At 37.9% G+C, this 144,179-nt stretch overlaps 1 protein-coding gene and 1 long non-coding RNA gene across 2 annotated transcripts; one reads left to right on the plus strand and one right to left on the minus strand.

The window, feature by feature from the left end:
- Positions 1–11,511: 11,511 nt before the first annotated feature.
- On the minus strand, positions 11,512–104,902 carry HHIP (hedgehog interacting protein). The gene is made up of 13 exons (XM_082728264.1): positions 104,102–104,902; positions 98,146–98,338; positions 92,135–92,291; positions 91,248–91,449; positions 48,355–48,506; positions 47,808–47,981; positions 46,973–47,116; positions 43,385–43,506; positions 40,930–41,053; positions 39,825–39,955; positions 36,503–36,584; positions 21,558–21,706; positions 11,512–18,357 (listed from the first exon to the last, which is right to left on the minus strand). The coding sequence occupies exons 1-13, from the start codon at positions 104,378–104,380 to the stop codon at positions 18,164–18,166; spliced, it is 2,103 nt and encodes a 700-aa protein (XP_082584390.1). The 5' UTR covers positions 104,381–104,902; the 3' UTR covers positions 11,512–18,163.
- A 139-nt stretch (positions 104,903–105,041) lies between these two features.
- On the plus strand, positions 105,042–108,103 carry LOC309863455. The gene is made up of 2 exons (XR_014311051.1): positions 105,042–105,341; positions 107,277–108,103. It is a non-coding gene; the product is annotated as an uncharacterized lncRNA (long non-coding RNA).
- Positions 108,104–144,179: the final 36,076 nt, after the last annotated feature.

The following is a 144,179-nucleotide window of genomic DNA, read 5'->3' on the forward strand; positions in this document are numbered from 1 at the left end:
ATTAATTCTTTCAAAGAACCAGATCCTAGTTTTGTTGATTTGTTCTATTGTTTTTTTTTTTTTTTTTTTTAGTTTCTATTTCATTGATTTCTGCTCTGATCTTTATGAATTCTCTTCTCCTGCTGGGTTTAGGCTTTCTTTGTTCTTCTTTCTCTAGCTCCTTTAGGTGTAAGGTTAGGTTGTGTACCTGAGACCTTTCTTGTTTCTTGAGAAAAGCTTGTACCACTATATATTTTCCTCTCAGGACTGCCTTTGTTGTGTCCCACAGATTTTGAACCATTGTGTTTTCATTATCATTTGTTTCCATGAGTTTTTTCAATTCTTCTTTAATTTCCTGGTTGACCCATTCATTCTTTAGAAGGATGCTGTTTAGTCTCCATGTATTTGGGTTCTTTCCAAATTTCCTCTTGTGATTGAGTTCTAGCTTAGAGCATTGTGGTCTGAAAATATGCAGGGAATGATCCCAATCTTTTGATACTGGTTGAGACCTGATTTATGACGCAGGATGTAGTCTATTCTGGAGAATGTTCCATGTGCACTAGAGAAGCATGTGTATTCTGTTGCTTTGGGATGGAATGTTCTGAATATATCTGTGATGTCCATCTGGTCCAGTGTGTCATTTAAGGCCTTTATTTCCTTGTTGATCTTTTGCTCAGATGATCTGTCCATTTCAGTGAGGGGAGTGTTAAAGTCCCCTACTATTATTGTATTATTGTCGATGTATTTCTTTGATTTTGTTATTGGTTTATATAGTTGGCTTCTCCCATGTTAGGGGCATAGATATTTAAAATTGTTAGGTCTTCTTGTTGGACAGACCCTTTGAGTATGATATAGTGTCCTTCCTCATCTCTTATTATAGTCTTTGGCTTAAAATCTAATGGATCTGATGTAAGGATTGCCACCCCAGCTTTCTTCTGAGGTCCATTAGCATAGTAAATTGTTTCCCAGCCCCTCACTTTAAATCTGGAGGTGTCTTTGGGTCTAAAATGAGTTTCTTTTAGGCAGCATATTGATGGGTTTTTTTTTTTTTTTTATCCATTCTGATACCCTGTGTCTTTTCATTGGGGCATTTAGTCCCTTAACATTCAGGGTAACTATTGAGAGATATGAATTTAGTGCCATTGTATTACTTGTAAGGTGACTGTTACTGTATATTGTCTCTGTTTCTTTCTGATCTACTACTTTTAGGCTCTCTCTTTGCTTAGAGGACCCCTTTCAATATTTCCTGTAGAGCTGGCTTGGTGTTTGCAAATTCTTTCAGTTTTTGTTTGCCCTGGAAGCTTTTTATCTCTCCTTCTATTTTCAATGATAGCCTAGCTGGATATAGTATTCTTGGCTGCATGTTTTTCTCATTTAGTTCTCTGAATATATCATGCCAGTTCTTTCTGGCCTGCCAGGTCTCTGTGGATAGGTCCACTGCCAATCTAATGTTTTTACCCTTGCATGGTAAGGATTTCTTTCAGGATTTTTTTCTTTGTCGCTAAGACTTGTAAATTTTACTATCAGGTGACGAGGTGTGGACCTATTTTTATTGATTTTGAGGGGCATTCTTAGCATCTCCTGAATTTTGATGTTTGTTTTCTTTGCTATATTAGGGAAATTCTCTCCAATAATTCTCTCCAATATACCTTCTGCTCCCCTCTCTCTTTCTTCTTCTTCTGGAACCCCAATTATTCTAATGTTTTGTCGTATTATGGTGTGACTTATCTCTCAAATTCTCTCCTCATGGTCCAGTATTTGTTTGTCTCTCTTTTGCTCAGCTTCTTTATTCTCTGTCATTTGGTCTTCTATGTCACTAATTTTTCCTTCTGCCTCATTTATCCTAGCAGTAAGAGCTTCCATTTTTTATTGCACCTCATTAATAGCTTTTTAAATTTCAATTTGGTTGGATTTTAGTTCTTTTATTTCTCCAGAAAGGGCTTTTATATCTCCCGAGAGGGTTTCTCTATTATCTTCTATGCCTTTTTCGAACCCTGCTAGAACCTTGAGAATCGTCATTCTGAACTCTAGATCTGTCATATTACCAATGTCTGTATTGATTAGGTCCCCAGCCTTCGGTACTACCTCTTGTTCTTTTTTTTTTTTTGTGGTGAGTTTTTCCACCTTGTCATTTTGTCCAGATAAGATTTGCTTTCTCCTCCTCTGGAATTCTGCTGTTCTCCTTGGTGAGTGAATTTGGTCTTGGCTGGGTTTCTTGTTGATCTTCTGGGGGAGGGGCCTGTTGTAGTGATTCTCAAGTGTCTTTGTCTCAGGTGGAATTGCACCACCCTTACCAGGGGCCGGGCTAAGTATTCCTCTCGGGTTTGCTTCCAGGAGCTTTTGTTCCCTGAGTGCTTTCCATAGAGTTCCGGAGAATGGAATGAAGATGGCGGCCTCCCAATCTCTGGCCTGGAGGAGCTGAGAGCTCGGGGTCCTGCTCCTCAGTGCACCCTCAGAGAAAAGCGCCAACCACCCCTGTCTCCCTGGCCTCTGGTTGTGCTTGCAGGAAAGCACTCAATCTCTTGCACTTGGAGAAAAGCACCCGGTCTCTTCCATCTCCATGGCCTCCGGCCACGCCCTGAGCTCACCTAGCCTCTGACCAGTTCAAGGTAACCCCGAGCTGAGAGCTCACTCCTCGACTTTGTTGCTGTAGCCAGCTTCCCAGCTCTAATACCTGCGAGCTCTGTGACACTCAGACATCCCCGGTCCTTCTGTGACCCCGCGGGACCTGGGGTTATGCTGCCCCTGCATGGGCTTCCCCCCGGATAGCCTCTGGAGTGATGTCCCTCCCTGGAGCAGACTTTTAAAAGTCCTGATTTTGTGCTCCGTTGCTCCGCCCTGGGAGCCGGCCTCTTCCCCCATGGTCTATCTTCTCGTCACTTTGGATTCACTTCTCTGCAGAGCCTACCTTTCAGAAAGTGATTGATTTCCTGTTTTTAGAATTGTTGCTCTGCTTCTCTTTGATTTCCCATTGGATTTGTAGGTGTTCACAATGGTTAGATAAGCTATATAGCTGATCTCCTGCTACCTGATATCATTGCAGCCTGCTACTTCTCTGCCATCTTCTATTTCTCTATCTGGCTACAATTTTTTAAACAAAAGATACAAGATCTCCGTGCTTATTTGTATGTTATATATGTTATAGGTATGTGATATTTTTCTGCCTGTGGATCATATTGGTGATATTAATTTGTGAAGAGTTCTATTTGATTGGCTTAAAGAAATATAAGTGCTTATGTAAATTAAATAAACAACTCCAAATATTTTTCGAGTTCACATGATCAGAGATAAACTTTGATAAATAAAAGTTCCTTTAGGTTGTTGGTTTAATATAAATAGGCATATCTTTGGAGTTATCAGCATTAAATACGATGCCGATAAAAAACTGATTCCACCTGGGTTTATTAGTCAAATAAATTCATGTCTCTCTGTTACAAAACTTGTTAACAAGAAAATCCACTTGTGATGATGACTAACTTTGCCTAATGTCTCATAAAGTTTCTGTGAGTAATGTAAACATAATTGTTGGGAACAAATGATTAAGATAGATAAAAATGGGATAAGACTTTTTAGATGCCATAATTATGTTTTATGGTATGTGTACTTGAAAAAGTAGCTTCCACAAATCTTTTTGGTAACTTAAAACTGCCAGGTTTTGCTAAGTTAAATTAAACATGGGAATTTCATTAAATATCTGGATCATTTTCCAAGGAAGATAAAACACTAAAACATTAATCACTGAACAGAGGTTTATCTACTTTTGGCTTCCTGTTGCAGAGAAACTAAGATAAATTCAAGACTGTGAGTTAACCATGTCTTGTGCCACGTTGAAAGATTGTACTTTTCTAAAGGGCATATGCTTCTAGATATCATAAAATATATTTATAAATCTGTTGGCCCACAATTGCTTACTTCTTAGTTTTCACTAGTAATTAAGGATTCTAAGAATTAATAATTCTAATTAATATATATAAAAGTCAATTCATAGGAACAATAAGGAGGGAAAAAATGACTCTATATGAGGAGGAGGCAAGGAAAGTAGGGTGTGTATTGTCAGTAAGAGAAGAGTAAGTTGTAGAAAGTTTGTGGAAAAGAAATCTTTGAAAAGGAATTTTAACGTGTCAAGCTAGCTAAGATTAAAATGAATTTATTTAAAAATCAGTTTTAATGTCAAAATATACTCATGCAAAATTAGATTTTTTTCTCTGTTAAAAGGACATTTTCTGAATCATTCGTCTGCTCTTAATGAGAAAGTGTAAGCAAAGTTTATTTACCTTTAATATAATTTATCTAGCAAACAGAGGTTCTATGTTTTGTCTTTATCCGGTCATTGATTACTTGGAAAAGCTATATTTTCTCTATTAAAAGAGCAAAAAAACAATCACCCTCCAGATTCTTAAATACAGAAAATGAACTGGCAGTTGGCGAAGAGTAGAGAGATGGGTGAAGAGGTGAAGGGGATGAAGAACACACTTCTTGTGATGAGCCTGAGTAACGCACGAAGTTGCTGAATCACTATATTGTACACCTGAAACTACTATAGTACTGTATGTTAATTACACTTAAATTAAAAAAGAACTAAGTCTTTTGCAGTCATGTCACCTTCTACATTTGTCTTTGAAATCTTTTGCGCACTTTGGTTAAACGAATAATAAAATATTATTTTATAATTTTCTGTGATCCTCCTTTGTCAACTGTGCAACACATTTTGATAGTTTTCCTAAACTTCCCCAAACCAAATCCCAGGTCTTTTAGACTGTGAACTAATTTGGGTTTTTTTTTTTTTTTTTTCCAGAGGGTCCCTAGAATCTCAAAGGATTCATCCTCTTTCCTTATAAAAAGGGAGATGTTAAGCTAATTAGGCTTATTTGATATGTTTAATTATATGGGAAAACTGTCAGATAAGAGGTAATGCTGAACTCTATTTACCTTATGTTTTTATAGGCATCTGTAAGTGTCCCCTAAATTATATACAATTTCTAAAATTCTCATCATGTCCTAAAATAATATTATCAGTCATAATTTTAAAATGTGTGTTACAAAAATAAGAAAAGAATGTCTTTCACATTTATAGGCTGTTACTATTTTATCAATGCTTTTACAAATGTATTTCATTTTGGAGTGCCTGAGTGGCTCAGTTCGTTGAGAGTCTGACTCTTGGTTTCCACTCAGGTCATGATCTTATGTGTTGTGGGATCGAGCTCCAGGTCCACTCTGAGTTAAGTGGGGAGTCTGCTTGAGGATTCTCTCCCTCTTCCCCTCCCCTCACACTCTCTTTTTCTCTCTCTCTCTAAAATAAAACAAATCTTAAAAAACAACAAAAAAATGTGTTTCATTTTCAGAGAAATTCTTAGGACTCTGACGAGTTCTTTAGAATACAGGTCTCTGATAACTTCAGACCACTGAATTGAATTTAAGGAACCTTTTCTCAAACTATCTGTGATTTACGGCAGTTTGGTAAAATATATCTTTGTGCACCTATATGAAACAATGACTTTTTCCCACCATTGGCACTTTTTAAAAAATTTTTATTAACATATAATATATTATTTGCTTCAGGGGTACAGGTCTGTGAATCATCAGTCCTACACAATTCATAGCTATCTGATACCTCAAGAATTCAGAAACTCAATGACTACTCTTATTTTCATGGTAATATAACTACTTGCATCAGTCTGATAAGAACCTGTTCTTGCAGATGGGCAGCTGCTTTTTCCATGGCTAAAATTCTATTAGAAAGGATCATTCCCATGTGGAGAACCGCCCCCAGCTTTTGAACTTCATGGTGACTGGGGAACCCACTCTACTGGCCAGGTACTTCGGCAAGTTTGTGTTGTTTGGCCAGTTGTACAGCATTTTCACTGTGCTTATCACCTTCAGCCTTCAGTACTAACATGCCAAGGGCATGATTAAGACATCATTTGCAAATCTGTAGAAACCCTTCAAATACCCTGGCTAAAAGCACCACCATTGGTCCTTCTGAATCTCAGATCTACTTCTTCTGGAACTCCTACTCCTAAGCTCTCCTCTTTTGAGATAACCACAGGGTGCCCAATGGACCCTACTTTTATCCACAACTGATAAAATGGTATAATTTTAATATTGTAAAGACCAATTGCTTTTGTTGAAAATAACCATACTTTAGCAAAGCAGTCTTTCCAAAGTACACTCCCAGGAGACAAAAACATCAGACATCAAAATCTACAGCCTGAAGATTTCATCACTGGAAAAGACACCTGCAGAAAGACTCCCTTCAACCTCACTGAAAGGGACCTTACCAAGAATTGAAGCAGATGTCATCTGAGGCAGACCGCTTTCCCAAGGTGACTGAACCAAACTTGTGTACCTTTTTTTTTTTTTAATTTAGCTCCCCCCCGCCCCAGACCTCTATACCTTTTCCTTGCTGTTGCTTCTGACCTTATTTTCTCTTTCTTTAAGACAATGCTTTTATTCACATTTCCCAGTCTATCACAAAAGAGGAAAACCCTGGGGCACCTGGATGGCTCAGCTGATTGGGTGTCTGATTCTTGATCTCAACTCAGGTCTTGATCTCAGGGTTGTGAGTTCAAGCCCCATGTTGGGCTCCATGATGGGTGTGGAGCCTGCTTAAAAAAAGACAGAGAGAAGAAAAACGGGGTGGCGGGAAGGACTTTCTGGCTGCTGGATGTGTCACCAGAGACTCCAGTCTGTTCATGATGTCAGAGTCCTCTTGGTCTTACCTGTAATAATCCCTCTTTAACCCTCTTGCCTCCGTCAATTATACCTGCAAGACTATGAATGTTAACTGTTGCCTTAGGATATTACAGCTAGGTGTTCCCATACCTTGTTTCAACCTCTCCCTAGTCATTACTGTCTAGCTCACTAAACACCTCCACTTTTGAAAACTGTAGGATATTTGGTTCCCCATGTTGTTTTCCTTATTTTAATACGATCTATCCCCCTGCACTTATGCCTAACTCCTTTTTACAAGAGTTTTTAAAAAGATCTCTTTAGGAGTGGATGGTACCTCACAGAATGTCATCCCAATTCCTCTGACCCCTTGCTTAGAAGGTCGATCAGGATATTTCAGCTAATGGGTCTTTCAATGACCAGACCTTAGCTGGGTCATCTGTGCTCTACCTGGCTTCCTTTCGGTCTGTGGTGGATAGCATTTTAATGGGCATATGAATGTTTAGATAGCTGGCGAATTGGAGATCAATGTCTAATAATATCTGCTAATATCTGTAACAACTCAGAAACCTCCCATGGTCCTCCCATTGGTCCACCCCATTAAGCTTCTATGGCCATCTTAAACAGAAACTTCCAGGAGTCACACATAACTCTGGGTTTGCCCCAGTTGGGACAGCCTTCCTTCCTTGGGTCAGAGTAAGTGCCAATGAACATGTATGATTAAAAACCTCTCCCCAATGTTAAGAGAGCCAGCCGATTTCACAACCAAAGCAGTAGTATACTCAACAATGGTCACTTGACTCATTGGCTAAGGTAGTTTTGGACAATCTTATAGCCCTTGATTACCTATTTGCTGAAGAAAGAGGCATTTGTGCAATAGCTAATACCACTTGTTATATCTGAATAAATGCCAGTAGTGGTAGAAACACAATTATATGGGATCAGGGAACAAGGGCACTGATAACAATAGATTTTACCCAACTCTCCATGATTGTTTGGTTTGTTCAGTTGGCTACTTTCAGGTCTTATAGTCATGGTTCAGAGCCATCATACAATTTGGATTTGTCATGTTACTTTTTTTTTTTTTTAAGATTTTATTTATTTATTTGACAGACAGAGATCACAAGCAGGCAGAGCAGCAGGGAGAGAGAGAGAGGGAAGCAGGCTCCCCGCCAAGCAGAAAGCCTGATGTGGGGCTCGATCCGCAGACCCTGAGATCATGACCTGAGCCGAAGGCAGAGGCTTAACCCACTGAGCCATCCAGGCATCCCTGTCATGTTACTTTTAATTCTGTTTTGCATAATTACTTTTAAACTTTGTACCTGTTGCCTGTCGAATCTCTGCAGAAGTGATACACTAAAAATAGAATGATGTTAGCTCAGTGTTTTGAGATGATTTCCAGTGCATACAGTCGTGACAAGATATGAACTTAAGAGTGGAAAATACCTAAGAGCCCCTCCTTCTACCTTTATTGTTGTTCAAATGTGGCTTCTATGGTTTCCATCTCCACCTACTTTCTCTGTAGTGTGGGACATAACTCTCAGGAAAGGTCCTTCCTGGCACCAAGATACATAGACAGACAAAAACATTTACTAAATAAACAACCAGATTCTTGAGCACTGATGCATTTGAGGGAAGACCTAGATCCAAAGGGGCAAATGTGAAAATAAAGGAAACCGAATTAAAAGGCAAGTCAGGAAGCAAGGAAGAGAGTTCTCACTCATGTACCACTTATTACAGCTTACTCTACATTCCCCAGCAAGAAGAAACTTACTTTACATACTCCAGCAGAAAGAAGGAAGATTTTCTTCTGGCCTAGCAACAACTCAGCCAATGAGAAGCCACCATAACCTCAAATTCTGCTGTCCTCCAAGAAACTTTTGTTCAAAACAATCCCTTCTTTCCCACAAGCCCCACTCCTTTGTTCTTTGGACTTGCCTTTGTTCATCATATTTTGCATGTCCCAAATGGTATTTCCTCTGCTATTCTCAAATAAACTAATTTTTACTAGTTAAGTAACTGGCTATTTTATTCTTAAGGCTGACACTTCTGTATCATGAATTGTTCACTTTTTAGATGATGTCTATCAGGCATTTATGCCCTGCCTCTCACTAGAATATGGTATCTATCTGTCAGGTAGGGTGCCTATAGCGGTCTTCTTGAGAATACAGTTCGCGAAGAGAGAATAATGTTTCTCTCAGATTCTGACAGCAAAATTAGACAATAAGGATCCTGGAGGGAATGGTAACCTCCCTGTAACAGTGTACTTCTTGTACACAAAGCAAATGATGGCCAGAGATTAGATAGTGTGGTAGAAATTTAGAGAGAGAGCTGTGGGAAACAGGAAAGGACTAAAAAATGAACCAAGTACTTTGATTCCAAGAATACATCAGAGAAAACAACAAAGACCCACAGAAGGTAGGAGAAGAGGCTGAGAGACGAGAAGAAAATGAATAAAAGTATCTTTTCTAGTTAATGAAATTAATGAAATGGGGGTAATTAACAGATTTCGAAGATGTGCCAATTTCAGATCTGCAATCTACATGAATCCTGGCTATAATAATATCTAGTAGCAATACCTGTTAGATCCGATGGAACCTAAGTCTCTCATTTTATGCATAAAGAAACTGAGTCGCGGTGCAGTGAGAGACTTATGCATTGTTACCTGTCTAAATAATTAGAGACACAAGCCCAGGATCCACATCTCACATCCCTAGCCAGGGTTGCTGCCAATCCACCTGGCATGTATGGTTTTTAGTAGCTATAGATCATAGAACACAGTGTCTATGATAATATAAATTGCTTTACATCAAGCACATGGATTTTGCATCAAGTAGTTTTAATTATAAGGCTATAAATATGTCAAAAGCATCTGACAACATCTTATTAAATTACAAGAGTGAGTTCAAGTAGTTTCTGATGTGGGCATGTTCCCAAGAAGAATGAATTTCCTAGGCAGGAGTTACCCAGGCCTCTCCCTTCCTTTTCCTGCCCCCTCTTTTCCTTTTTTAAATTTTGTTTTAAGCATTGAAAATATTGCATAGAAATCAAACATAAATCAAATTATGGAAATGAAAAAGAAATATTTCATCCAAGTTGTTTTTCTTCCTTTTATCTTCTAACTTCTTCAAATGATGGTAGGATTTAATATCTAGAGGGAATTGTATGGGACTCCAAATAGGAAAACCTGAGAGTTTTTTCTGATGCGATACTAAGTGTAGCTGCTATTTTAAGTTGTACTTCATTTGGAAATGGTACATAAGTCTACAAAGATCTTAACCAAAAAAAGTGTGAAAGGAAGTAAGTTCAAGGAATTATCTCTTATGTTAGTAGACTCCTGGACAAAACTTGAAGCTGATAGTTTCTTGTTTTGTTTTGTCTCACCCTCCCCTTTCTTTTTAGAAGCTCAAGTACATATGTGAAGTATGATAATTCTTTTTTTTTTTTTTTTTTTTTACGTATGACAATTCTTAATGACAACTGTGAGAGTATTGGCCTTTTTCATTGGTAGCTGCCTGAATAATTTAAGGGTTTGTATCAGGTTTAGAGGAAGATTTCTCTGATTACATCTTCCTGTGATCACATTGGGATTCGAGGCAATGATTTCTGAATGTGTTCTCCTACAGGAGATCTCATCATGTCGCTGTGTAATTCCACGACTGTTATCTCTCCTCATCTGTGTCTGAAGCACTCTTATGAACACTTGTATCAGGTTCTAAAAAAGGAAGACAGAAACCATTTCAAGTATTTACAACAAAGGGAATTGAATGCAGGGGTTGTTGATTACCCTGGTGATGGCAGAGTTCAGAAGCCAATCAAGGAAGAGGGAAGGAACCCAGAGAAATTAGCAACAGCAAGAAACGCTCGAGTCTCTAGGCTGTTACCTACGTATGATTATTCTTTTCCTTATGGCAATTACGCAGGAGCTGCTCTAGGTCTGTCAGGTTTATGGGAGTAGAAGATATTCTCAGGAGACTTCTAATCTGGTTGGGAAGGACAGCCATGGACAGGAAACACAGGGTGAGTGAGGGCTAAGTGGTGGGGACACATGCTAAGAACCAGAGGGCAGTGCCTGAGGAAGACAGAACTCAGGGGCCTCCCAGGCCACTGTGAAATGAGCTAAAGAATACTTTTCATGGGGTGATTTTTATGTAACTTAAAACTTTTAGAGACTAATCTGGCCTCAGGGAGTATCTTTGAATAAGTACCTTATAACACTGTTTATTCTCTTAGAAATAATCATGTCTTATGCAGAAAGAGCTTTTCCTCTCAATGGGTCAAAGAGATGTATTTATTCAGGAAGAAAGGAGACCCAGATGAAATCTTTTTGCTCTTCTAAAGAAAATTGGCAGATTTAAAATTTATGTTCACAAAACAGCATATCTGACCATATACAAAGACTCTTGCTAAGGTCCACTGAAAGAAACAAAGCAAGGTCAACAAAGTTTTGGGGGTATCTGCAATCACCTTTTCTCATGTCCCACCTTTTCTACATGCTTCTTTGTTTCAATGTGGGCACTCAGCACTTTCAGGAGCTCTTGTACATTTTCCCTTAGTGAGTCTAACTGGATTAAAAGGATCAGATTTAAGTCATTTACAACATAGGATACATTTAAATCACCATAACATCCTATGGCCCTTCAAGATATATATATATATGCAATAACCGATCCTTAATGTTGGCATATACTTTGGGGAATAAAGTTTTAAAATTAGAACATGAAAAATGGAAAAAGGCAAGGATATTTTGAAGAAGTAGTTTGGGTACAGAATATTTAAAAATAAGCATTTATATCATCGGTATGAGTATTTAGGAAAAACTTCCAAATACTAAAAAAAGAATTTTAGAATAGCACATGTACATCAGGTCTTAAGATAAAGTTTAATACATTTGATCATGTTAAAGGACACAAACACAGCCAATCTAACCAATTTTCAGGCATGCATTTACATAAATATATTAAATTAAGAAAAGAAATTGTACACTTAAACATCCTTTTCACCTAAAAATCATTAAATCCACAGATCAACAATAAAAACCAATTCTCTGCATTTACCACTTCAAGATACAATGTTCTATTTTAAAGATAACACAAATACACTTGTTAGAATTTATATGCATTATACATATATTATATATTACATAGATAGTGTGTATACATATGTAGTGTTTGTACAGATAGATAAATATATATACATGTGTGTGTGCACACGTACAGATACACACAGATGTACTTCAGGCCATCTTTACTATTCTTGCTGGATTCTAAAGTTGAGCTGAATTGGAGCTGGTTGGGTTTGATTATTGTCTTTTGCTTCGAACAAGTTCATCATACCCACTGGGTTCACAATCCCGCACAGTAAACGTCCTTGCCTTTTCTGTAGCACATAACCATACTAGGCACTTCAATAAATATTTGTGGAATTAATAAATGGAAGGATAGCTGAATAATACAGGATTGATCCAAGAAAACCGCATGTTATAATAACTGGGTTAAATAAATCACATTAAGTCAAATTTAGAAGGATTATCTGAGTCCATCATTTTGGTTGTTTCTCTTCAGATGAACATTTATAGAAATTCCAGCTAATACCTGTATTAACTGTGCTCCCTCAAACATGTACCTGCTTTCACTACTGGTTCCTACAGCTTTTCACCTTTTAACAGAAGTTCAAACAAGGGTTTGTTCTGGTATCTTCTGTGAATAAGATTACAGACAAATTGTCCCATTTGTCAACAACCCAGAGGAAAATGAACAGCTGGGAAAACTAAAACATGTTGGAAGAATGATAAAGTTAACTATTCTTTAAAACTGGACAAAGTTAATCCCAGGTAAAGCCAGGAAAGACATAGGAATTTCTTTGCAGATTTCTTTTATGCTAATTGATGATAATAATTTGGTAATTTTTTCACTTGCATTAGAAGGGTTTCTTTCAAATTAATAGTCTTCTTTAACATGTCCTAGGGAGTCAAGCCCCCCAAATTCCATAGTACATTTTTATCATTTACCTTGTTACTACATGGTTCTTGGTGCAAAAATGTCCTGTGAATATGAGAGATGGAAAATACTTGACTTCCCACAAGACTGTCAATTCAATTTCTCAATAGTGCTATGGAAAGAATGTATTAATAGTATTAGGTTCTACTATACATGAAATCTTCATTTATTCTAGAAAAGACATGGATCAGATTTTAAGAATGAGGTAAAGAGAGATCCAACATACTTATTAGACAGAGGCTACACCAAACCTGCAACACATCATTTGTGTGAATGGATACTATTGGCTAGTTGTTTTTTAGTGTAAAAGGAAATGTATAGCAATTAGCCTCTAACTGTGAAGAAAAGCTTATTTTAAATTTATCCCTTATGAATTTCCCATCACTGTGAATGTTCTGCTTTTTCAATCCTATGTGCTAAAATGTGCTTTAACTTAAAATATTATAGTCAATTGAGGTAACTCCCCAAGCATTTGTTAATTTGTATGTATATGTATACATGTATTTTGATTTTAAGTAATATATAATCGACACATGCAAAAAAACTTGAAACTTGATGTCTGACTTTGTGATATATAATGGCATGTAACTTTAGAATTCACATTGAATTAATATCTTTTTTTTTTTTTTTTTTTTTTTTTTTTTTTTGTAAGTCAGTGTGTAGTCTTGCAAGGAAATAAAAAAGCAGTAACAAGTTTTAGGCCTAAGGCTTTATGTTAATGTGATCAATCCATTAATTTTTTTTTTTATCTTTGCAACCTGCTTATATATGACCTTCACAAAAGAAAGCAAGGTAAGTGATGGGTGTCCCTTGGGCTCATATGTAACTGGAGATTTTAAGATTTTAAGAAAGTGCTGATTTGATAAAGGAACACATCTCTTAATGACAGCTAGGAAAACTACTACTATGATTGAGAACAATACAGCATGACAACCCTCATGCTCTCTTGAATACAGCTTACTCTCCTTTACAGCTATTTTAAAGCAATTTCCAAAACTTATGAGAAGATATTTAAGAGAAAGAAGCTTGGAGTTGGCTAGGATTAGTGTTTGGCAGATCTTGTGGTCATGTTTTTAGTGTTTTTAATATGGAAATTCTTCTGTTCTTAAGTTTCTACCTTCTTTGACTTCATTAATTCCTGGAGGCGTGACTAATTTGGGTTAGTGTGATGAAGAGAAAGAATGTAAGATAGTAAACATTTCTTCAGGATATTCTAAAGAGGAACTTCCTGAAAGTATTGCCAGCATTCATAATAAGGGGCCCACTAACTTCCTACGGGTGATACAGAAATATGTACATTTTTGGGGCATGAGACTTTGGTCTGATTTCTCTGCCAGTTCAAGTCTCATCCCGGAGTCCCAGAGGTGGGCAAAGAAGAGCTCTGGAATAATCCTTTGCAAAACAGACTCTGTAGAGATGGTCATGCCTGAATAGGAAATAGCTACTAGCTTTTCCTACTGTTAGCTCAAGCTCTTGCCTGGGATATTTGTGTTTTCCCGTTTGTGAATGATGGAAACAAGGTGAACTGGAGCATCCAGGCTGGTAGTCATGTAGGCGTTTGATTATTTCTCTCCGTAACAGTAATAGATCAATCTAGTCTATTCGTATTTGTCTACTGTTCATGATACAGCATCTGAGCAAATGTGACAGTGGGAGAGGGTATTTTTTTAGCAAAATAAAGAAAAGGTCATAAGCAGGAAAATCAATAGCAACCTACCACAGCACATCTTCATTATGGGTGCACTGAGGACATATCTGTTCAGTCAAATTCAATAGAAATGGGAGGGAAGAAGAGGTTAATGGAAGAAGAACACATAGGGGGTGGGTGGGAGAAGAGAGAGAAAGAGAGAGGCAGGGGTGGGGGTAGAGAAAAATACTATAGGTACACTCCATAGAGATGTCAGAACTGTAATTTATCGATCAGCCAACTACATCTGCCTGTGGTATACCTTATTTTCCACTTAAAGATTTGGCTTTGACTTCTCTTTTCTGTTTCAAAGTTAAGAATGTTAGAGTAATAATTAAGTTTAAGTTAATGATACTTTAAAAGACCCTAGATACAGCATCTAACCTTGTATCTTTCGCCTGGTAAGCTTGTTATACGGTTTATGATGGAGAGATAAAAGCAATATCAAAAGAAACATATTAAAGTTGTTAATACATCGGTATGTAATCATTTTCAAGGAAATCAATAGAGATTTCTGCTCTGAAGTATTGAAATGAAACCTATTTAGGTTGTATTTTTGGAATGTGTAGGTTTCGCTGTTCCTTATGAAGTAGTCCATTATCTGAGAAGACTTCTGAGTATCTTTGTGATAAAATATTTTACAATAGCCACAATTCTAAGAAGAAAAGGTATGGATGGAACTTTTTATCAACACACAAGGTTTTGTTTGTTTGTTTGTTTTTTTAACTCTTCCATTCTTTTCAATTTAATGATGTGCCAATTCTGTTTTCTTCTCATTACCTTAACTAACTGGCAAGAAAAAAGGTTCTATGAACCAGCACAAGAGTCTAACAAGAGCAGTGGTAGAGAGTTTTTCTCCAAACCTTTATAACTAACTACCCTAATAGCACTTCACATTAAATTAACACCCAAAGCCTAAGCTCCAGAATGGACAAAGGGATAATCATATACATTTTTCTATCTCTTTATTTTATTTTTATCTCACATCTCACATGAATCTACATTCATGCCAAGGACATTTTTCTCCGTTCTGATTGTGTGCTTTAAGAACCAAGTAGATGTTGCCATTCACAAGATAAAACAATCACTTTTCCCTAACTCATGCTTGAAACCAATTCCTACCTGCCTATCATAGAGCATTTAAGATAATTCTCCAGTCACATAGTTTAAAAGTCTTATTGGAAAAAAAAAAAGCCAAAAATTGTTTTTGAAATGATCACAGAGTTTCAGCTTTGTAGCTGTCAATTAGCCACTGCTCTTTACGTCTCTGCCAAGAAGAGAAAGAAATGACTCCGATGACTTCACTTCTTTGCTCAGATTTAAGATCCATGGTTCTCACTATCTCCTCTTTTAGAAGATTTTGGTCTTTTATTCTAATGACTCACAATAGAAAAGGCAGTGACACCTGGGGTACATATGCTTTTCTAAGACATCGGAAACTCTTTCACTTGGGAAAGGAGTGTGTAAAAAGTCTGCGCCTGATCAGTTTTATATAGATATTTTTAAACAGGAGGATTAATGGCAATAGAACACCTTTTCTTTTGGAGAGATTCTTTTGAAGAGCTGGAAAGATTAAGTGTGTAAGAAGAAACCTCGGATTTTTCAGATTTTGCTCAATCTATAGCAGTGTCCTTATTGTTTTCGGTGCAACTATGAACAGGAGAATGTGTAATAAAACCACACGATTTGACAGATTTAGACAGCTGGCTCCCTTACCAGAAGTTCACATTTTGTTAATGTCACCCACACTGAATAAGGGACGATTAGATGGTAAGGTCCATTTACAAAAATGGTTGTCAGGACATTTTTTTTTTTTTTTAATTGTAAAACTTTCTGTGATGGAATTCAGTAAAAGGGCTATGAAGAGAAAGCAAGGGAGACAAAAGACTGCTATTAACCTCCAGATGCAGGCTACTGCAGGTTCAGGGCAAGATTTGTCACACTCTTGGGCCAATGAAGTGTTAGTGTGACTAGAAGGGACCACCCCTTTTCTGGGGTAAGAGGGCAATTTGGTCTCCATGCTCATTTAATCCGGAGACTTCTTTGAATAGACTGTCAATTGAATCTAAATTGTGCAAAATTATGCATGCACTTTTTAATGCAGGCTATTGTTCACTAAGCACTGAACCAAGATTTCTCAACCCATTTCCATTCGGCATGAGGTCACTTGAAACTTAAGTAATCATATATGGAAGACAAGAGCAGTGTACTTAAACAACCTTTCTACATAAACGCTCAGTGTGCTTTAATTGCAAATCTCTCACCTTAAAACAATAGAGAAACACTAGTTACACGATTTTATTCTTTTTAATTGAGGCTCACATTCCTATAGGTAAGGAGCAGATTTGGTAAGGAGTCAGCCTGTGCTGCATAATCTACGCTAGCGTACAATTTAGATTCTGGAAGAACAGATGTTTACAGGACAACTTAGAGCCGGTGTGCACATCACGAGAGATGTTTTCTCAGTAGTGCAAAGAGGCCATATAATTTTGTTATGATCTGAATGTGGAGCACTGGCCGCGAAAACGAGTAGGAAAAATGTCTATCAGAATTTTGCTGCTTTAAATTTAGAACATGACCTCTCTTTAAAAACCTGAACAGAACATTTACAAAAAATTATTCATACATTAACCAAAGAGGGTTTTCATCGAGTACTAAAGGAACATATACATTAAAACTCATATTTGGAGAGAATTATTATTTAAAAAATTTGTACAAGTGACAGCTTACATAGCCAAGATTTGTTAAGAACAAGTGAGCTCTTCCCCAGTGAGTTTTGTTCAGTGGGAAATGTGCAACATTCTAATCACATATACACTGACAGTCTTGCTATGGTGAAAAGCGCTTTACATAAGTTTAATGCTGGAATTTTATAAGGATTGGCTATTTTCTTGCTTTTTCATCCGTCGTTAAGGATTACATGTTGGCACAAGGATACATGGCTAGATTAGATCCACAGCACATTAAAGACTGTTTGCTCACTCCCCTTCCTTCCAATTAAGTTGGTGAAAAATATAACTTTAGTATTTTACAGGACAGGGCAAAGGTGTTTCATCTAGGTGATGTCTACATTATAAAATAAAATAAAAAATATAAATAGGTAACACAAACCCAGTGCCTATTGTTAGATACAATATATAATAAAAGCAGACCTTTTAGGAAGATTGATTTTAGAATATGCTGTTATGATTTAATTATAAAACACTTGAAAACAATCTTGAGATTAAACTAGAGTAACCAGATTTCTCAGCCAATGAGAAGGTAAGTGAGTAACATTCTATAACTGGATACACAGATACAAATGAAGATTACAATTTTATATCAAGTCTCCCATTTGGAAATTCATCAGGGAGTTCTGAAACATTCTCTCACGTTATAATCCTTTAATATAAAAATATTGCCTTTTTTTTATTAGATCCATCAGATTGCACAGTCATGTTTCAAAACTCCATTAAGTTGACTTTAGTTATTACAGACAGAAAATTCCTGGGAAGTCAAATAATCTCCTCTGGTTACATAAAAATTCCGTTATCAATTTACAATGGAATTTCTGTGTAAATTACTTCACACAAGGAAGTATATATTTTTAAAACCCATCTGTTATGCAACCACGCGTATAGGGGTCGTGAGTGTGTGTGTGTATGTGCCTAGGTGAACAAACGTGCCAACATACACACACAGGATCTGCCCATTTCTGGAAAATTATTTTTAAATTAATAAAAGAAAATGAAATCACAGGAAGTGTGTAGCGGGATAACAGTCTTTCTTTTTAATGACAGGATAAAAAATAAATGCCCATTGGAAAGGAATATTCAAACAGTCCCAGAAACTATACAATGTAACTTGTTAGATCCAGCAAATAAGATGTCATGTCAATGATCTGATCAAGAATACCTGCCCGGGTCACTCGGCGGATGTTTCTGTCCACTTGTTCACACTGAGGACCAAGATATCCTTTTTTACAGAGGCACTTGTTTGGTCTAACACAGACACCTCCATGACGACATGCTGGCTCGCATTTTGCTGGGAGGGGAAAAAAAAAACAACCAAGCAATAAAATCACACTATCATTCTGTATGTCAGAGACAGCACCAAGTAGGAGGCCAACAAGTATTTGATGAGTAGGGGAAGGGAGGAGGAAGAGGAGGAGGTAGCCAGTCACAGAAATATCCAAAAGATAATGAATACAAGAAGGAAAGCAGGTTATGCGGGGGCTAGAAGTCAGTAGAGAATGGAAGACATTTCCAGGGAAGCAGAGATCATGAGAAACAATTTCAATCCCTTGCGGAACTCTGTTTAAAATGAGGATTTCAGCTCTTTCAAACCTCTGTTCCACTAGGGCATTTCCAAAAGAGGGCCTTCCAAGTAACTCTATGTTCCCATGCCTCTGGGGCCGGACCTTAAAGTGGGAAGGGCCAGGCCTGAAAGGGAGACCTAAGGGCTTCACCATCTTCGGTGCAGTATAAAGGAACTGTCAGTTCTCAGGTTAGATGGGATCTCTCCCATGTGGACCGCCTTGGATTCTTCTTTCTCTTTGCTCCCAGGGAGCACATTCTATGGTTTCATCTCCAATAACACTGTTTAGCCCCTGTTTGGGGCAGTGCGGTCAGCCAGGGAAGGATATTCATAGTAATCCTTTTCAGGGTGACTCTATACACAGGATCTCTTCGTATAAGGATTTTTACCACTGCAATGGTAAATGCAGCGGACTTTGCACCTGAGTGACTTAGTCAGCTAAATGTCTGACTCTTGGTTTTGACTCAGGTCATGGCTCCACTCTGGGTACGGAGGCGGCTGGAGATTCTCCCTCTCTCTCCGCCCCTGTCCCCCCAAGCCCCGCTTGCACACACTCTCTCTAAAATAAATAAACAAACGAACAAATAAATTCCCTTTAAAAAAAAAGATCTACTGCTAAAATGAGATGCAGAGATAAAGTTGGTTGTATATGTTAACTGTGTTTTATTGATGGGCTAAATCTGGGATGTGCAGCAACTGTAGACAGAATTGAATTCCTTGAACATGTTTCTTTATACTTTTAGGGGACAAGGTTATTTTAACCTTTTCAAATGCATTAATCAAAACCCAGGGGTCTGGGGCGCCTGGGTGGCTCAGTGGGTTAAGCCGCTGCCTTCGGCTCAGGTCATGATCTCAGAGTCCTGGGATCAAGGCCCGCATCGGGCTCTCTGCTCAGCAGGGAGCCTGCTTCCTCCTCTCTCTCTGCCTGCCTCTCTGCCTACTTGTGATCTCTCTCTGTCAAATAAATAAATAAAATCTTAAAAAAAAAAAAACAACCCAGGGGTCCATGGCTGACAAATGAAAAGGAAAAAACAAGAGAATAATTAGAGATTTTTTTTTTTAAATTTGTAGAAGACAAACTATGTTAGTGTATGAATAAAGCTCTTGCTTTGTTGTCAAAAACATCATGAATAGATAACTTTTATAAAATGGTTCTGGTTTATCATATATTCAAACTATTTAAACCAACTAGTAGAAAGATGAAAGTACTTTACTGAAATCAAACTTTAACCCACTGAGCCACCCAGGCGCCCCCAACTGAAATCAAACTTTATGTTATTTCAAAGAATGTCTGTTTTCATCTACATCACCTGTTATTATTATTATTATCTATAATGGTATGTATAATGCCACTTATATTCAAAATAATTTGTTTACCCTCAGTTTAAACATACTATTACTAGAAGGCACTCAGTAAATTTTTGTTATCTGCTAACTTGAGGTGACTTAAGAGGTTAGGCAAAATACAAAGTAAGAAGTACAACAGAATGAACACTGTATAAAAGAAGCAGAGAGAATAGGTATCATCAGGCATTAAAGGGAGCAGAAGAAAGATATAGTATCAAGAATTAGAATATTTGTGCATTTGAACAGTGATTCTTATTTTTGAATCAACTATGGAAAAAAAGACAGAAAGGGTCAATAAAAATAAATATTTGTTTTAACTGATGTAATTACTTAGAGCTTTGATTATGACAGCTCTCTCCTAAACATATAATCCTAGTATTAATCAACCAGATAGGGTTATCCCTGCTGAAGCAACTTAAGCTTAAAATGTATACTGTATGTGTGACTTTAAATGTTGGCTACATTTTGTTAGACAATATATAGACAAGTTGTGGTTATAATTTTTGAAACAAATGTATGTTTAGAATAAAGAAAAGACAACATTTAGGCATTAAAGATAATATAAAATATGAACTTGAACACATTTTCATTGGCAAGAGATACTTTAACATCTGAGATAGCAGAGATCAAGTTCTTTTGTAAGATTATGCATGTGCTGGTTGTTGTTTGTAAGAAAATGCATTTGCATTTAAAAATGCACTTATCCTTATGGGAAACTTTTTCCAGTTTTACTGAGAAATAAATGGCAGGCATTGCCGTGTAAGCTTCAGGTACACAGCATGATGGTTTGGTTTACATATACTGTGAAATGATTCCCACAACAGATTTAGCATCATCTCGTAGATAAAATAAAAGAAAATTTCTCCTGAAAATGCACTTTCAATATATACATCTTAAACTAGGTGTCTGAGTTTATCTAACTTTCTTCACATCAAGCAGAATTTAAACATCGCTGCATGTAATTGAGGAAATCCCTGGTTAAAGGATAGAGTAACCCTGGGATAAATCTCTTTGGCTGTCTTTGAGCAGCTGCACACCTAGTTGATGGGTCACAAGGGAGTGGGAAAAAGAATTAAAAAATCTCATAATGTGCCTCTAGATAATTGCGTTTTCCCCTTTTATTTAATAACACCCACTGAAAAACCCTGTTTTTAGTGCACTGTAGCAAGAAAGCAAGCAGTAAAGTTAGGGAGGGCATTTATGGGGTGTCTGGAAAATGCTGGCACTTGGGAGAGGGGCTTTGCAAACACTAGGTCATTGGCTGGTGTGAAATCTCAAACCTAGGACTGAGAGCCTGTACAGATGATTGAGTTGTGCTATGTTCATTCTGTACCTTTTGAAAGGACTCAATTATTTAGAAGTCTTTTACATTTACGATTAACTTAGAGAAGTGAATTGTTTAAAATAGGAACACGGGAAAGATTTCATTTGCAAGTTCAGAAACAGACTAAGCGTTATTATGATAAATGGATAAGTTTTGAACCGTTGATCATTCTAGAATAAATAGCTGATGTTAGGTTCTTGAGTTCCCCAGGACTGTCCAATGCCCGGTCTTTCCTGGGGACAGCAAAAACACTCACCAATTCTGCAGAAGTCCCCTTCCCATCCTGGGGTACAGCAGCACTTGCCCGTTGGGGTACAGTAGCCGTTCCGACAGAGCCGGGAACACTCTGAAGTCAGTGTCTGCGCAGGTTGTACCGTGGCTTTGCATTCCTCAGGCATTAGAGGTCTGCATCAAAAGACAACATTTCCACGTGTATGTTGGTTGAAGATCAGTATTAGGACGAAACCCAGTGATTTTGTAGCTTGCAAAGAATTTCTTTGCTTTCTAAGGAGAACTTTCTTTTAAGCGGCTCAGAAAGATCGACAACTTTCTGAGAGTAGAAAATCCACCCCAGCGAAGCAAAATCTAACTGACCGGTTTTGAACCAGAGAATATATTAAATATTAAAAGGGACTTTATCGTGATCAAAATTCATTAAAACTGTAATTATATCGATATTTTCCATTCAGTAGCTAAACATTTCTAGCAATTAAAATTCTTAAAAAAATATATTGATATTTTAAAACATTTTTTTCCAGATCTATAAAAATTATTAGGAATAGTATCTGAGATAGTTTTCGCATGTTATTGGCATATTTGGAAATATCACATATAACAGAGCTGAAGCATTCATCTAAATGAGCACTTGCAGCCTAAAAAAACTTGGGAATCCATTTTTGTTTCATTTTACATTTCTCTTGAAATACCTGTCTCAGATTGATTTTTCTTGAAGGGGTATCTGTGTGTGTGTGTGTTTGTTTGTGTGTGTACTATTGACTCAAAATTTCAACCTTTATGCAAAAAAATCCACATATATATACATTTTTATATATACATATGAATTTATATATATACAGAGATATATTTTGTAACCTACGAATAAAAAGAATGCTATAAACAAACAGAAACAAACATCGTATCTGCTAAGTGAAAAGTCACAGACTTTAATTGCTCTACGACTTTAGAGATACCTTCAGAAGATTTTTATAGTTCTTACTGTTTTCGACACAAGAGGTTGTCTTTCCAGCTGAGTGAGGCTGGAAGCATGGTCACAACCACTCATTACCTAATCTTGGAGAAACAAGATGTCTATCAGTCACTGTGCCTGTGCAGCAGTGTGGTGGAGAAGATTCTTTTCAGTTCAGGAATGTAAACAAACGCTCATCACCGCTCAACTCACCACCATTAAGATGGCCAAGGCAGTTGGACTCCTCAAGCACCGTTAACAAAGAAGGTGATAATTATAGGTCAAAGCCACTAAAAGAAGTAAATGATATAGCCTTCGGAGATAAGCCAATAATTTGGCCCTGTAGACTCCAGTTTTCTCGAGATAGGTTATCTTGTTATGTCCTTCTGGCAATATAAAGTGATTATACTTTGGGGCCTGACTTCAGGCTGTTCCTACGATGACTCAAAATCATATTCAAAATATATAGTGACTTCTTTAGGTCCTCTCTCCAATAAACGTCTAGCTCTGTGTTGAAAGTACTATATTTGCAACTAATGTGACAATTCAGAAAACTCCCTTAAATCTATTCAACCTCTTTTGAAAAATCTAGAAGTGGTCAATTTATGTGAAAGGTCATCAAGGCATTCTATGGACTGCACGTATTTTCACTCAGACAACACTAATGAATAATTTCCATGTGTTCCCCAAGAGAGTCTTTTGGGGGTAATGGGGGGGTTAAGATGGAAAAATAGTGAAATGGGTATGCCAAGGAAAGTGGAGGCATTAACTTCGCCTTCCTGTTTTGTTGCTCTGTGTTGTTGGCTCTAATTCTTCCTCAATAAAATTCTTACTTTGTGAAACCGTGATGTCATTTTTGATCACTAAAAGAGCTGTTTTTCAATAGCCATGAAGTCTCTTTGAGTCGATGGCATTTATCCTGCGAGGCTGTGGCATTCAGTAAACAGGTATTTTACTGGTAACTGAAATTCTGTTTGTGCAGTTTCTACTCATTACTCCCTCATTCACTGTCTTTCTGACTCATTCAAAAAGAGATTCTAAACTAGGGTGTGCCAAAAATACATTACATGTTGGGGCACCTGAGTGGCTCAGTTGGTTAAGCGTCCAAATCTTGGTTTCAGCTCAGGTCACGATCTTGGGGTCATGGGATTGAGCCCTGCATCAGAGGTCCATACTCAGCAGGTAATCTGCTGGAGATTTTCTCTCCCTCTATACAACCCCACATGCTTGCTCTCTCCCTCTCTAAAATAAATAAATCTTTAAAATATATATGCTTATATATAAAATATGTATATTTATATATATTACATATGATATACATGGTACGTATTTTTATATGTATCATATCATGCTATATATGATGCAAAATATGCAGGCACACAGCTCTCACACTACTTGACAATATGGTTTATGGCTGAGCGGATGAATTTAAAGAGGAGAGGACATGATTTAGAGCAAGAATGTAAATTATCCGTTAAACAACCACCACCAGAAGATGTTGCCCATCTGAGGCAAAGTGTAGGGACACTGATTTGTGTGCACCAGGGAAAGGAATGAGGATGTGACAAATCAGGACCCAATAGTGAAGTAAAGTTCATCAGGAGAGGGCATCTGCCTCTTGCTTCCCTGCTGATCCTCCAGTTCGTTGCTTTGACTGTTTTTCACCAAACATTCAAATATGTGGAAATTCTGATGGCGGGGGTGGGGTGGGGTGGGTGTTAAGTTGTTTTTTTGCCTAAGATTTAGTAAATGCTTATCTAGCTGTCGATATAATTATTACATCCTTGGGTCTGTTCAGTTTATATAAAACTATGTGGCTATGATATATGAACATGATTCCCATAAGATTTTATTTAAATACCCAGAAAATAATCTTTTTTTTTTTCTTTAATGAAGTGGCTAACTAACATTCCTCACTTAGCATGTTAAAGAAATCCTCTCCCTCTCTTTAAACTGTTATTCTACTGGGAATCCATTAATGGAAAAAATTTCATGAAGGACAGCCCCGTCCCCCTTTTTTAAAGTAGGTTTTATTATTATTTTTTAAAGATTTTATTTATTTATTTGACAGAGATCACAAGTAGGCAGAGAGGCAGGCTGTTGTGGTGGCGGGTGGGGGGAGGGGGGCAGCGGTGCTCCCTGCTTAGCAGAGAGCCTGATGTGGGGCTTGATCCCAGGACCCTGAGATCACAACCTGAGCCAAAGGCAGAGGCTTAACCCACTGAGCCACTCAGGCGCCCCCAAGTAGGTTTTTATTTTTATCATGGGGCTTGAATTCATTACCCTGAGATCAAGAGGCCCACACTTTATTGACTGAGCCAGACAGGTGCTCCAAGGACAACCCATCTCTCATAGAATGTCACTTTTTTTAATGATTGTATCCCCCTTTCTCCTTTTCCATCGCCATTGAAACGAAAGCTTTCTGAAGGCAAAGGGACATATTCAATCCTCCTGAAGACTAGTCAGTCACTCACTCGGGCAAGTACTACGATCTTTATGAGGTAAGACAAACAAAACAGGGTTCCAACCCTCATGGAGACACCAGGGAGCAGACAGACATTCAAACACAAAAGTCTAACGCAGTGTAACCTTTGTTACGATGCAGGTGCATGTGAAGTAACACAAGAATACAGACAAAGGAGCAATTAGTTTAGGATTGAAAGATGTTTTACAAGATGACATTTAAACCACCGAAGTATTTTATCTCCTTTAACTACTTATATTCAGAAGAGCTAGAAAATACTACAGGAGCATCCAGTAAGTGTTAATTGAATGCATATAGTAAGACTATGTTTCCCTCTCTTCTCCTGTGTCCCTCCAGGCCCTAAGAAAATGTGTAGAATATGGAAGATACTTAAAAGGCTATTGGATGAATGAATAAATAAGGATATGGAATTTTAAGAGAGTGCATGTTTCTTTTCTGTGCTACTGAGTAAAGATATTAGGAATATATGGAGTATTTAGGGGAATGATATTAATATCTAGCTGTTATATTTCTATATCATAAACTTAAAACTAAAAACACTTGCTATATTTCTGTCGTCTTACAAAATTTTTCTAAGGCATAGTTAAATTCATTTTCAGTGAAACATTTTTACATTAATCATAGTCATAGTAAATAAACAACCAACAAAGAAGTAAGCATGATATGAAGATAGGATTGTCTTCTCCTCCAACTGGGAATCACGCCAATGTATTAAAATTCATTTTTCTGGTTATGTATTTGATAAAGTCTAACAAAGACTTTTGGTTATCCCAACCACTCCACCCACTCTCTGTTCTAGTGACATTTCTTCCTTCCACTGAAAAGAACAGAAAATTGCAATGAGGAGAACAGAAAAGGGAATAAAACAAGTAAATGTGAACTTTTATGGTCTCACCTTGAAATAGACCATCATATGTGTATATAATTACTACATATACACACTACACGGCATCGAAGCAAAAATCCAGAGTGTGTATTTATGTATACATATGTACATATAATATATATATACGCATATAGTGAGAGGTTACCTCATTCTTCATTCTTATTTTTATTGGACTGGGAAGTTGGGTGTTTTAATGTAGGTGTACTAAAATTGCTTAAATAGTTTTGTTCTTCTTTTAAACAATCACTTTCTTAACTTTCAGATTCTTATCTCTACTGAATGAAGTCCAAGATAGCTTTTAAAGTAGAAAATTTAACCAAAAGGATATTGATGTTTGTAATAAGTAATATGTCAAATAATAAGTAATAATTAATATATCAAACCCATTTGTTGATAATTATCTCTATAGTCTTCAAACCTAATTTAAATCAAAAAAATACACTTTACAATCTTGACACTTGACAATGAAACAATAAGGACTAGTACCAATAAATTGTCCAATATTCTTTAATGCATAAAGCATTGTTTCTGGAAATGTAAGATGTTTTCTTAGAAACCCACTCTGTCTGGGTTTGAGTAGAAGCATAAAGGTTGAAATACTTTCTCGAAATAAAGGAGAAGTTGAGAAGCGTAAGTGATTTGTAACATATCCTACATGATGACTTGTGACTAGCTAAAGCCAACAATGAACGTCTCCAGGTAGTGAGATTACAGATGGATTTAATTTGACAAATGAATAAACAAATCAATAAATGAGAAGTCTTCTGTGTACCTGGATGGCAGCACAGGGATAATCCTGAGTCTGGGTAGGCCTGCTTTTCAGATTGAGTACGTTAGAAATCTGTCTATTGAGTTTTCCACAAAAAGTGAAGGGACTCATTTTGAAATTTTTGTTAGGGGCCTAGATTTTAAATTCATGTCATTGTCAAACAAGGTAATAAATTGTAATAATACTCATTTGTAAAATCCTGACTCTGTAGAGATTTCAGAAGAAGTACTCATTCTGAAGCTTCTCTTAGTCAGCCATCTGCTTCGGGGGGGAGGTGATGTAAGAACTGTCTTATTCTTGGGCACCTGGGTGGCTCAGTCAGCTAAGCATCTACTGTCAGCTCAGGACATGATCCCAGGGTTCTGGGTTCTGGGTCAAGCACCAGGTTAGGCTCCCTGCTCAGCAGGGAGTCTGCTTCTCCCTATCCACCTCCCCCGCCCCACCCTGCCGCTATGCCTGTACATGCTCTCTCTCTGTCTCTCAAATGAATAAATTTTAAAAATCTTAAACAAAAGAAAAACCCTCGCTGTCTTATTCTTTAATCCATATTCACATTGAGACACCTGGAAAAATGTTCCTTGGCTACTGCAAACTTTGCAAAACTAGTTTTCTTGAATGCTTTTTCCTATTCTCATGTGAAAGGGAAAAGTGGTAAGTCTAAATCCTTATTACCCAAAGCATGGTACCAAACCAGAAGAACCAGCATCACACAGGAGCTTTCTAGAAATATAGAGGCTCAGGCCCCTCCCTAGACTTTGATTCTACATGCTCCCCAGCTCCCCAGTTTGTCAGGTGATTCCCATATATATTCAAGTTTGAGAGGCACTATTCTAAGTCAAGGCCACTTCCCAGCCAGTAGGAATCAATGTGGCCATGAATTAGTGTGGCCAGGGGCTTCCAGGGAGAGAATGCTTGGGTGAAGTCTTCACTCCCGCACAGGCAGACAGGCTTTGGAAGCCACCACCGATTCTCTGGTTTAATGGGTTTCCTTACTGTGAGCATTCTGATATGCAGCGCTCCTTTCAGCAGTACTCAGCGAGCTCTTTTACCTAGAAAGGGGTAAGGGAGTGGAGACTTCTCCTGATGAGACAGATTTTACTGTTTCCCACTTGTCTAGCCTGGGACATAGGCGTAGCCCTATCTTCGCAGAATGGCCTGGTCATCTCTCACATACTCACTTCAATGCTTTTCTCCAAGGTCAATACATAAATTGATTTTTTTCTTTAGTCTGAATGTTCACTAAATTCTTCTTGTTCACATTAACATTTCTCTTTTCTGAGTCGGTTGATCCACAAGGAGTAGAAGTTGCGATTTCACTGGATTTATAGCCTATTTTGGGACCATATATAGCCATTTTGTGCCAGCTAGTGAAACAATACAGGATACAAATTCCATTTGGATGCAAGGAATCTTATACAGTCATTCAAGGATATAATACAATCATATCCAGGTAAAAGAACAGAGAAAATGGAATCATTTCTGCATAACCATGCAATATTGGTCTCATTGGGACTTCGTGGCAGTATAGATGGCAATACTCATTTTCTAACAGGATTTCTCAAGTACCATTTGAGGTACTCTTTTAAAAATTATTTCTTTATTTAAGTAATCTCTATACCCAAAGTGGGGCTTGAACCCACGACCCCCAGATCAAGAGTCGCCATACTCTTTGGACTGAGCCAGGCAAGAGCCCCCTATTTGAGGTAGTCTAAAGGAATACTGTTCTTGACATTATATCACAGGTAGGCTGCAGAAATATCCTTTTTAAAAAATATTTATTTATTTATTTGAGAAAGAGGGAGAGGGAGCGTAAGCAAACAAGTGGGGGACAGGCAGAGGAAGAGAATTTCCCAGCAGACTCCCCGCTGAGCGTGGAGCCCCATGAGGGGCTTGATTTCACAACCCATGAGATCATGACCTGAGCTGAAACCAAGAGTCAGACAGACGCTTAACTGACTGAGCCCCAGAAATATCTTTTTGTATATGTCCCAAGCAACCTTGATATTGGAGTAAAGGGAAACATAATTTAAATTCAAGGATAGCTCTGAAGTTATATACATTTTGTATCATGTTAAAATTTTTAATTTGTACTATATATTTCTAGAATTCCAACTTAGGATGGAGAAAGCTTTATTTCCAGAAATTGCTTTGAACTACTACATTTCTCTACTCTACAATATGCTGAAAATATGGGCCTGGGCCTTGGCCATTTTTTCTGAGACCAATGTCGTCTTCATTTTGAAGTCTGCAGTTTAAATGCTGAGTATATGCTTACCTAGAAATAGTGCTGATGCACTCTAATACCTGAGCAGTCTGGGATTGAGTGAGCACTGAACTCAAAGGGGGAGGAGCCAGTGATGATTTAGTGAGGGGAGCTATGGATTTGGCTATCTAGTGCTGACAAGATTCTCGAACTTTCACAAATCTCGCTTAATTTTGTTCTACATCTTAAGATGCAACCACAATAAAAGCTAGTTACACGTATTCTGGAACTATCTTCTGGACCAGTGTTCTTTCGACTCAACGGGCCCTCTTTAGGAAAAAGCGAGTAAGGCACCCATATTTCAGACCCTGCTAATCTCACCATCCAAACATCACCACCACAATACACAAGTATCTGAAAGGATGTGTGGATCTCCTTCGTTCAGCTTTTCAGGTTAACCCAATGTATATATATTTCCATGGGGAAATTAGGAAATGAAATTTATGTATTTCCTTAAAGGGAAAACCTAGGAAAAATAATTAATGAGACTAGATGGTAATGTCATCTGCTTTTACAAACCAGAAATGGCCAATTTTACTAAATTGCCTTCAGTGTCTGTTGCATTGTTTTTAATGTCCTAAATTCAGAAACTGGTCTACCCCCACTTATTAGTGGTGAATACAGAAAAACAGTCCTTTCCACTTTAATTCAGCATACACGTTCCTGAAAAATCTTGTATGCTACAAAATCGCATACAAAAAATAATAAGGTTTATGGGAAAAATAGGTTTGGGGCAGACCACTGAAGATCGGTGCAACTTATTAAGTAAAACACTAAAACAGCAAAATCTGGTACCTAGGGGGAGAGTTTGGGCAGCCCTGTGAGCGTGGGCAGGAGATGGAGGCTGCCTCAGTTGAGTTCAGGAATACCTAAAACCAAAATGGCGCTGGAGGTGGGCCATGAACTCCTGGGGGAACGTGCCACCTGCAGAGAGCCCAGGCTGAAGGAACACTTCACTGGGGAGGAGAACCAGTACCGACGCTTGTTTATTTTACCTCTCAGCTCAGAAACCTCCTCTGCTTTGCAACAGCCTGGCTGAGGGTTTGTTCTTTTTCTTATAATTCTGGCTATACTTGCTTGGAAAGCTACATAATTTCCATGTTATGTAGTCGTCATTCTCTTTTACATGTGAGCTAATTAGTGTTGAAGAAAAGCACAGTGGAGCAGAACGAACTGGGCCAGGGAGCCAAATCACGGTCAATTTTACCTCTCTCAGAATCCATAGCTCTCTGGGCCATTAATTTGGCAATTTATAGTGTAAAATGTTCTCACATAATTGTTTTTGTCCCAAAGTGTTATCTCAAATAATATTTACATTTTTGATAATGCATGTGATCCCCAATTAAAATAAAAATAAGCTCCTTAGAGGATGGTACTAAGTTCCCCCTTATATTCTCCCTCTATAGCACATAATACATGATCTTGAATACAGGGACAGGTACAAGATACTTGCAGACTGATTAAATCTCCTGATTTAATCTTGGAGTATAACTGTACTTACTTTGATATGATAAAAATAAAAACTAGGAAAAAAAAATGCCACTGCTTCCTAATATAAAGAAGGAAAGATGGGGCACCAGGGTGGTTCAGATGGTTAAGTGTCTGCCTTCGGCCCAGGTCATGATCCCGGGGTCCTGGGATGGAGCCTTGCATTGGGCTCCCTGCTCAGCGGGGAGCCTGCTTCTCCCTCTGCCTCTACTGCTCTTCCTGTTTGAGTTCTCTCACTCTCTCTGTCAAATAAATAAATAAAATCTTAAAAAAAAAAAAAAAAAGAAGGAATATATTCTGTTCAGAATTATTGTCCAAAAGCAAGTTTGAACTTAAAAAGTTAATTCATAAACCATAATTTTAGGTAAAAAATGTGAGACATGAAATAAGAAATATTTGTAATTGGGAAAATAGACATTTCAAAAAAATGCTTTGATTACATTATAATTCAAAAGACTTAAAGCCCTACAGTTTTTTTTAATAAATCACTAAATAATAATAATAATAATAATAATAAATCTTTTTCCCACTTAAAGCTGTAGAAGTACCAGTGTTTTGATTTTATATCAGAGGAAGGCAGAAATTTTAAAGATCACTGAATACTTTAAATGGAAAGCAAAAATTGGACACAAGCTTCTGTCCTTTAACAGAATGCAAGAGGGGCGAATGGTTGGCACAGTGGGTTAAGCCTCTGCCTTCTGCTCAGGCCATGGTCTTGGGGTCATGGGATTAAGCCCTCCCCTGTATCAGGCTTTCTGCTTAGCTGGGAGCCTGCTTCCCCCCTCTCTCTGCCTGCCTTTCTGCCTATTTGTGATCTCCCTGTTGAATAAATAAATGAAATCTTAAAAAAAAAAAATCTTAAAAAAATAAGTAAAAGCTCACAACTCCTTTAAAAAAAACACACACACAAGAATGTCAGTGTAAATTCTCTTTTAAGACTATTAGGGTGACAAATTCCCAAATTTTGATGTTATACTTTTTGATTCATTTGTCAATGTTGACAAAAGCAAGTCATGTGAACTTTTAACTTGAGCACAATGAATTAGTTAAAAAAAAAAAAATACACCTTATTCAGGGTACCTGGGTGGCTCCATTGGTAGAGCATGTGACTCTTGATCTTAGGGTTGTCAGTTCAAGGCCTGTGTTAGGTGTAGAGATTACTTAAAAATAAAAATCTTAAAAAAATAATTAAAAATACACCTTCCTTTAGAAAACATCTTATGCAAATATATGTAGCTGTTTCATGCAAGGTTAAATCTGCCTTTATCTCAAATACTGCAATATCTGATACACTGCCTTACAATGCAAGTACAGAAAATTCAGAAGATCTGATAATATCCGACTTTTCCCATTTTCCCAGGTAGGGGAGAAACATGGCAATGAAAAGAAATGCTTTTAGGAGTTTTCAACACTTAACACCTGAGTCTCATTTTGAAAAATATGTTTTTCATTATTTTACACTTTATATCTTTTTAACAAGTACCATCGGAAAGTGGCAATTCAACCAAGTCTTCATTGCAATCTGTAGGCAGTGATATTCTAACATTCAAAGTTGATAGTTTAAGAGAGACTTTAATTAGCCTAAAGCAGAACATTCTTTTGAATGCTATGGTCATATGTCACATATCCAGGGACTAGGAGATATATAAATATAGCAGATATATATATATATCTCCTTATATGAGCCTCTTAAATTACATGGTCACTTGGATAAAATTTTTTTCTTAACTTGTTATTTAATATTTTCTATTTATTTTGAAATGGGTGATGGCTCTACACAGCAGGGTGTGCCTGAGCTGAGTTTGTTTAAATGTGTGTGCATATATACACAAGCAAATCCTGGCAAAGTAGGACTAAAATTCTAGTGTATCCGTAGGTCATTACCATACATTATGTATGCAAGCTCATTCATTCATTGGAAGCTCCTACTTTGATCTTATCCCATTCTTTGGTAACAGATCTTCAAAATTTCAAATGCTATGGGGCAGCTTAGGGAGGACCGCTTAGCCACAAATGTACTGCGCGTAAAGTACCGTGCATTAAGAATAAAATATAAGGGGGCATATAAGAAAATATCTCTGTCTTCCATTCTCGGATATGTCAAGAAATAATAACAGTGAAACGTAGAACATGCTTCCCTGTCTTTGAGACTTCAAATCCACCATGCTGAATGGATTTTTATAGGGCATATACTTGCTCATGACCTCTAGTGTTCAGAAATTCTGTCATGTTTGAAAACTAGTCCCTGGTGGAGCCCGTGTCCCTGTTAATAGCTGAAAGGTCAATGGAGCTGCTAAACAGTTTGTATTACTGTCCGGGTGGCCATGAAAACACGGCCTGCGGCAAGAGGACTTGGCAGCTGGGTCAACAGGCACTGTGGGGATTTCTCAACCTAGGGGGGCCACTTGCATAAAACTTTGACTGATGAATTGGGACTCGACTGGCTTATTGGGCTAAAGCCTCTCTATTATGTGTGACTTTCTTTAGGATGGCAGAGCTGCCTGCTGGCTCCCTGAGACATATGTGAAGGATAAACAGAACCGATATCCTTTTATGAAGTGAGTTTTTTTGGCGGAAAGAAAACAATAACAACAACAACAACAAAAAAACAAAAAAAACCAAACCACTCTTCAGCGTCTAGTATAATTAGGAGCAGTATAAAGATATTAAGAGGAAAATAAGCAAAAGGCAGTAAGTAGGGCTACTGAGGGGGGAGACCTGAGGAGGAGGCACGGGGATGGGAGGTTGTGGGGAGCAGTCTTTGATACTGGTCACAGGAATTTGGTGATGCAACATTTCTGTGAAATAACCTCCCAAGCCTGAATTTGCATTGTTAATTTATAGACCTCTCAGGGGTTGGCTCACAGATAAGCAGTATGTTAAAATATAGAATGACTGGGTACGTAGTAATTGAATCAATACGATTAAGAATAATTTTGTTTTACAAATTCCTGGAGAAATAACCCTGAAAACATTTCAAAATAATTAAAAAAAAAAAGGCATTTGGTCTCATCTGACACAAAAATTAAAGATCTTTGGCAGCAGTGTGAAAAAAATTGTTTTCGATAAACACAAAGCTTAGAACGTACGTAAACTGTTAGAATTGTTTAATTTCCATCCCTCAGGTGCATTTATTTGATTCTGTAAAGACTGAATTAAGAGCAAACATCTAATGTTTGGATGATTAAGAGCAAATCATCCAAAATGATTTGGACATTTGGAAACTCAGCATCAAGAGCTCTTGAGAGCTCCATAGACACCTTTACTCCAAGGTTGGAAAGACAACCTTCAAAGTTGAGCGATCACCTGAAAATAATTCTTGAATGCAGAGGATGAATACCAACCATATTAAAGCACTTACTGTGTTTTAAATGTATGATTTAGTCATCTTTAAGAGCACTCCGCAGAAATGAGGAAGAGCAGCAATACTGATGAACTCCATTGATGGGCAAAGGGGGAGAGAAGTGTGAAGGAACTTGATGCAGGCTCCCCCAATGAGGAAGATTCCAAGACAAGACCAGTTGCCCCCCTGTCCTGCCAGGATGGACTTGTTCCTAAAGTTGATCAGTCTTGGGTGGCGTGACTAAGTGAAATTACAATTATTGCCCACCTCTCTTGTGTCCAGTGTATTCAATGTGTTTTCTGAAAGTGCTGGCCAAAGGAAAGCTCCCCCGACCAGGGCAGGCAGGACCCCCTGCTGAAGACTTTTTGGAACTGAGTTGATTCAGCAAGCTGGGTGACTGGGATTAACTCGAACCTAACTCCACGCTCTGACAAGATGCAACTGTTTTGCTTTTGACAATACTCCTGAAGTGTGCTCAGTGTTCTAACATGGGAGGAAATTCACCCCTTCCCTACTTTTTCTTTAAATGACTCCTGAGTTCTACTTAAGGAAAACGGAGTTGTAGTCTTATTAAATTTTCATTTTTTAAAATTATGAATAAAGGTATTTGGTTTTTACAACAGATTATCTTGCCATCCTTTTCTGAGATGGATGCTCACTGTAAAATGATTTTGAACTTCTGTAAATGATTATGTAACATAAGCCTTAGACCATACTGTCCTTATAGACTGAGGTAGTCAGTAATGCTGTAACCTCACCTGCCTTTGCCAAAATGGCTTCAGAATATTGAAGATGGTTTTTATTTTTTTATTTTTAAAGATTTTACTTATTTACCTGACAGAGATCACAAGTAGGCAGAGAGGCAGGCAGAGAGAGGAGGAAGCAGGCTCCCTGCTGGGCAGAGAGCCCCATGGGGGCTCAATCCCAGGATCCTGGGATTATGACCTGAGCCAAAGGCAGAGGCTTTAACCCACTGAGCCACCCAGGCGCCCCCAAAGATGATTTTTAAATCCCTTGTCTTCTTTATATGTGAGTGTGTGTGCGCGTGCGTGTAGGGAAAAACAGAAAAAACAAAACAAAACAAAACATACACCTACGATAAGAATGTAACTTCCATGACATGTAATTCAGACCTTTTTTTTTTTTTTAAAGTTCATGTTGGGCATGAGCTCACGACCCTGAGATCAAGAACTGAGCTGAGACCAAGAGCTTGATACTTAACCAACTAAGCTACCCAGGCACCCCAAACATAAAAAGTTTATAATTCGCTGTTATTCTCTTCCAGGACCATGAGGGAAGTGCTGTGTGAAAATAGTGACTCTGAAAACATTATTCTAATGAGTCTGGAGACTCCTCCACAAGATACAATTAACCTAAGAATTTAATTTGAGTTAGATTTTTGATGAAACAAGAAATGTCTATCACAAGAAATGTTTTCCAGTTGATGAGGCCCTGGCTTCAAATTCTCCCTCAAAAGTTTTGGAGAAACAATTTGGCTCTGCAGCAGACATTCTGAACACGGTCACACTAGTAATTAGTTTGTGTTTCTAAAATAATCCCGTTCACATACACTAAAGTGTCTGCTTATACAGAACTTCAACTCATCTAGGGAGAAACACTATAATAATAAACGTTGGCATCCAAATTGAAACAGCATGAGCCTCCCAACAAATGTTTATGAAAACATTTGTTTTCTTACAGTCAGCTTCATTTTGAAATTTATGTCTAGGTCTGTGTACAAGGACAGTGTGTTTGGGACTCTGTGACTCCCCCCACCTTCTGAAAACCAAACACACATCTTAACCTTGGCCCCACACGTGACAGGACTCACCAGAAACAGGCACCGTAATGAGAAGTCAGGCCTTTCAGGTATGTCACTCTGAGACCACCCTACTAGAGGAGGCCCCAAGATCACAAAGCCAAGGTCCCTTATGGAAACCCTGGTAATTAGACACTAATAATGGATGGAAGGTGTAAAATTGACCTCAACTCACCACCAGCAGACTAAACAATCCAGATGAAGAGAGATAGATTTTGTGAGGAGGAGGGAGAATTCATTATGATACTACCAGGAAGCTTGTAAAAGCTTATAAAAGCTTACCAACTTTGACAAACATAATGGAATAATGACTATTTGGAATCGAAGGGCATGAGATCTGAGTGAAATCCCTAGACATCATTATGAATCAGGAGAATGTTGCTACTTTGTTTGATTTTTGTTCTTAACATCATCAAATTCAACCATCATCGAAATGTCTGATATTTTTTCCATTCATTACTTTGCTTTTCACAAAGAGGGCATTTGTTTCACACCCGCGGAGGAAAAGATCTCCTACAATGTATGGATGGGTGCTTCTCTTACTGTGGAAGAAAATGTGTATTGTTACATAGAGGAGGAACGCGACTGGGGTGTGACAGATGAATATATGTGATATGCCAACGACCATTTAGAATTGATTACTCCTCTTCATGTTCTGTAGTACAATTGTCCACTTAAACTTTTCTTAAGAAAGACAGTGTTTTGTGGTATGGGAAAAGGAGGAAGATCTCTAGTTAGTTTGTGTAGACCCAGGAAGGCTCTAAAGTCCTGCAGAGTCAAATCCAGCCCTCACAGGCCGGAACTGAGGGTCCTCCCAGGACAAGCACTTGTCCTATAGGCAAGGCCAAGGTGTTCGTCTTTGTGGACTGGTAACTATCACTCATCATCACCCATTTGAACACAGTAAAACACAGTAAATGGAGAAACATTATTTGCCTTAAAGGTATATGAAGAGATCTCACCTTTTGGGATCTACGATTTTGTAGAGTTTTCCATTGTGAGTCTGGGTCATACTTTTACTACTTGATAGGATATAAACTTCACCTGTGAAGATAGAAATACAGCAAGTTAATTTACAGTATCACAAGGCCTTACTGCCTATTGCCTAAGCAGATATTTGATAGAAATCGGTAAGGGGATATTTTATATTTATTTATTTATTAAAAAAAGATTTTATTTATTTATTTGATAGAAAGAGAGATCACAAGTAAGCAGAGAGGCGGGGTGGGGGGCAGGCTCCCTGCTGAGCAAAGAGCCTGAAGTGGGGCTTTATCCCAGGACCCTGAGATCATGACCGGAGCCGAAGGCAGCAGCTTAAATCACTGAGCCACCCAGGCACCCCTTATATTTATTTTTTATATCTATTTGTAGTTTTATGTGTATATGCATGTGTGGGTGTATGTGTATTTGTGTGTATCTGTATCTATCTGTATTATCTCCATGTATCCTCAGGAAGATCACTCGCCTAAAGATGGTGAGAGTTTTGCAAGTCTACCTTCACAGTGCATTCAGAATCCAATCACGTCTCCCCACATCCTGCTACTATCCCAGAGCAAGCGGATATCCGTTTCTCCTGGATTAGGACAGCAGCCCCCTAACTGATCCCCTCACTTCTACCCTCGCTCTTCAATATTTAATTTCAACATACCAACCCCAGAAATTTTTTAAAAGCAAGTTAGATCATTTAAGTTGGATCATACTCCTTTATTTCAATACCTCCATTGGCTTCTGATCTCTCCTGGAGCAAAAGTAAGTCCTGACATTGACCTGTGATGTCCCCCCTTATTGCTCTGTCCGACCTTCTATCTGCAGTGTGTCACCCTCTTGTTCCCTCCTTTCTAGTTTCACTGTCCTCTTGGCTTTGCACACAGGAGGGACCCGTCCCTGTCTCCTACCTAATAAGGTCGCTGCTGTTTCAGGCTTTTCCTGCCCAGGCTCCCCACTCCCTCAGCTTCTGTTCTAGGCTCTACCTGTCTCAGCATTGGTCCCAAGTTGTGTCTGGCTTTAAAATTCATATTTGGCTCTCATTCATGAAATAGTCCTTGATTTAGTCTCTATTTTTGTATTCTACGATACTATGATTTTTTTTTTTTTTTTTTTTTTTAGCACGCTCTACTACTTTCTTACTTCTGGAAAGGATGTTTTGGGGCTTATACTAAAAATACAGACACAATAGGGAAAAAATAAAGTTAAGAGGCATAGAAATATAAGCAAAAAATTTAATATTTATTTTGTCAAGTACTTTATGTATTTTATTTCACTTAATCCTTACAACGAACCTCCTGGTTTTATAGCTAAACACACACACACACACACACACACACAAAGAAAACAGACTCTCAATACTTTTTGATTCAAAAAGTGCAAAAACCTACTCATTTTCTTATATGGCTCTTTAGATTTTTTAATCTTCTTAAAATTTTTTGAAGTCTTATCTATTTAGGTAATCTCTACACCCAGCACGGAGCTTGAACCCACAGCCCCAAGATCAAGGGTAGCACACTCCTCCCGTTGAGCCAGCTAAGCACCTGCTTTTTAAAAAAAGGAATCCCTATGCCCCACATAGGGTTTAAACTCACCACCCCGAGATCAGAAGTTGGGTTGCCCTACTGACCTAGCTAGCCAGGCACCGCCCCCCCACCCCAATGTGGCTCTTAATTAAAGCCAAAGAGTTTCACATTAAACACAATTCAGTGAAAGCATCTTTAATTATAATTATATAGTATATACGATGCTATAGTTTCCAGACCCTAAGGATTGTATACGCTTCCTTTGTTATTCTGCTCCCAACATAGTATTAAGGGCAGATAGACGTCTGGGTATTTTAACCAACGGTGGTGACACTAACAGGTGATTGATGGTGAGTCCTTTGCAGTAAGATCTGGGAGAATCAGAATGATTCAGTCACAGCATCTAAATATTCATCTCTAATTCTGCCACAAACCCTTTAATCCTCATTTATATTTTAAAACCAGGGTTTGCCAGTGAAACTTAGATTATATAGCAGAGGATTTCAGTGAGAAAGTGTTATTTCTTTGGTTCTTTTGAGTGAGCTAGGAGATAACCAGGGAAAATGAACTGTAAATGTTTTCAATTCTGGAATAAGAAAAGAAGGGGTTTGAGGGTTCTTCTTTAAATCTTTACATTCCTGTAGCTCTGAAATACATGTTAAGTCCCCTTGTTAACTTAAGTGAATGGCATGGAACTATTCCTGGTAAATTCTGCATTTGATGTATTGAAACCAAAGCTGGACTTCTAGGGAAAATATTCTGATTTAGGGGCACCTGGAGGGCTCAGTCAGGTAAGCGCCTATCTTTGGCTCAAGTTGTGTGATTCTGGGGTCCGGGATTGAGCCCCGCATCGGGTTCCCTCCTCAGTGGGGTGTCTTCTTCTCTCTCTCTGCCTGTGGTTCTCTCTGCCTGTGCACACTCACTCTCTCTCTCTCTCTCTTTCTGACAAATAAAATTAAAAAAGAGAAGAAAATAAAATATTCTGATTTAGATGGGAAACACACTCTTCTTTCTTAAGACCTAAAATTCATCTTGGAGGCTAAAGGAGCATAGTGGCCATGGTTTATTTGGATGCTGTTCTTTAAATAGGGTCATTATGAAAGCTACATTTATCTCTATAATTTAAAATTAAGAGCATTTTCACTCTTTGATGGTATTCCAATTTCAACTTCTTTTTGCTTGTAAGCTGTGCACGCTTTGATAACATACTAACAAATATGGCACAGTCCAGAAGATAATTTTTATTCTGTTGGAAAGCAGAGCTACAAATTCAGCTTATCGTGTACAAACTGCATGCCCCAATGGACCCCCCAAAAAAACAAAAATTAAATTAAAAATTCAGAAATGGAGGATAAGGTGAGGCTGAGATTACAACAGATTTTTTATTTATTCCAAGAGGAATGGATAAGTGGGAACTTTTCAGATAGAGAATAGAAACAAATGACTCAGATTTATCTGAAATATCAGTAGACATTTAAGACTTTCTCTCTTTAAGGACCCCCAAATTCTCTTTTGTTCATGCCTTCCATTTCCCTGCTTTGTTACTTTTATATTTTTGGAGTGGAAATAAGATGTAAAGACCCCCCAGAGAAAGGTCACTGGGAGAGAATATGTAGCTGGGTCGTCTCTAATCTCTATGGTAGATCACTCTTGCTGCGGGTTATATCGCCAGCAAATGGAGGGCGAGATTGTTACACTTATTCTTCAGAGCAAAACAAAGCCTCCTGGGCAAGGGAGTGAGAATGGAACTTCACAGAAATAGTGTGTACAGTACCTAATTCATCTTCTCCAAATCCCAATATGTGACCTGAAAAGTAACCTCTACAGGAACCACTGTTGCCCAGACAGAGTGGTTTTTCTTGCCATTGCTTGCTCACGGGACTTTGCTGGAGGGTTAAGAAATTCCTATAACAAAAAGATACCGTAAACTTACAATGAAAATATGCTTTTGCTTAAAAATAAATAAGTTAATCAATCAAATGCTTGGAATAAAGTTCACAATGTATAAGTGTTGTAAGATACACCTGTCTTCTCAAAGGAAAAATATTATAGCCCAGAATGTGTGCGAATACTGTGAAATTCTCATGTGGGGAGAAAGTACTTAAAGATAGTATTTTGTTTGGAGGGGGGCACTAAAAGTACCTGAGTATGAGAAAAGCCCTCCCCTTCATCCAGAGAATGATACTTCCTCTCCAGGACTAGACTCCATGCTGTGCTATTAATCAGAGAGAGGGACAGGGGGAAGATCAGGGGGTCAGTAAACTTTTCTAGTTCCTTTTAGTGACCAAGCATAGAAGCTCTGCCATCTGCCTGAATGCCAGTGACTTGGGAAACAAGATTCATAATTTGGGTTTCATCACTAAGAGTTCCTGAGAATTATCCACACAGTGACCTATAAAAAGGAGGTTAAATTTAATTGTGTAGTATTCTTACTGATAGAGACAAATTAAGTTCTGTTGTTAAAAGTTCTAAAAGTCTGGCAAAAACAAAATTTCTTAGCCTTCCAATTTCCGAATAATTTGGAAAATATTTACACAAGTCATGTATAACAATAGTTTTCAAATTACTCATTGTCATGGTAAATTTATGTTAAGGATGAAGGGAAAAGCTTTCATAATATGAAAAGTCCATCTGAAGACTTCTCGGTTCTTAAAAATTATTTCATGAACTTAATCAAATTTGTTTAAAAAGCATGTCTTTGGAAGTTGTTTAATTAAACCATCATACATAATGAAACAGAAAAGAAAATAATAATGTTCATGTGTGTCCCAGACCTGATTCCCAAAGAGAGACAATCATTTGAATATTTTATGGCAGTTTGCCTCCTAATCAATGGATATGTCATCTGATACATCAAATTGTGGTATCAGGGAACCTACCCATTACGGTCTCCAAACACATAGCTTCCGTACAGTCTTTCCGACTGGCAGCCCCGGTAAACAAATCCACCAACCAAGGGACCATTACTGAATGGCTTGAATTCCAAAAGTGATGGCTCACTTTCTGGAAAGAAAGAAACACAACATTAGATCAAATGAAACATTTTTATGAAATAAAAGTAATAGAGGCCTAGTAGTATTATCATAATATTATTATGGTAATTTACGTTAAATCTAAAATGTGTTCCATGATACACAAGATGAATCATTGTTCTAGATATTTAGTAAAAATAATTAAGTCCCGTTGCTTAAATAGTATAAAATACAAAAAGCTTCCATGCAAAGCTTATTGAAATGGAAATGCTCTGCAAATGCTTGCTGTTATAATTGCCACACATACCAAATTTTCAATGAAATTAGAATCTGGATATTTTGGAAACCATGGTTATTTACTTAAGAATCAAAAGACTTTAAAAAAATTGTCATAAAATGGATTTTTTTTTGTAGAAATGCTTCTACATATATTGAGTAAATTAAGCCAGACCTCTGTCAAGTTATATAAAATGTTTGAAAAATCATATTTTAATGAAAAGGAAAGTATAGTACATAAAAGGCCTTTAAAACCACATTTGTATATTTAAAAACATTGTCACTCAAGTGATATCTTCATTTAAACTATTTTAATAGTTTTGTTTATGAAGTTCTATGGCTAACAATGTCTATTGCAGCCATTCTTCCTAATTACAAGTGTATAGTTACATATCTCAGACTTTCCATGCATGTCATTATATACTTGACTACACATACGCTAATTGCAATGGAAAAGATCTAAAGCCTGTTGCAAATTAATCTGAAAATTACTTATTATGTGCTTAATGTCAAATAAGTCATTATCAACAGGCAGTATTTTAAGCAAAAGCCTTTGTGAGAAGATGGTAATTTTAAAGTAATTCTCCCCTCCTATGTAGTTATGGTGACTGTATTATAAAAAATAGAAAAGATTAAGTTTTAACCAGTTCAGTGAGAGGCAGCATAACTGAATGATTAAGGACATGAACTCTGGAATCAGTGGGGCCAGCTTCAATCCAGACCTTGCCACTGTATGTTGTATGATCATTAACCTCTCGGCGTCTCAGTTGCCTCATCTGTACAATGTGGCCAATAACGGTGCCTACCACACAGTTGTTCTGGGAATGCAAGGAGTCAGGTTGATACAGTTACTATAGGGGCTGGCACGTAGTAAGTACAGTGGATGTGGTTATCTGGGTTTTATTTTTGTTTTCTGCTTTATTGGAGTGAAAATGACAAAGTTGTAAAGCATTTAAAGTGTACACCGTGGGGATTTGCTCTATACATATGCAGTGAGAGGACTCTGGGGATGTGTTTTGAAAATAAAAATGTAAGGCTATCAATATTGTAGCCAGTTGCAGCTGAACCCCAATTAATGTGATTGGAGAATTTAATTTAATCTGCATAAGTATAGCCAAATTCCATCAAACCAGTGACTCATATAAGATTTTTTTTCAAACTGTGTCATTCTTTGGTTTGGCTTTTTTAAGTTACACACACACACACACACACACACACACACACACACACACACATGAATGAATACCTGAAAAAAATAATAAAGTGAAATAACTGAATACCACATGAACTAACACAGCTGTTTCATTCCTGGTGCTAAATAAATACCTGTATTGAATGAATAAATAGAAGGAGCGATCAATTTAATAATCTTAATCTACTGTGTTCCCTGAATCATAATAATTTTGATATATTGCTTCCTCCAAAAGGAGTAAATACTAAAACACTAAAAAGTGTTAAGTTTTCTGGCCTTCATTATTATCCAACTTAATTTTTATATGCATCTCTAAAACACTCCAGTAATCATGTTATTAAAAATAATGTCTACACACCCCATTTTCATGACTTGCGTAAATAACGTGTTTTTACAAGTCTATCATGTTGTTTTCTCTAAAATAGGCACTTAAAAAATTGCATTCTTATTTGAAACACTTACTATTTTTCTAATTGCTGAGACTAGCATATAGGGTATTGAGAAATTTCTTACCTTGAACTTGTTTTTTCTGCTGTATGTAAGATGTTAAGACAAGTTCTCCTTTATATATTAAATAAATAGAAGTTATTCATTTTTGACTCTCAGATGAGCAAAATATAAACAGCTAATTTTTGAAGGTCCATTAAATTTTTGGACCTACAGAGCACACTTCAGTCCATGGGAAAGGTAATTACCCAAATGGAATTCCTAGGGCTTGTAAGCGTCACTGGACCTTTAAAAACTTGTGCAATTTACTCCCTTACCACTGTTAGGTCAATGTTTTTATGCTTTCCCAAATGCTCCTTTTGTAGAAATCCGTTTCTCTTCAATTAATGTCTTAAAATAAAACAAGGCCCAAACTAAAGCCAAATCTACAAATTATGCGCTACTTACCATAATCTTTCCCCTTTATTATCTGTAGGATTCTGGCAGATGATCTGTTCTTTCCATTGGAGTCTGAACAAAGTATTGTTAAATTGATGTTTATATCAGTGGGATGGCGATCCACAGCACATCTGCATAACAAAAGGGGGACATCCATGATTTCTTACCAGGATCTTTTCTAAACTCTGAGTGGAGATTCCTGACATAGGAACCCCTCTGTGGGCTGGCAAGAACCCGCTGGCTATTTCTTTGGGATCCTCAACAGAAACATTCAGATTTGTTTGTTTACTCTGCTCAAGCTAAACAACCTCTGGAGAATATTTCCTAATTTTTCTTGGTATCTATCTCTAGTATGAATGTGCACAGAGACTTAGAACATTTGTTAGTGTGTTATTAAGGACTGTCACATATATAATGAATGCACTGGTAAGGTATGCAAGCCAGCGGTATCATCAACTCACATCAGCGACACACAAAATAGAATTAGTTTTGGCATTAGTTTTGTGTTTTGTACATACATGGAATTGTTATAGTCTAAAGCTGAGGCTGCTCTAACAAAGGAAAGAAAGTGTACGCTATAATAATATAAATAAAATAAAAGAAAGCCTGTCGCCACAACCACTGAAGTCTTTTACATTAACTGTGTCTTCATGTCACCCCCAGTCTGGAACTAGAATATTTCCATGACCTAAGCCATTGACTGTAAATTCTATGAGCACAGGGACCACTTCCAGCTTCTTTATCCCTGTATTTCTGTTACCCTATTCAAACCCAGGGTTATAAAAAGGGCTCAATATTTTTTGAATGTTTAAGTCCATGAGGGACTGGGCATGTGGAGTTTGGGTTGGGAAGAGAATGAAGCTGTATAATATAATTTTTGAAGTTCTCACAAATGTGGAAAACAGTGTTGCCTTGTTTTTAGGTTTCTCAACTTTGACATTATTGACATTTTGAGCCAGAGAATTCTTTGAACAGGAGACTAGTAGAGGGGAGGAGAAGGAGGACTCTGTACTGAGCACATAGGATGTTTAGGAGCATCTCTGGCCTCCAGCCACTAGGTGTCAGTAGCATGAACCATTCCAAAAATGTTCCTAGACGTTGCCAAATGTTCACAGCAGGCAAAATCATCCCACAAGGAATCACTGTTTTAGGTCAACAAAATGCAGTAATAACTTGACAACCAAACCAAACCATTAAATAAACTAGAAAACAAAACAACCTGAGAGTAAGTTCTGGGTCTTGAGAAACGTTAAGAGTCATATATCATGTCAGCAGTAGCAACAACTGTGGGACAAAGACTGGTGCATCCAAATGATCCCATTCATCATAGGGAAACTACGAGCCTGAGCTGCCAAAGAAAAGTTAGCTGTTCTGTGGCAACAGTCCCTTTATTGTCCTCTTTAATTCAGTGTTTCAGAGTACAATGCCTGGCAGGGAACAGGACACAGACGTGATGTGACTTAAGGTGGAACTAAATCCATACAGACAGAGAGAGCTTTCCTGTAATGTCTTCCTTTTAAAGATGAAGAAACGACGACAAAAGGTTTGACCTCTTCTTATCAAGAAAGAAGCAGATCTAGAAGGAAAGCCCAGGCTTCCCAAAGGTGGAGATGCCATCAGGCCTAGCTATGGCTGAATACTATGGCCACTGAGAACCGCTTGACCCTTCTAACCTTTAGTTTCTTATGGAAAAAAAGAAGTTGGACAGTGAAACACTGTAGGATACCCTATGGTGGGTACACGTCATTATACAACTGTCCAAATCCATAGAATGGACACCGCCTGGTGAACCCTAATGGAAACTCTGGACTTTGGGTGATGCGGATGTGTCAAGGTAGGTTCATGCATTGTAACAATGTCCCACTCTGGTGGAAGATGTTGCTACTGGGGAGGCTATGCCAGGTGTGGTGGTCGGGGGGTATATGGGAAATATCTATGTTCCAGGCCAGCTACCACCGAGTACTGCTGAGAGGCATAATTGAACTAAAGTGGTTGAGATACTTAGTTCAGTACTCTGCACCCAAGGTGCTTAACACAAGTCAGCTTAACTTTTAGCCAGTAATTATCTGAATTTCCTTTCTGCTTTATTAAATCTTTCTCTTGAAGTGCTCTTGGAGGGAGGCACAAGTTCCCTTTATAGCCCCCTCCTGCCCAAGGAGGGAAGACTCCACAGCGTAGGCGTCCAGCCATATGCAAGATCTGTAAAGCGCCTCACCCTGCGTTTTTGCATGGAGGGCCCAGGACCCCCTGGAAGGTTGCACGAAAGCTCCAGTGAGACTGCCGTGACTCAGGGTGCAGGACTTCAAAGTGCTGCTTTGCGGTGGTATCTGAGAGTTCTGAGCTATAGGAATGGAATGTGACAGTTTCCTCCACATCCTGAACCCACCTTAAGTATTCCCTGTCGCACAGATTTTAAGATCTGCTGAGATGCCAAAAAGGAAATGAACTGTAGACTTGGACTTTGATGGAGGGGAGATGAAGGGCATGAGGGATTATAAAAATAAAAAGTTCAAGAAATACTCACCTTGCACATAGTGAACACTCAATAAACATTAAATAGCAATAATAACTTAGCTAGTAAATGAATGAATGTGGCCAAATATCCCATAGTATGAATAAGGGACCACAGATTGGATGAAGCGTTCATCATAGAATTGCTATAATATACTTCATAGCATTTTTAAAGTATACCCCAAATTCTCACTCTACATACATCTTAGTATTCCTTTCTTTATAGTTCATTATAGTAAACAATCAATATGAATTCCTTTAGATTTAAAATTTTTTTCCAAGGGAAAAAAATGTTAACATTGAGCTCCAGTCCTTACGAACTGATACTATACCATTGTATGTAAAGCTATGATAAGACCTGTAATTTATTTAAAACCTACCATGTGTGTCAGGCATCTACTTTGTGCTTTACTTCTAGATTTGTAATAAATCATTATAGCCTTCTTGCAAGGTAGCTATTACCACCCCCATTTAATGTGTATGGAAATGGAACACCTCTTGGTTTCAGCTCAAGTCATGATCTCAGGATCATGATCCCAGTGTATCGATCTCAGGATTGTGAGTCGGCCCACCTGTGTGGGGCTCGGAGTTCAGCACAGAATCTGCTTAAGACTCTCCCTCAGCCTCTGCCCCTTTTCTCCTGTCTCAAATAAATGAATCTTAAAATAAATAGAAATAAATTTTAAAAAATTAATGTGTATGGAAAATTTCATTTAGAGGGGTTTAAGGAGACAATTTAGAACGTGTATTATCTCTCTAAATTTGAACAGCTGAAGTCTTAATCATTATACCGGTCCAACAGCGTTTATCTAATCACACTCCAGAACCTTAAAGGAATTTTTCTCCATGAATTTGTTCTTTTCAGTAATGTCCAATCTGCCTTCTCTATCTGCTTCATGCAGTAATAGAAGAAAAGAGTGCTCAAATAATGGGCTGGTGTGATTTCTGGAGGCGAAACCTTGGACATCACCCGGGGATGCTCTGTGCGTGGACCCCTCTCTCTTTTCCCAGTTCCCGAATCCCAGCCCAGCTTTAGAGCAGGCGGGTGGGGGCAGGGTGGGGGCGGGGTGCAGACTGTGTTCTCACCTGCCTGGATCGTGCAGGCCATGTGCAAACACTTCTGGGGGCTGGTTGGTGCTGTTGAAGTGCGGGTTGCTCCTCGGTATGGAATAAGGCACGTTGCACATATCCGTGTCTACATCCAGCCGGAGCACCGACCCTGTGAAATCACTGAGAAATTGGAGGACAAGTTTCAGTATTTTCTGAATTTTTGTTACGTATTTCGCCTAAACCAAATTTGGGGACGTTGCCCTACAGTCCAAAAAATCATTCCCTCCTTTGAGACGAAAATAGTAAAGTTACAAAATTCCGAATCGTGGGCAACGAAACCAGGGGCAGGTTGGTTTCCGACAAGCGTCAGCACGCCGCGCAGCTCGATGGTGGCGGAGGACTGCAGCATCCACCGCGTGCAACACCGCATTTTGCAACTCTTCTTTCTCTTTTGCCGGTCCATGCCTTTCCCCGCGCCCGCCCAAGCGCCCGGAGCCTGGGGGTCCAGCCAGCAGGTGGCACGAGCTGCGGCACAGAGCCTGCGGAGGGAGCTGCACGTTTCCCCGGCTGCGTATCCCACAACCCACGCGGCACTAATGCACTTTCCAACATCTGGGAACAGCGATTTCCAAATACACCACCCGCGAAAGACAGACTTCTTCTTCATTTAATAAATGCAGACATCCATAACAGAAGTTAAATAGTTAACCGAGGCGACATAATTCAAAGACAAGTCTTTTGTTTGTTTGTTTGTTTGTTTGTTTTTTTCCATCCCAAAGACAGTTCTTAACTCACTGGACCTCACCCCTTTTCCCCTGGACTGGCACTTAAAAACATTTTAACGTCAAGGGGAGCTTTTTTTCTTTTTTACCTTAAACCATCCATTTCTTCCATATCATCCAGTGTGATCATCCCATCACCGAGAATGATGTATAAAAAGCCGTCAGGGCCAAAGAGCAGCTGTCCTCCTAGATGCTTTCTGTGGAGTTCTGCGACTTCAAGAAATACTCTGGCTGTTCTCAAATCAACTTGATGGGGATTTTTTCTACATTGTAGGGAGGAAGCAACACCGTTGTTAAAGCTGTAAGGGGAATCCGCCGGAAAGTAAACCGTACACAAATAGGGGAGGAGGCACTTAGAATGCAAATAAGGAAACATACGCTTGAAATGGATCTAATAGAAATTCCCAATAAGTGACATTATTTTCTATGTTTTAGAAGGAACATGTAAGCTGAAAGATAACTGAAGAAAAGTGTCAAAGCTACCATTTCTCTCAGTTCTCCTTAAGGACACACACGCGGTTTTCAGCAAGGTGGAGATTGTGGTCTAATTACTGTCACCTTAACTTCTAAAATAGTTAGGAAAAGAAAATGAGAAAATAAGATTGAAAAGTATGTGGTGAGGCATTTTAGTGATACCTGGATACTGTGTATTCCACAACTCGAAGAATGTGGTCATGAGGCCCGATAGCCCATCGTTCTTGGTTGGTGGTATAAGACACATACAGCTTTCCATTTTTCTTGTAATTGGGATGGAATGCAAGGCTTAGCAGACCTCTTTCATCTCCTCCCTGCAGTCAAATGAAAAACACAAAGAATTGTGAAGTTAATTATGTTCTTTATTGTGTTTCAACTGGAACCCCAAAAGAGTCTCTTTCTTTCTTCTGGATAATCTTTGCCCAAACTCTTTTCTTTTCTTCCTTGCCTACTGCACAGAAAAGGATTATAAAACATTTCACTTTGTGGAACTCTTTAAGGGTTAGAACAAGACAATTGTCTTGTGTGGTTATCTAGGCACAAGACCCTTACACCACTTTTGTCAAGTGATTTGTGTGTGCAATCTCAGGAAGCTAGGAAGACAAGTTTAAGTGCTATGAAGAATTCTTTGCCGGGTTACTAGGTTGCTTGTAGTTCATAGAAGACAAATAAAAAGGTTCATAATCAGCAGTCACTTCTAATCCAAGTCTCCTAAACCTAAAACACAGTGTGGGCTGCCAACTCCCACTGTCTTGGCAATATGTTTAGAAAACAGTTAAATTGCTTGTGTAATATGTAAACCTTTGTTTTACCCTGGAGGCATCTACATCAGTTGTCACAACGATGGTGGTCTGTTCATCATACCTAGGTAATAAGCAGCCTTGGCCTATCTACATAGGAATGAGGTATTTTTACATGTATCTTTCATAGCATAGAGCTTTTCTTTATAGAAGGTTGGAGAAACGGGAGGAGGCTAAAAACCAGGGCTGGCATGGGGGTGGGAGAAATACTAGAGAGGAAAGGGGACACTAGGAACTAAAAGAAAGATCCCAAACAACTTTCTTTGTTATTATATGAATGTCAAGGTTTGTATACGTTAGGCATGCCAAATGCTGTAACAATTAAAACATCATCATGTTCTTCAATAGAAAGGCATTTTATCTTTATTTTCTGCTAATTCAGCTTGATGAAACTCAATATGGTCTGAGCATTTGTTTTATCCCACAAGCAGTCTAGGGATTTCTATAATGAAATTAAAGTATCTGAAATTATCTAGATCAGAGTTTTAAAGTTCAAAGTCTAAAAAGCCAGTGAGCTCTTTCTCTGTAGTTTGAGGAGTTAACCAAACCAGCGTACGACGTGTCCTGGAAACTATGAAGCAACTGCGGCTAGGGCATCACCTTACCCACACGCCTGCATTACACACCACATCTCCTGTGGCCAACAGCTGGAAGTGACCTCTTAGGCGTCTTACAGGAGGGAGATGATCTCCAGCACTGTGACTTCTTCACAAGGTCATGCTCAGTAATAGAAGCACCCTCATGCTCTTCTCCCCAAAGAGAGCATGTGTTGCTACCAAAACTGAGAGTGGGTCTGGTTTGGATTCTACATGGATTGAAGAGTTTAAAGGTTTAGGCATCAGAGCTCACTTAAAGTAAACTTTGCTTGATTTATCTCCTGGATTAGAGAAAAACTGCTTCAGATATATGACATCCAAAGCGGAGACATCCAAACTTAAAGAGCGTGTAAATACTAAAATGGATACAAATAGCCAGAGCACTACCAAAGCATTATTCAAGTGTCAAAAAAGTCAACCTCTTCATTTGCATGTCACAATACGCTTGGTAGGAATTTCAATGAAGACAATCTCCCTGACGGGTATGGATCTAGGACCTAATGATATGATTAATGGAAATGAACCTCTGTTTTTCAGATTATCTTATAGTAATTTTAATACTGATTGGATGTTGCTGTTTTTTAATATTTTCATTAAACAAATATTTCCTCTTACGAGACATTGAAAGCTGGGATGCATAACTAAAGACTGATTGTAGAAAAGCACATTTAAACCTCTTTGACGGACGGATAAAAAAGCCGAGGGGTGGGATTTAGTTTGTGATTAATTCCTCTTCCGAGTGTATTTCACTTTACAGCTGTGAGTGCAGGGTAAGGACTTTGTGCCCACTTCACAAATATTTGTGTTCCAACTATAAGAAGCTTTTGCTGAAAGTAGTTCTTTTGTAGTTTTTAATCAAATCATCTGAGATACAATTTGAGTTGGAGAGCAGCATGGCTTAGAATTTGCTAGCTGCTTTTCAGGAATTAGGAATGTAGAATTCAGGTACTGTAGAAAGATAGGGAAAGAGATTTAAACAAATCCACAAGTGACAGAAGACAACGGTTCACTTTAGAGAGTCACCTATCACATGAATGAATTTGGGGGCATCACTGGCATTTGTTGAAGTGCCAAATACAGAAAAAGAATGAGACATGTGAGTGACAAGGAAATAAATTTAAAATGGAATCTTAGAGAGTCCATAATTCTGAATTTTTCAGGTCGTAGGATTTACATTTGTTAGATTATGACAAATGATTTCGTATTTTTAAAGTCAGCTTTGAGGCGCGAAGTAGTGATCTGGTTGGCTTAGAAACGTGACTAATGATTCTTTAAGTTATTTCAGAGAAATACTCACTTTCATAACTATATTGATGAAAAATTTAATGTATTAAGTAAATATACTAGAATGTCTCCCGAAATTAGCTTTGTAAACTCTGTAGTGTAACGTGACTCCTAAATGTTCAGAAATTGGGAAGGGGGGATATATCACCACTGTCAGGAGATTAAAGTACCTATTTAGCTTGAATTGGCCTTAAGAGTTACTTTGTCGATTTAAAGTATGTGACTGACGAATCATGATTTACCTCTCAAATGCAAACCTACATTTGAGGTAGGGGCCATTTTTCAAGATTTATATGGAGAAACAGGTTGACTGGGCATTAAAGGTTTAATTTTGGAGCAAGGTCTGCTAGAGTCTACAATGCAGACATTTGAGGCCTCCAGGGCTCTCTGGTTGCTTCAACTATGGTCTTCACCAGGGAAGCGCCTAGCCTGAGACCCTGCGCACTGGCGCCAGGAAGCAGGGCAAGCCAGCCAGACTAGCTCTCAGGGAAAGCCCTTGGGCTAATGACTCTTCTTCCTTCCCTTTTACCTCAATTATGTGTAGCTTTATCGAATGAAAATCACGCACTGTTTCCAGAAATTTCAAATTATCAAATTGTTTCTAGTGAGCATCAGGGAGAATGAACCTCTAGTGATTAGTTCAGTCAAGCTGGCTGAAAAGGGAGAAAGACAATTAACAGAATGGCAAACAGGAGAGTCATGGTTCAGGGACACTGACTTCTAACATGATACTTTTGGAAACATTAACCAATGTCCAAAATGCTTATCCTGACTCATGTGAAAAGCTGTAATTTATCAAAACATGCCCATTATACTCTGTACTCTATTATTTATACTGAATGCTTGATGTGCACCTTCTGCTTCTGGGAATGTACATCAGTGCTAGAAACTGGCAAGTAATTTACAAATAACACTTTAGAGTTCTCTTAGTTTGGGGCTAATGCCTTTCTTTTCTTTTCTTTTCTTTTTTTTTAAGTTCACTGACTGAAACTTCACCCAAGCATCATAGGCTACCTACCACAGGACACTTCCTTTACCTCTGTTTAGCTTTCTCAAACTGCATCAACTTGGGGGCAGCACCAGACCAAGCACAAATGACTTATCAAAATCAGATAGTTGAATGATTTGAAAATAATGTCCTTGTATACTTTGAATTGACCCATGTTTCAGAGTATATTGTAAAACTCTCTTAAGAGACCTTAAATAAGTAATTAGCTGCCATTCTAGTTATCATTCAGCTTTCAGGAGCAATTTCACAGGCTCAACAGAAAAGAGTAAAAAACCCCAAACAGAGAGTATTGATGAATTTCATGTGAGTACAAGATCAGACACAGTCCTATAGTTTTGGGACAAACGCTTCCCAGATGAACACATCAAAGTTCTAACCGATTGACCAAGAATATTCCTTTTCTTCGAAGAAAATGGAAATATCTATTAGAACAAGAGAGATAATGATAAAATGATTATATAATTTGTAAGATAAATATTATATATATATAAAGATTCTTTTTTTAAGAGACTTTGTGGGAATGGTTTTTCATTATGATTTTTAAGGAAAACATTCCCTTCATACTTTCAATGTGGCTAAGGTCAATTTTTTCTGAACCCTATCTTTAAAATTTGCCTTAATCTTTTCAGGGAACGCTGGCTTATATATTTTAGGAAACAAGACCGGGCAGCACTGAACTATAAGCACCATTTCTCACTTCTCCTTATTTTTTTCTTAGTAACCCTTTGGCAAGGGACTAGCTTCAAGTTTGGTAGTCTACAGAACGGCCTTATGGTATTGAGAAAGCAATGAAATGCAAATTAAATTAAATAATGCAGTGCTAAGTTCATGAATGCCTTGTTATATATAGTCTTTGTAAAAAAAAAAAGTTTGTATTTGATATTCGTTCAACAGATATTTATCAAATACCTACTATGTGTTAGGCATTGTACTTGGCACCAGGGATAAGAACAATTCTCTGTCCCTCAAAAGCTAAGAGTATACATGAAAACAGATAACAAAGTAAGTTTTTTGTTGTTTCATTCTCACCAAACTTCTGCATGATGTTGATTTTTGGGTGTGGGGGATGGGGTGAGTTAAACATGGCTACACTATTAGAAATGCACACAGCCCGAAAAACAAGTAATGTATTCTGGGTAACTTTGGACACACAGGCTAACTAGTATATTAGCACCCAAGGTTTCTCCACTCTAAAACTTTGTAAGGAAAAGAAAAAAAAAGCTTGATTTTTATGAAATCTAAATTACATGAAGAATGTTAGGTTGGGTTTCTGCAAACAATAAGACCATCTTCCAATTTATTTTATGCATATGACACAGATGTGAATGAAGACCTCTAGTAGAATTGGTATTCTCTTAATAAGAAAGGAATTTCTGAGAATTAATATAAGAATAGTGAGGTGGTATTTTTTAAACTGTTTATAGAATATATACTTTATTAGGAGGCATGTCTCCCTTATTGTTATTCACATATCTATATTTTGTGTTCCTACACACCAGGAAAGGAACCAGAGAGCTTGGACACCAACATGGGCTCCTCCTCATGCAAAAACCTTTGCTTCTCTTAGGCTGGAAACTTTGGCTATTCCGAAATGAGAAGTAGGTTTGTTTGAGAATTGTTAGTTCAAATACAATACCAGATGTATTCATTTTTCATTGCTGCTATATAGAAATTATCACTTAGTGGCTTGAAACAACACATATCTATTATCTTAAAATCTATAGGTTAGCATCCAACATGGGTCTCCCTGGGCGAAGATAAATGTGTCAGTAGGGCTGTGTTTCTTTCTGGAGGCTCTATGGGAGAATCCATTTCCTCTTCCTTTCCAGTTTCTAGAAGCCATCTGGCACTCCTTGGTTTTTGTCCTCCTCCTTCCATCCTCAAAGCCTGTAACAGGGATGAATTGCCTCCTGTGGCACCACTCAGACCTCCTCTGCTCCCTCTTCCACTTTTAGAAATTTGTGATGCCACTGAGCCCACCCAGATAATCCAGAATAATCTCCCTATGTGCGGTCCAGCAACTCAGTTCCATTGCAACCTTAATTCCCCTTTGCCATGTGAAGTAACATATTCCAGGGATTAGGATGAGGACATCTTCTGGGAGGAGGCATTATTCTGCCTACTACATGGATATTTTAATCTGTTTTTCAAAAAGGATCCCAAGTTACTTTCGACCTGAGCCATCCTAGCCACGTTACTGGGGAGCATCCTGAAATGTGGAGCTCAGCACAGGTGGAGCTCATCTATGAATTCACAGAGATATTTCAGGAAAGCTTTGTCACAGCAAGCACCCTCTCTTGGCTGTCAGTTATGAAAGAACAACCACCACCCTCTAAGATGACCCTCTAATAACACCTTTCAGAATTGAGGAGGAGGAGAAGTAGAAGACCAGTAGTTAACATGTGGACACATACGAATTCAGTCACAAGCTGAACTGCTGTGTTAATCACAGGATGCAAAGAAGGTAAAAAGTAAATGTAGACAAACCATTTCTACAAACTAGAGGATTTCAAACTCACTAAAACTGTATTATTTTGTTTTGTTCATAAGTTTTGAGACATACTGTAGAGTATTAGTTTCTTCACAAATCCTGGAAGAGATGAGAAGAAATGTTTCTCAGTAATTCCAAAAGTGTAACTTGGTCTCAGAAGGAGTCAGTTCCCTAAGGATCCCGAGTTAGCTTATAATAAAGTTATGGTATAATGAAAAATATATTTGGTCTTTGTCCTGGGTTCCTGGTCCAGAGCTCCTAAAACAGCTGGAATTTCCTGAATGACAGGGGTGTCTTTTGTTATTCACAATAAACCCCTGTCAACCTTACCTGAGTCTATGCTAATGAAGTCACTCTTGGTGGGCCCCTGGATAGCTGGTGGCCAGAGGAACCAAAAATGTGATTAGCATTAGCAGATTGGAACTTTCAGCAACCCCTCCAACCTCCAGGGAGGGAAAAGAGACTGAAAGTTGAGTTCAATCACCAGCTCACATGATTTAATCAGTCGCATCTCATGATTAAATGATAAAGCCTCCATAAACCCCCCCACGCAACAGGGTTTAGATAGCCTCCCGGTTGGTTAACATAATGAGGCGCTGGGAGGGTGCCCTGAAGGGTCCTGTCCTCCCTCCCCCATACCTTGCCCGATGCATCAATTCCATCGGGCTGTTCCTGAGTTGTAGACTTTATAATAAACCAATAAAAGTGAATAAAGCAATTTCCTGAGTTCTGTGAGTTAGTAAGCCTGAGGAGAGGCTTATGGGAACCCCTGAATTTGTAGTCAGTTGGGCAGAAATGTGAAGAGCCTAGGCACACTATTTGCAACCGGTCCCGGAAGTGGAGGCAGTCTTGTGGGACTGAGACTTCAATTGGTAGTATCTGGGCTAACTCTGGAGAGTTAGCATCAGAACTGAAATTACTGGACACCCAGCTGGTGCTGAATAATGGTTGAGCAAAAACTCTCATTTGGTGTCAGAAAGCACTTCAGAGAAAATCGGAGAGGTTCATTAGCTCATCTGCCTTGCCAGGGAGAAAGAGATCATGATCTACTCTGCTGAAGAAATTGAAGTTTAAAGAGTACTTGGGAAAAATTTGGTAGTTTTCCTGTCATATATATCTTTCTTAGAGATTAACATTTTTATAAAATGTCTTTTGTCATTTTATTATTCACTCTTTGTTTTTTTTTGTTTTTGTTTTTTGCTTTTTGTTTTTCTTTTCTCCCCCACCTTAATTCTCTGAGAAGGAAAGCAGCCATAATATACTGCAGATCTATTATAATACTCATAGTTTTTCTTTTCTTTTAAAACGTCCCCTATTTTTTCAGATTTGGCTTTTCTTGTAGATATGTTTTTTTTAACTTACTCTAATTATTCTTTTGGTTTGCTGAAAACTGAATTCTCTTCAAGGCACTGTCTTGTCTCTTCAAGGCTGCATTTTTGTTTCATTGTATTCACCCACTGTTCTAGTTCTCCAAGAAGTATATACAATTTTCAAATGCTTGCAGGATCCAAGCTCGCCTCTACCACACTCCCCTGACAAAGAAATCTGACCTGCTTCAAATGAGGTTGGAAAGCTGCGGGAGGACACCCAGCAATTCGGAGTTTTTAGGAAGTTTCTCATGAAGTACACGATTTCTGTTATGTAGAAAGTGGTCCATGCCAAATCTGTGTTCAGGACTATACATTTTGTCTCCTGAAGCCAATGTGAAAACAGACTTAAAAAGTACAAATGAGAGCTATTCTGGACAGAAACCGCTAGACCACTAGCTTTCCTCAACAATTCTCTTCCCCACTCTTTTCAAACATAAACAAAATAAATCAGTCTTGCTGGGTTTAAGTTACAACCTACACCGAGGAAAGATACTAGAAGTGGTTCTTTCTAGAAATCCAGCTTCCTAGTTGCTTCTTATTCCAAATATTAATGTTCTCTTGATATCTCACAACTATGGGAGAAAACCATATAAACATACTAAATTATGTACTTAAAAACTATTATGGCCCAAATATTTTATGTATAAGATTTATTTTACATAAACTTTATGTTTGTCAGATGGAATGAAATTTCATATTTCTATTTTCCCTTAAGCTTTTCACCTATTTGAACTATGATATTTAATACAGTATGGCATATTAGATAGTGGATTGACTTGGACCTTTTATCTTGTCCAGGCTGTGGCGAGTTGCCTTAAAACCTGTAATAGATGCTGCCCAAGGAATCCACTATTATACCAGGGAACGGCTTGAACACTGGGCTCTTTTTGTCTCAATATGTGTCACAGGATAGTAGTATCTGTGGTATTCCAAAGTTCAGTTCTTTAAAACACCTTCTCTAAAAGAAAAAAAAAATGCCTCAATAAAATTAAACCGTGTGAAACATCTATTTGAAATAACAAAATAATAAAACTACAAAAAAGTATCAATTCTCCAAAGCAAAATCTTGACTCTAAACACTTTTTTGAAGAAGGAAATTTTATAGAGATATTGGAAGCATTTACAGAAAGCTAAGCTTTTATGTTGTGTGTTTAGGCTACATGAAAATAAATTAACAAGAATTTGACAGAAACTACAAGAATATTCATGAGAAATTAAAAATGAATAAAGCTGATAATCAAAAAGAGTTTTGTAGCTATACTAAACTTTGATATGACAACCTAGCAGTTTAATAGTTTTTGGACCTTAGATTTGAAAAAGTACACACTTCTAGACTGAACTGTAAATGGATAAAATACTGGGCAGCTACCTTGTTAGACACAGCAAATGTTAGATATGTAAATTAGGAACTAGACCAATTCTCCACTAGACTGCAAGCTGCTTGAAGGCAGGGATCTCTGGTCTTTTTGGTGTCTTGGGAAGAATCTTACCTACATTGGAAGCTTCGTTATAAAAGGTAACGTAGTGAATTCTTCCTATGTGCCAGAGACCATGCTAAATAATTTACAATCATTATCTTGCTTAAATTTTATAACAACTCTAGAGTTTAATACTATTTTGTCATTATCTTTATGTTCTGGATAAGGACACAGAGGCATAGAGGATTTAAATAACTTGTCCAAAATGCACAACCACAAGTGGCAAAGCAGAGATTGTGACTGAAGGACAAATAATGTAAACTATTATGTGACACTGCCCCACCAACTATTTCCTAAATGAAGAAATAAACAAACAATGGATAGATTGTATTTCCTCATCAGTATCCATTGTTCTTGGCTTGAGGCATTACCGAAACTGTCTTACTTAAATTTCCAAAGCTTTATGAGGGAATAAAATGAAGGTTATAACTCCAGTTATTTTAACACAAAGGTTAAATTAGTTTTAGGGCAATGAATATCAGTATACATTTTACAATGTATATCAATCAGCTGATACACTGACTATCTGGAAAAAAAAAAAAAAAAAGTCCTGATTTGTGTATATTTCCATGGTGTAAGTACTTTCACCGTGGCCAATTTCAAAGCAGCAAGTTGATGTCACTGACTGGTATGTGAAGAGACCAGCACAATGAGCTCTCGCAAGCCCATGACCACCATTGTAGAATACTTCTATTCTCCTTCAAACCTCTTCCGTTCTTTCCCTCCTTTAATATTGTGCTCCTTTCTTTTTTCTCCTGCTTTAAAATTTTAATTTACCTGTCCTTTTCAATGTGAAACACCCAAATATTTTTGTGAGTTAAGCAGGGGTTTAAATAATTAAATAAATAATTATTTAAATATGAGGGAGGAGGAATTTCATACTGGATTTTTATTTACTTTATCATTATTATTATTGTTGTTGCTTTTCCTACTGGATTTTTAAGTGAAACATACATAAAAACTAAAATACCACCTAAAAATAGAACAGAACACTCAAGAATCCTTTCAGCAGGTTTACTTGGTTATTTAATGGGGCAGGTGAAAACTTCTCAGGATCTTTCCTCCCACTCATAATGTTGCTTAGATAATCAAAGAATGTAAAATCTCTTTGTAAATTCCACATTGTATTTGAATAAAAGTTAACTATTACAATGGATAGAGAGGTAAGAGTCATCCTCAAATTCAACTGACCTGTAAAATAGTAAGATTTTGGAATGGAATGTTATTTTGAAATATAGAATGTGTAGTCCTATGTTTTAATTGGATGAGGAATACATTTAAATTATGTATGGAAAGTATTATCTGCTGTCTTCCATTCAAAGAAATTTTAGACTTCAAAAACTATAAGCATGGAAAAGCATACTTATATTTACCACTAGACTCACCACATAGCTTTGATAAAGAACATTCCATATCTCTTCAAAAGATTTAGATGACATCTATTACCAATGACTTATTAATAAATGATTTGCAAGACCGGAGGTAATCAGATTTTATCTTTGAGTTGAAACATATGTTTCAATTGGCCACTGTGGGATTATTCTTTTTTTCTTAGTTAAACAAATACATACAGTGTTCATACACTCTAAGGTTAAACATGAAGTGATTTCTTTAGAAATTAACCCCAACATTTGAACTGATGTAGATTACGATGACCTTTCCTTCCTACCAAAAGCAAACTTTATCTAAAAACACACATCCAAGATGATAAAACATATGCATTCTTGATACTGACAAAGCTATGACAATGAGTCAGAGCAATGTTGAGTAGTACAATGCACTTATATGAAGAAAAGATGCTGAATTTAGATTCAAATTTGGATATCCAATTATAAGCTAAGGAAGAATTTAAGATTATTCAAAAAGTGTATAAGATAATGCATATCCATTCAAAGATATACATATACCCAAAGAATAAAGGAAATATTTGTATTTGGGGGACTTTCATTTTTTCCCATCTTATACTGTCTCAAGGTTTCCTTCCTAGGATCATTCTTAAAGTATATTATTTTCAAAAAATTGTTAAATTGATAAACTTGGGGCAAAACTTTCTAGAAATTTCTGCAAAGTCCCCAAATTAATTTTCTTGATGAGTAAGAAAAAGAAGATGTCCTTCTATTGTTTTGCAACTTAGAAATATCTTTCTTAGAATGACTTGGTCTATAATAAGGAAAAATAATTTTTCATTGTTTATTAATAAAGGTCTTAGGAAAGTTAATGGTTCTTATGTTTGTAAGAATAAAAGTAAATTTTTATGGAATTATTAGGAATATTGAATCTCTAATTGGAAAACAATGAAATAAAATGGACTAATATAATTTCATTTATTATCCTTAAAGCTAAGATCTTTGAGGTACAAATTTTAGTCTGACCATTTTGTTTTAAACATTAAACCTAGAAATATAAAGCATGTTCCTTTGATAGTGTCATCTGGTCTATACATCTGTGGCTTGAGAATTCTTTTTTGTCCTGTCTGAAAATGGAAGATTCAGGGTGCTTTCAAAGCAAGAATCACAATATTAAAAATAAATGCTTAACTACAACAAAGAGCACAAAATTGTTTTTAACGAATTTGACCTCTTCCTTTTACCAAATATGTTGTTTATGATGTGTGGCTAATATGGTGGTCATGCAGCTAAAAGCATTATCTTCAATTCATTATATGGAAATATAACACTAGGACACTTGACTTTCATAGCCATGTTTCACTGCTTTTTGCCATTAAATATTTCTTATTGTTACTCTAAGAACTCAATTGACTTATATGAGACCAAGCATTAAACAATTAAGATTATTGCTTTGAAAAGAAACCTTGAAAAAAAAAAAAAACCCTCACAATTTAGACCACCAAGGAGCACTAATAAATTTAAGAAAATATGCGATTTCCTCTATGTGACTTCTCTTCAAAAGTTACACAATAGATTACTGCAACTTCAAGGTCATATAAGAATTATGGTACTTCAAAAATTATTTTCTGAGTAGGGTTTGTATTTATGTAATTTGTATGTCAATTAAACTGACAATTTATCAAAATAGCAAAATCAAATTCTTTGAATCTTTGGTACATTCATTAATCACTATCTAGCAAAATGATAAAAACACAGGATTTTGGCAGCACTAAAAAACTAAAAAATGATCAATTAAAACATTTTTACATTGAAAAACCACCCCTATTCCAAAATAACAATAGCTATAAATCAACGTTTAGAAAGCAACCTTTTGCTATGTGTCAGATATTCAAATTCAGCAACCTTTTTTGGTATTTAACATATTATATGTTTATACTAATTCTGAACAAAAACAATTGATACATTTTTCTGAAAAATGTATCCTTGGTGTTAAATTATATAAAAACTTAAAATATAAATTTTTGCAGTTTCGTGTTTTCTATAATCAGGAAAGTATGATACTATTCCATTAGGATGGAGTAAGTGTGGAAACTATATGTTATTATATGGTTTTTTAGGTACCTGAAAAATCTGAAGTCCACACTAAAGATAGGAAACTAATTATAAAATTATAAAGAAAGACTAAAGGGAAGGCTTGAATTTCTTAAGTTCAAAAAAGAAAAATAAATCTGAGAACACGTACCTTGCCTCAAATACATGAAGATGAATTTTAAGGAAGACAATGTCTGGCTATTCACCTTTTCCATGGGAGTGTCACAAAAGGACAATTTTCAATGCACAGGAAGATCTGTTCCCTATAATTCTTAATATAATGCCACATTTTCTTTAAATATTTAGGGATAATAAAACTGGGGGCCAAAAGGGAGAATTTGGGGAAATTTCCGATATTCAAATTGCATGAAACTGTGTTCTTTTTTTTTTTTTTTTTTAAAGATTTTATTTATTTATTTGACAGAGGTCACAAGTAGGCAGAGAGAGAGGAGGAAGCAGGCTCCCTGCTGAGCAGAAAGCCTGATGTGGGACTCGATCCCAGGACTCTGGGACCATGACCTGAGCCGAAGGCAGAGGCTTTAACCTACTGAGCCACCCAGGCACCCTGAAACTGTGTTCTTAGATGACCGAGGGAAGCGCCAAAGAGAGAAAGACAAAGTAGAGTTTCCTAAGGTCTATAATTCAACATCTGTAGCAATTTGGACGAAACTGATGGCATGTTAATGCTTCCCATCTGAATGCACAGTTCCTGGTTCTAAATCAAATGAAGTGTTTATAAAGGTTCCACTTTCCAGATAGGCAGCACCCACCCTCTGCAACACCTGTAATGTCATTACCATTTGTCCTCTCCGATGGCACAGCCCTTGCTCTCAGATTCCCAGCACTGTGCTCAGTCATCAGGGGTAAATATGGTAAACCAGTTGCTTCCGGGTTATGGTGCATCAAATTCCTATCCGTTTGTGTTGAAGAGCATGGGCTCACGGGTTCAGGTTGCCTGGGTTTGGAACTTGGCTCCTTCACTTGCAAGCTTTTTGACTTAGCCTCTTTGTGTCTCAGTTTAATCACCTTCAAAACAGGGATATTTCCTGTCTCCTAGGCTGTCCAGGAGTAGTTAAGAGAGAAAGTATAGATTGGGACCCCCACGCTGTTGGTACACAGTACATGTGAGCCACTGTTACTCTATGCCATGGCCACGGCTATTGTGTTTTAGTTGGCAAAAGAGACTTCCAACAAGAGCCCTCAAATAAATACATAATTAAATTTTGAAAAGGACTCTAAAAGAATAGGGAGTTAGGGGAGAGCATATCAGGGGGAATCTAATTTAGAGAGGGGGGTCAGGGAAGACCTCTGTGAAGATATACATTCAAGTCAAAACTTTGGGTGGGGGGGGGACAGAATGGAAAGGGGAGAAAAGTCAGAGGAAAGAAAAATAGCATCTCCCAGAGAGAAGTTTTATCGAGTATAATTCTTTGGGAAAAGAGAAATGCAAAAGAAGAGCACAAGAGTGTGGAGACTCTCCCATATTTGCTCTCTGACCATGGGAGTGTTAGGGATTTGAGGGCACACATTAATGGAGTGGAACAAATGTGGGTTCTTCAGTATGACAGCCGGATTTGAATCCTTGCCTTCTGACCTACTGGCTGTTTGACTCTGGGAAAGTAATAGAACACCCTTGAGCTTCAGGGTTTTTTCTATCATAACTGAATTACAACTTCTATTCCACAAGACTTTTTTTTTTTTTTTAATTACAAATCCACAAAATAGGATTTCACCATTACTAGCACTCAGCGGGTGCATATTTGGTGCTCACAATCAGCTCTTTTCTTCCTCCTGCAAGACGGCAGAGAGGTGGGCTTGTAGTTCATGTAGGAGACAGAAGGCAGCAGGTATACTCTTCTTAAAAGTAAGGGAGGATGGAGAGTTTGAGATGATCATCAGGGATGAATCATTCATTCATTCGCTCATTCACTGACTATCCTGTCAGAGCTATAACCCCAAACTAAGATGTCACTCTTAAAAAGTAAAAGGTCAACTTCAAAAGAGAGGAGAGGGCACATGGGTGGCTCATTCAGTTAAGCATCCAACTCTTGCTTTCAGTTCAGGTCATGATCTCAGGGTCCTGGGATCGAGCCCCATGTCAGGCTGGGTGCTCAGCGTGGAGTCTGCTTCTCCTTCTCCCTCTGTTCCTCCCACTTCTCTCTTTCTTTCTTTCTCTCATACATAAGTGAAATCTTTAAAAACTAAAAAAGGATAATTCAATGATACCTCCTAAGCACTTAAATTTTTCATTTCAGTAGGAAAAACTATTTTTTTTTCCATTTTGATGGGTTCAAGTGGAAAGCTATAGTTAGATAAAAGGTTTGATTTTTTTCCTCATTGGACGGTGTGTGCGACAAGTGACTTTGGGGGTGAGGGCATGCTACACGTGGCTCTCGTATGTTGCATTGGTAGTAAAGCTGCTTGTTTGTCTGTATGTTTGTATCCTTTGAAATCAAATAAAGGAACCAATTTCTAAAGGCCTTCCTATATATGGAATCTGAATTTACACAGGCTTATTCAGTTATATCAATAAAGATACTTAGGTTTGTGTTAATACATGATGTTTGAATATGAGAGAAGAAAATATAAACATAAACATGTTAACAAAAACTATATAGATACTTCAAGAATCGTCATACAGTTAAAAAAAGTAAAATTCTTGAAACAGCAGTTCATCAGCCAAATTATGGACACAAATTTCAGCAATATTAACAAAGTACTTTGTTCTTCTCTTTTTTAAATACTTCCAGACACAAAACATATTCCCTTTATTTTCCACCTAGAAGCCTGGATTGTGGGAATCAGGGACTCAGGAAATGTGAAATTATTTATCAAAATTAATATGCATGATTTAAAACTTTTTAAGGATTTTCTTCTTATAATCAAAACGTAAGGCCATGTTGATGTGAATATTAGAAATCCAGGTATCTGGAAGCCCACACTTTTATATAATGACAAAGTAATTTCTTTTATTGAAAAACTGGCAATCTTTCCAACGTGTTATAAACAGCGGACTATCACAGATATATGTGAGATTGTATAGAGAAATCTCCAATATATAGTGAATATTATTTTGTATAATGCCACACATCATTCCAGAACAGTCTAGAAGCAGGAAATGGCCCAAGACAGAACTGCCCTTATCAATGCTGGAGTAACTTTGGCATCCACCCACTGAGCTGGTTAAAACATAGTATAAAGCTAAGTTTCCTTTGAAGCAAGTAATTTTCTGAGACAAATCAAAATGGAGTTAAGAAAAGCATGGACAGGATAAAGGACAACTCATTTTTCTTCTTTGGCTTTGGAAGTTTTTTGTTTCTATTCCCTCTGTAAGAGGATTCGAACAGCCTTTCCCCACTTCTTTCACACAGATTTGTGACAAATAAATCCAATCGTTTGACTTTGCCTCCTTAAAACACTAACAAAACTTTCTGACTCTCACCACCTGAAGAATTAGTCCAAATTATTTAACAGGGAACAAAAACCCATCACAAGGCAGCTCTTATCTTCTTCTCCAGCCTCAACTTCCTGCTCTATCTCATGTTCTTCCCATTCGAGCCAGTCAACTTCCATGTTCCCTAGGCTCTCACATCCTGCTGCCGTGGTTCTCGGGTACTCGCTCTGCTTGGAATACCACCCCCATCTACTTGCTCTGGAGGAATCTGTTGATCCTTAAGACCCAGATCAGTTCTTCTGCAAAGTATTCTCTGACTCCAGAGTTCAACATGCTTCTCTCTTTTCTCTCTAGTACTTTTACATATTGCTAGAATACCACACCACTATCATTTCATTTTGTACAACACACTACCAGTCTCCCTACAGGATAAAGCAGAATTCTTCAATAAAAGTCAAGTCTTTTTATTATTATTTTTTTAAACTGGACTCTAGCAGTCAGCCCAATGACTGATCTCTAAAAGGCACGCGACCATTTGTTGAGTATATGAATAAAAGACTGTAGGACCTGTAACTCTATCTCATGTATTTTGTTCATCTTTAAGATTTGATTTTATCAAATAAGTCATTTCAAAGGATTTCTCTAGAAAAGGTATGACTTCCACTTAAAATTAGTAGAACAAAAGAGAATGTTGCTAACATAGGCTATAAAATATGAATTTAAAATTGTTTTTCGAGTTGTAGACTAAGTGAAGCAGTAGTTCAGAGAAAAATAAAAGGTAATTATTTCCCATTACAAGTTTTAACAAATTTGTGCCTTACTACCATGTTGTTTTTTGGGATAAATGTGTAAAAGACAACTAATGATAATATAGTAGTCCTAGAATCACTTCCTAGGATTAATGTCATTAGAAAACATAAGGCAAATTATTAGGGAGCAACACTAGACAATTTGTTTTTCCTTATAACTACTTGTCTAGAGCTACAGAGCACAAACACTAATAAAAGTCAGTCATCATTATGATGTCATTCTCACAATTTCCTTAGAAATAAACTACCGAGTACAGAAAATATTTATAATGTACGACATCATCTATGTGCCTTTCCATTGCTTAAACTTTGGGTTATATTTAGTGAGGTTTCCTGTTTGTTATAAAGAACACCTTCTGGGTGAAATAAAATACATTAATAAAAGCTTTCTGAAGTCAAACTATCTTTTCAAATTGCATATATGCAGGTGTACTTAAACACTATGGCCCGAGACAACTGTATGACCTAATCCGGCATATTAGGAAAAGTTTTTTTCATTTTTGCAACTCAAACTCTTTGGAAGGTGTTTATCTGTCACTGAAATGCTCTCAGTATCTAAAACCAGCTAGCAAATATTATCTGCCTACTGGTATGGCATGGGCCCCAGATGACATCAATAACACACCAAACTTTTGGGAGAAATGAGTGCTCCAATGACATTTTTAGTCAGAGTTTTTGATGCTCCCACTTTAAATCTATAAAATGTCATGCCCTTTACCCAGGTTTGATTTATGAGTAATTACATCTTGCACAGAATGGGAGACACAGGAGTACTGAGAAGTTTTGTGTGCATGAGAATAAATCCTCAACCTTTCCATTCTTGCATATACTTTCTTGGATGATGCATTTCCCCACTTCCCATTCTACAGGTGTTTCATCGGGCAGAGTTAATGAGTATCTACCACTTTACATAGTCTCTTGGACATTGAACATGCTCCCCATGACGTGTGCCTTTTGGAGTGGAAAATGGACTTAGGAAAACAAAAGAACAAAAGAATCTTGGGTTTCTTCAAATACATTAGAAGGGCATAACCCTTCCTCATAAGTTCTAATATTTAGACTCTTAATTTATTTTGGCAGAAAAATCAAACTTCCCATTCACCCATGATAGGGGAAGCCTTATCTCACCACAGGTGAAACTTTTCCCTAAGATCCGCATGAACATTTTCACCTGCTGGCTGCTTACGACGTCAAAAAAAGAATCTATCATTAATTCTACAGAAGGGCCCTCTGTCAACCAGCATCAAACTGGGGCTCTTCTAGCAAGCCCACTTAGCTTCCTTTACAATTTATACTGCTGAAGTTCAAATCAAACATAGCTACCTTTTCTGCTTCAACAAGTTAGTCTACGGTTGAGCCCTATTTGAAAACGGGCTGCCTAGACCAGGAACTTCAGTGTAACTCTATTAGTTTATCATGTAAGGCTCATAGAAGATAGCCCCATTGGCAATCAGTACTGATTCTGGAACAAAGTTTTTTTCAAAGGTTCACAGATTGGATCTTAAATAGTTATTGGATGAATTTTGCACAATTACTTGAGTCAGACACCATGAATTGGAACCCTAGCTCTGCCAGTTACCAGATCTATATCTTTTGGAAGATTACTTAACTTTTCTGAAAATGAGTTCTCTTATCTATAAAATAGGACAATAATGCCCAGATTATAGGACTATGGCAAGGACTAAATGGATGCGTGTTTTGTACAATCTCTGAAAGTTCATGGACTTATCAAAGGTGCAACCCCATCTCTAAACCAAAGGTATGTAGAAGACCGGCTGTATCAGAGGTGAATTTGCCAGAGACTACATTCAACCCCTTTGTGTTCAGCCAGTGTCATCTGAACGGTCTTACTTTACACGGAGTAGCTGTCCTTCTTCTTTGCCCCAAAGCACTCTACTTTTATGAAAGCGATGTTTATCGCAATGTCATGAGACAGGACACAGGAAGAGAATATTATCAGGATATTGAAGGAGACATAAGTAGGATGGCATGCTGTATTATTCAGTTGTAACCAGTGAATGATAAGAGGACTGGCTAAGTACCACAATCACATAGAACGACAAAGCTGCAGTATATTACCAAGGAATAAATCCCCCTTGCCCTGAAGACTTGATCGTCTATTTTTTTTTTTTGAAAGGGGGAGAGAGAGAGAGAGAGATATCACAAGTAGGCAGAGAGTCAGGCAGAGAGAGAGGAGGAAGCAGGTTCCCTGTTAGGCAGAGAGTCCAATGCGGGGCTCGATCCCAGGACCCTGAGATCATCACCAGAGCCAAAGGTAGAGGCTTAACCCACTGAGCCACTCAGGTGCCCCTTGATCGTCTATTTTAAGCCAATCTGTCATGGAGCCTGAGAAATAAAGAGTAATGCCTTGAGCAACCATGATTTGGAACAAATCCAGGTAAGCGCCTTCCTTTTCAGTGTGTACGCTTTCATCCGTATTCTGAGAAATTTTTTGTCCCTGTGACTGTTGAGGCCAGACTAACGTCTGCTTTGCTGAGAAGGCTGTGGTCTTATGACAAGCCAGTAAATAGCTCTACAGTCTCATTCCTTTGCCCCCTTCTCTCCACTCAGAGTGGTTTACACCTTTAATAACGTTTTAATAGTTTAGATAAAGTCTACAACTTACTAGTCCAAGTTGTTACTGGAAATTTCATCTCTAATTTAATTTGGATAGGCAGAGAGCAAATGTCTTCCCAATAATCTTTTTCAAGAACATTTCCCATTTTTATTTTGTTTTCAATATTTGAACACATCTTTCATCCCCCGCTCTCCCATTCTAACTCCAGTAGCATCTTTAATCCCAAGACATCCTACCTACCCTTTGGAAAGATACACTTAATGCACTCAGGATGACAGATAACAAAATGTTGCATTTTAACCAGTCTTTTTCCTTGAACACCTTTTATGCTGTTTCTACTGATTTTTTTGAAACTTTGCAACATTTCCCCAAAGACTGCTTCTCACTAATTTCCTGGCTCTTAAAAAATTCTTTTTCTTCAAGTTTGGTGTCATAATAATACTTCTCAGAGCCTCCAGGGAGAATACCGAGCTTAATTATATTATGGCCACTGTAATTTGGTGGGTCAGCCACACTTACTTCCTTAACCAATTCATATGCTACTCAAGGCTAAACCAAGAGTAACCTCTCTTTATGCTTCAGCAACAAGCTGTTCCAAGAAAGCCGTTGTTTATAGTATTGAGAAACTGTTCCTCCAAGCCACATCCCAGTGTAATGTTCAGTTGGCAAAAAGAAGGTTGTATGTTGTTCAACACGGAAATCTGCCTCATTCGACCACCCAAGAGGGCAGCAAAAATAAGTCACCTAGTAAAGGTGGTCTTTTATACAAAGGTCAAACAGAACTTTACTGGAAACTTTGGGTGGATTGGAAAGTCCTGGCTGAATATAGTGAACTGCATAATTTAACTTGTGCTCAGGTTTTACCATATAAGTGAGGCTTATTGCAACACTGATACATGCTTCATGACGTTTTTTCTTTATGAAACAGTGATTAAGAAAAAAAAAAATGAAGCAAGATGGCTTGTGCAAGATACTGCTTCCTAATCTGGACACAAGCCTAAATCAGCTTTCTTCTCACTCCTGTTTTGTTTTTGGTTTTTTTTCTTTTTCTTTTATTGGCAATTGTCTGTAGTGGCAGCCACCTGATTTTCCTGCTTTTCGTGATGACAGAAAGGAGGAGAAGAGATGAGGGAAGTAGGAGAGCAAGAGCAGGAGCCTTGGTCATTGTGTTGCTTGTATCAGGTGCAAAATATATTCAGTTAGTCAACTGACATTCTCTCAATTTTTAGAACATTTTTGTTTTTAGTAATTTTGTTACCATCATCAAGGTCATTTTTATACCCATTTTATGATAGAGTTACGAATCAGGTGTGGTATAGTTAAGGACATTTTATAACTTTAAAAATATAAAACTTTAGGGTGATCATTTGTCCTAGTTTGCTTGAATATAGTTCTGGTCTATGTTCTTTTTTTTTTTTTTTAATTTTATTTATTTATTTTGACAGACAGAGATCACAAGTAGGCAGAGAGGCAGGCAGAGAGAGAAGGGGAAGCAGACTCCCTGTGGAGCAGAGAGCCTGACGTGGGGCTCGATCCTGGGACTTTGAGACCATGACCTGAGCTGAAGACAGAGGCGTAAGGTACTGAGCCACCCAGGTGCCCCTAAAAGTACGTTTTTAAACAAAAATATCAGTTTTGTTTAGTATATGATTCCAAAGCCTGGCATATAGGAAGATGACACCAGTATGGTCCCTGTCTTCTTGGAGGTTATGGTCTACTTGGAGAGATATGGCAGTATAAAATGGTTTGTGATACAGTGAAGGATGCAGCTCAAAGACTGTTCTTGGGCTATTTTGTATAGAGCAGAAAAATGGAGTTATATATACACTATGTTGCACTGTTAATGGTAGAAAGCAGCAGTATATAGAGGGGGTCAAAATAATGCATTTGGGATTTGGGATATGTATAAAAGCCACAGGTGTGCCATTGACTGATGGAAATCCAACATAAGTCCAACAACTTCCGTAGAGAAGGAAGTTGCAGAATGTAATCAAAAGCACCTATATTTTCTTTTTACTAGTCCCATACATAGAACTCTCAGAAACAATTCTTGATAATGGTGTCTTAAAAATGCAGAACTCTAAGAAATATAAATCATTAAAAAATTAATTTTTTAGATAGGACTAAAATGTTCATTTAGATAAATACATTAACTTTTTAAAGATTCCCCTAATTTTGTTGAAATATTGTACAAATGATATTCTAGTGGTCTTCAAAGACTTAAAGCAATATAACTTCTCAAAAAGAATAACTGAGAATAACTGATCATCATCTAAATTTGGGGTCAACCAACTTTTTCTTAATGGATCAAATAACAAATATTTAAGGTTTTGTGGGTCATATAGGCTCTCTCTGACAAGTACTCAATTCTACTATTGTAGCACAAAAGGAGCCACAGATCATACGTAAACAAATGGTATGACTGTGTTCCAATAAAACTTTATTTATAAAAATAGGCAGCAGGCCAGATTTGGTCTGTAGTTTGCCAATCCCTAATCTAAGTGATTATTACCATATAGTAGGTCTTTTTTTTTTATTTTAAAGATTTTATTTATTTATTTGACAGAGAGAAATCACAAGTAGGCAGAGAGGGAGGCAGAGAGAGAGAGAGAGAGAGGAGGAAGCAGGCTCCCTGCTGAGCAGAGAGCCCGATGCGGGACTCAATCCCAGGACCCTGAGATCATGACCTGAGCTGAAGGCAGAGGCTTAACCCACTGAGCCACCCAGGCACCCACCACATAGTATGTCTTAAGTATACTTTACTCTGGCCTACAAGTTACATAATATCTACATATGTTGAAGTAGTAGGTATAATTTATTACATGCTTTAAATTCAATTATTTAGCTATAGTCTTAAATTTATTTTCCAAGAACCAACCATTGTAATCACAGTGATCTTTTGTTAATATTTTAACATTACTAAAACAAAAAGAAATGATGTTTTTAACAATGGGTCACCTTTTATATTCAGAAACTCATAAATATATCATACTTAATTCTTTATTTCTTCTATAAAAATGAAGAATAAAGTACAAGCATTTGCTTTGGACATTTATCCTAAGTGAGGATCGAGATTGAAAAAATATTTTCTCTCTGTTCAATCTGATCCAAGATTCTTTATTTAAAAAGATTCTTTATTTTAAGAGACCATCAGATTGCATATGAATAATCTAAGCAAATTAATATGGGCTCAAAATTTTTGTGCAAGGATGTAAAATCCTTCTCCACACAGAAAAGGGTGTGGAAACACATCTAAAGACACATTTAGTGTCTTTAGGGAGTGTCTGGGTGGCTCAGTCAGTTAAGCATCTGCCTTTGGCTCGGGTCATGATCCCAGGGTCCTGGGATGGAGCCCCGCATCGGGCTCTCTGCTCAGCAGGGAGCCTGCTCCTCCCTCTCCCTCTGTTATTTCCTACCTCCGTGCTCTCTTTCTCTCAAATAAATAAATGAAAATGAAATCTCAAAAACAAAACAAAACAAAACAACAACAACAAAAAAAGTACAATCCTGAGATCTGAACAATGGAGCTTAATTCTAGAAGTTACTACTTTAATGTGTACTAGATTACAAATCTAGAGACTTATTTCCAGTGCTCAAACCCCCTCAGGTTTCACATTTCTTCCTTTTATTCCTCTTTGAACCCAAAGATTCTCAAACTTTCTAACCATCAAAATCTGCATTTGAGAAAAGAGCTGAAATCTCTAAACTAAAAAGACTGGTAAGGTTAAAAGTCAGTTTTCTCAGGGACACTGGCATTTTAAGAGATCAGACTAATAAAAATTTTTCTGTTGAACTTTAAAAAATATATTTCATACATTCTTGCTTTTGTAAATACAACAGCATTAATCATCAACAGCATTAATAGTGTCGTTTCATGTCTCCCTCCCATAGAGAAATTCCATTTAATTGAAATATCATTGGAAAGTGAATGCATTTCTCTTTTTCTATTTTGGCATTTGAGGATTTTTTCCTTTTCTTTTTAATAAGATTTTTATTTATTTATTTGTCAGAGAGAGAAAGCAGAAGCGGGGGTAGATGCAGGCTGAGGGAGAAACAGGTTCCCCACTGAGCAGGGAGCCCAAAGCAGGACTTGATCCCAGTACCCTGGGATTATGACCTGAGCTGAAGGCAGATGCTTAAGCAACTGAGCCACCCAGGTGTCCCAACATCTGAGGATGTTTTGAAAGAAAGAAATCTAACCCAGGGTGACTAGGTTGGCAAATAGTGCCATGTAGCCCCTCACTTTGTGTTCATGGATAAGCACTACTTCCACTTATGAAGAGCACTTGAACAGGTATTGCCATCCTGACATGAATTCATCAGTCGTGCTGTCTAGACTTCAGGGTAGGTTATGGTATGTTCTTTCTGCCCTACAAATCTGCCGTTTCCTACCTTGCTATCAGTTTCCACTTCTTGGTAAGTCAGCCCCTAGAGTACCCTCTGTGTTCTCTATGTTTCTAATCTACTCTTCACCATCACTCAGAAACGTGAACATTCTGGGAAAACTAACAGCAAAACATCAGCCTTGTTAAATAATGAAGATTAATTTTACATATAATTCCATGTCAGTATGACTCTGTGTGGCTAACCAACCTCAAACAAATTATTTCGTTTCTCCAGGCTCTAGTTTCCTCAACTGCAGGATGAAAGAGCTAGGTTAAGAGCTTCCAAAGGTCCCTTCGACTTCTAAAAGTTTTATGATTTTATGACTAAAGCACATGGTGCTTAGTGACAGCTATTCTCTTTGAAGCTCAGAAGCCATTTCTGCTTAATTTTGCTTTCTGGGCTCTGTCCCTAAACGTTGATGTTGAACCAACTGCCAGGCAACGAGATGCTAAAGCACAGCGCTGTGATCTGAGAGGTCCGCTATCTTTTCTAGGTGTTTTTGCAATCCAAAAAAACTTTGAAAAGCAAAAGCTCTCTGTTAAGTTTAGTGCAAATTTATTTGCCAGCAAATAATATAGACCTGAACTGCTGAGAAGCCTTTTATAGTCTTTCTGGCTTCCACTCAGTTTGCATATTCAGATGTTTTTTTGTAAATTTATGACAAGGTGCTATTCGGGGCCCCACCACGGTTGCCAGGTAATACGTAATAAGTGAACCATATTGATTCAGTATAAATCAGAAAATCCTAGAATTCTGAAAGCTTATCTTGTCGTGTAAAGGATGGTGAGGGAGAGCAAACCCGATACGTTTCCAAGGATGACTTGAAAGTTTCAAATTTTGCATCTAAGAATAAATGATGCTTGGTATTATTTCCATGACACTTTCATGTGTATTCCTTGATAATTTTCACCATGCATCTTTTAAGTTATTAGCTAATCAAAATATCCAGCTACTAAGAAGTGCCCATTCCCTGTTACCGCTAAATGGAAATGTTATGCATCTTAGTATTTCGCAGGCCAATGTTGGGAACAATCAGACAGCCTTGTACCAAATAAAGGAATAAATAAATGGGGAGATATTTGAACCTGCTTAAAAAGTAACCCGGGCACACAAATCCAAAAGCCTTTATTCGCTCCATCTTTCTTTCTTTCTTTCTAATACTACCAACCTCTATCTGAACGTTTATAATTAATTCATCATAATCCATCAACATACAAAAAGAACATTTCTGGACTTTCCCCAGTTCCTCTGGCTTAATAAACATTAGCTTGATGAATGAATCCATCAGTGAATGAATGACACACCTAAAGTCATCTCCCCCATTTGGAGCTGAGCCATACTACTTTTGCAGATCTACAAAGCACAGGGGAAACATTCAGTGAGTTCCTACACAAAAACCCTCCGGAAAATAGGCTATTCCTCTGAGCTGAATTCCATAGCCCTGCTTTTCGAACAAACCAAAAGTACCTATCTTATTACCATCTATCTTCTGGTTAATAATCCTCTGGCTGGATCCCATCTGGACCTTCTAAGAGTGAAAGGCGAGTTTCAAAGAAAAATGCTTTCCCATCATATGACATAGCCTAGTGGCAGAAGGAACAGACTGACGAGGGGTCAGGGTAGTGAAATAAAGCAGAAGGGGCAAGTCATTTCAACTTTCTACATGAGCAAATCAAACATTGTTCTTAGAAGGAATGAATGTGACTGAGAATGGTATAATATGTGTTACGGAAAACAAGTAAAGTTTTTAAGTGAAGGCTAGTCCTTGGGCATGATGTTGGGCAGAGAGAACAAAAGGGAGAGTCTGCCATACACTTATGTAATAACTACTCTTATTTAAAACTCAGACATCTAAGATAGAAACTATTTTTTTTTTCATTAAAAAGAAACTACTTTTTATTTTTGAGTGCTTATTGCATGTCATTAGCACTAATATGAAGAGCATGTTTAAATGTGAAGAATTCAATGAGAAAACAAATGACTACTTTAAAGATTTTCCTGTTAGAGATAAAAGTCTACACATTCTTGGGTGGAGTCAGGATCTGCACTTTTTGAACTTTTTCTTGCTTTCATTTAAGTGAATAAATAAGAACAGATTTTAATATGCATATTAAATACCTAGCAAAGGCAACCTAAGAGACTCATGTAAATATTCAAAGTATACAAACAGTGACAATATTACTCTTTAAGTCGTTTACAGCACATTAATCATGCTATTATGACTAAAGACAAATTAAAAACATGTCATACTTGTTTGCCAAAGTTAATTAAATTGCACGTAATGGAGCTTCAATGGAAAGGGAATGTGGATTTAATAGCCGTAGGGTGCAAAATATTCTCAAACTATATGTTATAAAAATACAAAACTTTATCATTAACTATTTCATATTCTCTGAGCATGTTGGAGGCAGTTACCTATATACATCTGGTGTCCTTGTAGATTTGGATGCAAACTCTATAGTGACTCACTAATAAATGTGATTAATGGATGCAACTGAAATAGAAGTTTTACAGAAGCCTTTCAAAGTAGGGAGAGGACTGTGGGTTGTGTAGCTGTGTTTACTGAGGGGTCTCAGTGACCCTTTTTTGGAGCAGAGTCATATTTTGCAGCTTAGAAGGTATTAAGCCAATCTCTTGGACTCCATTGTTTCTGGTGATTCAGCAATGTTTCCTGATGCATATTTTACTGATCCATCATTTTTAGGTATCTTGGTCTCTATGTCTTACAAATGATGTGGACATAAGCAAGAAACTAGTATAAAGTGAACATTAACAGAGCACCACAAAATTAGGTAATATTGTACCTACAAAAAGCTTTAGCGGGGTTGCTTTGCAACTCCTGAATGTCCCTATGATATGACACAGATGAAAGCTCAGTAATAAAAAACATGGGGAGGAGGGTAGACCGAATTAAATACTAAGAACGTGGAGTCATTCCGAGCAGGCTTTGCTGCCCCGTGAGCAGTGAAGGTCCGCGGTGTGCCTGAATAGCCCAGCATCCACGCCCTCTTCCTCCAGGAAGAACACTTCAACTTTCCTCTGCGGCACTACCCCTTCCACGCTTGGCTTCAGTGCTTTGGCCTACGCTGATCTCTGCCCCTAGCTCCAGATAAGGGCGAGTGACCCATGCCTGGCCAATCATGGCGGCACATGTTCTGAAATCCATGAGTGGCCTCGGTTACAGGACTTCTGTTGGAACTTTTAGGAAAGAGCAGCTCCTACTCCTCCGGATTTGGGGGTGAGCCTGGAGCTGCTATGGTGTGCGCCAGAGAAGAAAGTCTGCCCAAGAATGAAGCTAACATAAGGGAAAGCCCCAAGGCAACACAGGGGAAAGCAAAGCTGAGAGTTGTTTTGTTTTGTTTTTGGATTAAGCCCGTTTGAACTGAGTTTCTGTTTTTCCTAGGATCTTCTCCCCTTGCACGCATTTTTCAATTGTTTCTAGATTCAATTCTGAAGTTGTCTTGCCCTCTGGATGAAGAAAATCTCCCAAATCCCCTACAAGGGGAAGCAAGCAGTCATGGCTCCTGAAGAAGCCGACTGGTTACAAAGAAGCACCATAGGGCCGGGGCCTGGCCATCAGTCCCTGTTGTCTACCATAGAAAGAAACTCTGAATCCTTCGCTGAGTACACACAACCCTTTATGAGTACTGTCCCTCGCCCCAGTTTATATGTCTAGCCTTATCTCAATCCCCATGATGTTTCCTACCTCAAGAGCTCTTGTCTCTTTTCTGCTAATGCCCTTTAAGATTCGTTCCCCGTGTACCAGGTAATTTATTATTTCCCCTCCCTCATTATATTTTCCTCATATCCCTATTGCTTTTCCTGCTCACCATCCATTCCTTGTGGTCAGAGCACTCTGACTTTCCTGGGGGGAACTACCTTCCACCCTCCAGGTCCTGTGTTTTGGGTTGGGTTCCATAGATGGATCCTGTTCAGTACCTAACCCATGTTACACATTGTCTCCTGGTCCATGTTTAATGATAATTTAATAGCAAGTCTCCAAAAGTGATAGTGTGTGGAGCAGGCTGTACTGGTTAAAATCACCAAGATACCTAAGCATATAGTTTTTGATGAAGCAAAACAAAAACAAATAGACAAGCAAATAAAAATCACCTAGCCATATATCCGAAGGGGTAGACATGATGCCAAACAAATACTTCTGGTAGGATTAACATAAGCAAACAGCCTAAGACAGTCTGAATATTAGTGTCTTCACACATATCATCGATTTTGTTCTACCTCTTGTTTCCATATTCGATTCAAAATTGTGAGCTTGCCATTTTCTCAAGTAAAATCTTCTTAGGGTTATCAACAAGTTACATCAACGTTCTACTTTACTAGTAGTGTGTTTCCCAGATTCAAATATAAACAACTGGGACCCCTCCCAGTGGGGTGCAGGGATAGAAGCACATGCCCATGTAGCCCTAACATTAGTGTCACCAGTTTAATATAGTCTCCACCATTTAAAGATTCCTTTCTGTCTGTTGACAACTCTTTTGCCATTGAGTTTCTCGCCTGGGTGGCATTTAAGCTATATTTAAAACTTACATTTTGTTTATATATGCTCTTGAGCCAGAACCTTTGATTTCCAGAAAGGAATTTGCTGATCTCTTTCCTTCCCCACTAAAAAATTACTGATGTTACAGTAATTGCGTCTACGACTGTCACTGTTGATCTCTTCAAAGGGTTGATACCAAACGCAAAGCTTAGATAACTTGGCTTTGCTTCTGCTTTCATCCAAAATAAAAGTCAAAAAGGTTATATTCTACATTTAGTCTATGCATTTACACTTATATACCTAAACACTGTCTGATTAGGTGTATCATTTTGGGGAAAAGCTTATCTTGAGCAATATTTCGTTCAGCCACACCGGATTCTGTTATACATATGCATACATGTAAACATGTAAGTATTACATATTTTTAAAGCATGTAGTACAGTTATAGACAATAAAACTGAGCAGTGAAATACTTTTCTTGAGGGAAGAATTAAAAATACTGGCCCATTAAATGTCATCCAAAACTAATGGGAAAAGAAAAGAAATTAGACATTCATGCAACTGAAACATGAATGTCGGGGTCAACCAAGTTGTGCCCTGGTCATTAATGAAAAATTAATGGTCACTTTGTATTTTATAACTTATAAAAAAGCATTATTTCCCAATGTTTTCAGTCTAATATAGCCAAATAAGGGTATATTTCTTCATCCAAAACTGAATCTAAATTCCTGTTAGATAATGTCAATGTGCATAATTATCCCAAAAAACACAGTAAAAACTTTTGATGGAGACAAAAAATTAACAAGACTTATTTTCAATTACTAAATATTTTGTGAAAAATTAAATGTATTCTGATGCAATATCATCATTCATCTTTAATAACTTATAAATTTTCAAGTGCCACAATAAATTCAAATTAGCACAATTATGGGATTAAATTTTCTACGGTGTTTTCCAACTGTCACCCAAGGCAGTCATAATTTAACTATGAGTCTTTTTTGAACTCATTTATATTTCAACCCATTAAATGTCTGGTATTTAAGATTAAGTGTAACAAATTATAGAAAGGGAAAAAATTAAATTGTAGAAACAAAAAGCTTACTGGCAAGCTTCATCTGGAAGTTTAACGGCAAATGTGTGGCTAAGACTAACTCATGGGTCTCACTTTTCATACGATATCCAACAATGTGACTAAGTGCCTCCCAGAAATTTAGAATTAGAAATGCAAAGGTTAGATAAAGTTAAAGGTCATCCCCCTACAGGCAAGAGGGGGCCAGCTCCCTACCAAGTTTCTAGCAGACCTGCTTCCCTAGGGCACATCATAAAAGTAATTTACTGACAACTCACCTTACCAGGGGTCATTGGGGGCCTCAAGTCTTCTGGAATTCACTTTTAAGAAGCATGATTAAGTGGGGACAACTACTGGCCCTAAAGTATTTATGCTGAGAACAAATGTCTGTCAGAATTAAATTCTTTGTGTGTGGTGGTTTCAGACTTAAAAAAAGATGTGTGGCCTGATGAAAAGCACATATATTCTATTCACCAAATTAAATCTTAGAATGAATATTGGTTAATTGATTTATTAGGTTTTAAAAAAATACTCCAGAAATCCAAACAGACAACACAGCCTAATAAAGTGGAGAATGGATTTACCAAGTTAGTTAAATCCTTTTCAATCTTTTCTAGTCCAGTTTTGTCTTACACTGGAGGAAAAAAAGCATTCACATTATTTCAAAGAAAAATGAAAATGTCATTTAAACCGAGCCAAGAAAGTTGACTTACTTTAAAATTTTTGCAAGAAAATAGATTTCCTGATTAAAACAAATCTCCAGCTTTTCGTGTTTTTGATAGTATTGACATGAACTATTTGGTTTAATATTAGGTTGAGATGGCTTTTCACATTTAAAAAAAAATTACTAAAGGTTAAAAGTGTGCAGTGGACAAAATTAAAGCAGATTGTCTGACACTGTGTGTGGGATACAGCCCTGATCTCTACAGTGCACGGAAGCAAAGCTGGTACTTTGAATTGCACAGCACACATCTCAGTAATAACAGGGGATGAGGCATACAATTTCAAGGAACACCCACAATGAAAATTAGTCTTTCCAAACAGAGAATTGTTTTGGAAAAAGTTAGGTTAATTGGCACCATGGGATTTCTCTCAAAGAAACACTGAGCGCTGAAATCCTTACAAGTGCAAGTAAAATGATCAAGCATTACCCTTTGTCCCTTTTCAATTTTTCACATCTAGTTTATTCTATCCACAACCAAAATTAACTTTTGTAGTTTCCCAGGCAGGTAGAAAAGGAGATCATGTGTTGCCAGCTGAATTTATAGCCTGAAGGACTGGTTAGTTAAAGGAGGTTCGGTTGCCAACAACAATGAAGAAACTCGCTGAGTCTATCTGGGAATACTCTACTTCGGAGAGTAAATTATGGGTACTTTATGAGTCAAGTCATTATTTTATAATTTAAATAGTTAAAAATTCCCTGCAACAACATTTGCATGTCCCTCTTATTAGAGGTCCGTAGTTTTGTATTCTGTCATCGCTTTAATCCTCTCGACTTCAAGATACCTGGAATTGTCTTCTTGTATGCTAAATCTGAGTATAATAAAACTTAAAAAAAATAATCCTCTGACCCCTTTCTCCACTTAAATTTGCATTTCCCAAGGAGGTATGTGTGCCTGTGCGTGTGCACACATACAGTATTTGTCTGTGGTTACTATTTTCAGGAATTATCATTTACAGCTGGCGTAGACTAAGCCCTCTTCTTTATATTACCACAATTGATATTTTCCTGTCATTTACAGCCTTTTGCTGGAACCCATTAGTGTCCTGTGCTGCTAATGTACCAAGTTTGAAAATTTGCTCTTTAAACCTATAGAAGGGAGGTATAAATTCAGTAAACAGCATATGTAAAAATGTTTATATTTAATAAGGTAATTTTTTTTCCAAGATTTTTAATGTATTTTTATAGAGAGAGAGACTGAGCATGAGTGGTGGGGGCAGGGGTAGGGAGAGGGAGAATCTTAAACAGGTTGCACACACAGTATGGAGACTGATGTAGGGCTCGATCTAACAACCTTGAGGCCATGATCTGAGCTGAAATCAAGAGTCAGAGGGTTAACCAACTGAGCCATCCAGGTGCCCTAACAGGGTAAATTTCTAAACATTCCTCCAAGTATTGACGCACCAAAAGTTGGAACTGAAAGGAACCTCACCTATCGCTGATTCCTTCATTTGCAGATGAGAACTTAAAGCTTGAGTAGTCAATGACTGACTGACCCATGGCACAAAGCACATCTGCAGCAGAGCTGGTGCTAGAAGTCAGTACTCTTTATGTCTGCTTTACCTATACCTCTATGTCCCTGCTCCCTCCCTTGTCACTTCTGGTCTACTCTCAATGAGGCTGCTGCTGATCTTGTTTCAATAGTTCATCAGATCATGTCACTCTTCTGTTCAAAATCCTCCAGTGATTCCCCGTTCCACTTGATGTAAAAGCCAAAGACCTTCAAACATGCTAAGTCCCTACATTAAACAATGCATGCTTCCCATCCTGACCAACACACAGATGCACAACTCTGTGACCTGACCTCCTAGAACTAATTTTCTCTTCCTTCCCTCAGCTCTGGACTGGTCTTCTCCTCAGCCCACTTTAAGGTTATAATCTGTCTTCACCTATAGACTTGTTGGTTTGAAAACTTACCACCCTATTAATCCCTATACCTTAAAACATTCTCCTGCCATTATAAACTGAAACCTGAAGTCTCACTTCATGCTGAGTTACGTAGCTTTTAAAAGTTTAACCAGAGTAACAATGACCACACAGAAAGGTGAGGGCACTTACTGGCCAGTGTGGTAGGATGCCCAGTAAGCTTTGCACTAGCAGACGCTGATGGCGTTTCTGCATCAGGACAAAGGAGAATAACAAAAAAAATCAGAATAAAGCAAAGTAAGCCCCACTCTCCAAGCCTGGGCAAGCAAAAAGCCTCTAGCGCCCGAGTCACACCGATGGCTTCTCTTCCCTATCATTCCCATGGATACAGTTGGAGACTTGCACTGCTTTCAATTTCACGGAATTTGGGGCTAAAGAGGACCCATTAAACCAAGTCCCCTGACTTCAAAGATGAGGATGCAGAGAGCCCAGAAGGTTAAGGCAGACTGCTCCAAGTCCCAGAACTGGCAAAACTGGTACCCTAGTCTTGGCAGTGGATGAGTGCTATTGCCACACAGTGAGGTGGGATATGACAGGAATATAACACAGTAGGGATCAAAGGTGTTAAAAATTGATGCTGTCACCAGAGGTTTTCCTTAGTAGTGCCGGTAATAATTATTTACAAGGGAAGAAACTCACTGAGTCGTTCATGTCCAAAAGTTGTGTTTTGTTTTTGTTTGTTTCTGTGCAGAAGTTTTATATGAATTGACTTTAAATCAAAGCCAAAAACTTAAAATAGACACACACCCACACACCTACACCCTCCCACCCACACACACTCATACACAAGCTTCCTTGGACAAGGAGATACTGTCTTTAGGCTGCAATTAAGGAGCTATGCCAGCTATTGGATAAATCTTTTTCAAGCTAGGCACATTGCTGCGAGTCACAAAATCCTAAGATCAGCCCCAGGTGACACGCACAGAGACCCTGGGTGTAAATACATTATTGATGTCATGGGGTTAATCAGATCTTCCAAACCCCTGGAGTTTCCAAACTTCCAAACAGAAGTTTAAATAGTGGTTAAAAGGGGAGGGGGAAAAAACCCCACAGCAGACTGGATAAGAGAGAATGAGCTACCTGGCTTTTTCAACCTCAGGTCATAGGCTTGAGTCCAGTCTAAGCTTAGGAACTGATAACTTATGACAGATGTTCGGTGACCTGTATGTGAGAGGGAAGTCAGTTCAAGCTTTGTTTCACCTTTCCTGAACAGGTGTGTTCACGTCCTTCCAACAAAGATGTTTGAACTGTGAGAGCCTCATCATCAATTCTTTCGGAGAATGCCCAAGATTTAATGGGAATTAAATTTGGTTATCTTTTTATCCTTTTTAGAGTAATGTTTTCCTAATTTTTTCTATCCTCAAGAGTCTTCCATGGTCACTGCGTACACTGATTTTCTTTTTTTTTAATGTGTTTTTTTTAACAGTTTCGAACTTTTGGCTAATGGTTCTTAGAACAGATGTGTTTTCCCTATCTAGAAATAGACTGAGGTCGGATGTAATTTTATTTAGGTTTGTGATACACTTGGATCAAAGGTGCTTTAGGATAGGAGGCTGGTTTAGAAATACCTTATTAAAAAATTTTTTTTAAAGTAAAGAATTTAGCTACTCTTAAAGAGAAAGCCAGAATATTTGATATTTAGATGTTTGAAAGGAATCATCTTTTTGAAGAATTTTTTAACAATATGTAAATTTTTAAGATCCTTTTGTCATAACATTTTTATATGAGCTTCAGTTTATTGGGTTCAGTTCACAATCAGATTAAATGATTGTAGTTTCTAGCAATGATGGAATTAAGTTCATTGATCTCTTTTTCTGTTCCTGTTCTACTACAATGTATATGATAGAATAATTGGCACATATTTTATCTTAAAGAACTATTTCTGTACCCCTGGGGATAAAAAAAATATATGTTTATAAAAAATAAAAAGTTAACAAAAAAAAAAAAAAAAAGAAGTTATGTAAAAAAAAAAAAAAAAAAAGAACTATTTTTTACAGATTTTCAGTGCTATGAAATTTAGCCATGTGGAATTACGCATTATTTTAAAATGAGTGAATGGATGACCTTAAAAATTAAATTATCCATGTCATGCCCAGATAGAGTAAAATAGAAATTCATTGGCTAAAGGATTCAAATTTTACCTCCCTTTTGATGTTAATTCCTGAGAGCCATTGTGACCACATGTGTTGTCACCTGGTATCACAAAGTCATGCTGAGATAGAAAATTAGATGGTTTAGAAAAAGATTTTCTCAAGCTTTTCTCATTATGATATATTATAGAATGACCTCAATAAATAGCACTTTTTTAAAAATTTTTCAAAGCATATTTTGACAAGCAAAGTCCAAAGTTGATTTTATATCAAGGTAGTGACTCAGTTTTTAAAAGCACTTTAAAGGGGCACCTGGGTAGCTCAGTCAGTTGTGTATCCAACTCTTGATCATGGCTCAGCTCATGATCTCAGGGTCATGAGATTGAGCCTCACATCGGGCTCCGGACTGGGCATGGAGATTGCTTAAGACTGACTTGTTTAACTTTGGTGTTTTCCTTTAAATTTCTCTCTTCCCTGATTTCATGGTACGTTTTACCGATCTGCTATTAAAAAACAAACAAACAAAATTGTGGAGCAGTACGCTATGTCATGACATTACATGGTAACTTCGTAGCAACTCTGCCCAAGTGCTTTCCTCCCAAATCCGGAGAATCTACATCTATGCTTGGAGCAATAGTTGCAAGTGGGCAAAAATATGAGCCTTCTTAGTTTTCAGTCCCAGTATATTTCCTTTGCAAATCCTACAATTTATTAACTCTACGGCAGATTGACACAAACCATGTTCCAAAACAAACACACAAAAAGACCTTCATTACTATAATATCCAGGTTGAGAGAAACTACTGTGGCAGCACAGAAATTCTAGTGAGAGGCTGTGGCCGTGCTCGGGGGTCGCCGCACTGTGCTTCGTCATCCTTAGGCATGTTCTCTGAGAACCCCCAGGAAGGGACTTTTGCGTTACGAGGCAGGTACCAAGGCCATCCACCTACTGTCAAGAGCTGATGTCGCAAAAGTGAAGGTTTTGTCTTTCTTTAGTTACACACTGAAATAAAAGTATGTTCTAGCTTTTTCTTTTTGAACTAAAGAAAACTCACACACATACATCAACATAACTTTGTTTCCCTGGGTCTGCCATGTAATTTTGGTGCAAAGGCTAACACTATCCCACAATTTCCGTAGGTTACAATTCAATCCCATATTAAGGGGGCTGTTATACACGAGGGCATCTAGTTAACAGTGGACCCTGGAGCCTGTGAGTCATTCTGGGGGCTGGTCTTGTCTTCCCTCCTCCCCCCACCCTTTTCATGTTAGAATGATAGATGATAAGAGCTCAAACTCCCAAAGCATTTCAGATTCATGTGACATTGGACATATGAAGTGTGAGGTGCAACCTTTTATTATCTCTGTTCTGCAGATGAAGAGGCTAAGACTAGAGAGACTACCTCACTTGCCTAAAGCCAAATCACCAGCTCATGGTGTGGATGCAGTGATGGGAGCCCAAGTTTGTATGCTTGATGCCAGATCTAGGCCGTCAGCTCACTGTCCTGCTGGGACAAACATCGCCCATCACCAATCACAGCTTCTTTTTTTAGGTTTAGTTTAGTTTTTTTTTTTTTTTTTAAAGAGTTTAGTTTAGGTTTTTTTTTTTTTTTAAAATTAATTTATTTGACAGAGAGAGAGATCACAAGTAGGTAGAGAAGCAGACTCCCTGCTGAGCAGAGAGCCTGATGTGGGGCTCGGTCCCAGGACCCTGGGATCATGACCTGAGCTGAAGGCAGGGGCTTTAACCCACTGAGCCACCCAGGCGCCCCCCAATCTCAGCTTCTTGAACATACTTCTGTCTTTCCTCCTGAGCAGTTAGCTGACTAAAGGCAGAGAGCAGCAGAGCACAGGGGTTTCAGAGCATGGCATCAGATAACTGCCTTGGAAATCTGGCTCCCATGCTTGCTAGTTGTGTTAGCCTGGGCACTTTGCCTAACATTGGGCCTCAGTCTCTTCATCTGTGAAATGGGATAGTAATACATGCCTCACAGGGTTACTGTCAGAATTACAGGGGTCATCTATGTTGTGGCTTAACAAAGTAAGAGCTTAAAAAAATGACGGCTATGATTAGTAAGAATGAAGACTGCAGGATACTTGCTAACAACACAGCTTGCTTGAGGTCTGTAGTTTTGAGAAAGAAAAGCTATTCAATGGCTCAAAAGGGAGTGCTATGCTCCCTTCTACCATTTACAGGTAGCTTTGTGATGCCTGCTATTTTCTTTGCTTTAGATAAGACAGCTCCTGGGAAGCAATGACAGGTGGTACCAACAATCGCTCTTCTCTCTTCTCTTTCTAGTCAGATACTCTGAAGTGGTAGCAGGCACGTTCAGACAGAGGATTTTTACAAGTGGCAGAGTCTTTCTCTAGGGTCCAGACTTTTTAGTTTTCCCCTTGTTTTAATGATTACCATAGACTTCTGAGATTTATAGGCTCTATTTCCTCTGCCCTTCAGGTCTTAGATAAATATAAAGACATTAATGTAAGAACTTTCCTCACCTCCACTGTGACTTATGGGACCTAAAATGCAGGAGAAAACAGGCCTTTCTCTGCTCAGCTGGAGGGACATTACAGCTGCCTCTTCAGTTTCTGTCTCAGTAAAAAACGTGATGCACGATGGAAAATAATTTATAGATTAAACTGGCTTATACTGGCATACAGTACATATATACACATCTATATTTATCAAATGTTTTATCAATGAGATTGCAAATGCCAAAATAAACACATAAGAACATCAGATGAGAAAACTAACTTAAACCAAACAAAAAATGACACTGATTATTTCTCATCAGCAAGGGACTTTTTGCTTTACATTAAGATAATTGCTCCATGGACATTACTACTAGATTTGAAATGAGATTCAACTTATTTAAAAATTTAAAACTACATGATTCAGAGCATATAGGGCATTTTGATATAAAGTATCCGTGACACTCAATTAAAGAAAAATAGTTGGGCTTAATGCCATGTCATTACTACCTTGATATGAAAAAATAACTGTGGCCCAAATTTTACTTGCAGCTGTGCATTTTGCTTACATTTTAACTTAATAGTTTGGAACCAGAATGTTAAACCACAAAGAAAGGGAAGGCATTAAAAAGTTTTTATTTGGGGGCAGACTATTTAATGAACTTTCTAACCACTTTCAGAATGAAGTTGTCTAATAGTTATTCCCACCACTCATACATAGCAATTCTCTTCGAATGCAGTAATTTGATTGACCCCAAACTTCAAAAATGCCACATATACACTTGGGTGTTTTAGGATGGTGGTTCTTCTATTGCAATATTTACCAAAGATATTTTACAGCTTTCTTTCAAGGTAACACAAGCTTTCTTCCAACCTAAAGTATGCTTAAGAGCTGACTTCTAATGATTTTCTGAGAAAGTATTTCACACACGGTTGAATCATCGACATACACATTTGCGTGCACGCTATATACCCACTGCTACTTTTGATAAGCAAATTGCTTTTTCTTCTGCCCTGACTTATTTCACTAGAGCAATATACTAGCATTTCATGGGCTGCCATAAGACAGGTTAGGTTAGGTCTCTGACAAACTTCAGAGAAGTAGGACATCCACCCCAATGGGTTGATGAGCCCTTGGATTTCATTAAACTTTCGATGCTCATAATTATGCGTGTGATTTACAAGCATGTGAAATCAGAGGCTGCCCCACTGGGGCTTGCCCCGGCACACCCTGCGTCCTCCTCCTCATACTCCCCTGGCTCCCGGGCGCCCGGGCCACTGTCTCTCAAGAGTCCCACCTCAATGGGCTCAGTCACCCGGACAATCAGCAGCTTTCAGCCTTATGTCCTCCCCTCCCCTGGTAAAAGGATTGCTTCAAAAAGCATCTTTTGAAATGAGGATCCAAGTAGATAGAAAGGGACAGGAGTCCAGTCACACTTGTTCCAATGATAGACAAGTCTTTCGGCATTGTCTGCTGCCTGCTGCTAGCCCAGAGGGCTGCTGTGGGTGTGAGCCTCTCCGTCTTCTGGCCGCTCATGAGAACTGAGTGGCAGAGAAAGCTGGGTGTTGGTTTCCTCAAGAGGCCACCCTGTGGGTAACAGGTGCAGACTTGTGCTTCCTGCACACACACAAAGCTAAGGCTGACTTTCAGATCCTTGGTAGTCAGAAGCTTGGTAAAATTACGCTAGAGTAACTTTTGGTGTCCTCGTCATTTTTACAGGGGTCTACAATATAAACACAAACTACATATTTTAGGAGCAGGGATGACAGTTTGCCAACTAGCTGAATACCAGGTTCCAAAAGGAACAAAAATGGGAAAAATTTAGAGGCAAAGAAATTGTCCAATTAGAATTGTTGAGATTTTACAACATTCTTTTTCAAAACTTTATATCAAGAATCTTATATGGTGCAAGAATGAACTCATCTTCTTCCTCAAAGTGGACAAGTAATACGTATAGGCCAAGGAAGCGACAAATGACAAATGACAAAAAAATGACAAATAACAGCTAATATTCAACCATTTGCTCCCCATGGACATTTCAGTAGTAGCACTTAGGCATAGTCTGGGCAGGGAAAAGTGTCTCATTCAATGTGAAACTGACCCAGGCATTTAGTTCGGTCTAGATCAGGGGCTCTCAAATTGGCTACACGTTGAAATTGCTTGGGAAAGCTTTAAAATCATACCAATACCTAGGTACCAATCCCAGATAGTGCAACTTAATTTGGGCAGCAGAATTTTTTAAAGGTTTCAGGCAATTATACTGTTCAGCCATTCCTGAGAACCACTGGCTTGTCATTCCCAAGGACTTCAGATATATGAAGCTGATTCGAGCACTTGCCAGAAGGTCTGACTCAGAATTCAGCTATAAGCTCAATTTAAAGATTTCAAACTACCAGTATCCCCCCCCCTTTTTTTTTAAAGATTTTATTTATTTATTTGACAGAGAGAGAGAGAGAGAGAGAGATCACAAGTAGACAGAGAGGCAGGCAGTGAGAGAGAGGGGGAAGCAGGCCCTCTGCTGAGCTGGGAGCCTGATGTGGGTCTCAATCCCAGGACCCTGAGATCATGACCTGAGCCGAAGGCAGAGGCTTTAACCCACTGAGCCACCCAGGCACCCCTCAAACTACCCAGGGACATAGATAGTATGATTTTTAAAATTTTTCCCTTTGGGATAAAACAACAACAACAATAACAAACAAAGCATGTGCACACTCATACACACACATACACACCCACAAATGAAGATTTTAAAGGCTGTTCACCAGTTGAACACTTGGGTCATTCTTCAGTGTATTAGTGGTTAGCTTATTCAGTGCACTACAAAATCTATGAAATCACTACATCCTTTTAAAACAGTTTTCTGACTCACTCTTCACTTGGCAATTTCACAAAGCTCAGTCTTCTAGGATTTGAGCTGTTGTGAATGGAATCATCTCTTCCCAAACAAATGACAGTTTAAATTCACAGGGCATGAGAATTTATTCCATTCATCCAACTCAACAATGTATTTCCTATAGCAAAGACAAGTCATTTCTTTAACTTGTTTCGCATTTTTGCATTTTTGCATATAACTTGGGTTGGACAGACATAGACAATTACACGTACTGAAATCTCCCACAATATAGGCAGCACAATATGGATGTTTAAAAATAAGACACCCTATTTTTAGCTTCAGACAGGACCACTTAGGGAAGAGTTGTCGAAGTTCCCTGGATGACTGGCTGTGTTGATGGCACCTCTCTGAAGTAGCTTTAAGAATCAGGGCTACTAAAGGTTCGAGGACACCAAGCATGTTCTGCTTCTTGCCACAAAAATGTCAGTCCTTTACCAGGTGACAGAAATCCCTGTTGATTCTTAATTGACAATTAGCAGAAACGGAATTCCAGATTCCCTTACAGCAAGCACTAGCTTTCAGAAACTCTTATAATCAGGAATTCCTCTTTATGTTTGTTTTAATATACTCAGACGATCATTAATTAATATCATGGGGGGATCTCCACTGTGGTTTGTCTTGTTTTCATTTCAAACATATGAAGGTTAGGTCGAGTATACATTATTAATTTCTGTGATCTGAGTATTGCAATCAATACTTTAGTCAGTTAATAAGGCTTTATGCCTTCTCTTAGAATTTTAAAACTGAAAGAAGAGAAAGTAATAATTTATGAAATTGCTATTTGTATTATTTACATAAAATGATTGTTGACAAGCACAGAATTCTGCCATGAACACACTAACTATTCATATATCAAGAAGCCTGGAAAAATTACTGTGAAATAGGTGTGAAAATTTTTTTACTTCAGAAGTCTCTAAGGGGCCTATCACAAAAATCAATGGTATGATCAACTCATCATCATACCAACAGTGGCCTCTTCTAATACTTCGAATTCATGACTTGCGAGGGAAGTTCCATAGAGCCTAAGATAAAGGAGAGTCGTAGCATCACCTACCTGAGGTAACAAGGCTGTCGTCTCATTACTGGCTATACAGTATACACTCGACTCTGCCGTGATAGGTTCCTATCTTATTGACATCACTAGTCCCGAACTCCAAAAGAATTCAAATATTGCACTTTAAAAAATAGGTTATATTATGTATTCTACAAATGTAGAATCACAGATTTTTGAAGTTTATTTTAAGCCCTGTAAGGCCTGGAACTGTCATAGGAAACAAGGGACAATGAGGGTTCTACAGAATTTTCCAGAGGCTTGCAGAACATACCAACTGCCGAATCACGGCACGGTCAAAATCTGGCTTATACAATTTTATTGCATGATGAAATATCTGCAGGTCGGAGAAGATAAACTTTCATTCACTACCCCAATGAATGGGCGTGAGATAAAACAGACACACTCTGAAGGAACCCCAAGAAAAGGCTGCCATTACTTAGGCAGGTAAACTGGTAGAAATGAGAACATTAGTTCTTCACTTCTTACAATGAAACTGAGCCCATTTCTTACACCTACATTTTATCATGCCTTATCTTTTTAATACCAATATTTTGATTGAAATATTTAAAAGCTGTATGTTATTCTTTCAAATACTTAAAAATATACTCTAAAACCATTGGCAATGTGTATCAGGGTTTATGTCCTTTGTCTCAGTAATGCTCTTTCTGTGAAGGGACATTAAGGAAGTCATGCATGATCAGGTTAAATAATACACAGGAGAATGATAAATCACATTACTTACACTGATAAAAAGAAAATACCGGAGTCACTCTAAATGTCTCATAATTAGGAAATTGAATACCCAGAAGAGACAAAAACTAAGTTTTTGAGAGAAGTTTTCAAATCTGGTAACATACTCATGACATACTCTTATGTCAAAAAAAAGAAAGCTAAAAAGATGTATATATGATTGGATTTCAATTTTATTTTAAAGCTGCTTGGGAGAAAAGTAAAAAGAAAACATGTTCTTGTATGTTTCCACATTTATTAATATGGCCTATATTATCTTGGAAGTCAGGATAAATTCATCTAATTTTATTATAAAAGCTGGAAGTATATCAAAATGTTAGTAGTAGTATTCTTTAACTGATGAGATTATAGGGGATGATTTTTAAAATACATTCCCCCAATTTTTTCTTTCATAAAGAGTACATATAACTTTCACAGTAAGAAAAATACACCGCAGGGTGCCTGGGTGGCTCAGTGGGTTAAGCCTCTGCCTTCGGCTCATGTCATGATCCCAGAGTCCTGGGATGGAGCCCTCCATCGGGCTCTCTGCTCAGCAGGGAGCCTGCTTCCTCCTCTCTCTCTGCTGCCTCTCTGCCTACTTGTAATCTCTGTCTGCCAAATAAACAAATAAAATCTGTAAAAAGAAATACACTGCTAGTGAGTAATATACGTGCTGCTGCATCTTAATTCTTTGCTCTTGTACCTATTAGAACACATTTCAAAATGTACTTATTAAAGTCTTATGTGCAAAACACTAATGCTTCATTTTAAGAGACTTTTGGTGATTTTGCTGTGAATTCTAATGAAAACTTTTATTGGGAGAAAGTTGAGACTACTGACTTAAACAGATTTTCCAAATGATCTGTGTGTTGGTGCTGAAGCCCTTTTCCATAAATGATCATACGTACCATCAAGTACTTCTCTTATGCAGGATTTCTTGGTGACAGAGTCACAACACACACCTGAATTTGGGTGCTATCAACAACATGGAATATATAATCTCTGTATTCTAACTGAATCATCCTAATTATTTTATTTTATTATTTTTTTTCATCCTAATTATTTTAGATGGCAGGTAATGAATTGACATCAGGAATGTACCTGTTTTTTCCTGGCTTATTTCTTCTGGTTTTGATATCCGTACCTTTGAATAGAGCTCAACAAAGCAAGGAGTTCATTTCTATATGAGTAGAATATACATCCTCCTTTGACTTTTCTCCCCAGGTAAGAAATACAAAAGACAACCAGTTCTTCTCAAATCGCACTGCTACTTTGTTTCATTCTAAATTAGTCATGAGCTATTGAATGTGCCTCAATTTTAAAATGTCAGTTTACTTTACAGCTTCGTACTGCTAAAATAATATAACATATTATGCTCTTGTCAAACTTGACAGTAATTTTATGTATATACTAGGACATTATCTAACATGAGAATCCAAACTGGAGAAGTGAGAGAAAGCAGCATATGCATATGTAATATAAAAATGGCCAACTATCGATGAAAACATTTGACTTACCTGTAAAAACATTGTACAAGGAAGTCATAGTAAAGGTAGCATTTTTTTATGACAGACACAAAAACAGATGCAGTAAACGAATGCTTTGCAGTTGCCAAACCGAAAGACCTCTTTGTTTCTACCAGCAAGTGCTGATACACAATTCTAAGTATTATGCCTAGTAAACAACATTTAAACACATACTTTATAAAACCAGGTATTATTTTCAATGTGTAAATTACACAAGGAAAGCATGTCAAGATATCAACCTGATGGCACTGTTTAAGAGTCACCAAAGAACATTAAAAAGGTCATGTCACTGTCCCCAATCAGTTGTCGTAAATTACTGTCCCCTTAGGTTGTCTCCTTAAACATTCTTTCTTTTTATTACAAATACTTTCAGCGAGAGCAGGAACACTAAAATAAAATCAACATAGCCAGAGCAAAGAGAAATAAAATTTAAAAAGCCAACCTTTATTCCACTTTGAACAAGTTTGTGAATGTCCAAATAAGGCTCCTTGAAAATTTCTCCTTCGGGGGTAAGTATCTTCACGTAACCTTCTTTTTCCAGAATGAAGAGACGGTGCGAGCCATCCCCACTATGCAGGGCGCCGACAGGCTGGCGCAGCCCACTCACAACCTCCTGAATACAGAAGCAGTTGTGTTTGTGCTTTCTAAACAAATTAAAGAAAACCAGTAAGCTTTTCTTGAGGTGAAGGAGGGAAAGGATGTACTTGCATCCTTTTCAAAAACTATTTCCTCTAGGAATCAATGGTTTTGAGAATCATGACGTGCTGTTAGCCCAAAAGTCACCGTATGATTCTTTAAAGTTCTTTTCAGTGGAACAAATAGCCTTCTACCAAAAAAAGTCAAAGAGAGAATCAAAATATAAATTTTACAGATTTTAAAATTTCATGAGCTCATCATCTTATCTTTTAGTGACTCTAATTAAAATTAGCTTTACTCACAATAATTAAGCCTTACAGAAAGGCCCTCAGAGAGAAAGTTCTGAGATCTATTTATAAAACTCTGATTTTTAATAAGAATTGCACTATTTCTATATGCTAACAACAGCCATAAAGGTCAAGTTTAAAACTATAATCATGAAATTCACATGACTCACAGAGAGGCCAAACTCATAATAAAAGATTAGTAGTCTAAGCATTAAAGGCATTTAAGCAAATATGATGTTAGACAAGCAAACTACCAAAAAGAAAAAAAAAAAAAAGCGTCTGGAGGAGATAGCTGCTGGAATCAAACACAGACAGTGGATTCACTATCAAAACCACAAAACTGGTCAGTTGGTGTTTTGTTTTTGTTTTTGTTTTTTAAGATTAAAGAGCATTTATCTTTATGAACCTGCTGATCTCTTCCACTTTGTCATAGTCTTCCATCTGGTCCAAGTAGTTAGATGCTGGTCCTCTGATTTGTTTTCTTGGAAAATCTGGAAAGCACAACCCACCATCTTTTCTTGCATAGTAAAAACAAAACTCTTCAGCAGTAGTTTGAAGGAAACCTTTAAAAAAATGCAGAAAGACTCATTAGAAATATTTAGCATGACAGTAAAAATGCCCTATTTGAAAGATAACATATGGGGAACATTTTTTAGAAAGTATATGAATATTCTAGGAAAATAATAAAAAGAAAGGACCACTTTTTGGCTTGGGATTTCCTTTTTTTTTTTTTAACCAAAATTTAAGAATTTCTGTTAAAGTGAAATAATATGGCATGGGATATCTTAAAAGACTCATACGGAATACACAGAATCCACATCCAGCATTAATCTTATTGCACTGACCCTTTGCAAGCTTCCTCATTTACCATATGTTGTACTTGTAAGTTTATCCCATCACTGGTCAGCACTTCTTCCCCCTACCGTAGCAAATAACCTCCTAAGAAGAACCCACTAGAGTCAAGAAAGAAATAGACCATCAGGTGCCTATTTGGGTCATTTTATAATCTTTTTCTCTGTCACTCACATGTGATTGAATAATAAATCTACTGACTATCACAAGGCCCTTATATGTCGTAATAAATGACTGACTCACTGTGACGGTGTTAAGAACAGAGCCTCCATCTTCAAATACGTTATGTGCCTTTTTCCTACCCATCGCTTACAGAAAATAATGCTTATCTTGTAATATAAGAACTATATTTAAACTATCCCTTCAGTCTTCTCAATCAGAAAGCTGGTATGCCACCCTCACTGAAAAAAATATGACAAGTCAAAACAGAAATGCAAAGCAGACTTACTTAAAGGGATCTAAAAGATGTTTTCTCTTCTTTTACCGATTAAGAACTTTTTTTTATCAAATAAAAACAGCTATATTTACTAAAGGAGAGGAGGACTTTATGACAAAAAAAAATTTTGACATTATTTTCACAATTTGAGTAAATAAGGTGTTTTTTTTTGGGGGGGAGGGCACATTACTAAGATTCCTTCCATATTCTGATTACTTCTGCTTTCAGAATATGATGTTGTTACCAGAGTCAACCTTACACAAACCCTTTGATTTTTACCTAACAATTTAGATTATTGTACATATAACAGCTTTGTGATGAAGGTACCTTGTAACTTGGCTGATGTTTAGAAGCTGTATAATGGATTCAGGTTTGCAAGGATTTCTAAGAACAAGAACTGGGGACAACCAAGTGAGACTTATCCATGGAACGTGAGAGACTAAAGGTCTATTTTCTAGGAGCTTGACTTGGGCCCCCTCAAACTTAAAACTAATCTTAGAATTCTGAGAGTCCTGATGTACATTTTGACCTAAGTTTTGGGTAAAATGCATCATCCCTAAATTTCTGAGACAGACTCTTCAAGACCAGTACGGGACGAGGCTGTTAGGAAACATCTTCTCCTTGGAAATCGGGCAAGTGAGAGCAGATGTCCTTGGGAGTGTGTGTGTGTGTGTGTGTGTGTGTGTGTGTAGGGGTGGGGTAAGGGTGAGACTGAAAGGAGGCATGGCAGCTGGGAGGGGTGCTTCATGGGAGGGGCAAGGCAGCTGGAAGGAGGTTATCTTTCTTTGAAAAAAATTCAGGGATTAGAAATTGGGGAGAGGAATGAAGACGGCAGCAATTTACCCTTCTTCAGTGATTCACTGTTTACAAAAGATGACTTTTCTCCTCCGTTCTTTCCTGGCTAAGCACATAGATGAAAACTGCTCAGTAGTGTTGAACAAGACTGTTTGATGTAAAAAGAGAAGGAAAACTGCGTTGCTAAAGCAAGCTTTTTGCAGTTTGGGGCTCGATCTTTTTCTGGGGAGACACACACACACACACACACACACACAGCTCCCATCAGGCATCAAGATCTCCATGCCAATATTATGCATGCAGGAATTCTGTCATTATATGGATATATTTATAACTGAATGTGTAGATGCTAAATTTTGCGTTAATATGATCTTTGTCTGCAAGATCACATAAAAATTTCAAAGTGAAATTGGTAAGAAATTTCAAGTTTGCTTTTTAAGAAATATCTCCATCCAGGATTACTGTCTGCAAACCAATACCATCTTAAGAGAAAATTAACAAACAATGCTGATGGCTGATTCCATTCTACAAGGTTATTAGCTGGGGACAAACGTGGAAGTGACAAATCATTTTCAAATGTAACACTTGAAAATTAAAGAGTATAGATTCATAAGCCCTATGGCTCCAAAGGTGTTCTCTTACCAAATTAAAACAAAAATGGGATTAACAGTGAATTATTCCTGGCTTTTCTACAGAATCTATGCAAACTGAGTAAGGGTAAAGGAGGGAGCCAACTCAAAAGACACATAAAAATATGGACATTTTCCTCCTAATTACAATATTTGAATTGCAACATCTTATACTTTTGTTAATAGTTTACCTTAAAGGATCTGATTTTGTGGACAGTGATGACTAGGATATATTTTCCTGTGAATAGCTAAAAGGGACCTGGTTTCAGGACACTGGGTTTACATTTGTTTATTGTCAGGGAAGATATAATTTACCAAATAGTACCCTTCTATTTGGGACAATACCCCGTGCGGCATTTTACCGAAGGTGGGTGTTAAGTTCACCTTGGATCATCATGGTATGATCAAGGCTACTGATGATGGAAATACATGGATTTTTCCAGCAGCGGCATCTTTAAAATTCCTGATAATTTATCAAATACCCTGGACCTGTAACTATTCTCCTGGATCACGATGAATCCAGTCCTACTATACCACAAAGCGATGCACAACATACTGATGTAAATAAATATTCTCTGTGGAATGTTCTAAGCACTAGCTTTCCTCTTGGCCATGTATACTAGAGAAAAGTTACTCTTCTTCATTATGTATGCTGTTCACCATAATAAGGAAAAAAACAACACACAAGAAAACCCACTGTCAGTAAGGTCTGCCCTCGACAGCATTTTCTAATAGAGGTCGTGGATTTTGATGTATCCATCCATTCCGTCTGGTTTGCTCTCCCGGGGACTAATAAGCCACATGTGTAAGGTATCTGACTGGGGTCAGGACTGGCTATGGACTACAGAGACTCAGTGGAATCAAACCCTTGACCTTGGCCTCATTAGCAACAGGATTAAACCAATTGAACTAATTGTATACAGACATTTCGCACTAAATAACCTACAGCTGAAGAGAGGACGGCCTGAGAGTGAGAAAAACTATATCATGATACTCGTGGTAACAAGTATAAAGGAGGAAGCAAGGCCACTGAACGTGCGTTTCCACCCTTTCCACAGAGTGTGCTGTTTGCTGCGGGAACAGCAAAGCATCGCCCTGCTCGTCATACGACAGGCAGAGAAGAGGGTCTGAGCAGGGAGCGCCTGTGTGCCTGTGTGGGTGTTTGTTTTTCTTTTGTTTTCAAATGCAATTTTGCTCTTTTATGAGTTTTAAGAATTTACTTCCTTAAGTCAATTCACAACTGGAGAATATTATGATTAATAAAACCCTAGTGTATCCCCACTACCGTCTTTTAACTTTTCTCATGTTTTGAATATAGGCAGACCATGAATATTTCTGAATTACAGTTTCTTTTTTTTTTTTTAAAGATTTTATTTATTTATTTGACAGTCAGAAATCACAAGTAGGCAGAGAGGCAGGCAGAGAGAGAGGGGGAAGCAGGCTCCCCGCTGAGCAGGAAGCCCGATGTGGGGCTCATCCCAGGACCCCGGGACCATGACCTGAGCCGAAGGCAGAGGCTTTGACCCTCTGAGCCACCCAGGCGCCCCTGAATTACAGTTTCTAAAGCACAGTTATCTTCAGGATGTTCTTGGGTTCCAAGGTGACTGGTGCTTTCTTAAACTCATGAAGGTGAAGCAAAGGGATAGAGCATTTCTGTTTATTTCTTGACCTCCTGGGCAATGGGGGGAAAATGAAGATGCCTTTGAGATTTTTTTTTTCCCCTCTCTCAACCCCTTTCGGCATGTGCCCTAGTGGTGGATTTTCAAGTTCTTCATGTGCAGGAAATGAGGCTATTAATGAGGAAAGTCAAATATATTGACTTCTTATAAGAAAGAATCACAAAGTATCTCTTTCCTGCAGTTATGAACTCTAGAGGATAGTAAACCATGTCATTCTGTAGACTTAAGAAGGTGAAAATGTTAAAAATTTGTTTTGAGGGCAATTTCTGAAAAATAAGTGTTCCGGAACCGTGAAGAGCCTTCTGTGTTGGGGCAAGGGCTGAGCGGGGAGAGTCCCATCTTATCTATCATACTTTAGAAAACTGGTCAGCTCTGTGCCACTGGAGTGGAGCTGTCATCTGGTTGTCTTTCAAGGCAGCCTGGGTGGCCCCCAAAAGCACTTGACATCTTGATGCTCTTCGGCAGTTTTACATATACACAAACTTTGTAGAAACATAAATTTGTCATTCGTCACCACATATGTTGATCTGGGGAGCGAGGTGCTTGCAGGTCTAGCTCCTGAGCTATTTGAGGCACTCTCTCTCTTTTGCTGGATGTTGTTCCCTGTTGTTTGTTTTGGAAGCTAAAATAACTCACATCTATAGAGACCTTAGGGGTGAGTCCTTAAATCCAGCACCGTTGTATTTATCTCAGGTAGATAAAGGTGGACGAAAATGGTAAGTGACCATATTACTTTTCAATTTATATTGGTAAAGGCGAACCTTCAAGACTTGAGATTTGCAGCAAACCTTCATGGTACCTAATCTGTTATCGCTTCTTTGCGGGACATCTAGGCAACCGTGACCTGTTCTCCTCTGCCTTGGGGAATGTGATAAAGGGGAAGAAACAGTTGGTTCAAGAAAAGCCTTTCAGACATGGTGGTAGTTTACAAAGACAATAATAATATTTTCTCACGAATGGGTTTAGATACACGTATGGTGCACCAAAGGAAGCAAGCAACCCTCGCAAAATGTTTTCTTAGCTTAGTAAGAGAGCTCTATTAAAAAAAAAAAATAAAGAATGTACACTTTTCTGGGTCAGAGAAAAATGTAAAATATGCATAGCAGTTAAAAAAGGTCTCCAAGCGCATCCTACAGTTCTTAAAACTTGTCTTTTCCTTCAATGCCATTTAGTTTTATAAACTGTTAGCTTCAGTAGATTTGTTTGTGTGTGACTCTGCCTAACTAAACAGAATCTGTCTCGTTAAATTCTTTTGTATCTCTATGTTGATTTTTCCAACTGAAGCAACAACAGCCCAAGTTTACAAACTTTGGATGGTAAAAGTAACCAAGGTCCAAGAATCTATTTGTTTTTTAGGGTCCAAAATAGGGTAGTGAGCACATATATTTGTGACACTGTCAGCCTACGAACTTCTATATCTGTCCTATCACTTCCTCGCCACACAACTTCGGTTAAGGCATTTAACCTCTCTTGAGGCTCAGTTATCCTCCTTGGTCAAATGGGGATGACTCCACTTTTCTTTCCTGCAGCACAGAGTTTTTAAGGAGCAAATTCGCATTATATGTGAAGGTGCTGTGTAAGGTGTTACTTTGGATTTCTAATAATTCTTTATTTAAGGAAATAAGACCTTAAGAGTCTGTGGGCAATCTGCACTTTGGTATCAGCTAGGTAGAAAAGGAAGCTGTCTTGATATTGATGCTGGCGGATGAAAAAGACATCAAGAAATCTGTACGGATAATCCAATGCCTATAAAGACCCCAACTGTAAATTTTATCGATTTAGCAAATGTAAAACATCTCAACAAAACCAACATACTGTTTGTAGACCTATGAACTGTTGTAAGCCTTTCAACAGCAATTCTGAAAGTTTACAAATTTGTCAAGGTTAACTGTGAGGTAAAAATAGGTTTTTGGGTAGGTGAGATAAATTTTACCCCCTCAGAAGTGAGCATTTAAGAACAGGTATCTTATAAGGATATTCTGCAGTAGTTTATTTAATTTGTCCTTTTTTTTTTTTTTTTTTTTACCTGGAATATGGCCTCGGCAAGTATAAAAGAATTCTTTGCAATAGTCTTTGCAGAGCAGGGGAAGTGCAAGGTCTCTTTCCAAGGCTTCTCTTTCAGGTGAGTGGAACAGGCTCTGGGAATGTGGAGAGCAAAGTGCACATTTGATTTCCTCCAGTAACTTCCCACATTCTGTGTTGTTGGTAACAGAAAATATCTGAAAGCCATAAATCAGAAACAAACTTCTCTTTAGTCACATGAAGTTAGGTTTAGTTATGTTTTTTGTAATTCTATAAGTAGACTCATGTAACTTAGCCATAGCGGTTGTCTGAAAAGAATTACCATGTCACAAATACAGAATGCTTTTAATAAGGATATAAGTAGAGTCTCTTGGGCTGACATGGGGGAGCAGAGGGTAAGGATGCACAAAAGTGCTTCTTACTCTTGCAGGTCAAAGTCTGTTTATCTTTCAGGTATGAAAAACTATATGACAATAGTACTGAGACCCTTTAACCCTTTAGCATTTTACTCTGTGTCAAAGTGTACAGTGACTGATATTTACTCTAAATACCTTTATCCTCTAAATCCTCCAAGTACCTTTATCCAACTGTATGTAAAGCAGAATTTTCAAAGACATGGTTATTTGTGTCTCAGGTAAAAATGTAGTTCACTCCCGATATTCCTAATATGATATTCTCAGGGATATTACTGGAATGACATTTCTCTAATTTCAGGTAATTTTTAATCTACAGATTGCATAGGGAAAGTTTCCTACAGTGGGGGAAATACCTTCTTTTCATGTTGTATAAAAATAATATCTGAAGCTGAACTGGCTTAAGACCAATTTTTATTATTCATTTTATCTTAGCCAGGAAAAACTTTCTAACTAGCTCCTCAGGTATGTTATATACACGAATAAACACAGGGGTTTAATAAAAGTGCTTTGTATAGGATTTAGTGAGTTTTAGTAAAAAAAAAAAAAAAAGAATACTTTATTTATACAGTATTATATCTTTTATTTCAGACTTTTATCTTTATTCATACAATATTACATCTTTTATTTCAATAAGACTAATTCAGGAGTTACTGATTCATGAGGTTAGTAATTTGTCAATGAAGTTGGTCTTGGTGTCTAGTACTAATTTAAAAAAAACCCGACTTCAGGAGCTCCTCCAATAGATATGGAAGACAATACCAGCACAATATTTGAGACTTGAAATGTGCTGTCTAAATTAAGTATTGATTTTTCATAACAAAAAAATACCATAATGGGAATAAATTTCATACCTTTTCTGTTTATATAACTACATTTATGCCTAATTATTTCTTTAGAACTATGAACTGAAATTAACATCTGAAACTTCAGATCATTGTTTAAAGCAAATACTTCATTCACAAAAAAGTTCTAATTTGAGTAAATGGCATGGCTTCTGGTTTCTATGAGAAAGATATTCTAGATGATCACGAAATTTGGACTTGAGAGAACAAAGTGACTAAAAAGTATCACTGAATACAAGCATGATAAAACTTTAGCATGCAGTAATTAAAAGTCCCATAGAGGTTACCCTATTTCAAAAAAACTATATATATTTTGCAATGTGTTGTAACTATCTACAACACTCAGAAAAGTTATTATTAATCACAATTATATTTACATTTTGATCTTTATCAATTTATTTAAATGACAGTTGCTTAAATGGTTAAAGTTTTCTGAAAGGAAACATACGCCAGACACTTAGAATTTGCATTCCAAGAATGTTTTAAATGTCTTTTATTGTCCATATTCTGGCAGACCTCACCAGATCTATTCAATATTAATACTGTTCAACTTTGTTCTGTTTGCTTATCGTACAGCAGGGCACTAAGAACAAAACAACTGCAGGATGCTAAAGTCACCTTTTTTGCTGGCTGAAAAACTGGAATATAATTACCTTTATTTTTATGGAGAATATGCATGCTTCCATTTTTTTATAGCTGAAACAAAATGATCCCCATACACCCTCCCAGCTGCTGTCCAGGAAGAGCTTGATTTTAGTGCCTGAAGAATTTTGTCTTTTACAATTTTTGGAATGTGTTCTGGCCACAAGATCTCTCATCAAAAGTTTCAGAAATAGGATTCAATAAATTATCTGAAATCGAGTATAATGTTATTCTCTGTAAAGTTTCATGCTGTTCCGGCCCAGCAGGATGGTAACATTTTGCTCTGTGTGAGGTCTGCAGTGTAAATACCTATTTGAAGATAGATAGAGCCATCATTCTGGCTTTGGTTTCAATGAACCAATAGTCTTACTGAAGTCAATTAAACGGACTCAGTCCAAGCTGCAACACTGTTTTAGACAGATGAGTCCTGGTGTGTGTAGGGTAGTTTTTCTTCTTTTTTTTGCCTATGTGCTTATGTCCATATAGGTCCTTAACTTTACGTCTGACAAGGTCATCAATCTTAAGAAGAAATTTAAGCTAATTTCCTGTTTCGATTTTTAAAAGCCATCTATGAAACCATCAAATTATAGTGGTTTAAACTAAATATACTTTGAAAGTCATGTAAAACTTCGAAACATTATTACAGCATGCCTAGTAATGATTGTGGCTGTTGCTGACTAATTTATAACATCTGGCAGGTCATCCTTTAATCTTGAGCCACAAGAAAGGAAAATCCATAGAAGAAAGGTAAGATAAATACTGGAATACACACAGTGGAGCGTGGCCTACAACTATAGCTTATCAACAAATGGTAAAATGGGTGACAGAGACCTTCTGTATTTCTCTTTATTTATCAAGTAACTGAACAATAGAGGATAAAAAGGCACCCACATGGGTTCGATGAGCAGACAAAAGGAGAAAATACATGACAGTATATTAAGATGTCGCCTTAAGATCACTTGGTACACAAAAAGTTATTTCTAAAAATCATATGCCTACAAGGTTGTTCAGCTGTTGGCTAGAACACATGCGTCTCTGGACTATAGTGCTGGATTATGTCATTAAAGAGTTCAGTTTCAATTTTAGGCTAATATGTAAATAGATCATTGTACTAAGGCAGCTGTTAAAGGGACCCCAGGATGAGTTATTTGTTTAGTTGGATGTGTTCAACAATAGCCTTTGTCCCTGAAAGAGCCAGAGCAAACAAATGATTGTAAAAGGGCACACTTGAAAACAATTACTTTTCACCCATTCCTTGACAGCTTTGGCTGTGAAACCACCCAAGGTAGAGAGAGCGTCTAAGCCTCTGTGGCTACAAGTTAAGTTTTAGAAATGGGGGTATTTCAGTTGGCTGCGGATTCAATTTGGCTAATGGGAATTAGATCCTTTTAGCATGTTGTATTTAGGAGCTGCAAAAAAATATTGCCAAGACGATGTAACTTCCTAAATTTTGGCAGTATTTATTTATAACGGTAGTTAATAATCTCGTTTCAATACACGAGATTACCAAACTGTACTAAAAAGTTAAAATATGAAAGCATAATATCATGGCCAAAGGATTGAACTCAATCTTAGTTCATTACTTTAAAGAAAATGTGTTAGTTTGTAAACTTGATTTAATTGCACAGTTGAGCATGCTTAATATTCCTACCTTGTTTGCTACTATCTATGAAGTTTCTTCCTGTAGGAGGAAGCTATGCTTGTAGTTTCTTGAAAAGTTGCACGAATCCTTCTTGGGAATTTTTTTTTTTTTCATAAGCAAAAACGGGTCCGTTCAAATAGCCATCATCTCTCCTGTACACACATTATGAAATAAGACCCTAACATATATTATAAGCCAGAAAGGCTTAGGGGAAAACAGGGAAACACTGAAGTTTATTATAAAATAACATGTTTTAAAAACTATTAAAACTTGAGAACTAACATAGGTCAAGAATGCACATGCATAGCTATATCACTACTCTGTTTTGAACAATTTGAGTATTGTTGGTTTATAAAGCCCTTGTAATGGAACCAGCAAAGTCTAGTGTACCAAATTTAATTCAGACACATTTTCCAAATTTGTAGGGTTGGTTGGAGATTGGAAGCACGTAAAACGGAAAGGAATGTGGATAGCTAACGTGGCAGATTTCTTCCTAAAGAATGATTTCTTAAAAAAAATTTATATAACTCCTCTTAAGGGTTATGACTCCCCTCAGTTCCTCCCCCCACTCCACCAACTCCCCATTCTATTTAGTTAACAAAGTTTTCATTTCTCCTGTTCCTGGATGAGTTCAGTATTGCAGGGGTCTGCAGATCATTGGTACATTCATAGTGTACATTGCACACAGGGAGACTTAATGGCAAATATTTCTAAGCCCTTCTATGAATTTCCTGGTTCTTCTGGTCTCCTGGTAAAACCCTGCAGATAATGTGAATGTAGGTTTTTTTTTTCTCTTTTTTTTGTAATTTAATTCAATTACCATACAGGAGCTTAATGACATTGTTTTGAATAAAATGCTGGAATATCTGTTCCCTGAATCTCAGACTACTGCTGCATATGGTAAGAATAAAGAGAGAGTTGCAGCTGAAAACCTGCAGCAAGACAGTTCTCACTCATCTGGGAATAGAGGGAGTTGGACAAATGCTCCCTCAAAAGGCATGAACATTTGGACAGAGCTGGGGACTGAAAGAGAATGATGTTCTCTAGTTTCACCCATTAGTGAACCAACTAACAAACACAATGGTGTTGTTGTTATTCTTTTGCCATAAGCAACAGGACTCTGTGTGTGGGCAGCAGTTTAGTGGGGAGGAGGATAAGTCGACCCCTTTTTGTCCTATTGATTTTTTCCTATTTGCATGACTTGAGCAAATTAAATGATGCAATATGGCTTTTTGTTACAAAACAAAGTGAGAGATACCACCCAGACACATATGTTGATTCGTAGGAGCTGTTTACATGAGAATAGAGTGAAATCTACCGTGAACTGAGCATAAAAATTAGATTCAGCCTGGGTATTTTTTTTTTTTTTTTTTAATGCCTGGGCCAGCAAGACTGAAGCACAAGTTTTCCAAGAGTCTCTCAGACCTTGACAACTGCAGTGTTGTAACAGAGGAATTCTTAATTAAACCTAAAATGGAGAAAGGGAGGGAGAGCAAAGACACCTGATTGTTTATTTCACGTGCAGGGATTGTTAATGACGTGATCCCCCGCCTGCCTTGCAGTACAGTAGAGAGCACACGTTGCTGCATCCCATGACAAGAAAGATGTTGCAAACTCAAAAATAAGCTTGCCTTTACACTCAACCAACACTCTTTCATATTTGTTTAGACTTGAAAACACAAGGAAAGTGTAAATGCCATTACTCCTAAAACCAATTTCTAGAGAAGATGTTCTTAGACAACTCACTGCCATGCAAAGCCCGAATTTACAATGTTTCAAAACATTACAAACCGAGGCGGAGAGAATAGTCTCAGTTTTCTGAGACAAATATGCCCCAGCAAAATCTTTCGCCAGTGTTTTGGGTTCTCAACGGGAGTACCAGGAGTTCCTTTTCGCAGCTTAACTATTGTAATGCAAGACAACCCCCTCTGACGGGGCTGGGGCTCATAAACCAACCATGCTTCAACATCCTTTACGATTCAATCCTCTCCCTAACCGAGCACGTGGAGAAAACTGCACAAATCTTGTTACCCTAGAAAAATAAACCGGAAACCACAGCCACCTTAATTTACAGTTTCACCGCAGCCAATGCCCGATTCGATCCAAAACACACTGCTAATCGCGATTCTTTTAAAATATTTACCCAGCCCAGAATGCGGGTACCACAGAAGCTTCTCTTTTCTGAGACCGGCAGTTTTGCACAGCATCCCGACCGCGGACTCTTGGGGGCGGGAGAGCTATCTGCGCACCCCACAGAAACACACGACCAAATCACACTAGCACTTCAGAAAAGTTATCGAAAAGAACTCTCCGAACAAGTTTCGCCCTCCTCCCAGCCACCAGCATTTCTAGAGCCGCGGGGAACCCCCACCTAGCCAGGACGTCAATCTCGCATCTGTGAGGCGGGTGCGCGCTTACCTTGTTATCCAGGCGCCCCAACCCTGGGCTGTCACTCCGCAGGCAGCAGGACAGCCGAGGGTAGAAGCCACCGCACAGCATCTCTCCCCCACTCAGCAGCTCCAGCTGGGACATCATTCGTCTATCTCTCCTTTTCAGGCGCTTCGGGGGGTTCCCATTTAGGCACCTTCTCCTCCTCGCTCCGCTCCCTTCACTTCTTTCCCCAAACTTAGCATCTCCTTCAAAGAAGCCCAGAGCCACGGCCAGAAGCAGCAGCTTAAAGGAGAGCATCTTCAGCATCGTCTGCCCGGAGCGGCAGGGGCTCGGCGCAGGAGGATGGGGGGTGGGGGGGGAACGCCACTGCCCAGCAGGGGCACTAGGGCGCAGCTCCAGGAGGAGGCTGCGGGGGACACTCGAGAGGCAGAGTGGTGGCGGGGGCGAAAATATGTGGAGCGATGCAACTTTGCAAAAAATAAAAAGACAAGGCGATGGGTCCAATGCCTTAGGGGAGTCCGAGGAGCGAGATAAAGTTGTCCGGATGACACCGTTTGCAGTTGCGCGAGTGTCAGTTGGGTTAGGGGCTTCCTGCTGCGGCTGGGAAGTGGGAGGAGAAGGAGTTGGAAAAGGAGGAGGAAGAAGAGGAAGAGAAGACGGCCACAGAGGTTCACTTGTCCGTGTAACGGGAGTTGTTTAGGTGAGACAGTAGCAGGAACAGAAACGGCGGCGGCGGCAGCGGCGGGGCAGGCGCGGGCAGGGCCAGCGCTGGGCTCTAGATGATGCTGAGGTCTCCTCTGCCGGCGGCTGCAGCTTCTCACACAGCCTCTCATGTTTCGCTCCCTCTTTTCTTCTTCTTTTTAACTAGCGCGCGGGGAGGTGCTGCCACCGCGCGCCCCTTGACGTCACCGCTCCTTGCGCGCCCCCTCCCGGGCCGGGCTGGGGGCGGGGGGGGGGAGGGGTGGGGGCGGCCCCTGCGCGAGCGCGTCCCCGGAGCCCGACGGCCTCGCGGCTGCAGCGGGGAGGGGCCGCCACCAGCGGCGGCGGACGGAGGGGGAGGGCCCGGTGGAGCCCTCGGAGCCAGCCTCGAGGGCGCGGGACCGTGCGCGCCCGCCTCGCCGAGGTGCCCGGCTGGGGGCGTCCATGGCCCTAGTCCTTCGGCCCGCGGGCCCCGAGAGACAGATTGCTCGCTGGCTCCTCTCTCCCCCCCTCAGCCCCTCTGCACTAACCCTGGGTAAAGGAGGCCAAGCCCGGGCTCGGAGAGCAAGTGAGTAAAAGTGGGCCGCAGGGGGTGAGAAGGGAGGGGCCCCTTCCAGGCCTCCCCGCCAACCCTCGGCCCGCCCCTCGCCCGGGGCGGGGGAGGATGCACGGAGTGGGCTGGAGTTGGCGGTAGGTAGTTTTTCGGTCCCTTTACCGTCTCCCGGACGCATGGATTCCCCTGTTCCCCGGTGATTTCCAACGTGAAACTCGAGTCGGTAAAGCTCTTCCTTGGGGTCTGACTTAGAGGCGGGGACGACAACTCAAACGCTGAGAGCCGCTGAGTAGGTTAAGACGGTTTGAAGACTGTTGGAGAAGTACCCATCCTTGCTGAGTGCTGCGCGCTCCCGAAGTGGCACAAGCGCGTGTGCGCGCGTGAGGTGGGGTGTCGGGTCCCCCAGCCTGGCGGGCGGGCCCCGGACTCCCCTTTCTAAGGACCCACCTGTGCCCTGGAAATCATCTGGGCCCGGCCCGCACCTCCCCGGGACGCAGGAGCGCAGGTTCCTCCCTGCCAGGTGGAGGAAACTGGCCGCGAAGTCTGCGTTCATTTTCAAGGGGGTGGAGGAGGGTCCTGGGGAGATTTCCCCGGGGGTGTAAATACAGAGGCTACGGAGGCGTTAGTTCTGGAGAAGAATTAGTAGCCGCGTTTCGGGCGTGCAGAAGCGGGATGCCCAATGTATCCCGTGTACCTAGATATTAACCTTTCTTCCAGGTAGACAAAGTCTATGTAAAAATGTTTCTGAAAAGATCTGTACGTTGTCAAGTGTAGTGACTTGACGTTGACGGGATCCCCGCAAGCTGGCGTGAGAAGAAGCCTGTTAAGGGACGCACACAGAACGTGCTTTCTGCCCGTTTGAGTATTTTTAAACAGGGGAGCACATTTTCTGTTAGGATTTTGAAGAGGAGATAAGGCAGATTTCCCATTTTGGCAATGGAAGAATGTTCCCCATATTTGGATTTGCTTCACTTCTCGGACATAAACTTCTCCAAGCTAACGTGAAAGTTGGTGGAGGTGGACAGCGGATTAAACGAATTACTGTTATTAAAGTGGCCGCAGTGGCTAGATAAGGCTTCTCCTGGCCCCTTTCGATTTCTGGACCCTAATTTACAAGTGGAGTAAGGATTTCCCCCCAAAGAGGTGACCGATTAGAATAACTGAAAAAAAAAATCTGCTGCGATATTTGGTCCAGTACTGAGCTCAGTGTAGGTCCGGGATGGCATGCTTACCATTTCTCTCAGGGGCTGTTGTAATGTGTGTGATCGTAGATGCTACTTCTGATCCCACAGACTGCTTTATCTGACGTTCTTCCTGCACTGAGGACTTTTAATATAAAATAAATCATAGAGCTATAAGGACTTAAGACTTTAAACTCTCATTTAATAAACAGGAGAAGACAGATTCCATCCAGATTAAGTCACTTGCACAATCTCAAGTAATTAGGTAGTCCTACAACCAGGACTCAGGGATCCCATCTACGCTTTCCACTATCCAATCCTTTATTCACAAATAACCGGTTTTATGTTCAATTTCCAAAATAAAAATCATTTAAAAAATTATATTTCGGTGGTTTGAGCTCCCACTCCAAATGATGAATTTGTCTTAGTAGTTTTGGAACAGGCCTTCCTTCCTTATAGTTTGTACTTCAAGACAAGGACATTGAAAAGTTAATTTTAGTTTTAAAAAATTATGTGGCTCTTAAAATCTGTGACCCTATGTTTTAAGAAATAGATTTATAAAAGATTACTGAAATGAGATAAACATGTTCTTTTTTGATACATGGGAGCTAGGTTTGATCCCGTATGTTGTTCGTCATGGCAGTCAATAAATTGGATCACTGATGCAATAGCAGAGTTTATTCTCAGTGCCACTGATATAATTTCCAAAAAGTCACTAAGCAGTGCTATAAAAGGGAACTAACTTCTTCTTCTTTTTTTTTTTTTCCAGAGGGAAACTGCACAGCTCACCGAGAGCCAGCTTGACAGCATGATTTTTTAGAACTCAAGAATCAGCATTGATTTATTTAAGATTAAGCCTTGAAAGTCCACTTGGACGTGGCACACCACGTACACACTGGAACATGGAAATGATCTTCCCTCAAGGAGATCTCTCTCTTGAGAACTGGTTCCAAGAAGAAGAGACCCCCTATCTGACCAAACTCAGCCAGACAAATTTAATCAGTGTTTTGGAGCAAGGAGTAAAGCTGTACAAGGGTGGCCTGATCATTCCTTTCTGCTTGCATCCCCACGGAGTAGCCCCCTCCAGGATGGCCACCTACAAGCAGCTTGTGCCTTGTACCAGGGCACCTGGCTGGGACAGCCAATGAGAACCGAAATCCTGCCAGGCTCCACTCACCAAGCCAGGTTTTTGGGTCCGTGCTTGTGTCTACTCAGACGATGTGGCTCCTTTCCTAAGTTGTACCAATGCACCCTATATGGGCGAGGGGCAGTTCTGACCATCCCCACACCATATCCCAGTTCTGCCTAGGATTCCTTACATCCGATGGAATGAAGATTCTCATGAACAGATTAGGTTTGTTGTACAAGATGAAATTTTTGACCCAAATTGAAATTAGTTTCATAGATAAAGCTCAAAATATTACTATGGATGTGAATTATGTCTGTGCGTATTTATATATGCCTATATATGTTGCTGTAGATATGAAATATGTTTGTATGTATTTATATATACCTATATATAGTTATGTGGATACACATTTTTATGAATCAGAAATTAGCACAACTTAAACTTAGTAAATGTTGAAATTAAAACTATTTTGGGTATCGGAGTCAGTTTTATATATGAATTTCTGGTCTCGTCACAGAAATATATACTGTTACATTTTAACAAATATATATTAAGTGCTAGGCACTGTGGTGAACAGTATGTATACAGTAATGACAAATAATACTTCTGCTTCTAGGTAGTTTTTTATCTAGCAAGGAGGACAAATGATAAGGTCACAGAATAACTTATGATTTTATAAATTGTGCTAAGGGCTGTGAAAAACATGCCAAGACAGAGAATAACAAGGCACACTTATTTCAGATTAAGTGACTGGAAAAAGTCTGTCTGTGAAAATGACATTTCAGTTGAGACCTGAGCTCAGTTGGAACGAGTTTATGGTGTAACTCCACCCTAACGTTTAAAGTAGAGAAGCATTTGGATTCAGACTAGAATATGAGACATTTAAGGGAAGGCACAGGATAAAGAGGTAAATAAGGGGAGAGGTGAAGTTAATAGTGTAGTGTATAAACTAGGTAACTAATGAAGTCATATTCATGGATTTGTCCTTTCCTTTTGCAAATACCCAATCCTCATTGCTCTTTGTCTCTCTCTTTAAATCCTTGGTTTTTACTCAGCTTCTAGGGCTTACTGTAGTTTGAATGGACATGATAGTGGCCATTGCATCTTACCCAATCAGCACTTAGGTGTGATGTTTTTGTTTTCATTTGTGCATTGTTGGTAACTGTCTTTCATTCATGGGAGTTAAATATCCATGAGGTTTTAAGCTCTATGAGGGCAGGAATTACATTTCCTTCCTGTTTGGCTCCTCCAGCAAAGACTCTTAATTTCATACTCACCATTCTACACATACTATGCCCTACACCAGCCTCATCACGCAATGACCAATCTGTCCATAAATTCTGCTGACTGCCCAGTCTTGCTTGACTTAATACTTTTAAAGTTTAAAATGGAGAAAATATTTGCGTTGTAAAAAAATTTCAATTGTTAAACAGAAGGGAACACACAACTTGAAGTGCCCATGGTGAAAGAATTTCTGGAGATGCTGGTACAAAGTGTGGCTCCACGGAGGAAAGGCAGCCAACAAAGCCAAAGAAGAATCACACATCTTTAAAATGAAGACTCTTTATAGTTCAAGGGTAGGGCTGCTGGTAAGGGTTTTGCTACAGTTATTCGGTCTTCCTTTCAAAAGTTGGCACTTATGTGCCAGACCCTGCTCTGGGTACTGGGGACACAGTAGTGAACAATGATCCTCTCATGGAGCTTGCATGCTTCTGGAGGAGGCTGCAGATAACAAACGGATACAAAGTATGCCAGGAGGTGATGCCTGCTATGGAGGAAAGGGTTTATGGGGCAAGAGAAGGCAGGAGTTGTGAGAAATAATACTTTTGTATACACTGTCAGCAAAGATGTCTCCAGAGGTATGGGCAGAGACTTGAAGTAGTAAAGCCACATGCATGCAGTTGTCTACAAGCATAGAGAACAGCAAGTCAAAGGCCATGAGGCAAGTATGCTTGGTATGTCTTGGGATTAGCAAAGAGACCAGTGTGGCTGGAACAGAGTGGGTGACAGAGGAAATGACGAGAAACGCTGGCAGAGAAGTAGCCAGGGGCAGGGCACAGATTGCATAGGATTTTGTAAGCTATGTTTCAGATTTTGGCTTTCACTCTGAATGAATGATTATCACTGGGGGTTCTTGCCAAAAGTAAAGAAACTACCAGTTATTTCCTATATCCACAGAGTGAATTAAATATAAAGCATTGGTTAAATGGGTGTCAGGAAACTGAAAAAAAGCAAAAAGGGAACACAAGGAAAACAGTAACGGCAGGGAACTGCTCCCATCTGTAGGGACTGAGGAACAAAAGAGGAATTGGTGTTACCAGAACTAGAAGCTGACTGAGAGCCTCGAGGCACCTCGTAGAGGGGCGCAGCCCCGCTTAGGGTGGGTACTCACCAGCATGAGGAAATGAAGTTGATTATGGGAATGCTAGAAGAAAGCTGGAGACCGGAACCATGTGCCATGTGCCACTAACAGGATGCGTTTGTTTTCTAAGGCTGCCATTACAAAGTACCATAAACAAGGTGGTTAGAAACAACAGAAGTATACTCCCTCACAGCTCTGGTGGCTGTGAGTCTGAAATCAAAGTGTCAGCAGGGTTGGTTCCTTCTGAGGGATTTGAGGGAGGATCTTTTCTGTTCGTCTCCTAGTTCTGGTAGTCTCAGGAGTTCCTTTCCTTGGTTTGTAGATGGACTTCCCTTTATGTCTTCATATCATACCCCTATGTCTATATCTGTCTATGTGTCCATATTTCCCCTTTATATAAAGACACCAATTCTTGGATTAAGGTCCACCTCATCTTGATCATCTGCAAAGACTTCATTTTCAAATAAGGTCACATTCATAGGTACTGAGGATTAGGACTTTAATTTCTTTCTTTCTTTTTTTTTTTTAATTTTTAAATTTTTTCATAAGTGTATACTGTATTATTAGCCCCAGGGACACAGGTCTGTGAATCGCCAGGTTTACACACTTCACAGCACTCACCATAGCACATACCCTCCCCAATTGGACTTTAATTTCTTTTGGGGGGTACTATTTAATGCATAACACAAGGTAAGGAGTCATTGCTAGGGTGATGCAGATAAGATCAGCACGATAAAAAGAAGGAACAAGTCCTTTCTGCCATCCTTTTGCCTCCTGTCCTCACATGCAGTCAAATAGCAGTGTGTCACTTCTGTCTCCCCCCAAACTTAGCTACTGATACAGCCTATTATTGACTAGAAACCTGACCTAAAACATAAACATTTAATTAGCACATATTTTGTATGTTATATGTATTATATGCTGTGCTAGAGAAAAGAAAATGTGGAGAAGATCATGAACAAGAGAACAGATAATACTGTACTGCTTTTATTGAAGAAAATCTGCATATAAGTGGACCTGCACAGTTTCAACCCATGTTGTTCAAGGGTCAACTGCATTGCGTTGTTACCTTTTTATTCTATAGAATTTGTAGTAATGTCATCTCTCTCATTTCTGACATTGATAATTTGTGTCTGTGGCCTTGCTTCTTGATCCATGTGGCTCAAAGTTTATCAATTTTATTGGTTTTCTCAAAGAACCAGATTTTGGGTTCTTTGATTTTCTCTATTGTTTTTTGTTTTTTATTTAGTTGACTTCCCCTTTGATCTTTATTGTTTACTCTGTTTTGCTTACTTTGGGTTTCATTTGCTCTGATTTTGCTAGTTGCTTAAGATGGAAGCTGAGGTCATTAATTTGGGACCTCTCTCTTTCTCTAATATAGGCACTTAGCACTATACATTTTCCCTTTTGTACTGCTTTAGCCACATTCTACAAATTTTGAAATGCTATATTTTCAGTTTCAATCAATTCAAAATACTTTCTAATTTTTCCTTTGACTTATTTGATTCAGAGGTTTATTTGAAGTGTTTTATTTATTTTTCAAATACTTGGGGATATTTTTGAGGCCTTTCTCTCATTGATTCTAATTCAATTACATTGTAGCCAGACAGTATAAGGTGAAAGAACTGATTCTTAAAAAAAAAAACAACTCTGATACTTTTTATAGGTAGGAAATGGTCCATTTGGATAAACATTCTGTGTGAAATTGAAACAATGTATATTTTGGGTGGGGTGTTCCATAAGTGTTGATCAGGTTGATTTGGTAGATAGTGTTGTTCAGTCTTTATCTCTTTACTAGTTTTCTGTCTACTTGTACTGTCAGTTATTGAGAGACAGAAATAATGACATCTTTGACTATGGTAAGGACTTTTCTGTTTCTTTTTACAGTCCTATCAGTCTTTGTTTCATGTATTTTCAAGTTCTGTTAATTGGCTGTGTAAACATTAGGGATGGTTATGTCTTCCTGATAAATTGTCTATTTTGTCGTTATGAAATGTTCTTCTTTATCCTTGGGAATGATCTCTGCTCTAATATCTATTTTGTTACTAATATAACCACTCTTTTTTCCTTTTGATTAGTGTTAACAGATTTTTGTCCATGCTATTTTAAATTTATTTCTGTCTTTATATTTAAAGTGCGTTTATTATAGGTAGCATATAGTTAGTTGGGTTTTGTTTATTTTTGCCAATATGACAAGCTATGACTTTTAACTGAAGTATTCAGGCCCTTTACCTTTGGTGTAAGTAGATCCAGTTTGGTTTAAAGTCCTTTACCTTACTATTTGTTCTTTTATTTGTTCTGTCTTTTCTTTATTTGCTTGTTATTCTTTTTCTCCTTTTTTAGATTATTTTTATTCTATTCTCTGTTAATGGCTGATTAGCTATAACTTTTTATTTTTTGTATGTGTTTACTGTAGTGTTTGGAATATCTTTAGTTTACATAGTTTATCTTAAGTTAATATTATACCGCTTAATGTATAATATAAGAAACTTAACAGTATACATTAAGTTCCTCTCCTCAGCCTATATACAGATACTCTATATATGTTATCAGTCATGGTATATATTAGTATTTTTGTTTAGACAGATGCCTATTTTATTAGGGAGATTTGAAAATAAAAATAAAAGTTTTTTTTTTATTTCCAAAGACATACCATTTCCGATGTTCTTCATCCCTTAGCATAGATCCAGATTTGTATCTGGTATGATTTTCCTTCTGCCTAAAGAACATGTGTTAACAGTTTTTGTAGTAAGGGCCTGATTGTGATTTTATTTTTATTTTGGGGATGTCTGGAAAAGTCTTTCTTGGGCCTTGGTTTTTGAGAGATATTTTTGCTGGGTATAGAATTTGGGGTTGACAGTTCCACCTCCCACTGCCAATACTTTAAAGATGTTGCTCTATTACTTTAATTATATTTTTCCAATAAGAACTTGTTCTTGTTCTTATTTCATTTTTGTTTTTGCTGTTGTTAGTGTTGTTTTGTCTTTTTTTCCCCTCTGGTTTCTTGTCACATTTTCCCCTTTTTAGTGGATTTAAGTCCTTTAATTTTAACATACCTTGGTGAGGTTTTCTTCATGGTTCTTGTGTTTGTAATTTATTGAGATTCTTGGATTTGTGGGTCTATAGTTCTCATCAAATTTGGAAAAAATTTTGTCCATTATGTCTTCCAATATCCACCCCTCCTTCGAGGATCATAAATACATGTCTATTAAGCCAGTTGTGTTCTACAGGTTACTGAAGCTCTCTTTATTTTTTTTTTATAGTCTTTATTCTCTCTGTACCTTATTTTAGATTGATACTATATATTTAAGTTTGCTAGTCTTTAATTCTACAATGTCTAAATTGCTGTTTATCCTATCTCAGGTATTTTTTTTTTTTTATTTCAAGCATTATATTTTTCATCTCCAAAACTTTATTTTGGGCCTTTTTAAAATCTTTCAAGTTTGTATTTTACCTACTCAGTCCTTCCTCTACAATCTTGAACATATGAAATATAGTCGCAGTAACTATTTTGATGTCTTTGTTTGACAATTCTATCATCTATGCCAGTTCTGGGACTGTGTTTATTTACTGATTTTTGTCTTTATTGCAGTTTATATTACCCAACTTCTTTGCATGCCTGATATTTTCTTATTTAATTCCAAACATTGTGATTTTTAATTTGTTAGATGCTTAATATTCCTATAAATATTCCTGAGATTTGCTGTGAAGTGCAGTTAAATGACTTGGTAATCATTTGATCTTTTTTAAAAAACTTGCTTTTAAATGTTGTTATGTAATCTCAGAATTATCTTTAATCTAAGGCTAATTTTCTCCACTACTAAAGTGATATCATTGTAAATGCTCTTCCTGGTTTTGATCTTCCTCTTTTGGAAGATCAGCTTTTCCTGATTTTAATCTTCCTGATTATGAGGTTTTCCTCTGTGGCTGTTTGGAACATGAACCATTCTTGGACCTGTCTGAGTTCTGTGTATTTGCGCCTTTCAAGTGGTTCTGTCCCTTTCTTAGGCAAGTTGTCCATAGTCATATGCTACTAAAAACTCAACTGAAAACTTGAGGGGTGTTTTCTGTGGATCTCCATAGCTCTCTTTCTGTGCAGCTGTCTCCTCTCTGGGACGTGGCTTTTTGAACTCCACCTCTCAGTCTCTCTAGACTCCATGTGTTTCTTCTGTCAACTCAAGGTTACTGCCTGGTTCTATTTGGATTCCCCTCCCTGCACTGCAGCCTGGAAAATCTGTCTGGACTATATGCTGGGGCAGTCTTGGGCTTACCTTGCTTGTTTTCCCTCTCTCGAGGTCAACATTCTCTACTTACTTAGCTGATATATAGTGCCTGAATATCTTGTCCAGTGTTTTAGTTTTCATGGTTATAACATTATAATATTAACTGTTTAGTTGTTTCAGATGGTGTGGTGAATCTGCTCCCTCTTACTCCATCTTGGCTAAAGCAGGCATCCTACAGTATCTTTTTTTTTTTTTTTTTTTTTTTTTTGGTGAGAAAGTTTTTGATGACGAATTCAATTTCTTTATGGATTCAGGAAACAATAGTAACCAAGCCAATGGGGGTATTCATTTCAGTTTCTTATTGCTAGCCTATGTTCATGTCTTCCTGCCTCCTTAGACGAATAGCTTCGTATAATCTAAACCTTCATGAAGTAGTTGGCAAGAGTTTATTTTAGTCTTTTTCCATTTTTGCTCTTCATTTAGGTAATGATCCTAACTACATTTCCCCTTCTTCATATCCTTTTGTTTTCAGACCCATGTCAGACCTTCTTCCTGGCTTTGCTATTACGCTGGGGAAACTTGACTCTCAGAACATTTTTCCCTCATGCTCCAGTAACAGTTACTTATTTTGTTTATGCTAAACAGTGTGTTAAATTTATCTAGAAAATACCCCCCAAAAAACCTACTTTTATTTTTTTTTGGCACCTGGCTGCTCTGTATTCTGAATATAAGGATGGGGAATAGAAGCAGACTTTCAATACATGCTCCTGTTTTCAGCCCTCTGTAGTACTATGCTGCTCATCACACCTGGTGTCCCTGAGTCAGTAACCCCACCTAAGCTCTGAAAGGCAGAATGCTTCTGTCCTTAGCTGCAAACTCTTCATATTTATTCTGGGCTGTGTCTTTTCCTAGCCTGCTTTACCTCTCTCACTTTCCACCTCACAGAACTCTGTTGAAATAGTTCCTCCATTGATAAACTCCCTCATGTCCCTTCTCCCTGCTCTGTTTACCCCTTCCCTTTAAAAGTGATATATTGTGACTTTAATGGGATCTGAAGAATGAGGGGAAATTAATTCCTACGCTCAGTTTGTAATCTTGAATCTGCATGGATTGCTATTTAGTTACTAAAGCTAAGAATTAATTTCTGGAACTTACATTTAATTCTTTAATTGACACTACTGTCCAATTCCTTTCCTTGAAGCTGGACTTTCCTTATTTAGTAACTCTAATCTCAACTGATTTTCCTTCTATTTTTCTGGATACGAATCCTTAGTCTTCACTTCCTTTCTACATCTCTTTACATGATTTTATACCCTAGACTTATATTCTTGACCTTCTTCTCTGCTTGGTATTCCTATTGAACACTTGTACTTTGATATATGCCTGGTATTTCAAACTCAGCATACCCCAAAACAAACTTGTCAATGTCCCTTCTAACTCTGCTCCTCACTTATACCTCCTGCCTTGATGAACAGTACTTCCATACTTCTAATCACTAAGCCAGAAATTTAGAAGCCACCTGTCTCCCCCTTTCACATATAGTTGGCTCTCATGTCCTGCCTGTAATATCTCCAAAGTATTCACTTCTTTCTATCCTCTCAGTTTCTCCTTTTTTTATTTCTCTTATTCTTAATTTTTATTATAGGAAAATTTAAACATAGTAAAATGCACCTATCACTCAGTTTCAATAATTACCAACATTTGTCTAATCTTGTTTCATCTCTATGCCCTTCTTATTTTGTCCTTTCACTGGATTATTTTGAAACAAGTTCCAGGTGTCATATCATTCATCAGTAAAAACATTAGTATTCATTTGTAAGAGGAAAATAGTTTTAAAACATGGGCACAACTTTATCATCATAAAATAATAGCAATTCCTTAATAATATATTTATATATCCAGTAAATGTTTATATTTTCTTGGTTATCTCATAATTTCTTGTTTTTACAGTAGATTGGCTCAAATCTGGAACTAAGCAAGAACCACACATTGCATTTGGTTGATATTTCTTGAGTCTCATTTAGTTTAGAGGTTCTTCCTACTTTTTGTTTTGACTTTCCATTTGTTTGCTGAATGAATCAGGTCATTATCCTATAGAATCTCCCACATTGTGGATTTTTCTGATTGTATCCTCATGGTTTCTTTAAAGCTCCTTCTCTATCACTGTATTTTCTATAAACTCATATTTAGATCTAGAAGCTTGATTAGAATTTTTGTGAAAATGCTCTATAGATGGTTCCTATGCCCTTAGGGGGCATATAATATAAAAATTTCTGGTGGCTTAATGTGTTATACTAATCCAGCCATTAAAAAAAAATCCCTATAACCTTTTATCTAGTGGTTTTAACAGCTATTGATGAGTATTGCCTAGGTCCATTATTTATCAAGATCCTATCATTTCTTTTAAAAGATTTTATTTTTATTTGTTTGGCAGACAGAGATCACAAGTAGACAGAGAGGCAGGCAGAGAGAGGGGAAGCAGGCTCTCCACTGAGCAGAGAGCCCTATGCGGGGCTCAGTCCCAGGACCCTAAGATCATGACCTGAGCTGAAGGCAGAGGCTTTACCCCACGGAGCCACCCGGGTGCCCCAAGAGCCTCTCATTTCTTACCAGATTTACTGCAACAATTTCTTAAGATTTCCACACCTATAATTTCTTTCCCTAACTTGACCTCATTATATCCATTGCCACTAAATGGATTTTTGTACCTTGCAAATAATTTCATGATTCCCTTGATAAAGTTCTTCAGTAGATTTTTAGTAAATTCACAATAGAATCTAAAATCTGTAGTAAGGTATACAAAAGCCTTTACTTCTGGTCCCTGTTTCCACTTATATTCCATTTATATTTAATTTATTCATAATTCATTATAGTTATTTTGTTATATATAATTCATTGTAAAACAACTTTCAAAAACCACATATTAATTAGGCCTTACTGCTTATACATTACATATTATATTTCCTTATTCAATTCAACGGAATAAAATTTTATTGCTATATGTAAATTCCGCAAGAGCAGGAATACCAATTGGCAGATGTTATTTCCATGAGTTTCTTTACAAATAGTTGACCTTTTCTAAATATGTACAATTGGTCCTTAATCATGCCTGAGTCACTGATGGACTGATGGAATCGTGTCTGGATCAAATGCATTCCATCTGCAGCATTCACTGCACTTAGCCACAGCTACAGGGACCGTGATCTGCCATTATCACCTAGCCTCTTTCATGTAGCAGCTCCACATCTAAAATGTGCTTCTGAGTCTCCAGTGACTTTGCTGATGTGCCTTTGAAAATCCTCCATTCACTGATTTGCTCTTTGCTCATTGACTGGAGTAGGTCTCAGTGAGAAGAACTAAATTAGAGTGGAGATCCCTGGGAGCCTGAGAGAGTTTCTTGTGTAGAAACAGGAGGGTTTTTTTGTGTAGATTTCTCATGATGGTTAGCAGTTGTGTCTCTTGAAATCAAGTGTTATCGATTCAAACTTATTTTTAAAAAGTAGCTTTATTAATAGCAGTGACTTTAAACTGTTATTTTTACAGTATATGCTAGGGTTTTTCTTTAGTAAATGTCAATTTCTTATAATACCAGAATCAGCTGCAGTGGTACAATTTGCTAATACGTTTTACTTCTATGGAATTGGAAGTGTGAGCTAATGGGAACAGAGGGTGTTCAGAAATGATACTTAATTGTAAAATAATGGAAAATAGCCTACATCATGAAATTACCTCATAAACAGAATGATTATAACTGAGATGATTCAGTAATTAATGATTACATCAAGGAAATTAACTCATTTGTATCTTAGCTCTACGTAAATGATGTGAGAAAGTATATAATACCTTCACTATGTAGACAATTAATAAAATATGGAAGACATTATAAATTCACAGAATTGAAAGCCCACACAGCTATAGAATTAATTATTTTTGTGTGTACTAAGTGTTTTGGAAACTAAGCATTAATTTTCTGGCTTTGATTCATATCAAGACCACCCAGTAGCAAAATTTAATTCCTCAATGAGTATGTATTTATCATTTAGCTGAATGTTTGGCAACTAAGCCCCAAAACAACATATGCAAATGAACATTTGCTAATGATTGAATGAAAACGTGCTCTATTTCTAGATATGTTTAATTGAAGAGTAATATAAAAATACTCAGACTTACTTATTCAAAACAGGCTACCTCAATCAAGATGAAGAACTAATCTTCAAAGATATCAAGCTGTGTACAATTTTGTCAGTTTGACAATCTGGCAAAACATTTCTTTGGAAATATGAAATATAGGTCCAGTGTGAATCTAATTAAATCAAACTTAAATATATGATCATTTAAACATTTTCAAAAAAAACATTTAAAATATTACTTATCTTACAAATAATTGTCCTGGAGAAAATTTGTGTTACAGAAACTTTTATTGTGTAGTTTAAAATGTGGATTTGCAGTTGTCTTGTGGTTATTGGTCTGGATAGGGACAGATACATCTGTAAAAGAATGTTCTGACTAAAATGAAAAGTTAGCATTTAAATTTTAGGGCCAAAGAAATCGTTACATCTAATAGAATGTGATATAGTTAAAAATTATTTGTGTGGGGTGGTTTGAGACCACAAATTTGGCCTTATTCTAAAATTCATGAATTGCACATATCCTTTTATTTTCAAAATGAGTGGTTTACTCATCAAAGAAATTCTACAGTTCTTTGTTGGAAATGTGTCTAAATTTTATGTTCTGGCCAAAGACATAAAGTTTTGCAAAATGTTCATTTCTTAATAATTATAAACACCTGGGCATTTTGTAGACATTACAGATATTTTTACACGCACAAATTTAGAATAAATGTTGGATAAGAAAGAAAGCTTTCTAACTTCAAAATCTATTTGTATTTCATAAGACCATAGGTTCCATAGGATTCAATCTTTTGGTGTTTTGGTTTGTTTACCTTACATAAAATGTGATTTTTCTATTTAAAATATCTGAATTATATACTCTCAAATATCAACTAGTTTTTGAAATATGTTTGGATATTTTAAGTGTAAATTAACCCAAATGTCAGGATTTCATATCCTTTAAAATGGATGATTTTTTTTTCTTCATTTTTTGGTAAAGGAATGGAGAATTGTGGGTTTATTCTTGGGAGCATGAATTTAAAACATACTGAGCTAGCTCTTATTTTCCAATGAAAAATAATGCTATTTTAATTACCAAATGTACATTTTTATTGATTTTAAAGAATAGCTTAACATGATTTATATGTACCTGAGGAAGAATAATTTTATTTTCATCCTGAAAAAGTGAGTGGCTCTACTGGTGAAACCAACCCAAAGGCTGGCACTACACATGGAAATAGTCCTTAAATGAAGTCTTTTTTTTTTTTTTAAAGATTTATTTATTTATTTATTTGACAGAGAGAGAGAGATCACAAGTAGGCAGAGAGGCAGGCAGAGAGAGAGGAAGGGAAGCAGTCTCCCCGCTGAGCACACCCTGATGTGGGACTTGATCCCACGACCCCGAGATCATGACCTGAGTCGAAGGCAGTGGCTTAACCCACTGAGCCACCCAGACGCCCCTAAAATGAAGTCTTTGTTCACAGGTAAAGAAACGTTTAAAGGTGTGTTGAATAAAAAAAAAAATAAATAAATAAATAAATAAAGGTATGTTGATCTTATACAGATATTAATTTAGTGTCTCTTTAGGAAAAACTTAGATCCTATTTCTGAAGTTCAGTGTTGCATTCTATACATTTTTAATACAGGCTTATCTCATTTCTTTAAAACCTAGGATTTTCCTCTTTCTTCATCTCTGGTGGGACTTAATGGAATTTTCCATTTCTTTTGTGCTATTCTATTTATACAGATGAGTGGTATTTAAAGATATTGATTCTTCTAAGAGCTTTCTCTCTTTAACCACCTATGTGACATTGCTGTCTAGTCTTTGAATCTGTTTGATCAATCACTCTTGTGAAATGAAAGTTTCTTGAATGGAAGAGCTGTCCTTGAGCAGTACTTATGCCAGGTGCAGAGTGTGTTTTGCATCTATCACCTCATTTCATCATTGTAGCATCTCTACACTGAAATGCATTTTACATAAAAGAAGCAAAAACCCAGTGAGCTGAGGAAGATTTCCCATGCCATGGAGCTGGTAAATCACAGAGCTATGGTACAAACGGACATGTCCAAAGACTGTATTCAGTCAATTCACTATGGTGCTTCCAAAAGAGCTGGCCTCTGTGATGATAATTTTATACCAAACACAGAGGCTCCAGTATGGGGCTTATCTTCTCATTATTAATATGAGAACATCTTTCTGTATGTGCACTGCCAAGAGTTCTCGGTACTTGCTTTCATCATGGGTTTTTAAAGTCTGCATCTTGTTGCATATGTAAGTTCTTGGTTATTGTGAAACAAATTACACAACCTCTCTCTCTAATTCTCCTTATTTCCACTGACCCTTTTCAGTCACTTCATCTCCTCTACCTCCCCCTGGAGATAATGGTCTGTGCTTTGTCATCACCTCTGGTTTGATAGTTCTCCATTTGACTACATCCTCTCTATTAATTATATATGCTTTGTAACAATATCATTGCAATCTTGGCAGCTTAAAAAAAGATGCTTAGTATCTCATAGTTTTTGTGTGTTAGGAGTACAGGCTCAGCTTTAGGGCCTCCCAGTGCTGCTATACAGACTCAGCTGAGGCAAGACTGGGGAAGGACTTGTTTTCAAGTTCATGCGGTTGTTGTCAGATTTCAGTTTCTTACAAGCCATTGGACCGAAAGCCTTAGTTTCTTGTTGACTGCTGGCCAGAGGACATTTTCAGTTATCGCATGGCCCTGGGCATGGGTACATAGTTCAGATCACAACACGGCAGCTTGCTTCTTCAAAGCTAGCAAAGAAGAGAGGGTGTCCTCTTCCTGTGTAATGTAATCATGTACATGTAATCATGTACATCTTACGTTTGCCGTATTCAGTTGGTTAGAAACGAGGCATAGGGCCTGCTTACTCTCAAGAGAAGAGAATCACACAAAAGTGTGAGCAGTGGGAGGTGGACACCCTGGGGGTCACCCTAATGTCTGCTTGTCCTCCTGTCTTCAAGGCTTTCTGCTTAACTACTTCTCCCCTGCTTGTTCTACCTCATTTATTGCTCAAGCCCATTGCTCTCTCTTCTTTCTCTTGATGAAGAGAAATAGTTTCCTCCTATTTTTACCTCTCATTATCCTCCTTAGATTAAAATCCTTGCTCCTGTAGGAGTAGTTCAACGACTGTCTTGCTAACGACTCCCTTGACGCTCTGTTGGCCACATTCACCTGAAAAGCCTTTAACTCTAGGTGATCCCAATAATCTCTCTCCCCTGAGTCTAAACTCAAATGGCACTACTATATATACATGCTCACAAATTCAACTCAGTTCACAGCAGTGCTCAGCAATTCTACCAGGTCTCCGAACTCGGTTTGCTTTCCCACTTTCCTCAACTATTCCAAACTTCCTTCAGTCTCCTCAAATCTCCAAGAACCACTCACCCTACCCTGTCATTATCAGCATAAAAGTTACCTCCTATATTATGCCCATAAAAAGAGAAACCATCATATGGGATTTCCCTTGACTTTCTGCCATAAAATTTACAAATCTTCCTGCATCTGCCGCTGTCTCTTCCTTTTCCCCCACTCTCCCTGGACAGACTGCTGTCACCTATAAAAAGTGATATCCTCTAGGGAGAGGGTGGTTGGGGAGGTAGGTGCTGTGAAATGTGTAATTCTGATGATTCACAGACCTGTACCCCTGGGGCTAATAATACATTATATGTTAATAACAATAATTTAAAAAAAAATCATATCCTTCACCTGAATCTCACCTCTATTTTAACATACAGCTTCAACTTCTTCATCTTACTGGTTTCTTCTCATCAATATTTAAATATGTAAATATTTAAGCCATTCCTTGAAACCCATGTTTCCCTCTGCAGCCACGTTATCATCTTTCTTCTCTTCACTGGTGGTCTTTTGTTTTTTAAAGATTTTGTGTATTTATTTATTTAGAGAGAGTGTGAGCAAAGGGAGGGGCAGAGGGAAAGGGAGAGAGATAATCCCAAGCATATTCCATGCTGAGGACAGAGCCAGTTGTAGGGCTCGATCCCATGACCTCGATCATGATCTGAGCTGAAATCAAGAGTTGGAGGTCTAACCAACTGAGTCACCCAGGCACCCCTTCACAGCCTGACTTCTTGACAGAGTTGTGACAGACATGTAGCTCCTTATTTTCTACTAGCTTTTCACTCCATTCCATTTCAGTTGCCAACATCCGTCCTCCTCTGTAGTGATTTTTGCTAATTTCATTCATGGCCTCCCAGTTACTATATCCAAGTAAGATATTTCAGCTCTCAGTTTATTGAGCCACTCAGCCACAATAGAGTTGACCATTTTTTTCTTAAAATATTCTCCCCCCCCCCTTTTTTTTTTCACATGAAGACACATTCCAGGTTCCCATTCTGGCTATTACTTCTCAGTGTTTTTAGCTATATTCTCCTTCTCTATTAAATATTCTCATTCCTCCACATTCTGTCCAAAGTCTTCAATTCCTCTCCTCTCCACTCTCTAAGCAATCTCATTTACTCTCATGGGTTAATTCAATCACTGTGCCAAATAATTCCAAATTCATATATGTAGATTAGGTATCTCATGTAGCTCCAGAATTACATATCTGCCTTTTTAATATTTCTACTTGAATATCTCATAAGCATTTCAAATCCAAATTCACAATCTTTGTTACATAGGCCTTCCCTACTTTTCATTTTTTTACTCCAATATATGGCACTATTATTTACTGATGATTTGCTCAAGTTAGAAACCTGTGAGTTATCCCAGGTCATCTCTCTCCTCACTCCATAGTTTTAATCAGTTACCAAATCCTGTCCTTTCTAGATCTTAATTAGCTAACCTATCTTCTTTATGTCTACTGGTATCGTCTTAGTCTAAGTCACAAGTATCCCTCACCTGGACTATTGTGTCAACCTCCTAACTCATCTTTCAGTGTATATACTTACCCTTTCCAATCCATTCTCCACACTGTAACTAGAAGAATCTTTTAAAAATGCAAATTGAATTAATTAAACTTTGCTTCAGAGACTTTTAATAGTTTTTTTTTTTAATTTCCTTATGACAAATCCAATTCCTTAGTATGGTCTATAAGAATGTAAGCTCCATGAAGGCAGAGACCCTGTGTCTTGTACACTGGTGCATCTCCAATACCTACTTAGCATGCTTCCCGATACATGGCGCTTAATGAATATGGGAAAAGTGAATAATACTCTTAAGAGACCATATATTCTGTGCTCTACTTGTATCAGTTAGCTTTTATTGGGTAATAAACCACCCCTAGACATAACAGCTAAAAACAATAATTTTGCTCATAATTCCGTAGGTCAACTAGGCATTTCTCATCTGGGCTATTTTGGCAGATCTCTGAGGTCATCCTGCAGCTTTGCTGCAGGTTAGATACAGCCTCACTTATATGTCTGGCCATTATAGGTTGGTTCATCTAATGGACCATACATTTCTTCTCCACATGATCTCTCATCTTCTAGCAGGTTAGCCCAGGCTTGTTCACAGGTGGTGGTCTGAGTTCAAAAGAACAATGAAAGAGAAAACTTCATGCCTAAGCACTTTTCAAGGCTTTGCTAACATCCTTTGATGCTGTCCAGTTAGCCAAGGCAAATCACATGGTCAGGCTTAAGTGAATACCTGGAGGCACAAATAAATTGGTGGTCATTTCGACAACAATCTGCTGCAGCACTTTCACAGCTTCATCTTGATAAATCTACCCCTTTTTAATTCTACATCAGACATATTGAACATAAGTTTAGTTTCTTAAATGGGTTCTGCAAAATTATCCATTTGTCTAGAATGTGGTCTTCTTCTTCTAGTTTACTTAGCCTGTTCCTTCAAGACATTATTAAAATATTATGTCCCACTGTGTTTAACAGAGAACAAAAATAACAGTGGTTTAAATAAAACTAAAGTTTATTTCTAAGTTGTTATGGCTGCTAGACTCTGAATATCATCAGAGGCCCATACTCTTTTGTTATTCTTTACCTAACCCCATAGAATTTCCCTTACACACATTCTCCAGAATGCCATGTCCCCATTGTCATATTTTAGACAGAAGAATGTGAGCAAAAGCAAAATAAGATCGTATACTTTCCCTCTTAGGGTAGAAAACAAAAGTTCCATACCTTGTTTCTATTCATATTTCCTTTGCCAGAAATTAGTCATTTGACTCATTTAGCTGTAAAGAAAGTAAGGAATCTTTACTCTGAATCTCTATGTATCCAAGTAATGCCCTATTACAGTGGAATAAGGAAAAAAACACACACACACACACAAATATTGGGAAACACCTACCATTAGATCTCAGCTTAAATATAATTTCCTCCAGAGGAACTTTTTAAAACCTTAGTCAGTATTAATTCTCCCTTATGGGAGTCCATAGTACTTTGCACTTTTTCATAGAATCTGCTTTGATTGTTTGTTTTTTGGTTATTACTAGTTGAGTAGCAGTTATTCCTGTTAGATTATAAGCAGAATAGAGATAATATTCTTCTTAGTCCTACCATTATTTACTTAGTACCAACCATAGTGTTTGGCACCTTGTAGGCAATTGATAGATACTGGTTGTAGAATAATTGTGGCCAGGGTCAAATCAATTACAAACAGTTCTAAGAGAAAGGAAAGCTGGTTGCTTTTATTTTATTGTCCACATTTATTTTCCGAAATTTAAATGAACTGAAAAAAACATTAAAACATAGACTAAAAATTAAGATTTGGTTAACAGCAAGTAAGAAGTTTTTGGAAGTAATTGATGCACCACCCTAATTAGGTATAATTAAAAGAAATTCTAGGAGGGTGCGTCTGAGTGGCTCAGTCAGTTAAGCATCCAATTCTGACTCTTGATTTTGGCTCAGGTCATGATCTCAGGGTTGTGAAATGGAACCCTGCTTTGGGCTCCATCCTGGGCATGAAGACTGCTTAAGATTCTCTCTCTCCCTCTCTCTGTCCCTCCCTTCCTCACCCCTGTTCCCTGCCACCCCCTACACCAATGCACCAATGGCAAGCACATACTTTCTCTCTTAAATGCAGTTTTTGGAGATGGGACTTCCTTGGACAGAATAGCTTTGACGACAGTTTGGCAAAAACAAAACAAAACAATTTTCATAAAATGTATAAGTAGAGATAACCTCTAAACTGCAGAATAAGTCTGTACATCTTTTGAAAGCAATTTCATAATGTAATAAATAAATTAAAAGTGAATTCTTAACATGGTAGATATTCTCAATAAAATGATTATTGTACTATTCATTCAATTGTAAATTTCTACAATATTTTAAAAGGCTGAAACGGGGTGCCTGTGTGGCTCAGTCGGTTAAGCATTAGACTATTGATTCAGCTCAGTTCATGATCTCAGAGTTGAGAGACTGAACTCTGCATCAGGCTCTGCACTGGGCATGGAGCCTGTTTAATATTCTCTCTTTCCCCTTCCCCCTTCCCACTCCTCCTCTGTCTCTCCCTCTCAAAAAAATGATGCTGAAACATATAAACTACCAAAACTGAAGAAGGAAGAAATAGAAAATTTGAACAAACCAATTACCAGCAGTGAAGTGGAATCAGTAATCAGAAAACTCCCAACAAACATCCAAATTCATTCTATGAGTCCAGCATTACCTTGATACCAAAACCAGATGAAGACACCAGAAAAACTACAAGACAATAGTAGTATTGTCTGGATATAGATGCAAAAACCCTCAACAAAATATTAACAAACTGAATCCAACCATACATTAAAAAAGTCATACACTATGATCAAAGTGGGGTTTATTCTTGCGATGAAAGGATGGTTCAATATTCAGTAATCAATCAATGTGATACATCACATCAATAAGAGAAAGGATAAAAATCATATGATCATTTCAATAGATACAGAAAAAGCATTTGACAAAGTACAACATCCATTCATGATAAAACCCCCAACAAAGTAGGTTTAGAAGGAACATACCTCTTACCCTAAAGATACAAATGTAGTGATCCAAAGGGGCACGTACACCCGGATGTTTATAGCAGCAATGTCCACAATAGCCAAACTATGGAAAGAACCTAGATGTCCATCAACAGATGAATGGATAAAGAAGATGTGGTATATATACACAATGGAATACTATGCAACTATCAAAAAATTGAAATCTTGCCATTTGCAATAATGTGGATGGAACTAGAGGGTATTATGCTTAGTGAAATAAGTCAATTGGAGAAAGACAACTATCATATGATCTCCTTGATATGAGGGAGTGGAGATGCAATGTGGGGGGTTTGGGGGTAGGAAAAGAATAAATGAAATGAGATGGGATCGGCAGGGAGACAAACCATAAGAGACTCTTAATCTCACAAAACAAACTGAGGGTTGCTGGTGGGAGGTGGGTAGGGAGAGGGTGGTGGGGTTAAGGACATCAGGGAGGATATGTGCTATGGTGAGTGCTGTGAAGTGTGTAAACCTGGCGATTCACAGACCTGTGCCCCTGGGGCTAATAATACATTATATATTTATAAAAAAATTAAAAAAATTTTTAAAAAGTAAGGAACATACCTCAACATAGTAAAAGCCTTATATGAAGAACCCACAGCAAACATCATACTCAATGGGAATAAGACTGAGAACTTTTCTCATAAGTTCAGGAATAAGACAAGGATGTCCACTCTCATCACTTTTATTCAACACAGTATTGGAAGTCCTAGCCACAGCAATCAGACAACAAAAAGAAATAAAAGGCATCCAAATTGGTAAGAAAGAAATAAAGCTTTCATTATTTGCAGATGACATTATACTCTATACAGAAAGCCCTAAAGGCTCCACCAAAAAACTACTAGAACTCATAAATGAATTCAGTAAAGTCACAGGATACAAAATCTGTGTACAGAAATCCATTGCATTTCTATACACTAATAATGAAGTAGCAGAAAGAGAAATTAAGAAAATGATTATATTTACAATTATACCAAAAATAATAAAATACCTGAACATAAACTTAACCAAAGAGTTGAAACACCTGCACTCTGAAAACTATAAAACACTGATGAAAATTGAAGATGACACAAAAATGGAAAGACATTGCATGCTCATGGATTGGAAGAACAAATATTGTTAAAATGTTTGTATTACCCAAAGCAGTCTACAGATTTAATGTATTCCCTATCAAAATACCAACATACAAACAAAGACCTTGGATAGACAAAGCTATCCCGAAGAACAAAAACAAAACTGGGGGTATTATAATTATAGACTTCATGTTATATTACAAATTGTTATAATCAAAATGGAATGCTATTGGTATAAAAAATAGACATTTAGTTTGATAAACTAGGATAGAGAGCCCAGAAATAAACCCATATTTATATGGTCAGCAATCTATAGCAAAGGAGGCAAGAATATACAATGGGGCAAAGACAGTCTTTTTAACAAATGGTGTCGGGAAAACTGGAAAACTACATGCAAAAGAAAAAAAACTGGACCGCTTTTTTGCATTATGTGCAAAAATAAACTCAAAATGGATTAAAGACCTAAATGTGAGATCTGAAACCACAAAACTCCTGGAAGAAAATATAGTCAATCATCTCATGGACATTGGCTTTAGCAACATTTTTCTGGATGTCTCCTCAGGCAAGAGAAACAAAAGCAGAAATAAACTGTCAGGGCTACACCAAAATAAAAATGTCTGTATAGCAAAGGAAATGATCAACAAAACAAAAAGGCAACCTATTGAATGGGAAAATATATTTGCAAATGGTATATCTGATAGGGGTTAATATACAAAATATATAAAGAACGTATATAAGTCAACATGAAAAAAACCCATCTAATCCAGTTAAAAAAATGGATAGAAGACATGAACAGACATGTCTCCAAAGAAGACATACAGATGACCAATAGACACATGAGAAGATGTTCGACATCACTCAACATCAGGGAAATGGAAATCAAAATCACAATGAAATATCACCTGACGCCTGTCAGAATGGTTAAAATAAAAAAGAAACAGTGAATGCTGGAGAGGATATGGAGAAAAAGGGAACCCTTGTGCACTGTTGGTGGGAAGGCAAACCGGCGCAGCCACTGTGGAGGATAGTATGGAGATTCCTCAAAAAATTAAAAACTACCGTATGATCCAGTAATTACACTATTGGATATTTACCCCCCAAATACAAAAACCTGGGCACCTGGATGACTCAGTTGGTTAAAGCCTCACCTTCGGCTCAGGTCATGATCTCAGGGTCCTGGGATCAAGTCCTGCATCGGGCTCTCTGCTCAGTAAGGAGCCGGCTTCCCTCTCTCTCTCTGCCTGCCTTCTGCCTATTAGTGATCTCTGTCAAATAAACAAATAAAATCTAAAAAAAAAAAAAACCAGAAACCCTAATTCAAAGTGATATATGTACCCTTATGTTTATTGCAGCAGCATTATTTACAATAGCCACATTATGGCAGCAGCCCAAGTATCCACTGATAGATGAATGGATAAAGAAGAGGTTTTATACACACACACACACACACACATACACACAAATATATACATAAGATACATAAACATATATTTATATGAATATATAACATACATATATACACATATATATGTGTGTATACACACACACACACACACACATATGCACACACATACACGCAGTGGAATTATATTCAGCCATAAAAAAGAATGAAATCTTGCCATTTGCAACAACATGGATGGCTCTAGAGAGTATAATGCTATGTGAAATAAGATAGTCAGAGAAAGAAAAATACCACATAATTTCACTCATATGTGAAATTTAAGAAAACAAAGAAATTAACAAAAGAAAAAAAGAGAGCAAAAAACAAACTCTTAACTGCAGAGAGCAAACTGATGGTTACCAGAAGGGAGGTGGGGGGGGAGGGGTGAAATAGGTGAAGGGGATTAAGGAGGGCACTTGTGATGAGCACTGGGTGTTGTATAGAAGTGGTGAATCGCTGTATTGTACTCCTGAAACTAATATAACCGTGTCTCTTAACTACACTGAAATTCAAATTTAAAATGCTTTCGACGTTTTCTTTCTTTATAAAAAAAAAAAAATGTACTTTTGAGGAACCAAGAGACTTGTGAATCTATGTTACTTACTTTCTGTTATACCTTCCAAGTAGTATTATAGTAATGATGAATTATTTTTAAAATATATGAAGTGAAAGAAAGAAGTATTTTGGATCCCCTGATAAAGACCCAGAGAAAAGTGAACATAAAAATACTGTTTTTATATATGTTGTGAAATGGCAACAGTTTCATATTCCCTAATAACTTGCTGTTAAATTAGCTCCAATGTGCTTATGGGTAATGTCATCTGCCTGGAAGGAGTCCCCAATAACTCCAGGGACAAGACTTCCTGCAAGGCAGAGAAGTAGACTGGGGTGTGGGAGGTAGGTTACAAACCCTGAGAATGTTAACATGTTTCTGGTAATCCCTTTACAAAGAGATTGGTCTGAATTTATTACGAACTGGACAGCCTCTTCAGGGCTAAGTGGAGCATTTTCTATGCTTCTGTGTTGGCCTGGAGGACCGGACAAGACCCTTCTCATAGACTCCTACTACAAGGTGGTTCTGCTGTCATTGTGTGCAACTCACCCCACAAAAGCATAAGGCTTCTAATGACCCATGTTAAGTCTTTTGGATCCTTTTTCTCTTGGTGACTAGGGACTTATTTCTAAAATTAGTGATGCTATGAATTAACAACAACTAAAACCCATCAGAATGTAGAGCACTCCAACTAAACCAAAGGAACGGTTTCTAGGAATTGTGTCTCCTTAACTTGCATTAACTCTTTCATAAAGAAATGGTAGCCCAGTGGCTGTTTTACCTTACCTTCATATTTTGCACAGGGATATTTACATTGATATAACAATATGTATGAATAGAAATCTAGGGAAGTAAGATGAGCTTGATTTTTTTTTTTTCATAATAAAAGTTGCTCCTGGCTGCTAATATTTTCTTCACTGATACCATTTCACACTTGCTCTTTAAATGGAGGTTGATGTCCATGTACATAAAGAAAATAAAATGGACTTGAGTTGTTTTAAAACATACAGTCAAGTAAAATTCAGTGGCTATTGTCTAATCCAAAACCAAATGGGAAAATTCTTACTTTTGCTTCATTACTGAATTAGTATCCACTGGTAAAATCAGATTTTCATATCTGGTCTAGTGTCATGACAAGAATAAAACACATGTCAGAGGGCAAAAATAAATTCTATCTTTAGGGAATAGGGTTCATTGATTCCTTAATAAGAGTTCCGTATGGAACTGGGAGAAAGATATAGAAACCAGAAGAATATAACTTTTAACTTTCATTCATTAATACATGACAGTTAAATCAGGTTTTATATTGTTAACGAAACCAGCAGAGTCAATGTCAATACAAAGAAAGAGGAAAGTCCTTAAGACATTAAAAAGTTGGGATTTTAATTACACCACAGAATAATTTTTAATTTTAAAAAAACCTTACAGAAAATCAAAGAGAGGACTTGCCCATGTCCAAGTTGGGGAAGTAACATTACGCTAAATGAAAAGAGCAAATGAATGGGTAAAACCTTTCCATTTGCTCAAATGTTTTGTGTTATGAAAACCCCCTGCATGCTTCTTCTCTAAATGAAGTCCTCCTTAATTTAAACCTACTGGCATTTTAAGGAAAATTTAATAAACAAACGCTTTCCTGGCCCAGAAGAATTCTGTGCTATGCAAACAATGAAGAGAACCATGACAGAGGAGGTTGAGAGCCTGCTGAGCCAGGTTTCAGTTCCATTCCCCAGATAGCTTGCTCACACACAGAACTCCTTGGAAGTCAATGAGAGGAAATTAATGTGCCACCCAGAGTAGAGAGCATTGAAATGTGCTGAATTAATATTTTGGATCATAAAACCCACTCAAAGAAAATTCTTTCAATAGGGTGCCAACTAGAGTCTGGTTATATAATTCTTATATAAACCTTATTTTTTTCTTATGAAAGGAAATTTTGTTTTTTTCTCAGAAAGAATAATGGTACTGCTTAACATCCCCACCCCCGAGTACAGTGTGAATAAGTTTACTTTATAAAGAATTCTTAATTTTTTCCTATTATAAAAGAAATACATTCTCCATGTAGAAAATGTGGAAAATACAGAAAACCACAAAGGAAACAAAAGTCATAATAATCCTACTCTATCCCCTAGCCTGAGATAAAAACTGATATATTTTGATATATTTAAAAAATTGTATTGCTTTAAAGTTAATAACATTGACATACATTATTACTGAAAAAACATGAATATATTTTATCTGAACGATGGAGATCTATATATATATCTACATCAATGTATCTGTTAAATAGCAAGAGCAACTTTTTCCAACAGATGCCTCAAAAAGAGAAGGCAGAGTAAAGAGAAGACAGCATGGTACCCTTGAAAACTGAAATCTAGACACTTTAATCTACTGATGGTTCCTTAGCTCCAGCATTTTTAAAATCGCTTTCTCAGGATTGCTCTCAGAACCAATTTATGAACCATAAGACAAAATCGGCTTGTAGTTTTATAAGCTAAGTGCTTTCTTTAAAAACTCTTCTATTTTTTGTTGTTGTTGTTGTTTGTTTGTTTTATTTTTCAGGTCATCTTTATCTGGAGAAACAAAGCAGAGTTACTTGTAGATCAATTGTGGGAAATACATGTCTTCAAGTAAATTATAGTATTTATGTGTATTTAAGGTAGTTTCAACTTCCAAAATTTTGGCTAATATGAAGTGACATCTTGCATACATACTCTAAAATTTCATATTAGTCACTGGTTTCAAACTGTGCAATGTATCTGTTCCTGTTGCATGTGCTAAAGAGCAGCTCATCAGATACAACACTGACAAATTTAAAATTTGGTTTTCAGGGATATACTGATGAAGCAAACTCAAACTCCTTTAGAGATTAGTCATTTCAAATATAGAGGTTGCAAGACTTCTGGAAAAGACTGAGGACACAGGAGACTGCATTAGCATGTCTTACTTAACAACCATAATGGCATATAGCTGTGGTTACGTGGTAAAAAGACTTGATATGTATGGGCGAATTGTAGGCACTGTCTATAATCACACTATGTACTAATTGACCAATGAATATAGTGGCTGGGTAGTGGGGAGGTTTAAACTCCAGTTATCTTTTAATGGAGGAAAAAGAGCAGGGAGATACAAAAAAGGCTTAAGAGCACTTTGAAAAGGGGCACCTGGGTGGCTCTCTTGGTTAAGCACCTGCCTTTGGCTCAGGTCATGATGCCGGGGTCCTGGGATCTACCCCATGTCAGGCTCTCTGCTCGGCGAGAACCCTGCTTCTTCTCCCTCTCCCTCTCCCTCTGCCTGCTTGTGCTCTCTCTTTCTCTCCCAAATAAATAAATAAAACCTTAAAAGAAAAAAAGAGCACTGTGAAAAGAGAAGCCTTGCATAAATTCAGCATCCCAAACTTCTGATGACTACCATTCTGAAAGTCACCTTCTTGGGTGTTTGTGGGATCATTACATTCTGATTTTTTTCTTATTTCTCTAACTACATCCAAGTAGATTTTATTCCATGGATCAAGAATCCTCTACCAGTTTTCCTGAGGAGAGTTAACTAATGAGTCATGCCTCTACCTCATGAAAAGCACTGTTGCATGTTGTTCCTCTTCTGTGTCAGGTGACTGAGGCAAGAGGAAGAGGGGCCACATTAAGGACGGACGACTGAAGATCGATACTCCCTCTTAACTTGCTAACCCATCTGACCAACAGGAAACTGCTGCCTTCCCTACTGGCAAAATCACCTCAACCTCTCCATAGTTATTAGTAGAAAAATTCTCACTTTGAGAACAGTAGGTAGACCTAGGACTCACTTTTACCTAAGGGACCACCACGTTTACTGCCACAAATGTCTCAGGAGTACAGAGTGCAGAGGTGGACACAGGATTCCTCTTTGCTGTCTGCATCTCGGCACTGAAGAACAACATACTTAGCAAAGATGTTGAGGTTGGGGTTGAGTGAGGACAAAAGGGAATACAAACAAACATACCCGGAGGATACCATGAATTGAAATGGAAAGGGTTACAAAATGCTTTTGGTCCCCCAGGGCTGGTCAGTCCTGTCCCCTCTGAGCTCCCAGCCAGCCTCTCTGTGGTGGGCATGTTTTACATCAATTATCAGGAGTCTCCACCCTCTTTGAAGAACAGGATCAAGATAGTGAGGTCCAAAGGAATAAAAGTTCTTTCTTCTGCAGGCTGAAAGTCAGAGTTTTGGGTTCTTGTTTGGAGACCTGCTTTTTTCCCAGTTGTTCGACTCTGGCAATCCCCGTGTCCATCAAGGGAGATCATAACAGTCCATGATCTTCTCTGGTCTTCGGTATCTTAGCTCTACCTGAACACAGCACAATAACCCAACAACCTGTAGGAGCGAAAATATCAGGAAAACTGCCTCATTACTGGGACTGTGAGAAAGTGACATTTGAAATTTCGAAGCCATTGGATCCTCATCTGTAAAAGAGAGAAAACACCAATTTCTCAGACTGATTATCCGGATTAAATGAGACTACGCCAGTGAAAATTCTGTATAGGTATGTATTGTGCTTTGTAAATCGCTATTATCTTGAAAATAAATGCTTTCCTTGCCTCCGCTGGCAAACTTAGGTTTTGGTTTGCAAAGTTTTATATGTCTATAGTTTGTCTTTGAAACTGGTTTGCTAGTTTCTTGAAGACGTATTTTGTGACCCTGCACTTTGTGCCACACACGATAAATACCTGGCACACAGTTGTCCAATTTCTTTTCCCTGATTAAACTTTGCCATTGCTGTTAGGACAGGATCTGCGCTTAGAATTTCTAACCACTGCTACTTGAACTGTTCTGGGCATCTGGAGAAAGGATAATCTGCTGTGGCAGCTTTTCTCTCCCTCTTGACGGTATGACTCAATCCAGTCCTGTGCTGTCATCATTCCCATTAGCAGCTACTCCACATGACTCAAAGGGAGAAATGGAAATGAGTTCCACTCAAGGCAACATAAAAGCAAAGATAATATAATAAATTAAGACTTCTGTTAAAACTTCGAAGACAAGTAGTGATTCTTAGAAACCTAGATGTTCGCTTTTTCCCAATTTATTCCAAGTACTCGCTCAGCCTGGTCACTCATATTTTTTTTTCCTTACAGAAGATGTTTTCTGAATGAAAATGTGGAGGTACCAGGGTAGTTTGGGTGAGTGATGTCACTCACTGCTATGTGTGATATGTTATGATAATGTCACTGCTATGTGTGTGTCTTCTAGAATATCCCGTTGGAAATTGTGATGTTATTAGCCAAGAATCTCCTCCTAATGTAAGAATGTCATGTTTGGGGTAGGTCATCTTGTTTAAATTAGCAACACCCTGACAAAACTAAATTACTTGATGCGAAATTATTCCCAAGCATGAGCATTTCTGGTTAATTTACACATAACTCATTCAAAAGATGTTTATTGTTAATTTTTTAATTAAATGTACCAAAAATCATCTATCAATTTAAACTTGGAAAGAATACTAACACTCATTTGGTTTACCAAGGCTAAATCTTAATTGTTTTCTTTTCCATAGGGTTCTTTAGTATACGAAGAGAAAATTGAGTCTTATAGTCACAAGTAACATTCTAGAGAAGCCATTTTGTTTGCTTAATTTTGCTTCCTTGAATTTTTTAATATTTATCCAAAACTACCAACAACTGCTGCATTCCCTTTGCTGTTTCCTAAGGATAATGGCTTTTTTGTTTCAAAGGGTATTAAGATGAGTTGGTGATTTTCTCCTCTGTGCTGTCACTTTTCCCACATGATTGTGTTTCTAAAAGTGTTCTGCAATTTTTCACATTTTTTTTTTTTTGCGGGGGGGGGGGTGTCATTCTTCTACTAATGAAGGGAAGTGATCATGTTTTATCCTTCTTATATAAGCAGTGGCTGGTAGAGTCTCTGTCACTTTTCAACTGAAGGTATGTGTAACAAGCTAGAGGGAAGAAGGAAAATGTCAGCCCCCTTCCATGCCTGAACTTGAGGCAGGAAATTCAGGGTTTGATCAAGCTAGACTACATATATATATATATATATATATATATATATATATATATATATATTATAAAGAGTTAAGGCAAGAGTTTGGAAGAAGGAGCTGTGGAAATCCTAGCTCAGGACTTGAAGGCTGTCATCCTTCCATCCCATGGTTAGACACTCAGAGAGTTCACAGGGAAAGAGTTCAAAGGACTGCAGAGTGTTACAGGTGTAGGGTGAGGATGGAGAAGTAAAAAGTCCTTAAATACTTGCACAGATTACAATAACCCTATTCCCTCAGAATTCAATATGATCACACACCCACAGAAGTGCACTGTCATGCTCCTTCAAGTCAGCCATGTTTGATTGGGCTACAGTTCAGTGGAGGAGGCAGGTGAGGAGAAGGAAAGGACCAGGAATGTATCTAAACCAAGCTGGACCAACTCATTTCTCTATTACAGGAGTCTGTCACTTGGATTCAGAGGCAGCCGTGTTAGTCTCCGCAGTGGCTGGAAGTGGGGTGATGTAAACTATGGGGTACTGGGGCAGCCATCTTCTGCATACTGAGAAGCAGATACAACATGTAGGCATGGAACAAAAAACTAATGAGTTTGTGAGGACAGTTGAGAGAATGAGAGAACAAATACTTTCTTGGATTCTGATTCCATTTCTTGGTTTCAGCCCTTTAAGAAGTACAACTACCCTTGGGTTCCGTAAGCTATGTCTGTCTTATTTCAGTGAATTGTCTCATTTGGCCTATACTATTTTAGGCTGCTGTTTTGACTAAGAAAAGAAGCATTCAGGACCTCTACAGAACCTCTCAGAATGAAGGACTGCAGCTTGATCCTTTATCATAGTTTTCGTTTCCTTTTTCTTTTTAAGGTTTATTTGTTCATTTGAGAGACACAGAGAAAGAGAGAGGGAGAGAGGGAGAAAGAGCGTGTGGGTGTGCACACAAGTGGGGAGAGGGGCAGAAGGAGAGAATCTCCAAAGTGACTCCCTGCTGAGCATAGGACCAGACACAGAGCTCAGTCCCACAACCCAGGAGATCATGACCCAAGTGAAACCAAGAGTTGCATGCTCAAGTGACTGAGCCATCTTAGTTTTTGTTTTCTTTCAATTCTTTGTTCTACATTAACCTGGCATTCATATAGTCAATTCAGAGCCTGCCGCTTTTGCATTTATTGTTTCCATAACTTTTCAAACCACTTTCTAGTACCCTGGTATTTTTAGAGCAGGGTGTGTCTAGTACACAGGTCAAGTTCTCAGAGTTCATTACCAGCTCATTGACTACCGCAGGGGGACTGCAGTTTACTGCTGCTACTACTCTGAGGTCACCTGTTATCTGTTAGAAACTCAGGCTTATGAGAATCCTGAAGCTCCCAAACCTGCTCTTTTCCCAAGAAAGTCCATACTCAGGGTCAGTCCTTGGAAGGACTGAATCCTGTTTGTCTGTGAACAGAACTAGAAGAAATGGTAAATGATTATGTTTTTGTAAGGATAAGTGCAAATAATCAGATCCCAGGAATTAGGGTTGAGAGGAGTTATTTAATTATTTTTCTTTTAATGATGTGGAGGAAAATTAAATGAGGAGACCTCCAAGTTTTTAGATGGAACAAAAAGAAGGAGCAAGTTGTAACATTGCAAACTTCAGGTCTGTAAGTCACAGCATGGTAATACCTCTGGGAATAAATGTCTTTTTCCATTCTGAGGCTCTGAGCTCTCAGTTACAACTCAGGAAAGAGATCTACAAATGTTTGGTCCTCATTGAAATTTGGCACTCGTCTACACTGGGGTTCAAGTGTGCTTATTATTTATTTTTTTTTTTAGAAGCTAGTAGTTCATTCTAATTTTATGTCAGGTCGTGTGCTAAATGCTTTCAACACATAATCTCATTTAACTCATGGAACTATCCAGTGAATCAGGTGCAACCATCCTTATTTTATTCAGAAAGGTTAATCAACTTGTGTGAGTTTCCATGGTTAGTATGTGTTGAGAGACACAAAGAGTTAAAGCTAAGAGAATGAACAATGCTATCTTCATCGATTCTTCATTCAGTAAGTTTGAGTGCATACAATGTAGTAGACACAGCTTATAGTTGATATTTAAATACATTAATGAATGAAACAAAAATGATCTCTGTCCTTATGTATCTTAAATTTTAATGAAAGTAGACAAACAACAAACAATAGATAGACTATAAATTATATGACATAGTAGAAGGTGAGAAGCACTATGGAAAAAGAGAAAAAAAAAACATGGTAAAGAGCAACAAGAGAGTGAGGGTGGTAGGAATGTGAGTAGCCATTCTTAAATTGGGTGGTCAGAGTATATTTCAACAAGAAAGTAACATTTGCTCAAAGATTTAGAGAAACGGGAGTTACCCATGTAGATGTCTGGGGAAATAGCAATTCAGGCTCAAGCAGAAAGAGTTCCAAGTCCCAAAGGCAAGAACATGCCTTGTGTGTTCAAGGAAAAACAAAGATGTAGGGAGGCCTGGGCTGGAATGAAGCCAGAAGCTAGGGGTTGAGTAGGTGTAGATCATGAAGCTCCTTGAAGGCCATTGTATGGCTTTTTGGTTATACTTGGAGTAAAATGGAGAGATGGCTACAGAGCCTGACAACTCTGCTTTTTCTACTTTAAACATTTTTTTTCCTAATATTCTGATGATGCTAACAGAGAGAGAAGACCAGATTGAAAGGAAGATTGTGATACAGAACAATGGAAATCCTCCTTCCCATCTTTACCCGCACTGTGCCTCTTCCTTAGAAAACTTTTCCCCCAGTTTCAACATTTAGAAGCTTACTTGGGCTTATTAATCTTCTTGAAATACACAATCTTGGCACTTGATGTCTTTTTGTAAATCTCTTACATAATAAGATTGGTCTCTCTTTTTTTTTTTTTTTAAAGATTTTAATTATTTATTTGACACACAGATCACAAGCAGGCAGAGAGAGGAGGAAGCAGGCTCCCTGCTGAGCAGAGAGCCCGATGTGGGGCTCGATCCCAGGACCCAGGACCCTGGGAACATGACCTGAGCCGAAGGCAGAGGTTTTAACCCACTGAGCCATCCAGGCGCCCCAATTGGCCTCTTTTTAATATCTGGCTGATATGAAATGTGCTCTCTCTTTCTTTCTTTCTTTCTTTTTTTTTTTTTTAAATCCTGTCCTTTATTACCAGTAAATCTGTTACAGGAGTGATATGCCCTTGAAGGATAATATTCTATTTGTATTCTGGAAATAACAGTGGTCACAGTCGTGTGAACTGTATTCCTAAATAATCAATCTTAAAAATGTTATATCAACAATCCTTTGATAGGGTTTTAGAGCTTTACAATAGCTCTAAAATTGAGTCTATAAAAGTTTAAAAGGGAAATGGAAAATTATTCATAGCAGACAAAAGATACCCATTCAATAAATATCGAACAGTTCTTGCTCTGCTGATTGTCAAGCCACAGTTCTCCATGGTCTCTTATATTACTGCAGGTTTTGAGAGCAGAGACACTGAGTACCTTTATTTCAGAGTATCTTGTCAAGGATGTTTGTAGTGAATAGCCTTGGAAGATACATTATCTCCTTCTGGAGCAAAGGGTGAGTTTGTTTACTATCTGTAAAATAAAGATGATATCTCTTTCTGGGGCACAGGTCAGACAGACTTACCGCCCATTATAAAAGATTTCGGTTTCTTTCTCTTCTGTAACGCATCCAGTGTATATTTCGGTGTCAGTTTACTCTGTGGGAACTGGGGGTTGGGGAATCTGGAAAAAAAAAATGCTGATAGTCCAGCTGCTGCTATTGATGTGAGGAACAAACTGTCCTTTGTTTCTGATCTAGGAGTGTCATGTCTCTGCTAACAACGAAGGCAGGATAACTGGTTAGGTTGCAAGTAGGCCAGTATCTCAGCCTTTACACTTCTTGACATTGATTGTCCATGAAAATTACAATATAAACCTTTATTTATTTCAGAAGCATCATATACGTGTTTCTTTTGTTGTGTTTGGAAAGAAGGTGAAAATATCCATTTAATGAAGGTAGGGCACTTTCCTTTTTAGACCAACTACTCCCTCATACCAGATGTATTATTGCAACTCTTGGTTGCAGATATCAGAAACTCACTTAATGAAAGAAGAAATGATTTATTCATATGTCAAAGAAAGATAGGTCTAGAAAAGATACTGGGTTTGGCTGTGTAGGAATCAATGGTTAAGGACTAGAACTGAATGTGCAGCATGCTGTGTTGTGTAATGCTCTCCTCCTTCCTATGGCAGGAGGAACATTTTAAATGGCAGCATGAGCTTAGTGACCTAAGAAAAAAGAGAATTTGTTTGTTCTTATTGATCTTTGGCCATGCTGTAATGTGCATTCCTGTAGCCAGGGCAGGCCATTAGAAATCTGTGAAATGCTAGAGATGTGACTGATTGAAGGAAGAGATACTGAGCAGAAAAAATCAGTTAAGTCCACCACGAGAGTAGGTTTCCTGCCTGTGAGTTAGATGCAGTTGAGCTTTGCCTAGAAATGTCTATGTAGAGCCTAACAGCTCTATATACTAGCAATTACAAGTTATTTGGGAATGATAAAGGACTTCAGGGCATTGAAATATCACACAGCATTAGTGGAGTAATTTACTATGCAAAACTTTTTCATTTTAGCTTTCAAAATGTATTGTCTAGGTATTTGACAACTTCCTAAGGGCAGCAGATAAATATTATTATGCCTGTTTTATTTTATGGACGAATTATCTCAATTATAAAGAATTTAATAACCTATAAAAATACCATACAGTGAATCAGAGAAACACAGGGGATGAGTATCTATAATTTCTAGTTTCTGATGCTGTACTTATTCAGTTAGAGCAGAAATCGTTGGCTTTAGAATGCTGAAGTTTAAGAATAGAGACTCAGAAAACAATGTAGGGCCTCTACTTTCCTGGGATAGTAACTCCTCCTCCACCCCTTCCTCTTCCTTCTCCTCCCTCCTCCTCCTCCTCCTCATTCTTCTCATTTATTGCATTAGTAGTATTTGGTAACCATAATAAAATCAAGAATCCAATTATTTCCTATATCATTTTCATACTAAGTAGTTTAACTATGAGAGAATGAAGATGAGCTTTTGAATTTTGTACCTGTCTTTACAGAATTTTTGTCATTATCATCCTGTAATACACTTGCATTAATGCATGCTAGTGGTGGCTGAAGTACTGTAAATGAATCTTCCCACAGCTTATTTATTTAAATTTTAGCTATTTAGCATATAGCGCAGCCTTGCTTTTGGGAGTGGAATTCAGTGATTCATCGCTCACATAAAACACCCAATTTTCATCACAAGTGCTCTCTCTAATACCCATTCCTATCTAGCTAACCCCTCACCCACATCCCTCCATCAACCCTCAGTTTATTCTCTGGTTTGTTTCCGTAAAAGCCTCTTATGGTTTCTTTCTGTCTCTCTTTTTTCCTCTTCTTCCCATATATTCATCTTCTTTCTTTCTTAACTTCTACATATGAATGAGTTCATATGGTATTTGTCTTTTTCTGACTAACTTATTTCACTTAGCATAATACACTCTAGCTCCATCCACATTGTTGCAAATGCAAGACTTCATTCTTTTTGATGGCTGAGTAATATTCAGTTATCTATATCTATATCTATCTATATCTCACCTTTTCTTTATCCAGTCATCAGTTGATGGACATTTGATCCCTGTCCATGATTGGCTATTAATGATAATGCTGCTATAAACACCATGCTAATTTTGACATTAGTATCAGGATTGACATGTAAGACAATTCTGATTGCTATAGCATGTTTTTGATTTGCAGCTATGTTGATTTAGCTTTTTTTTTTTTTTCAATCTGGCTTTGTGCAAATACTTAACTTTCACTCGTGCACTTCATCATTGGGACAGCAAGAGAAAACTGGTCAAGTTATTTTGTGGTATATCTTGAAAATATGGGAACACAGAGAGGTGTGCTGGAGCCAGTGCTTACATACTCAAGAGAACCAAACATTAGCTTCTCCTTCCATGGTAGGCAGAATAATGGACCTCCAAAGATGTTAATGTCCTAATCTCTGGAACCTGTGAATGTGTTACATTATGTGGTAATAAGCAAAAAGGACTTCGCAGATGCAGTTAAGGTAAAGGACCTTGATTTGGGGGAGATTATCCTGGATTATCCAGGTAGGTCCAATATAATCACATAAATCCCTAAAAATGGAGACCCTTACTTGGTTGAGTGTCAGAGGGCTATGGTAGTGGAAGGAAGGTCAGAGGGATGCAATGTGGAAAAGATTTGTCTCTCCATTGTTGGTTTTGTAGGTGAAGGAAGGGGGGCATGAGCCAAGGAATGTGGCTGGCCTCTAAAAGCTGGGTAAGGTAAAGGGTTGGATTCTATCCTAGAGATACCAGAAAACAGTGCAGTCTGGGTGACACTATGATTTTAATCTAGTGAGACCCGGGACAGAATCACAAGCTACAAAACTGTAAGATAATTTGTGCCGTTTTAAGCTACTCTTTGTGCTAATGTTTTAATGACTGCAGTAGAAACCCAGTGTACCTCCCAACTCTACATTCAGTGACAACATGCTAGGATCTTGAAGCTAGCCATAGTGGGCATAGTTATATCACTAAAATTGGCTAATGCTACAAAATAGGGATTTATTTCTTCAGAGAGCCAGTTGTTCAACATTTTACAGCATAGCCCTGGAAATAGTTCCTTTTCATTAAGGTTACCAAAGCAAAGTGAAATGAGTTGAACAAATGTCCAATGAGCTCAGTCACTTCAGGAAATCAATCTGATTTTATCTGAGGATAAAATCACTGCTCATTAATATAGCAATATATGACAGTGGTGAAGAAGGCACCTTGCAGATTAGGGTAGGAGGTGGGTAGAAGGAGAGTGATGATAGGTCAGAAAAGGATGCTTACCAAAATCTCACTTCATTTTTCTCCTATTAGCATGGCTTAAAAGATAGAAACTCATCCTCATGAATTTTTAAATAACTTGTATAAAACTGGGAACAAAAGAGTCTTGGAAAGCCAAGATGATGTGGGACGGATCAGTAAATTTTCAAAACAGATGCTCTGGTCATGTTACACATTTTGATGTTTGGATTTCTTAACAAATGTCTTGCTATAGTTTACTTAACACATTCAGTGACGAGAAACCAAGTTTTGTTTGTTTATTTGTTTGTTTGTTTTTTTTTTATAACCATCCACATCTTTGAACCACTGTTAATCCTCATTTTGTTTTAGACTGAGCCATAACCTGATTTGCTTTAACTAAACAATTCCAAACCATATGTGAACTCTTGGAATTTTTTGGCTTACAGTTCTCCAGTAATTTGTTCTTTACCTAGAACTTGTTTTTGCCTGGTCTTGTGGAGTTGCATCCTCCAAATGCACATAGTATCCCTGTATAGATTTGTGGAGCTTTTCCTCCTTGGAGTCTGTTCTTTGGTACTGTTTTTCTAGTTCTAGTCAATTCCTATGGCTGCTCTCTCAATGCAACCGTACTGTCAGTTTTTCTGGCTTATCCTCCTTGTGCCATGGTCCGACAATTGTCTTCAGCTGGGAAGTTGGTGCACTCATAGGGATCACTGCATTTTTTCCTCTTCTCTTTATGATCAAAGTCCTATGTGATCTATATTCCAACATCTGAAACAGTTGTTTTATATATATTGTTCAATTTTCTATTTGTTTATGGTGGAAGAGTAAGTTTGGGCTATGTAATCACCTCATGGCTGGAAGCAGAGTCTTCCAGGAGGACTAATATATTAAATAATTAAATATGATTTGGAAATCCGACTATTCCTGCTAATTGTTATAAATTAGGATCTTTAGGTGAGATCTTAAAAACACAAAGAAAAGGTCCACTAACCATACATTATCTTTCCTATTAAAAATTTTCCTTTCAGGCTTTTATAATTACAGAAGTATACATTTTCTAAAGATGATTCTTAGCTCTTTAGCGTGTTTTCATTCTATTCTGCATCCATAATTAAGTAAGCAACATATTTCCAAAAGTAAGAAATCACAGGAACAAGTGGTTAAAATTCTGAATTTTATTTAAAAGTTTAAACTTATAAACCTAGAATAGATTTTGGAAAGATTTCACATCCTCTTGAAATTATTATAAGTTTTACATTATGAATATAGAATTATAGAAAGTAAGTCTTGATTTTTATAAATGTTGTCAAGTTTCCTTAGACACTGATTATAAGATATCTTTCTGTGTAAAGGTCTTGGAAAAATTTGACAGTCTGAAATTTTATGTGTAAATCAAAAATAAAAATGACTTTTTTGCTTCATACATATTTTCTTTCTTTCTTTCTTTCTTTTTTTTTAAAGATTTTATTTATTTATTTGACAGAGAGATCACAAGTAGGTAAGAGAGTCAGGCAGAGATCCTGATGCAGGGCCCGATCCCAGGACCCAAGCTGAAGGCAGAGGCCTCAACACACTGAGCCACCCAGGCATCCCTCTTTCTTTCTTTCTTTCTTTCTTTCTTTCTTTCTTTCTTTCTTTCTTTCTTTCTTTCTTTCTTTCTTTCTTTTTTTTTTTAAAATATTTTATTTATTTATTTGATAGACAGAGATCTCAAGAAGGGGGAGAGGCAGGCAGAGAGAGAGAGAGGAGGAAGGAGGCTCCCTGCTGAGCAGAGAGCTCAATGTGGGGCTCGATCCCAGGACTCTGGGATCATGACCTGAGCCGAAGGCAGAGGCTTTAACCCACTGAGCCACCCAGGCGCCCCCTATATTTTCTTTCCTTTGCATGCTGGCTTTTATTTTTCAGTGATAATTTTTGTCATTATTCAGAAGAACTAACTGTAGTTTTTTTTTTAAATTTTTTCAAGATTTATTTATTTTGAGAGAGA

The sequence above is a fragment of the Mustela nivalis genome (genome assembly GCF_964662115.1).
Source record: "Mustela nivalis genome assembly, chromosome: 4".
NCBI classification, from domain to species: Eukaryota; Metazoa; Chordata; class Mammalia; order Carnivora; family Mustelidae; genus Mustela; species Mustela nivalis.

Coding starts and splice junctions, on each gene's coding strand:
- HHIP (XM_082728264.1), bottom strand. CDS start 104,380: ATGCTGAAGATGCTCTCCTTTAAGCTGCTGCTTCTGGCCGTGGCTCTG. Junction 21,707..36,502: donor AAAATCGTAGATCCCAAAAG/GTGAGATCTCTT, acceptor CTTTTGATGCAG/ACCTCTAATGCCTGAGGAAT. Junction 18,358..21,557: donor AGGGGACTTCTGCAGAATTG/GTGAGTGTTTTT, acceptor TTCCCCTCCCAG/CAAAATGCGAGCCAGCATGT.